Source organism: Wyeomyia smithii, chromosome 2 (assembly GCF_029784165.1).
Source record: "Wyeomyia smithii strain HCP4-BCI-WySm-NY-G18 chromosome 2, ASM2978416v1, whole genome shotgun sequence".
NCBI classification, from domain to species: Eukaryota; Metazoa; Arthropoda; class Insecta; order Diptera; family Culicidae; genus Wyeomyia; species Wyeomyia smithii.
This window is the reverse complement of record NC_073695.1, coordinates 30,242,268-30,385,916: the sequence shown is the minus strand read 5'-3', so window position 1 is coordinate 30,385,916 and position 143,649 is coordinate 30,242,268. Positions and strand designations below refer to the sequence as shown.

Below are 143,649 nucleotides of genomic sequence, written 5' to 3'. Positions count from 1 at the left end.
AAATTATTAACTTTCAATGACTTGTTTATTTGCCTTGAAAAAGGCATTTTGATTTCCAAAATTGGATTTCCTGATTGCAATCTTCATGTTGCCCCAACAGTGGGGGAATAATGGCAGTCTGGCGACACACGCTGAGAAGAACCGCGCTGCTTCTGAGACGTGATGACCAACCACAGGGCAAGTGATTTGTTTAATTTGAAGGCAACCACAGGCGCAACCCGCTTCTATGGTATGTTACTGCTGAGTGCCGATATCTGCTGTTACTGCTGTCAACGTTGTGGACGGTCCATCCAGTTCACCTTCCAACTAATGAATGTAGCTAGTTTTCCCAGAAACACACTTTTATAGCCGAAGGGTGCTACGTCTTTCAGTTCAGGTTTACCATTTCCTTATGTTCTTTAGACAAATTATTCCACAATTCGCATTTGATTTTTGTATCCAGCGAATAAACACCGATGGTGCTCTCACACACGCAACGGTTTTAACCCGTATCTTATTGCGGTTTGTAACATCAAGCGATTTCGTTTGCTCGTTGTTGCGTGTTGCATCATGTTGCAACTTGGCAACTGAGAGACGACCAAATTCTGTTACTGCTGATTGATTGAATCGACTTCATATTAGCTCTGCATAGTCGAACTAACTGTCTTTGTGAATGCGGTCTAACAGGGCAGTTTGTTATTCAAAGTTGGTTATGCTGATCGCAGCCTTTGCGCTGCCCCTACAGTGGGGGGTTTACTAAATAAAGTAAAAGTAAAAAGTTGTAAAAGTACAGTTGACAAAAATTATTAACTTTCAATGACTTGTTTATTTGCCTTGAAAAAGGCATTTTGATTTCCAAAATTGGATTTCCTGATGGCAATCTTCATGCTGCCCCAACACGGGGAGAATAATGGCTGTCTGGCGACACACGCTGAGAAAAACCGCGCTGCTCCTGAGACGTGGTGACCAACCTCAGGGCTAGTGCTGCTGCTAAGGAAGGACGACTGCTGTTGTCGCTGTCTAGAACTATTATGAGCGGCTCCGGCTGAAACAGGCCAATATAGGCCAAATAGCATGTTTTCAATTGCAAGGTATATGATCCTGACGACCGTGCTTGGGAAGCAAGCATATAACGACCAATCAGAGGTCGAATTTTTCGTTTTGACAAGGCTTGACTATTTTCAATAGTACAATAGTGTGAATAATAAAATTACAATTATCTAATTTTGGGAAGAATCTTAGAAGATTTTCCAATCTATTGCTGCAAGAACGAAGGGAATCCATCGAATATTAACCGATTTATTAGCATTTGAAATTGGACATATTTTTCACTTTTTTCGGTTTTAGATTTTCATTTCACATCCCTATGTAGCCGAACTTCCTGAGAGAAGTATTCTACTTCAAAAAAATGGTTTTAATAAAAAATACCAAAAAATGAATCTGTGTACTTTTATATGCATAATATATAAAATTATTGTAATTTTTGTCATGTTTTTAAATTGAAGTTACTCAAATTTCAAAAATAACATATTTTTAAAAATTTCTCCATTTATAGAGTCAAATATGCCCTTCAAATTGTGACCAAGAGATACTTTTATGTTTGCTCCAAAAGAATGAAAAACGCATATTTTGTAATGAAAAACATTTATAACTTTGAGTAGAATTGAGGTATTCATGATGTCGGTATTGTAAATTGATTCTCTTAAAAGGCTTTAAATGTCGTTCGAAGATAGTTTTAAGGTAAAAATTCAAATAAAAAAAGTTAAAGCGCAAAATGTATTTTTTCAATATAAATCGTTTTTTTCCAAAGATAGATAATTTTTTTTGTTCAAAGTTACTTAAAATTACCGGAGTTATAATATTGTAGAACAATTGCTTCTATCTACATAAATAAAAAAGTTAGATACTTGATTTCATCGAAAGTTTGGGTTGCCCTAATTTTTGATAATTTTTCAAAAAACAACTTTGTAGAAGAAAGTTTTTCTCTAAAATATTGCCATAGAGCTCTATACCCAAATTTCCCCCTAAATTTGTTTCGAGAAATACAAAATGAAAACAGAAGGATTGTGAACGAAGTGGTAGTTCTAAGTGTGGTGATCTGACAGAATTATTCTTCTGTATAAACCAGCACGGTTCGAGAGTGAAGTGGAAAATAAAGAACGCATGTGCATATTACAAATACAGACTATTTCTTTTCGGTTAAGCACCACATAATTGGCGACAAGAAAAAAATAAACGAAAAACCACCTGTTTATCACATTCCAGATTCGTGGTAATCACTAAGGATGACGTATAATTACGTCAACGTAGAATGTCCTCTAAGCATCATTGTGGTTCCGAAAATACCGGCCATTTTGGGCTGTTTCCAGAAACCAAAAGTTGCCACCTTGGATTAAGAAATGGCATCTGGTGTCGATTGTTAGATTCGTTGCATAATCTTGATCATTTTGAACTGTTTCCCGGAAAAATTGGTTGCAATAAGTGACTTACGTCTATGACATTTTGGTTCCATTTACTCTATTAACTCTCGGGTTTGCAGAAAATGATGTTTCGTTTTTATGGAAGCTTTTTCCTTTAGCGGATAGAGGTATGTCAAAACAAACCAAATCGGAAAACCCAACCCTTGCGACGTTTATTTACGCTTGTAGAGTCTCCAAGTGAATTAGTCGGCATCGGCTTTTATAACTCGGTAAACGAAGAACAAAGCGTAAGTATCGACGTTGAACCGATTAAATCCTTATCATCCCGTTTTGGTAATATGGTCGCCAGATAACGGAACAGTATTCGAGAGCGAGTAGAAACCCTTGCGATGCGGAAAATGAATCCCAAATTTCTGCAAGCCTTATCCACAATAGTGCCGTGAAACGCATATCAGTCCCATCTGAATTTTCATCGATTTTGAGTTATGACCATCAGAGGCTAGAATCGGCAATGCATTAGAAAATAAATGTGAAAAATAACATAGTTTGTTCTGAAAAATTTTCAAAAAATATCAGCTCAGTTTGTCCCATCCTAAAAGTAATCGCATACTAGTCTCACAATGAATATTATAAAAAATATATATTCAAAGTTTTTTACACAACATTCTATTCTTCCTTGTTAATGTTGAGTAAAACTACACGAAAAACTAAATAAAAAGTCATCAAAAAGAGCCAGATCAAAACTGAGACAATCTTCAATAAAGCTATCTTCATAAGCGTAACAAGCACGAATCAGATCTGATGAGGATGTTTTGCACGATTAAACAATATTTTCACACTTTAAGAATGATTCTCTTCAAGCAAAATTAAGAAGTTTGGTAACTATAAACAGCAACAAACTGATTTATTCTCAGTGGTCATAAAGACTGGGATTTTAAGGCGATTATTTTCCGCTTTACCTCACAAAAATGATACAAAGTTATTTAACTGACCGCACTCTCCAGGTTAACTATCTAAATGGTAAATCTAATAGATTGCCTGTTAGAGCTGGTGTGCCTCAGGGGAGTATCTTGGGCCCAATCTTATATAACATTTTTACTTCTGATCTTCCTGATTTACCACCAGGTTGTGAGAAATCTCTGTTTTGTGACGATACAAGCATTTCCGCAAAAGGAAAAAGCCTTCGTGTTATATGCAGTCGGCTTCAAAAAAGTTTAGATATATTTTCTTCATACTTACAAAAATGGAAGATTTCCCTTAATGCTTCTAAAACACAGTTAATTATTTTTCCTCATAAGCCAAGAGTTTCATTTCTCAAACCCACCCATAACCACGATATTAAGATGAACGGTGTGGTCTTAAATTGGTCTGATCAAGTTATATACTTAGGGCTAATTTATGATAAGAATCTTACTTTCAAGGAGCACATTGAAAATATCCAGTCAAAGTGCAATAAGTATATCAAATGTTTATATCCTCTTATCAACAGGAATTCTAGACTTTGTCTCAAGAATAAACTGTTAATTTACAAACAAATATTTAGACCAGCAATGTTATATGCAGTTCCCATCTGGACAAGTTGTTGTGCAACCAGGAAGAAGACACTTCAAAGGATTCAGAATAAACTTTTGAAAATGATTTTGAAGCGTCCTCCCTGGTTTAGCACGAACGAGCTACATATGCTCACTAATGTAGAAACATTAGAAAATATGTCAAGCCAAATTATCAACAAATTCCGACAAAAATCGTTGCAATCCTCGATTGCAACGATTAGCTCACTTTATAGTCAGTAAGATAGTTTTAAGTTTATTTTAAGTTTCGTTTTATTCCTTTTTTTTCTTGACAAGTAGGTTTAATAATTTTCCTACAATTACATTATCTTAACTGCGAAAGCTAATAACATTCAATAATACTAAAAAGTGTACAAATATATATGATAGTGTTGAAATGTCACCATTTGATTGACAAATCGACCAATTTGGCAGAACACACAATACTAATTCTGAATAGATATTTTAGTACATAAATAAATCATTAAAAACTCCCCCCTATTAAAAAAAAGGCGATTATTTAACACGCTGTAATGCAAAATAATCGCATATCAGTTCCACTATAATTTATTCCATTGTAATTGTTATAAATTGACTTTTTATGAAACGAAAGTAACAAAAACATTAAAATCCATCAATCTGAGTAGAAAAAAACATTAATATTCCAAGCGGTTCGTATTTTATTGAATTAAACATTCAAGATCTTTATCGGAGTTTTCTCCGTTCGATGATTTCGCAGATGGGACTGATATGCGTTTCACGGCAGTATGTAGGAAATATGTCGTTTAAACGATAGTTGGCTATTCAAGATAACGTCGAGATCTTTTATTGGTCGACACGTTGAATTTCGGTACCACCGAGCTGATAGTTGAAGATGACAGGATGACGATTACGAGCGAAGGAATTAGGATTAACAAGGATACTGTTAAGGTTGTACCAACTCACGAAGGCGTCTAACTCTTGCTGGAGGCAGATTGCATTCACCATGGAACCGATTTTCATATAATGCTTCAAAGCGTCAGCGAACGATAAACGAGGGCAATTAAAGTACGTAGTTAACATCATTGAAGTGCAATAAGAAGATTAACGGTCTCAAGTGGCTGCCTTATGGGATTTCGGATGTCAAATCGGAATGAATGACGTCCATGTGAGCGTGATCTACCAGGCTTTCCGCAACATACGATGTGAGACACAAGCGATTTGAAGTTGTTGGTCTACCCAAGATGAATTCGTGTTGATCCTCGTTCAGGTGTTGTTTGCAGTGTGATAACAAAGGAAAGGAGTCATAATAACAAGGAAGTGGCAAACAATGCTGATATTCCTCCGTAGTTGTTCATATCCTTTCGGTCTCCTTTTTTGTGGACCGGAAACATGTATGTAGTTTTCCAGCAGACGAAAATATTCCGCTTGACAGGGACAGACCAAACACAAGCTGAAGAGGGGTTAGCAGATTTTCAATATTCTATTTTAAAAACGTAGCCGGAATTCAATCCAGGCCCGATTTTCTCGAGGCTCGAGAGATCATTGTTTTCTAGAAAATCTATAACGAGCGTCTTAGCAGAGTGATTGAGATCAATCAAAGAAATAGTTATCGGTTTCCGTTATACTCTACTAATTTTTTTTTTTTTTTTTTTTTTGGAAATAAATATTGAAATTCAGTCCGCAAATATATAACCGATAACTATTTCTTTGATTGATCATTGTTTTGTCAATATTGAGTCTGCTTAGATTATTACCAACTATAAGCGGGGCGTTGTGATCAGCCTGGGTTATTGGACAGCCGGAATCACTTCGTTGCAAAAAGTTCGCGCGGATTTTTCAGCAAAGAATTGGCAGAGCTTCTTCGACTCGAAGTTCGAGAGCTCGAGCCTTGGTGCTGCATTCCGATTCGGAACTTGACCTTCTGTTTATTTCTACACGGACTTCGCAGCCGACTGTTTAGTGTACAGGACAATTTCAGGGCTCGCGCTACGATCCTATTGACACTAACAGTCTCTCCCGAGCCGAGACTCGAACCTACGACGACTGACTCGTTTAGGCCAGCATCGTACCTCGAGACCATCTGGGAGTATAGGAGTGTATACTATGCAGATGTCTTCTAAAACTACTCTGCTGGTCCTCTTGTACGCTGTGTTAAATTTTTTCTAGTACTCACGCAATTTGGAGTAAGTCTTTGGTGCAGCTTTTTTTTCGTGTTCAACAAGCGGAGCTCGCGGATCATCCAATGCTTACTGTTTAATGAACTCTATGGAACTCTCGGTCGATTGCGTGCATGATTTTGTGCAATAAAATCAGCGCAGCGGCCATCAAGAACACCGAACCAGTCGATAGCGGCAAAAAATGCAGTAATGCTTCGGTGATCGGCATTTCATAGGTGGTTGATCTGCCGCAGCGTGGCAGTCTGTTAGTATCAGACTGACAGACAGATATAAATCCATTGTTTTATATATGGATGAAATTTAATACTACCTCTTCCCCCCCCCCCCCCTTCTTCTCTCTGACTACGCCATTGCAATACAGGAACATCAACGCCACGATCAATATAGGCGAACAGTGGTCGCAGCTCTTTTTGACGTCTACTGGTGGCAGGGTAGTTATCAATCACAGTAACGAAGTGGAAAATGGTTGTCCGACTTTTCCTAGAAAACCATTCCCCAGAAAATAAAGTGTCGAAGATTTTCCCCAGAATGAACCATTCTCCAGAATACCAAATCCCAGAATAAACTAGTTACCAGAATTCTAAGCCCCTGAAAGTACTAGTTACCAGAAGACCGTTTCCCAGAATGCACCAATGCCCAGAAAACTATTTTCCAGCATCAGCATCAAAAAACATTAGTATTCAGTTATTATATTGTTAACATTCTAAATTATTTGACATTTTTAATTAACACTTGCGTACCTGACCCCTCCAGAGCCGAAAATATGAAAATTCTTTTACCTGCCATTCCGCAAGATCTAAACCGAATTTGATCGAATCTTTTTTAAAGGATCACAAATTTATCATAGTTTTTGGGACAGTAGGGGACATTTGTTCCGGATTTATCGAGGGTAACGGTGACAGACACAGGCTAAATTAGAAACGGTAGTGAAACCTTGCTTCAACATATCAAGCTTTAGGTTTTTGCAAAACAACACTATTAGGGACGACCCATAATAATGTCACGCAAACTTTGGAAAAAATAACTCCCCCCCTCCCCCGTGTCACAAGCTGTCACAACTTCCTTGACCCCCCCCCCCCTTAGTTACGTAACGTTTTTATAACCCCCCCCCCTTCCCCTTTTTTGGTAGTAATTGATTGAAAATCGAGAAATTTGTTAGGAATGCATTGTTTCTCAATAAGAACGATTTTACTGAAAGAAAAACTGAAACTAAAAGGAAAAGAATATTATAGAAGATAACTAGAAAAGGGGGATGCTGTTGATGGAGTCGCATATCGACGACATAGGAAGCCGAGACAGTAACTGCAGCATCATTGCTGATTCTTGAAAGACCATCAATATTTAGTTCCTCTTCTTCAATCAATTCGCAATCCAAATCTTCTCCACATGTTATAATAGCCAAGCATTTTTATTTACGTTTTGTCACAATTTTTGTATTGATTGGATTGAGAGACACTAAAAAGTAATGTAATTGCGCTGTCATTCATAAACGAACATGCACGGTAAAACAGAATTAACGAACATTATGCTTTTAAACGTGAAAAAAAAATTATCATTTATTTTATCTAAAGCAAATCTTAAGCAAAAAAGGGATCGTAGAACTATAAATGAATGAAGCAAATATCATGAATAGTTCTGAGTTGAACTCTGTGGTTAGGTATGTGACTTTTTTATTTATTTATTTATTTATTTTTTGAGTTAAAATGTGATGTCACACTCAAGCTAACCCCCCCCCTCCCCCATATGTCATAACATGTCACCATGATTGAAACCCCCTCCCCCCCCTAAACGCGTGACATCATTAATGGATGGTCCCTTAACGATCGGTATTTCGCCACTTTGTATAGATAATCGGATTCCCTCAGCCGTGCCAGTTCTGAATTGACTGTTTAAACTATGAACTATGAACTCGGGCGGCCCACACCACCACACGGCCGGACGCCCCGGAGTGCGTTGAGGCAGAAGCGCCGGCAGGTCCACGGCGCGACACCCGCACGAACTGGGAGCAGATCCGCGACCCGGCAGCCTCGTAGCCCGAGTCATCCCAGTCTTCAGAGCTAATCCTCATCCCGAAGTTACGGATCTAATTTGCCGACTTCCCTTACCTACATTGATCTATCGACTGAGACTCTAAACCTTGAAAACCTGCTGCGGATTCAGTACAAGCTGTTGAAAGTTTGCGTGCCCCAGTCTTCGATTTTCAAGGTTTAAGAAGAGAATATCGACACAGCAATTTAATACCATGCTCTACCAGCCTGTCCAACCATATCTCTCTATGAAAGACTTCCATGGCTAGTATGACTTTTAAACAGAAAGAAAACTCTTCCGATATCTCTTGTTGGCCTCTCGAAGGAAAGGATTCATGTTGCCATGATTACAAAGGTGCTACCGTTTCCGGTGTGCACGCCAATGCAAACGTATACTCAACAGGCTCCGGAATTGTAACCGGGTTCCCTTTCACTCGTTTAATATATACTAGTGAATGTTGCATCAACCCAGGTAAACGAACGAACCTCTACAGAGGTGATTTTTGCAGGGGGGCTGCCCCCCATGTGAACTAGATTAACCGAATTAGAATAAGGAGGGGTATTTTAGATTTTTGGTCAAGGAGCATCAGATATCAATTCACTACTGTATTTTTGTGGTCGACTTGTGATGTTCCTTCAGCCAAAAACGATTACTAAAAGTTCTCTGATTTTATTACTGTGGCCTGGTGTCAAGCGCTTACTTATTTACTCCATGAAAGAACAAATGTATTAGTTGACAATAAGTTGATTCAAATGATAGAATCGTTATACATTTCAGATACCTATACAAAAACTCAGTTATAACAGATTTTTCATGTTAAAAAAATAAAAATGCATATTTCTTCGTTTTAGGATAACAATTCTCTGGAAAACGGTATTTTATGGGAAATAATTTTCTGGGCATTGATTCATTCCGGATAATAAGTTTCTGGGGATTAGTACTTTCTGGGTAGCAGTTTTCTGGTTATTGATACATTCTGGGATTTTGTTTTCTGGAAAAAAAAGCTTCGGCGTTCTATTTTCTGGCGAATAGTTTTCGATGAATTGTTATACAATCGTGGAAAATATAACAACGAACCTATTTTATGTTATTTGAAGTGTATTTCAATGTTTTCAGCGCTTTTGTTGCAAAACGAATAGAGAACAAGGGTACTTTATTCAGTAATTTATTTCATCTAGATTTTATGTGGTCTTCCACATAAGGCTGATACAAATTTCGAATTCTTTTTATGTCCAAGGTTATTAGAGTTAGCAAAGGGGGTGGCAAAAAATAAATAACACCGAGACGAAAAAAAAAAGAAATATCTTTGATCAAAGTTTGTATGCAAGTAATGACGTATGCAACTTGCACTCAAAAAAATGTTGAAAAATAACAGTTTATTATTATTGATATTTATTTCGCTTGCCTTTTGACGACACTCTCGCTGTCACTGGACTTGTTTGTTGCTAAATAAAGCATTTATGCTGTCGGAAAACCAATAAAATGAACGAAACGGTTTGAGCTTTTTTTTCTTCCCCTTCCAATATTTAAGATTTTTGAAGGGGGGGTGACATAAAATGAAAATGAAATTTGTAACGGCCTATTTCCGAATATGGAAAGGTTTTTCTTATGTGTTACAGGTGAAAAGGAAGATTAAAATCGTGCACGCTGTTTAACATCAAAACATTAAAAAATCAAGAAAAGCCATCGTTTTAAAGCCACTGATGGGAAGTCCCAGGGCAACCAAAAAAAATTACACTTAGCTGCTAGTGCAATCGTTACGAATATGGAGTCTGAAAAACAGAAAAGGCGTGAAGAAATTTTGCACACATACTTCGAAAATCCGAAACTTTCTCAACGTGCATTTCGCAGGATGCTGGGAACGGTTCAATCTATGGTAACTCGCGTTTTAAATCGGTACAACGAGCGTTTGACCATCAACTGCAAAAAAAGTGACCAAAATGGATCTCCGTATAGTGTAAAGGACCACAACCGGGTAGTTCAAGTTTTTAAGTAAAACCCGAACAGTCCACTTAGAGATGTGGCTAAAAACTGCATTTGAGAAAAACTTTCGTTCAAGATGCGAAAAAACGTGAAGGATTAACTACACACTACAAAGTTCAGAAAGGCGCCGAATCGCAATAAACGGCAGATTACGGTGGCTAAAACACGTGCACGTAAACTCTACATCCAGCTATTGATGAAACCACATTACCTCGTTATGGATGACGAGACATAAGTAAAAGCAGACTCCTGGCAGCTTCCAGGGCTCCAGCACTTCACCGCTCATCATAAGGTGTCAAAGTTTGTCAAAAAGTACATGGTTTGGCAAGCAACTTGCTTGTGCGGAAAGCGTAGCATCCCTTTCGTGACAACCTGGACGTTTAATGGGTATACTTGAAGAAATGCCTCCAAAAGCGTTTACTTTCACTTCTGAGGTCACACAATGTTCCTACAACTTTCTGGTCGGATTTAACCTCTTGTCATTACTCGAAAGATGTTCTGGAGTGGTACGAGACTAAGGAAGTCAATTTCGTACCGAAGCATCTCAGTCCCCCGAACGCACCTGAACTGCGCCCAATTAGGAAGTACTGGGCTATCATGAAGCAGGCACTTCGGAAACATCCTAAGGAAGTAAAATCGGACGAAGATATAGAGAAAATGGATTTCCACAGAAAAAAAACAGTGGGTCTAAACTTTGTACAAGACCTTATGAGCAGTGTTAAAAGATGCATTTGGAAATGAGGATGAATAAAACGAACAGTGAAAACACTGAATGGTATGTTTTATTTTACTACCTGAAGGTTAGAAGGCGATTGGTTGGATGAGTAAAATTCACCAAATCTTTTTGCCTTTCTTCTATAAGTTTGGCTGCCCTATAGACTGCCATTTCATTTGATTATAATTGGACTTTTATTTCAACCGTTATGTATTAAATTGTAAAAACAACGAGAGTCTATTATCTCAAACATTACACGACCTATTTGAACCTAACTAGTGTCAAGTGTAGTGTGGTTTAAAAGTAATGGAAAGAAAAGAAATTCAAAAATTATGTAAAACTATACCTGCTTTGATCACAATATGTGGCTTCAACATAATTTTAATGTGGTATTGTACTATTTGAACGTTCGCGGTATTGCTTGGATTAAAGTGTTCGAAATGAGGAGTCATTTATTTTATTTTGCTATTTCTGTAGCACTAACATTACGTCAAATTTCACATTTCATATCTCAATTATTACTTTAGAAACAACATCAATATTTTAGAACCCAGAGAGTGGACTGAAGTGTTCGTGTAAGTTTGAATGAGAAAGACTGGGTCTCACCGCAAGGTGGATTTTTTTTTACACTGACACACACAGACACAGACTTTACAGAAACTGAGCAATAATCCGCTTTCATACAAAGCATTCAATCTAAATCTCTGATTACCACAAAAGATAAAAATAATGGTCGCAGTGGTCCAAATCTTACAACAACAAAAATCTCTGATCGTTTCAAATTAAACGTTTTCCAATACTTCTCGAAGTGTCCAAATAGTTAATGCGCGAAAATTTAAAGAACGCTATCAAACTCGTTCAAAAAATCCATCAATTATATCTCAATTGATATCAGTATTGCTATAATTGGGTCCACATTATTGTCATGGTCATGTCCAAATAGGCCCATCAATTTTACTTGAGTTTTGCTTCAATTCCATCATTTCATTATACACTAAGGTCGCTTTTACGCGTTTTTTTTACGCGGATTCCGGAATTTACGCGGTTTTTTTCTACGCGGATTCCGGAATTTACGCGGTTTTTTTCTACGCGGATTCCGGAATTTACGCGGTATTTTTTTTGCCCGGATTTCGGTTTCCCTTCACTCGGAATGCAAAATTAACGATGTTTTTTTTACGCGGATTCCGGAATTTACGCGGTTTTTTTTACGCGGATTCCGGAATTTACGCGGTATTTTTTTACGCGGCACGTATCCCCCGCGTAAGAAGCGACTTTAGTGTATGTCATTGAATTTGGTCCGCTTGTGTCCTTGATCGGTATTTTAATTAACACTTAGTTTATGCCAGCTGTAACGTTTTGACTTGGCAAAAGGTGAGTATTTTAGAGTTATTCTTCAAAATAAAAGCTTTTCCACCATACAACCCTGTTGATAGAGAACTTAGCAAAAGTTTTGAAACAGAAAAATAAAATATTTCGTCGTTGTCACGAACAATTTTGTTCTTAAAACGTACATGCACGCATAGTAATCAGAAAGATTTCAACGATTGGATAAGCAGAGAACCGATGACTGGTGCCGTCGCTCGTTCGCAAGTGATCATTCCAATAGATTTCTAGTTCAAGTTCACGTAGGTATCTTGTTTCTCACAGATGCCAGCTGCAACCGGAATGTGTCTTTGAAACATTCTATGGATGTTCTCTCTTTCTAGACAGTTGTTTGACCAGTTTCATTCACACACTGGCCAAGAAATTCTCACACAGCGCATTGCATTATTGATAAGGAAAATACTTGACGTTACCTGCCTGCCATCACTATAGGTGACAACTGACAGCATAATGCTCATTAGTGTGAAGAACATGTTATTTATAATCGCTATTGCAGCAACGAATGCTATCAACAATTTCTATTTGCATTTTGCATCTCACGTTATTTATTATTTATTTGCATATGAAGTAAACACAGTTGCAGACAGACCGCTGTGAAAAAGTTGTATTCATAAAAAAATGTAATACTAATCGGTACTGATCCATTGATGTTCGTAATACGGCAGTCTCGCGACCGGTGGCGCTGCGAGACCGCAACAACTTCGGACCCACTTAGGTTCACACTCTGTGTAATATCGTTACCGATCACGCCTCCAGCAGCCGCGCTGGGGCCGTGCCGTGTTTACTCGCCGCTCCACTCGACTCACTTTCGATTCGAATTAACACCTTTCTTTGCGTCATACCCCCAGCAGCAGATCGATTATCTAACACACGGCCCTAAAAATGCGCTAGATAGTCGCGCCGCATGTGGATTCGTCGTTTATCACGTTTCAGGGTCAAGTTGAGTTGAGGATTTTTCATTCATATTTTTGAGCGGCAAGTCACGCACAAACGCCGTTTTAGGTGTATTGCTCGTTTTTGATTGTTTGAGTTTACGTACTAGATGAGCTAGAAAAATTAAGAACAATTAACGGTATAAAACATCGCTCAAAATTAAAAAAAGATTCAAACTGATTGATCTCACTACTTAACAAACAAATCCAAAACAGAGATCACATCAAACTCTCAAGTCTAGTATGAAGATGGATTTTGCAGCTTCAAAAGGAACCCATCTAAGAATGAAACCCGTTTCAGGCCCACCCAAAGTTTCCGTGATTGATACCAGGTCACGAATCGAGTTGCGCAGGATAGGTTTCGCACTGCGTGCGAACTTTCCGCCAAATGTTGCAATTCCTACCTACAATAAAGCCGCGCAATATTTCAGACTTGTATGCAGATATTCAGCCCTCGCTCGCGCGCATCGCAATCATGTGACGTGACTCAGATCTGATGATGGCGATGATAATAATGACGGTGAAGCCGACTACAATGCTCTTTGGTTGGTGTTAACCCAAAAAATGTGTCGCCAGGGTTTTTTTTTGTATCAAGCCAAAACGACTTTTATTGAGGCACGTTGGCGGCGATGTCTGACATCGGCACTATAGTGATAATCAGTTTCCCCCTCAAAGAAAGCAACCGAGCCATCCTTTTATTCCGCGGGGAGGAACACGACGAGGGATTTTTGTTGTTATAAAAAGTGACCCATGTCATCCGAGACACATCAGTATAGTCCAGTTGTGGTATCGAGTGTGCTTGCAGGTTTTTTAAAAAAAGTGCTTACAATAGGCGAATTCTGACAGGATGAAATACGTTTTAGTGGTACGTTTTGGAGTTTCAATACTTGAAGTGAGGAGTTTAGAATTGTGAAGCGGATGAACATGGAAATTAACAATCAACAGTGCTAGTATTCCGTAATCTTGAAAAAAAAAAGTAAATCAAGAAAAAAATAGGTTACAATTGAATCATGGCCATGGGAAGTCTGGATTATTGTGTAAATTTCTTTGAGCCAATTTATTACTAAATTTGTGTTTCAAAAGTTTTGATTCTCCGCCAAAAATGTATGGGGATCTGATGCTTTTCAACATTGGAAAGTATTAAAAAAATTAAACTAAACTACAAAATCATTCTTGAAAATTCACAAAAAGAAAACGTTTTTATAATTTAAAAATGGATATGTTTATATTTGATTACAAATCACTCCAATGGTCCCACACCTGCGATTGATCCGTTTTTTAACGAGATCTCTTGAATTGATTCTTGGCGAATTTCATCATCTTCCTGCAGCAGAGAAAATTTCCCGTTTATTTGCTCTGGGCTATATTGTTTAATTAAGCTCTCCCAGATGGTCTTGAGGTACTATGTTGGCCTCGCAAGCCAGTCGTCGTAGCTTCGAAACTCGGCCCGGGAAAGACTGCTAGTGTCAGTAGGATCGTAGCGCTAGCTACGTAATTGTCCTGTACACTAAACAGTTGGCTGCGTCTATGTATAACAAACAGAAGGTCAAGTTCCGAAACGGAATGTTGCACCAAGGCTTTGCTATATTGTTTTATTATATCCACTACGCCTTATGCCTAAGTGGTACTGATGTATTTTATCGCTGATATCCCAATTTCCCTACAATTTTGCACAATAAAAAACTCAACAAATAGCTTGTTGCTTGATAGAGTATTTAGTAGTAAAGTACACAGTTTTTACGTTGAATAGTTAGGAAAAATGAAAATGTCATAATTATTACTGTAAAAAGAGCTAGGTACTTACAATCAGAAGTTAATATCCATCTAAAACAAAAAAAAAATGGATGTTTAAAATTCCAAAAGTCAAGGTTGGTTCATTCAATGTATACATTAATATCCTTCCAGATCGTTGCCCTGACAGTGCTTGTGCTGTCTCTTGTTTCTGCTCTACCGGCCGTCCAGGACGAGTCTCTGATTAGCGATCCGGTTGCTGCCATTGAAGGAGTGGAAGTTATCAACCCGCAAGACCCACAGGCTTTCTTCAAGCTGCGAAAATTGAAGCGGTTGTTATTCTTCGGTTAGGTCAACCAGGAGCAGCTTAACGTAATATTATCACGCCAGTATTAATGATAAATTGTTTTGTCGTCGACTGAAGAGTTTGTGGCTTTACGCCGTGCACCGATTTTAAATATAAGAAACCAGAATAATAAGAAAATTTACTATTTTCTTCAAGTAAACATACGTTACCATTTTCTCATGGAAATTTACAGTACAATAAAAACTGCATTGTAGAACACAACCAGCATTAGAAAACCTGTTTTACTTTTATAACAATAACTTTTTTCCCATTCATCATTAATATTTCTCGTTTTGTCTTATTTAAATTACTTTTCGATTTCCTATCATGCGACCAAACTGAATCAAGCGCCAAATACATTATTTCGAGTAATCGGCGTTCAAAGTTTAACCTTCCCGTATGGTTTTTGCAAGCTGCTAGAGATATTTTGTCATAATACCATTATGAACTATTAAAATGATTTCGTTTTTTCATGAAAAATAGATTGTTTATTCTCACATCCACTGGTGTTAAAAACTACATTTTTAAAAAAATGGCGGTTGGTTTGGTCTGGTCGCCAGACCGAGCCAAGCGCCAAAAACATTATTTCGAGTAATCGGTGTTCAAAGTTTAACCACCCCGTATGTTTCCTGCAAGCTGCTATACACTGGATTCTTTTTTTACGCGATTGTCTTCAACGTAATTTTATTTTACACGATTTTTTCCACACGTGACGGATAATTTTATCAAAACGACGTGATCTTTTTGACGTAGGACTACGTCTAACCGCACTATATCGAGATACATTCTGCGGAAACTAAAACCAAGGTGTAACGTTGTAATGAAAGATTACAAACGGTAATGCTGATGTAACCACATGATGGATTACAATAATCAATATGTCGTTGGATTGATAAAATTATGGATAATTTTGTGATTTCTCAGTTATCATTATCATTTCATTGTTTAACAGTAAAAATTGAATAAAAGTTTCAAGGTCGAATTTTCACGAACAATGTACCAATCACATGCGAGCACCCCTGGCACAGACTTCATGAATAGACACCAATTGTCTGCTGTGATATCCTGTATAGCAGTGGCAAAAAAATTTGACAGAATCTCCCCGTCCCAATAGGTTAACTAACGTTTGCTTCTATGAGCCTAGACTATATTGATGTCTTGAAGGTGAAGCTTTTTCGGAAAGTTCGTAACCACCTCCACTATCAGACAGTTTTACGTTCTGCTCTTAGAATGTTATTAAAACTGATGTCTTGATGGAAAACATGCTGGCACAAGCAACAGTACTGCACCGAGCAATGTATGAATACTGGTCACTCGTCGTCTATCAGTGCAGTAGAACTCGATATTCATTTGTGTGCAACCAAGCCAAGTGAAGACTACATTGCCGTTGTCGACGCATAGTGGGGCGTGTTGGGTTAACGCGTAGGTATCGTTTTGCGATCTGGAACACAATCGAATTGCCGTTTGAATTGTCTTCTTCTTCTACTTGTTTCGTATATGTAGTAGCAAATATCAGAATTAAATATGATTATTCGGGTGCCGCAAAATACACTGCGCTACCGGGGACAACAAAATTCTGTACGTGTCGGTAGAGGCAGATAGCAGGGTATATAAATTATATACCCTGCTATCTGCCTCTATTATATAAATAACAGATAAAATGTGTTGTTTATTTTTGAACTCTACACTCTGTTTTTCTCATGTCCATTTTGAATTTTCTGTGAATATACATTTTTGTTCAAAAACTGTAATTTTTTATCGTTATTTTTTCCACGAACTTGTAACTGCAGGAAAATTTTATAACATCTTTGCCGCTTGGTGATCGGAGAGTGAGCCATCTTTCACAAGACAAATAAATATTGTTTAATTTCTACTAAATCGTACTCAATTTAGGTCTGTACAGAAGCTTGCCCTTTCGCGTATTGAAAGAAAATTGACAGTATTAGAATGAAAGGTATTCATCAATGTTGAAGAGAATATTTTTTCTTCTAGAATAGAGTGCTGCAAATAAATAATCAAAATACAGACCCCGTTCGATTTTGCCAAACACGACATGGCAGAATTTGCCAAAAATGAACGGTTTTCATGACGTTTTTTCATAGATATTTTCACCAATGAACTAGTTTTAGTTCCAAGTCGTTTGAGGTGTCGCTTGATGAATTGAGGCTGATGACCTAGATACTTGATATTACTACCCGAGTAATTAGAGGCTTTGTACAGCTTAGATCATGATCATTATACATATCACCGGCACAAGTTCCGGTCATGTTCCAGGAACCGTTTTACCGACTTCGGTCATTCGCTTCGGCAACATAAAGAACCAAAATACATTTCTTTTGGAGGATGTTGAGCTTAAATTGGTTGAAATAAACAAGAAGACTAAGAAATGTGTTTAGACATAATCGCTCGTTTTGGCACATCTGTGCCAAAATCGAACCGTGCCAAAAGTAAAACGAGCTCAAATCAAACAGAGCCTCAAAGGGAAATTTAAAACTATTGTAGTCCTACGTCAACTATGCGGTCGTATCCCAGATACCACCCTCCTACTATTTTACACGAATTGTTGAAAATTACGCGACTTTTTTACGGGATTCTTTTTTCGCGAGGACGCATCAATCGCGTTAAAAAAAAAAGAATACAGTGTAATGTCATAATGAGCTGTTCAAATTTCGTTTCTTCATTAAAGATAGATTATTCATTCTCACATCAACTGGTGTTAATAACTCATTTTTTGAAAAAAATGGCGCTTGGTTCGGTTTGGTTACACGCCGACCATATGTCATTGAAATTTCTGTTTTAGTAAAAAAAGAGATTTTAACTCTTGAACTGTCAAACTTTACCTCCAACCCCTTTCACTGATTTCATTTTTTGAACTCATAGACATATTGTGCTTCTCTATCATCTTCTCGAAGAAACCGTTCTATGATTTACTTTATATTACACTTTTAATCTACCTACTTCTCTTTTTAATTGTATCACTTTCACTTTTCACGATATGCAAAAACGTATTTCGGCGCCTACTTGAAGCCTTAGGGGAACTGTTCTACTGTTCTACTGAACGCTATTCGAATAATGCAATTCGAAATAGTTTACCGGATTTTCGGACACTGCAAACTTTGCCATCCATTCGATTTGACTTCAATCGATTCTTACTTTTATTATAAACGTGGTTTGTTTCGCATTACACTAATAATACTTACTTGAATTAGGATTCTAACTCAAATTACACGGTGCGTTTATTTGTAAAATAAGAGAAAACACATTATCAAGCTCCCTAGATTGACTAGATTGTGACCCTCCGCTCAAGACTCAAACTGCGACGATCTACACAATGGATTTTTTCCGATCACTTTTGCAAAGCGCAAAATATGTAGCACTAAGTAATGTGAAAACGTTCATTCCAAACGCTCCCCCAACCGCACCCACCACATTTGGTAACGGGTACACCTGCCAGGGACGATCCCAATCGAGTGGAGCCACCACCGAGGCACCCCAAGCTCCTAGAATCACACCAACGCAATTGTTTTTGAGCAGAGTTAGATAGGAATTACTGATCGGCGTGCGTAATTCAAATGTTTCCGAGAACAAAAGCTGCATGGTTTCCGAATGACCAATGAATAGAACTATGGGGAAGATCGTCAACACAGTTAAAGTAACTGCTAGGGCAGTAGTTTCTTCGTGTTGATCTAGAGGGGCTCCCAAAATCAAGCAAATAAAACCGTAAAAGAGCACCGATAGAACCATCAGGAAAGCAAATCCGCCAACTTCCTTCAAAGGTGAAACACGCTTTGATTGGTACTTGCCACCTGCAGCTTTTGTCGATTGTTGACTATTTGTCACATTTGAAACTCCCTCCAGCTGTAGAACCTTCCGAACATACTGATGTTTGAGCAGCTCCATACCAGGCAGCAGCATAACAACGTACGATGACCAACATTTTCCAACATCGTACAATTTATCCGAATGTATCAAGTACGAAAAGAAGGTGGCATTTAAAGCAATTGATAGTATGCTTACGTTGATGTACAGCTTGGTGGTAGGTGAAAATTTGCTCCTTGATTTCGGTGGCATAGTCACTGAAAACGAAGTAAAGCGAAAGTTTAGATTAATGACCAAAAACATAAGTTGTATTTACCTTTTGCAATATTGTATACTTTAAAAGTAATTGAGTAAAGGAAGCCACAAGTTTGTTATCAGAATCGCTGAATGTTTTGACTCAAATGACATTTCATCACTCCGATAACAGCTGATTTCGTGGTGAATGTGGTGAGATTCGCTCTCGGTTGAACTAATGAGAGAACCCGCACTCATGTTGTCACTTGAAGCAAATGTCAAAATGTTCACTGAATAAGATTGTTTTGGTTGTGTGGTGCGAGAAAAGTTGGAAATTTGTCGTAATAATCACAGTAATTTCGAGTACATTTGTGTAAAAAGTAGTCTAAGTGTTTTATAATGTGTTGAGAACAAACAATTATTAGTTTGCGTACATTTTTTGCAAGGTAAGAGGTTAAAAACGATAGTTCTAGTTTTTGCTTTTGCAATGACAAATGCGTAAGCTAAGGTAGATGTTGCTATTCATGTTTCTTACACCGAAAATCAATGATTATTATTATTTTTCTTGATAGTTAAAAAATAAATATTCAAATCGTAACTCATTTATCGTTTTTAGCAGCCTATTGACACCGAATCATCATGATTTACCTAACTGGTCAAAATTTGACATCAAAGGAGATTATCCAGAACATTTTCTCGCCCATCGTTGGAGCTATAATCTCTACCCAAGGAGATGAGTTATGCCAAAAGAACAACCTTTCTTTTGTGGAGATGCTACAGCCGTTTTTACGGCTGTCATCTGACGGTAAATACCTAAAAAGCTGTAGAATGTTAAAAAAAACTCTTATTCGTTTTTCTTTCTCATTTTAGCTCATTTCCGAGATACCGCTGGTACTAGTGTATCGATAAAAGGTCTTCGCATAAACGTAATTGACGTTAACTGGAGACCACCACAAACGATCTTGGCCAAGAAAATGCTCAACGAATCGGTCACCAGCGCTGCCGGCGAAAAACTGAAGGCCGTCAAGCTTGAAGATGGAGCCTTTGTGGACATTCCTGTTTCGGAACCTTGGTTCGAGCAGTGGCGCGAAACGTTTTTAACCGTACAGTTCCCTTCGGATCACGAGTTCACTAGACATTTGCTGTGCTCGTTAATTGTGGTTTCCAGCATCGATGTGAATCCTTTGGAAGTTGCCGGACAGCTGACGAAGAAGATTCAAATGATGCAAAATATCACTCCTCCCCGTTTGCCTAAATGGTTTTCGACAGATTCCCTGAATTGCTATGTGATGCTGCATGATGGATGCTCCGGGGACATTGGAAAGTTAGTGGACTGATTTCACAACAGTTTCAAATAACAATTCTATATCGAACATTTTAGAGCTCAGCAAGCGTTTGAGGGTCTCAAATCAACTTACGGCGATCACAAGTGTTTCTTGGTGCAGATAAATTCACACCAGGGTCCTCCAATGGAATGTCCCGACCCATGGCTGCGCTATTTGAAGAAACATCAGCGAACGGAACCCACCGCTGCAGAAATCGATAGTGCACCAAAAACGCCACAAGATATGAGTTCAGTTACTTCTATGCCATCGACCCTGCTAACAGCGTCCATTACACCGGGTGGTAGCAGTACGACTTCAGACACGCTTTCAGCTTCTTTAGTTACAACCGGAGAAGTAATCGCACACCCTCTCAGTCCGGTGCAGGAGACTGGGATAGAAATTCAGGAAACTTCAAGTCTAACTTCCAGTATAGACAGTTTGTCCCAGCAAACGATAAATCCCAACGTTTGGACTGTGGAAAGCGATGTCGATATTGCGCATGGAACATTTCTTACAGCTGGAGATCTGGAAAATTTGAAGCACTTTGTGCAAGATTTCGCAGTTCGCGCTTTGATTCCATACGTGGAAAAATTGGTGGGAATATTGAATGATTCAATTTCCAACAAAAAGGGAGTTAGCCGTTCACTGCTGAGCGCCACTAAGCGATGGTTTGTGACGAATAAACCTGGCAGTAACACTAACCAAAATGCGGTTGTCTACACCAATGAGTCGACCGAGCTTCAAACTCGAAAACTAGGAGATCTGTACTTTATGTTTGGACACTATGCTCTTGCTTTTCAGTCATATCATCAAGCAAAGCGAGATTTCAACGCCGATTCAGCCTGGCAGTACTATGCGGGAGCTCTGGAAATGGCTGCTTTGGCAGCCTTTATGCAAGGTACTGCAAATCGAAAAACCTACGACTACATGGAGGAAGCTATCGTTACGTACCTTAATAGCTGCAAGATGCCTCAGTTTGCTACCCGCGCTACGCTGCTTTCACTTGAATGTCTCAAAATGGCTAAACTTTATAATGAAGCTGCTAAACAATTAATTCGTATGACTAGTGAAGATTCCGATCTTCGTTCAGCTTTGCTGCTTGAACAGGCCGCGTATTGTTACTTATTGGCCACGCCCCCACAGTATAGGAAATATGCGTTCCACTCTGTACTCGCAGGTCATCGTTTTTCTAAATCTGGCCAGCGAAAGCATTCTTTTCGAACTTACAAACAAGCTTATCAAGTGTTCGAAAACCGAGGCTGGAGCTTGGCGGAAGATCACATCCAGTACACCATCGGCAGGCAAGCAATTAATCTGAAAAAGTTAGATGAAGCTAGCAACTGTCTGTCCCATTTACTAAGACCTTCCAGCTTGCAAAGCGCAGCCCAGCAAGCGTTTTTTCTTAAAGATTTTCTGGCAACACAAAAAGCAATACTCTGCAAGGGTGAGCCGAGCGACATTCTGACTATTTTACTTCCGAAAATCGTTCAAACATCGGTTAGAGTTCTAGTAACATCGCAACCCCCGGTCGCAAATCCGTTGTTCATTCCGGCCACTAACCTAACTATTGCATCTAGTTTAACGGAGGAAAACGTTTGGAACAAGATGGAGGAAATGTTAGTTCAATGTGCTTCAAAGAAATCGGTCATGATTTTCAAACCGAGCAGAGCGTTGTTCACGCAGGAATCCCCCACAGTAGACAATCCCCGCGCTGTGCATGGTGAACCAATAGAGCTTGCATTCAATTTGGAAAATACGATCAAATCACCCATCACGTTCGGAGATATAAACGTGCTGTGGGAGTTCCGCAAGGACGGCCAGGATATTTTTTCGAACAAGCCTTTATTTTTGGGAGAAATAAGCTCTGAACAGCGTAAGGAGATAGACAATGTCGTTACGACGACATCCGTCAGTTCAGTTCAATTCGGAGAGCATGAAGTTAAAACTATTTCCCTCAAGCTGATCCCTAGGAGCACAGGACAGCTACGAATTTTGGGAGTTATTGGAAAGATTTCATCCAATGCAACCGGTGTTACAGATGCTCCAAATATTTGGGGAAAACAACTGTTTGAAACTGCCTCTATACGTTCGACTGCCAAGGATAACCGTGCCGCTCAATTTGACCGGAAGCTTGAAATAGAAGTACTTCCTCCTGCTCCAGCTCTGCATGTCAGCTTCTCGCAAACTCCAATGGAAATTTTAGCCGGAGAAGTAATTCCGATCAAAATCAATATGACCAATACGGGTGTCAGTGTGCTCAACGATATCTACATCTGTATCGAGAACCCACGGTACGTGTTAGTCAATCCAGAGGAGTGCGAAATTCCGCTTTCAGTGTTAAGGGATTTGCGTAATTTGAGCAATGAAAATCTCGGTAAAGAGAAAGAAGCACGAAAGCAGTATGTTTTCAGAGCTTTCAAAGAGTCCGAAGGTAACAGCATCCATCCGAAGGAAACGAAGGTCAGTACCATTTGGCTGCAGGCACCATACGCGAAGGGTCAGAAGAATGTCAAGCTGTTGATTTTTTACGGTCTACCCGCGGATTATCCAAAATTAAAGTAAATATTCTGTGTGTGGTTTTGCGATAAATCTTCATTAATTTCGATTTCTCTTGAAGGCACCGTCTCGTGCGGCACACTTGGAGTTTCAATGTAAACGAATCGTTACTGGTAGATGCGAATTGCAATATTAGTAATCCGGCCACCAATGAGTTGGGAATCGATTTAAATGTAAAAAATCTGAATCAGGTCCATCATCCGCTAATGACCGATATCACCGTTAATGAAATCGTACTCTACTGCTCCAGCTATCAATTGAATCCACGTAAAATTATTTGTAAGTAATAGATACGTAGTGCCTGTAGTTTAGCTGCATAATGAAAATTGTTTCAGATATCAAAAATCCCGGTTATCAGAAGCACTTCGTCGAGAACGTGGGGCTGAAAACGAACGAAACGCTCAGCTTACGTTGTAACTTGCAGAAACGTTCGGACGAAGTTAAGTTCGGAGGAAACATTCGAGAGTACATAAGTGACAAACTGTCCACTATTTCCATTCGAGCTCCCAGTGAAGATATGATCCAATGTTTGCCGAACTTCCATTCCACTGGAAGTTTTCTGATGAAAAACGAAACCAAATATATTCGCGTCTATGAGAGCACGAACAACGAAGAGTTTAATCAGATCATTTCGAACTTGGATCGCCACATGACGATAAGTGTGAACTGGAGTGCCCACATAAATGACAACGGATCATCTCGCTTAGCCTATGGGCAGCATTTTGTGCAATTGAGAAATTTATACGATCCGTAAGTATTTTACTTATTTTTCTGACAGTGAGCTGAAACATATTTTTTTTACAGAGTATTTTGTCCCCCTTCCGAGCGGCATCAGCAAGTTATATTTACCCACAACGAAGTCATATACAGTATCTTCGATGATCTGGAACAAGTTATACCTAAGCAGGATCCTGAAATGGATGACGGTTGGGGTATCAATAACAAGTATGTACTAATGTCTTGTTTATAAGTAAGTGATGTTGAGTTTTTTGCGTATAGTTTCGTTGCACAGCGATGTTTTCTGGAGGAGATCGGACACCCAATGGAACAAGTGACAAATGTGTAAAATCTACACTCATTCCCATCCGCTCGTCTTTGTGATTTTTTATTTATATCAAATTGGTGTAAGCTTACAACTTTTCATTCCCAAAGCTTTCTTACATTCCGAAAGACCCCTCGTTGTGTTTTAATCAGATTTCTGTTCTCTGATCTTCGATGAGTTTTCTGGACGTGGGCCTACATCTAATTGTATAGGTGTAAAATTAAATGTTTCTTGCATTTCATGACACAATTTATAACATATCGTGTATTTAGCTTTCTGGAATGCTAATGACAAGGCATTACCCATTATGTTGGACTGAAAATTGATAATTTTGCACACAATTAACCAATCGCATGTAAACTAAGGGATCACCCCTATATTTGGAATAGACCTAGGAAATCTAACCAGTTGTTTTAGTGCACGTGGCCGCCGCTTCCGACGGCGGGTCGGCGGCCGGCTCGGGCTGCGGGAGCAGTGTCGGGCTTAGGGGCCGCCACAGTCCCTTGCCCTTGATTATGCGGCAGAGCCGCATCAGGTATGACATCTATGGGTACGAGAATACGAATACCTATGGGTATGGGCATACGAAGTGGTAGATTGTCTAGGGATGGTGAGGTTTGGAGACTAGGCCGTCGATTACAAAACTTTCAGCCTTTTATGATTCAGCCTTTCGTATATGATACATTCTTTTCAGCCTTTCGTGTTTCAGCTTTTTGAGTTTCAGCCTTCCGTTACTAACCCCATAATAACCTATCATAATGGCTACCATTATCTATACCAAAACCGATAAGAACCTGAAAAAGTTTTAAAAACTACTTAGATTTACTCAATTTTATTTCCAGCTTCGAAACAATCCACTTTAAAATTGAATAACATTTTTCAATCCATTGGATTTTTTAATAATCCATAATAGCCATTAGAACTGTATAAAACAGGTGGACTTAATATGATGACTGTTATTAAAACATTTGATTGTTGGAATCAATTTTATTCCCTGTATTTCAACATTAATCTTGACGTGCCCCTTGGTCACACTTTGGGCTGTGAACCATTTAAAGAATCGTATCAAATTTTTTAACTGTTGGCGAGGTATTTATTATTCATCGTATGACAAAACTTTTAAATGCACCAAAAATTTCTTACTGTTTCAATTGCTTATCAACCAGTTGACCTCTTCGGGCCAAACCCCTTTTGTGGAACTCTCTTGCAGAATCCATCTCCTGCCAGGTTTGATAAATGCTTCTCTCTCCCTCAACATTTTGCATCATCGATTTGACAATCCCAGCAGCTGTAATCTTTGTACGAAACAGGACTGATTACAGAGTGAAAATCGGCAGAAAAAAATTCACCTTTTGCGATTTCGGTTGCCCGCGTAGAGTTCTTCGCCCCCGTTTGCTTCGAGTTTCGATTAGTGCTTAGTTATCGGTGCTACTCGTGTATTAATTTTGCAAAGATGCCGACAATGATGGAACGAGCTGACAGCGAAGACCCGTTCGAGGTTAGTGAATTTGTCCGTTTTGGACTACGGTTTGGAGTAACCACGGCGTTGCATCCGTTCGAATACGCCAAGGTGTTGATGCAGGTAAGACGATGGAGGAACACAAAGTTATCAATATTTCACACAACATTATATCGACCGTTCTAGATTGGATTTGAGCCAATTCCGGCAGTGCCTGGTAGAACATTGTTTGGCAAACCCACTTTAGTTCTCCCGAACGTTTTCCAGTATGGTAAGTTTGATAAAATAATTAACTAACTCCTCCCTGGCATGAGATATTTTCCAGCGGCACATATTAAACATGTTGACGGTTTCTATGGCTGTTTCCGTGGGCTGAGTGCTAAAATCATAGGCAATTGGCTGAGTGCACATTACAGTGAGAAAATTGCGGATAATCTAGGTCTGGAGGAAGTCAAGCCTCCAGTATCAAAAGGTAAAAGCAAGAACGATGAAAGCTCCGCGGAACAGAATGACCAAGATGTTGATGAGAATTTTAAGAAACAGCTTAAGCGCAACCTGGTTGTGCACACTGCCGGCGTTGTTATTTCGCAACCTTTCCATGTTATTTCGATTCGTATGATGGCTCAATTTGTGGGTCGTGAAAAAATTTATTCCGGTTTGTGGCAGTCGATCAGAGAAATCTGGTCCCAGGATGGTTTGTTTGGTTTCTTTGCCGGTTTTGTGCCCCGTTTGCTCTGTGACATTGGCTGTTTAATCATATCGAGCTCGGCCACTTACTTGGTTAGTAAGTACCTGATCCGGGAGCAAGAGGGACGGGTCTACTTTGCAACGCTGTCCCAATTCTTTGCGTCCAGCATGTTCTATCCCTATCATGTTGTTTCGACCTGCATGATTGTTAACGGAACAAGGTGAGTTGCGCTTTTTTTGGGTTGCTGTTGAATTTGTTATATTAGATGCTTTGTTCGTTGTAGACTAAAGGCTGGTAACTTACCGAACATGGAACCGTATCTCAATTGGCGCGATTGCTATGGAAAATTGAAGGCAGCCGGAAACCACAAACGAGGAAGTTCATTGTTTTTCAGGTCAGTGACAGTATTCCGATTATTTCATCTTCGAATACAATTTTGTAATTGCTTTTTATTAGATACTCCTCACGCCCATTAAAGTCAACGTTGAGTGGCGCGTATGTCCCATATCCGGAATTGAAGAAGTATTAGAGAGAAAGAGGGGGAATTTAAGCAGACTGCCCAAAAGAACAGTTCTTATAAGTCAACGAATTGCCAATGGGCAGTGAAAACTTTTCCGGGAGAGCGTTCGGATTCCACATAAACTCTTCGTTTTAACCATTGTTGTTCTTATAGCATTTTCACTCGTTACAACCATAAAACATGCATCGTTCGAAGCAAAGAACAATTAGCACATGCAGAATAATTAACTTCGATTGACCTTCTTCGTGTGCGCGTAAAAAAAATCAATGCATCTAATACGACAAGACACGATAACGGAGTGGATTGCATTTTGATTCAAGATTTTGATAATTAATACACCCTTTTTTGCTCGAAATAATTGTATACAGTTTTGTGATCAGTCTCTGCATTTGTCGGTTGTAAATAATAAAAAAAAATTAAAAATTCGATTAGTCGTTTTACTTTTAGTTGAAACTATTCAACTTTTATTTAAATTTTAGAACATCTTTCGCAATAGATAGCACCTCTATTTTATCAATTTGCCTAACACTAAAGAAGTAGCAATAGCTACCGCTACAATCATCAGCAACGAAGGTATCTGCCTAGTTGTTGCTGTACTTCCACCACAGTATAACTTGGCACAGTTTCCGTCAGTATATCGTTTGAACTGTCGAACCATTTCCGACCAGTTGCACAAGCCAACGTTGCACCAGTCAAACATTAGCGCTTTTTCGTTGAGGAAAAATATAACTTTCACCGGTTCCACTGGATCGGCGCATTGGTATTTAACGGCGGCAACATTGGAAGCGAATGGAGTTGAAGCACTCGAACGAAACTTGCGGTTCCGCATGGAGTGAAAGTTGTCCGCTCGTAGTGCGTCCAGATCTTTCAGTGTCCCCAAGGCAGTAAGGAATATCTGAATTTCAGATTCGTGAGTGAAGTAAGCAACTGCTTGAGGATTATCCGGTCGACTGAAGTGCTTCATCATGTCTGCTACTGCGTAGCAGGCAAGATCCGGACTCTTCTCGTAGCCGTAACTATTCTGGTAATAATACTTCAAATCTTCTTTGTACTCCAGCACGTTGACTTGGTCTTTGGTAAGCACACTGCACCACGGACTCAGTTGCTGTAAATGCCACGCTTGCTCATACCGACAGGCATCCCACATGGCTTCTACCTGGTCGACACTCAAATTGTAACGAAAGCCCAACCGCATTGATATATCCGAAAGGGTTTGCGTGAATAAACGTGACGAAACGAATTTAGTCACTTCCGAGTCCGGTTGATTGTTTTTGTCTTTGTTTGTGTCATACGCCGGACAAAAATCGTACGGCTTAAGCAGAGTATCGTCGTTTGGTTCCGGTTCAGCACTGATTTGGTTATACGCGTTATCCCCGAAGAGACCTTCGACAAACGCCTTAAAGCTAGCCTCCGTTCGCTGGGTCGCCGTGTGACGGAACTAAAAAAAGTAGTTGTAGCATATTTTTCTTCACTGAACACTTTCTCTAATTTACCAGATAGCGTTCCTTGACATACGGACCATAGAAAACCTCATTGAATCGGTCCTGCTCTCGTCTAGCTAGAAACTTGAGATCGTTCCATCCTTGCACCGTCAGGAAAGACTCGTAGTCAACCGTTATATTGCTATCCCAGCGCCAATTGCGTAACAGCTCCAAATCATCCGGGCACATTCTGCCAGTATCAGGAGCGGTTCTCCTGTTTTCATAGTTATCCAATATAGAATCGCGAAGCTAGAGGGTATATCAAACAAACTCAAAAATTAATTATGAATTAACAATCGGTACTTTTTCGCAACTCACGTTGTTCAATGTTCTGGAAAGAAATTCGATGTCCTTTTTCCCGGGGAGCCGTGTCCCGTGGCGACTCAGAAGCCAGAACTTGGACGCGCGACAATCTACAAGAGAGCCGAGTTAGACTGGGTCGCGTTATATTTGTGGGTGAAACACTTACCAGGTACGATGTGCTCCCGGCTGGAGATAGATCCTCGGATGACCTCATAGGCAGTTTTGGTGGCAAAGTGTTTCGATTGAGTTCGATCATTATCCTGGCTGTAGCAATACTGTTCGCAGCATCTGCTTTGAGCGTCAACAAGATATGCGAGGCACAGTAAAATGCCCGCGATTAGGCAACTGTGGGAAGACATTTTGAGGTTTAATCTGTAGAGAGAAAAAAAAAACAACATAATTAGCAATCGTTCAGTTAGACTAAAATCATCAATCCTACCAATAAACTAATTATAGTTTTTTATTCTTCTTTAGCACGTGTTTATCGAAGACAAAATATTTTCGCTGTTATTGTAAGAAAAATCTTACAATAACCCAAATAACGTTATTGCGATAGCAGTGGCAAAAAAAAAATTGACAGAATCTCCCCGTCCCAAGCAATAGGTCAACTAATGTTAGCTTCCATGAGCCTAGACCATTTTGATGTCTTGAAGGTGAAGCTTTTTCGGAAAGTTCGTGACCACCTCCACTATCAGACAGTGTTACGTTCTGCTGTTAATAAATATGTTGATGTTAATAAAACTGATGCCTTGAAGGAAAACATGATGGCACAGGCGACAGTACTGCACCGAGCAATGTATGAACAGAGCGCTGGTTACTCGTCGTCTATCAGTGCATAAAAACTCGATATTCATTTTTGTCAGTCAAGCCAAGTGAAAACTACATTGACGCACAGTGGGCCGTGGAACACAATCGAATTGCCATTTGAATTGTCTTCTTCTTCTTCTTCTTGTTTCGTATAGCAACAAATATCAGAATTCAATATGATTTTTCGGGTGCCGCAAAATACGCTGCGCCGCCGGGGACAACAAAATGCGTTGTTTATTTTTGAACTCTACACTCTGCTTTTTTCAGATTTATTAAAATAACTGAATATAGGGTATTTAAAAGACAATAGAAAACCAAAATGCTCCGTACAGATCTTTGAATAGGTAGTTAAACGAGCTGTACTGATGATATTATTATTTATTATTTATTTTATTAAAGACACTTAACACTTATTGTGTGCATTCGTGTCTGGTACTGATGATTATATTTTACTAGCTAAATGAATTAAGTCCAATATGACAATACTAGTTGCATCCCGCGGTGGCGGTATAGAGGAAAACCAAGTTCATTTCATCTTGATATTAGAGTTCCGACATTAGTATTTGTATTTTTCAATTGAAAATTTTTTTGAATTAGCATTTGCAAGAAAATGTTACTTTCCATAACCTTACTTGAAATTGAACAACGCTATGCAAACATTAATTGCTGAAGCTAATGTTGTGCATCACTCTTGCCCAGTTTATTTTCGAAAATAACAGACATAACTTTCAAATATGGTATCTTCGTTGTTCTTTGGTATCTTGAAACTGATCAAATTTTTTCTAATTGATTCTGTATACTGATCAAATGTTTAAATTGACCTGAATTGAATGTTAACATGTTCATAAAATTCTATGGCAATTTCGAATTTTCTGTGAATATACATTTTCTACTAAAACTGTAATTCGTTATATATATTTTTTTCACGAGCTGGTAACTGCAGGAAAAAAAAATGATGTGACATCTTTGCCGCTTTGTGATCGGTGAGTGAGCCAACTTCAAAAAGACAAATAGATATAGAAGGAAGTTTAATTTCTACTAAATTGTACTCAATTAAATATTTTATAGAAGGTTGCCTTTTCGCGTATTAAAGAAAATTTGCTGTATTAGAATAAAAGGTATTCATCAATGGTCCAGAAACCAAATTTAGGGGGAAATTTGGGGCTAGAGTTCTATAGCAATATTTTAGAGAAAAACTTTCTTCTACAAAGTTGTTACATATGATAAAGCGCTTATTGAAAAAGTATCAAAAATTAGGGTGACCAAAATTTTCGATACTATCAAGTATCTAACTTTTTTATTTTTGTGGATAGAAAACCTTGTTCTACAATTTTATAGCTCCAATAATTTTAAGTAACTTTGTTAAAAAAAAGTTTTTCTCTAAAACATTCCCTCCCCCCCCCCCTAAATTTGGTTTCTGAACCATTGTGAATGTTAAAGAGAATATTTTTTCTTCTAAGATAGAGTGCTGCAAAGAAATTATCAAAATACAGACCCCGTTCGATTTAGGCAACACGCCAGAATTTTTTCTGTTGCCAAAATCGAACCATGTCAAAAATGAACGGTTCTCTTTTCATGACTTTTTTAACTTTTTAAGTGGTCAAAGACGACCTTAACAGTACACTCAAAATATTTTTCACGTTATTGTTACGTGAAATTTCCTGTACTTAATCATTTCCTGTCAGTTTTCATGATTTATGTGACAAACATAACATCTACGTGAAAATCACATGCATAATATGTTTTATCACGTAGTATCTACGTGAACTTTGCAACGTCAAACAGAATGAGCTCTCCGTGCGAAAATATACAAGAATCAAAATGGTGAAGCTGTTGTGTAATTCGGACTCTGAACATAAAATTGATTTCATCGATGGCTTGCCAATGAGTAAATTTAGGAAAAACCATAATTCGACATGGAATCTTTAGCTTACAGATTTTGTACAGATTCAGTTCAAAGATCCAGGAGTTACCTGAAGATAAACAGTAGCAGCTAACAGTAATTATAGACGGTGAATGTCTCAATATTTGTCCGTTTTTATGTCGTTCAATCCATTTTCGAATTGGAAATTTTGCATGCCCGTGCGATTTATCAAGCAACATATTTCAAAAAATTCTGAAATCTAATTTCTCTCTTAAGAATTTGGAAAACCACAATCGAAATTAATACGTTTTATAAAACGTAGTAGCTATCCGTTAATCAAATGCTTTTCACTTTGCCGGTAGTTAAATTCTACGTGAAAATCACATGAAACGCATATGTCTACTGAATAATATTCACAGGATAAATCATCTCACCAGATCATGATGAACTCAAATGACAATCACGTAAAATCTACGTGAAAATGACAGTGGAAAATATTCACATAACTTTTCTGGTAATCATAACGTGAAAAATATTTTGAGTGTAGAAATGGCCACCAATGAACTAGTTTTAGTTCCAAGTCGTTTGAGGTGTCGCTTGATGAATTTGGGCTGACGACCCAGATACTTGAAATTACCACCCGAACCAAAATACTTTCCTTTTGGAAGATGTTGAGCTTAAATTGGTCAAAATAAATCAAGCAAACTACAAAAGTAAGACGAGCTCAAATCAAACATTGCTTCAAAATAAAAATATGAAATTATTGTAGTCCTACGTCAACTATGCGGTCGTGTCTTGAATAGCACCCTCCTACTATTTTGTTACAAAATATACAGAGCCTGCAGACAGAATCAAGGTGTTTGCTCAGCGACTGTACGTATTATTATTTTAATTTTTTGAAATATATTCAACAGCACTCGAAAGAATATCGTATATATTTGGCGATATTAGTATTAGCCTGTAGTATTCTTTTGTGCAAAAAACATGTATTTGACAAGGCACAAGCATATCATTCTTGTTGAAAAAGCACCAAGAATTTCTCGTAATGCGTCAAAGTCAGAATTAACTCTATATCTTCGAAAACCAAATCCAATAATACTTACGTTATTTTAACAAGTTCCAGCAAAAAACCTTAACAATCAACAATTCCATTTTTGTTTTTTGCTTGACAATTTTTTTCATTTACCTACAACTACATTCGCTGTATTACAAAGACTGCTAATACACATACGTTTATTATGGTAAAGCTTCAAATAATAATATATCATCTAACCATTTCGAAATGTAAAAGGAAATTCTAATGAATCTTAGTAAATAAACCAAAAATTCACAAGCATTCGCAGGCTCTTACTCTTCTATAAATGTGTTTATGTGGAATTTACTCTTTCGATACTATCCGGTCACGATTATTTAGTGAATATCGAAGATAAAATTGAATGAAGATCTGTTGGAAAATTTACAATTCTTGTTGAATAGTTAATGGTAATCATATTTATGAGATAAACTTTCAATCACCATCAACAGTGGCATTGCAGTTTTTCCTCGATTGCACACGAATAGAAATGTACGAAAAAAAGTTTACCAGTGCAATATGAATAGTACCGCTGCAGTACGAATAGAAGTGTACCGCTGAAATGTACGAATAGAAGAGTACCGCTGCAATCATAGACGACGAGAGACCTGCGGTTTTTTATTCCACTGGTACTGTTGCTTTAACCGGCATGTTTTCTTTCAAGACATCAGTTTTTATGAGGTTTTGAAAGCAGGTTTAGAAATTATTCAAGAATGGAGATTGGTTCAAACTTTTCGGATAACTTTTACCTTCGAGACATCATTTTAGTCTAAGCTCATGGAAGCAAAAATATATTGACCCATTGGGACGGGGAGACTCTGTCAATTTTTATATCGATATTGATACAGAGAATATCACGGGGAACGGATGGTGTCCATTCACGTCGTCTGTGTTAGGGATGCTCGCATGTAATTGGTTCATTTTTCGCGTAAGTTTCCCTGTAACTTTTTATCAATTTTGACCGTTGAGCAGTGAAGTAATAATGATAACTAGCGTTTTAAAAAATTGTTACACATTTTATCTATCCAACAACATATTGGTTATTGTTATCCGTCATGTGGTTATGCTGTTATTAACGTTTGAAATCTGACGCAACATTTGCCAGTTTCATTTCCAATTTTACAGAATGCATCCCAGTAAAGTTAACAAAGACGTAGTCCCACGTCAAAAATCAACTTAATAACCCAACATTGATTTAATTTTAAAAATTGTACAAGAGACATTGCACCGAATAATGATTATGAACGGTTTTAGAATAAATCGATCTTACACTTGAAAGACATTTTGTATCAATTGTGCATTTGGTTAACAATAGATTGTTAATGAAAATCTATTTCTCTGGAATGCACAGTGGTACGAAACCTTAAAGTCGTGAACTTTTTTTTATTTACTCTCCCAATACTGTTCATTTTCTATATATGTACGGTTTTTTTGGTGCTACAAAATCTAACGTCTTGCACTTTAGAGAAATGGCGTCTTTAGTAAAATGTAGATAATGTTGAAACAAAAAACTGTGTTGTAGACACTTTCTTTCTAACTCTTCTTAACTTGGAGATATAACATTTTATATTGGACTAGTACTTGATATTTTTTTTTTATTGCTTTATTAAGGTGGCTTCAGCCACAGGCTGGTTCGCCACCGTACTTGAAATTCGTTTTTTTGAACATTTAAAAACTGTTATGTTCAGAACATTTACCTACAACTTTTTAGAAGACACAAAAAAGCTTCGTCACAGGCCGAGTTATTGCCAAAAATGTAAAAAAAAACCTAAATTAATCCACCTAGTGGTGAAACCCAGCCTTTCTCATTCGAACTTATTATTTGTTAAAATAAATTTACACCATCACTTAAATATGAACATATGAACATACATTAACACATATACATGCAAATAACATTAAATTCTTTCAAATATATGATGCGATTCAGTTTTTGATTCGGGTATAATCGATTTGTACTCATATACTGCGCATAAATATTTAGATTGCTTATGTCAACGTCAGTCAGTAGATTTCAAATAAGGTATAATTAAATGTTGTTCCTTATATATTAATTTGAATGATCTTACCAGTGGAAATGAAATTCTTTAAAGTAGTTGATATTACTGATCGTTTCTGAGGGGCATCCAATGAATGGCCAAATATCAATCAATATGGGTTCTTGAAACCTGGATTATACCCAGTGGCCAGAATCATACCTCAAACCCAATTTTTAATCCAGATGACAGCTTCTGGTTGCTTGATAATCATAAAATCAATAATCCACCATAAAATTGCCGAACTGCCTAATCTGGGTATTTCTATGGCGAAGCTGGCGACAGTTCCCGATTAACAGCCTAAAGTGACAAATATCATCCAATACGATTTGAGGAAGCGGTATGACATCCTGAGGCCAGAAATCATCTTCATACGCAATTTTAAATTTCTAGACAGTAGCTTCCGGTTTCTGGAAACCAGTCTAAAAGGATCAAACATTACGCATGTGAGTTTTTCAGTACCCGGATGATGCTCAGGGGCCAGCAATCAACTTCATACTTCATTTTGAAATCAGAATTTGCGACTTCCGGTTTATGGAAAACATCCTTTAATTGCCAAATAAAATCTAATGAAGGTATATTAACTCTATTGAATATTGATGTTGTATTTGAAGGAATAATTGGAGCATAGTATTTGAAATTTGACGTAATATTTGTACTGAATAAATAGTTTTTCTATCATAATGACTCCTAATTTCGAACTTTGATCAAAGCAGCTAGTTGACCTTTGGAGTTTGATTTTTTTTAAGTTTGAGGAACAACCTATTCGTTTTTCTTTAAATAAGTCGTGTAATCTTTAAGAGAATAGATTTTCAATATTTTCACAATTTAACTCATAATGGTTAAAATAAAAGTTCGATTACACTGGTCAACACAAGTGTTGCCCCGAAGGTCAAACTAAGAAAAAATGAAAAATGATAGCTTTTCCAATGAATTTTTTTCTTTGCAGGGCAACTATTGTGAGCTATAGAGCAGCATTTTTTCGATTTTGTCAACCAGTGTTATAATCAAATTAAATGGGTACCAATAAAGCAACTAAACCTTCAATTTAAAACCAAGATTGTTAAAATCAGTCATGCCATCTTTGGTAAAACGAGTGAATTTAAAAAAGTTTTCTGAACACGTTTTATTTCATAACCTTCGAACTACATGTTCAACCTTCATAAAATTCGTTATTTTGGGGTTTTGAAGACAGTCCGTTCATTTGATACCTATTCTGAGATAATGGAGCTTCATAACTTTTACATTTTGATACATAACAGACAAAGTTACAGTCCGATTATAATAAAATTCAATAGAGTCTTATCAGGCAACTAGACCTTCCTATTGCAACTTATTTTGTGAAAATCCGTCTTTCCATCTCTGAGAAAGGTGGATGTGTTCAAGCAGTCTTAGAAACATGTTTCTTGTCATAGCCTGATTTCCCATTATTATACATAACGGACAAAGTTAAAGTCCAATAACAATAAAATTCAATAGGGTCTTATGAGGCAACAAGACCTTCCATATGACACTAATTTTGTGAAAACCGGTCCAGTCCTCTCTGAGAAAAGTGAGTGAGTTTAAACAGTGTTGGAAACACGTTTCTTTACATAACTTTTGAACTGCATGTCCAATCATTATAAAATTATTTCACAAACTAGTTGGACGTTCCCGGCGATGCTCGGGATCAAAGTTTTCAAAATTAGGAGTCATTATTTATAATTAATTGCAATATTAGCACAACTCACTTCAACAAAATTTCACATCTTATACGTCCATCATCACTTTTAGTACTCCAGTATTCTAAGAAAGCACAGAACGAAAATACTCATATTGGATTGCATTTTCTGATAATGGGCTGTTTTACAGAAACTGGAAGTCGCCATTTCGGATATCAAAATGACGGAGTCCCACTTTCGGAAGTATTGAAATGGTTGGCCAAATACCACTTCAGGTTATTTTCCTGAAATCATAAGTCGCCATTTTGTAAAATGTGTGGGGTCATTTCAGTTCCGAATATACCAAATTCGGGTGATGTCCGGATATTCGATAATCGTTTACAGTAAAAACTCTTTTTATGTAACTTTTGAAAGAAAGTAATCGAAGTAATAAGAATTGAGCATGATGCTTCTATACATCTAAAAAAAGACATGTGAATTTTTATAACGAAAATGATTGTTGGTGTCCAAAGAAAAACGTCTGAGAAGAAGTTAATGCTTTAATCCACAAAACTACGTAGAAATTAAAAAAAAATAATGCATGAGTCGCCTCCTAAACGATGTTTAAACCAATGAAATGCGGCCTTTCCTCCTGCCAAATGTCCCAAGATCTAGTTTAGGTAAAAGTAAAAAAGTAAATCGGATCCCGTAATGTGTTACCATTCACAAAACTACGAAAACATCAGAAATGTATTTTTTTTCTGCTCGACTTTACGCACATAATCAAAACATGGATTTTTCTGCAAAAAAATATTTGCAGATGTTGAAGCAACAATATTTGTTTAAATGAAAAATAATTGCATATCATAGGTTTGAATTTTGATTGGCAAATTGAGCCCAACTATTCATGATTTTGCATGTTTTACAAAGCGTTATTTTTACTCAAAGTCATTCTTTTCTTAAACAGTTTTTCTAAATATCTTTCTTAAACATAAACAAACATTTTATTATAGAAAAATCACAGATTACAGCTTCGGGTTTTGATTTAGTGGCAAATCCTGCTTGAAAAATCGTAATTTTGCATGTTTCACGTAGTTTTGTGAATAACATCTCGAGTTTTAGTAATCAGATACCTGATATTTTTTCTCAAACGTCTTTCTTAAACATCAACAAACATTTTAATAAAAAAGAAACACATGTCATCTCTTTGAATTTTGATTTGGAGACGAATTGAGAATAAAGTCATAATTTTGCATGTTTCACGCAGTTGTGTGAATTATATCTCAAGGTTTAGTGATCGGATACTAAATATTTTTCCTTAAATGTCTTTCCTGAGCATTAACAAATATTTTAATGTAAAAAGAATCATATGTCATCGCTTTGCATTTTGATTTAGAGGCAAATTTAGCACAAAAAGTCATAGTTTTGCATGTTTTACGTAGTTTTGTGAATAATATCTCAATTTTTAGTAATCAGATACTAATAATTTTCACTCAAATGTCCAAAAAATGATCCAACAAACATTTTAATTAATAAAGAATCATATGTCATCGCTTTTAATTTTGATTTAGAGGCAAATTCAGCACAAAAAGTCATAATTTTGCATTTTTACGTAGTTTTGTGAATTATATCTCAAGTTTTAGTTAACAGACACCCATTATTTTTACTCAAATGTCTTTCCTGAACATTAGCGAACATTTTCATGTAAAAAACCTACATGCCACCGCTTATATTTTTGATTTAGAACGATTCAAAATGATGGTTACTGTACACCTCAGAGACGGAGGGAATAATATCAATAAGATCAAGCGTTAAGGAATTCCATTTTTATATAGTAGATGGTTCAAAAAATAAGCCCCTTCTTTTGATACCAATTTTGTTCAAATCGGTTGTGTAGTTTTTGAGATAATGAAGTTTTGTGATTTTCACATTTTGATACATAACCTCGAAACTAAAAATCCGATTACATAAAATTCAATGGGGTCTTATAGGACGACTGGACCTTTCATTTGCAATTAATTCCATTGAATTCGGTCCAGCCATCTCTGAGAAAATCGAGTGAGATTGTGAGAGCGTTACATACATACACACACACATACACACACACACACACACACATACAGAAAATGTTCAGCTCGTCGAACTAAGTCGATTGATATACGAGCTCGTCGAACTAAGTCGATATGGGAAAAACGTGATGGTGTTATTTTTTTGTTCCCATGCACTTTTCGTGTTCCTTATGGGTCCTATAACAACTGTGTAACTTTTCAGATCGATTGGTGAAACGCCCGATTTGTGCCCGATTTTTAAAGCTTTCATACGATTTTATATGGGAAAAACCACTTTTTCAAAACTTTTCCTATGTCCAGTTGGCTCCAAAAAATATATCAATACTTGATAAATATAGGAAATTTTCCTGGGAAAAACTCGTCTGAAGACCGCAACGCGCTACCTAGCTTGTGAAAAAAGATATTCACCCCACACTGATTGAATATCTGACGAACGGCTCACCATTGAATTTTACTAGCAATACTGCTGCAGCATGCTGCTGTTGGAAATTCAACCATGTGATGAGAAATGATATCGCTTGAATTTATCTTGGAGGCTTCTCCGAAGATACTATGAGCAAAAATCACACTTTGAAAATTAATTCCACGCGAAATTATTTCTCATACTTAAGCAAGTTTGCAATAGCAGCATGCTGTTGCATACAGCAGTGTTGCTGGAAAATTTCAATGGTAAGCCGTCCGTCAAATTCAATCAGTTTGGGGTGAATAGCTGTTTCTACAAGCATCGTAGCGCCTTACGGTCTTCAGAAGAGTTTTTCCTAGGAAAATTTCCTACAAATATTATGCATTGATATTTTTTTAAGAGCCAACTTGACATCTCTAGAGAATAAGTATTCAAAAAGTGGATTTTCCCATATAAAATCGTATGGAAACATTAAAATCGGGTGCAAATCGGGCGTTTCACCGATCGATCTGAAAAGTTACACAGTTGTTATGGGACCCATAAGGAACACGAAAAGTGCACGGGAGCTAACATTTATTTTTTGTCCCACCCTAATGGAGGGGTGTCGAACTAATATGGACATTAGGGTGTCCCAAAATTGCACAAGTCTGGGGCTCACCCTCCAACTGATAGAAAATGGTGTTACGAACAAACTTTTGTTCGGCGGCAGCTCTAGAAAATGATGTTTTCAACTGGCCCCGATGACTTATTTGAAAAAATCGGTTTTTCTTATGTTAAATCCAAAAAACATGTCCAGTTATTCAATTTTCCATGAAACCTAATCCTTTTATATTTTTTACAGGTTCCTTAGGGTCTAAACTATAAGGGGAAAGTTCGTTTCGGATTGATTATCGTCAATTTATTTTCCTAAAAAAAATTCTATCGTTTGGAAAAGAGATTTTTCAAGTATACTTTGACATTCAATCAATAAAAGTGGGTATTAAACCAAATGCTCTCACCAACTGAATACCATTAAAAGTTGGGAAATTTTATGGGTTAGAACATTGCCAAAGACTACATGGCTCTGAAATAACTTGATTTTGAGTTATTCGTGATTGACTGTGGAATAAAAAGTTACATTTTGATGTTTTCCAATACTAAAATGTTCATTTGCCGTATCATATAGTATTATGATTTCAACTAAATCTCCTGCTACTCAAAAGGCCCGTTCTGCAGGGTCATTGATAATTGTTAAGCTTCAACATTTCGATTTGGCTTCAAGATAATTCTTTCTATCCAGGCCTTGGGATCTTCCTGAATAAAAAAAAACTTGATATCAAGCCGTAGTCTATCGAAATAACTTTAGTGACTTCTTTGTGAGTCCACTAAGCTTTTTACAGATGAAAATTTTTTCACTCTTGAATTGTCGTTTTCACTGCTCACCTTTTTCAAGTTTTGTACCACCTTCCTCTTCGTCATCATTCACATTTTTATCGAAAAATACCAGGCTAACTTCGTGAAGATACCACAAATGCAGTATGCAGACCCGGCACCGTACCGAAGTCATCGGAGATTGCGGGTCCGAGTCCCATCTGAAGAAGTTTTTTTTTTCTAATTTTAAGCCGCACTTTCTGTTCATGTTCATTTTTCGCATCCTCGTTAGATTACATACATTTCCTCCCCTTTAGTAAACTTGATAATATTTATTCAATTTCTTCACTCGACCTTGATTATTGTAGGAAAACATTAAAATTCAGCTTTTTATTTCACAGTAAATTACGAATAACTCAAAATCAAGTAATTTTAGAGCCATGTAGTCTTTGGCAATGTTCTAACCCATAAAATTTCCCAACTTTTAATGGTATTCAGTTGGTGAGAGCATTTGGTTTAATACCCACTTTTATTGATTGAATGTCAAAGTATACTTGAAAAATCTCTTTTCCAAACGATAGAATTTTTTTTAGGAAAATAAATTGATGATAATCAATCCGAAACGAATTTTTTCCTTATAGTTTAGACCCTAAGGATCCTGTAAAAAATATAAAAGGATTAGGTTTCATGAAAAATTGAATAACTGGACATGTTTTTTGGATTTAACATAGGAAAAGCCGATTTTTTCAAATAAGTCATCGGGGCCAGTTGAAAACATCATTTTCTAGAGCTGCCGCCGAACAAAAGTTTAATCGTAACACCATTTCCTATCATTTGGAGGGTGAGCCCCAGACTTGTGCAATTTTGGGACACCCTAATGGACATATGTGTTATCCCTAAAACATCCACATGTCAAATTTGGTTCCATTTATTTGGTTAGTTCTCGAGATGTGCAGAACATTGTGTTTCATTTGTATGGGACCCCTCCCTTCCAGAAGAGGGAGGAGTCCCGAACTATCTTAGTAGTCTTTTCCGGCCCCTAAAACCTCTATATACAAAATTTCACGCCGATTGGTGCAGAAGTTTCGGAGCCAATATGGATCAAACAGACAGGACTGCATTTTTATATGTTTAGATTTCCTGTTATTTTATTCTAGCGGGATTCGTGTTTTGAATCTCAACAGGGTTTGCTCGAAAAACTCGTAAACCAATAGCAATTCAATTTGTTTTTTTTTATCACACATGATCCATTGATGAGTTGCAAATATTACCACCAAATCTACCTCTTCTCGAGATGTCTGTGAAAATAGCAGCAATATATTTTTAGAAAAGAAGGCTGAGAATAAAATACGTAAGTCACTGAACAAACGAATTGATTCTGTCTGTGGACTCTGTAACCTTTGTAACTAAAAATCCCTCTAAGTCCCACACTACCTTTTCATACAGCCCCCAGGGCTGTATACCTTGTAGTATTTCAGTAGATTCACACCAATGATCCAAAAGTTGTCCTGTAGAATGACGTTTAGCTGTGAAATCTATCGAATTCATTACGTAAATTCAAACAACGAAAGCAAAATGTAACACATTGTCGAAAAACGCAGTTTCCGATCCAGTGATGAAATCACGTCACGTAATGATATCTATATCCAGCATTGTTTACGATACTCATTGTGCCCTATAGTAGGTACCGGAGCAAACAAACATTGTGTTGTCAAGGTGATCCTCAAAGTCATCGAGCTTTTTACTTGGGATTTCGGGAGTACAATCAGAGTTGTGAGCTAATTTGAGCAAAACATATCTGAGTAATTACTGTTGCTGAATTTACTAAACCTGAATTTGTCAGAGAAAGAACCACATTATAGCAAAATTACTTCCGCAGTAGTGTGCACCGATCAATTTGCTCCGCTTTATTTTCGATTGATATTCACAGATATGAGCATTTCAACAGCTTACACAACTCACCTTTTTTTAACGCCAGCGCCAACTTTTTCCATATGACTTTATTCATTCGTATTACTAATCCGGAAAAGTGGATTCCGGTAACCAGTTTAAACTGCCAAAGCGGAACGAGCCGAGTGGATACCAAATTTCGTGGTAATAATGAAATGAGATATTTAGCTCTATTATTACGAAGATGATAATCTGTCAATGTTTTATTGATGACTAGCTGACCCGGAAAACTTCGTCTCGCCCATTTTTGTGTTTAATTTAATAATTTTAGACATTCCAAACTCATTGATTCCTTGCGATTTGTTTATAGTCTAAAAATGCACGACGAATCGGCCATAGGATATGATCAAAGTCAAAAGGCAAATCGTTTGAAATGATTGGTTTTATCGGAATGACAACATCCTCGACTTTTGGCTTCTGTACACCTCCTCTATTCTGAAAATATTCATGTATTCGATCATTTTCAGCTGTTTTTCTGGCATCAATCTGATTCCGCAAATACCCATATTGGGTGGTGTTCAGTAATTTTGTTGTTTTCCAGAAACTAAAAGTGGTCATCTTTGAATTCTGAATCGTGTCCAGGGTTAACGCTTGGCTTCTATGCATCATCTAGATTACGGAAATATTTATATTAAGCAATATTCGGTCTTTTTCGGCAGTTTTTCCGAATCCGAAAGCCGCTATATTGGATATCAAAATAGCATTTGGAGACAAATTCTGGCCCTTGGGCGTCATTCTGGTTCAAGAAACACCCATATTGGGTGTTATTTGGTCTTTTTCGGCTGTTTTCCAGAAACCAAAAGTCGCCATCTTACAATTCATAATGGTGCATGTGGTAATTTTTTAGCTTCTGATTCCGGAGATACTCATAGTGGGTGATATTTGGTCATTTTCGGCTGTTTTCCAGAAACCGGAAGTCGCCATCTTGGATTTCAAAATGGCATTTGAAGAAAATTTCTGGCCTCTGAACGTCATACTGGTTAAAGAAACACTCATATTGGGTGGTATTTGGTCATTTTCGGCTGTTTTTCAGACACCGGAAGTCGCCATCTTAAAATTCAAAATGGTGTATGTGATCGATTTCTAGTTTCTGTGCATCATTCTGGTTCCGGAGGGGCTCATATTGGATGGAAATCGGCCATTTTCGGCTGTTTTCCAAAAACCGGAAGTTGCCATCTTACAATTCAAAATGTTGTCTGAGGTCGACTTGTGGCTTCAGAGCACCATTGCGATTCCGGAAATACCCATATTAGAAACCGGAAGTTTCCATCTTAAATTTATAAATGGCGTATTGAGTCAAGTTTTGACTCCTGTGCATCGACCTGATCATTGTAGGCTGTTTTCAAAAAAACCTGGTTGAAATATCTGTTTAGCTTGTATGGGACACCTGCCTCCCCTTCCAGAGTACAGAGGAGTATCAAAGCACAATAGAAATTTATGTTTGATTTGTATAAAAGCCCTTCCATCCAGAAGTGGAAGGGGTGTTGAACCACCTTTAACATATTTTTTGCCCCCAAAAGCCTCCACAGGCTAAATTTGGTTTCATTTACTCTAATCGAAAAAAAAGTTCTGGAGTTGTGAAAAAAATTGAGTTTCATTTGTAAGAAACCCTGTCGAACCATTATGGACATATTTGTTACATAAAAAAACATTCACAAATTTGGTTATATTTGCTTGATCGGTTCTCGAGCTGTGCGAAATCCGTGTTTCATTTGTATGGGACCCCACCCTTCCAGAAACGGGAGGGGTCTCGAACTACCTTAGTCACCTTTCTCGGCCCTAAAAGCTTTTTATACAAAATTTCACGTCGATCGGTTCAGTAGTTTCCAAACCTTTATGGATCAGATAGACAGACAGAGCTGCATTTTTATATGTTTAGATAGTTGAACCGATCACCGTGACGGTAGCCACCAGTCGAGCGTGCTTCTATTTGTATTTAATTTTCGGTGGTAGCTTTTAAAGGATGATTGCAAAATAACTGTCGAGAGTCACCTATTTTAAATTGCTGTCATATTATTGTTGTTCATTCCGCCTCCTGCGATCTCATTTCTTCGTTGTATAGAAATTTTATTTTCGTGAATTCCACCATTTTCCTTTACCTTTTTTTAGTTTTCTGGCCGTAACAGTTTGCCTTGGATGAAGACGAACACAGCAAAACAAAGCCAGCTCAAATCAGACGCTCCGTTGTAAAGTTATGGACGGTCGCACATATATGTAACTTTATTTTATATATAAGAAGATATTAATACATCACTATTGCATTTTTGTGAAAAAAAAACAATAGGACTGCCCTACATTTACTGTCGTTTTTCCACGCTGTATGGTATCGAAACAAAAACAAACGACATGTTGGAATGTTCAAAGTTGGAACCTTTCTTCTAATTCTGAGCAAAGCAAACTAAAGTCTGCTAGCTTCGATTAAAAGGTCGGTGTTGAGTCAGACCGGACCAAGTGACATTTTGATCATTTCGAGAAAAACGAGTTTAATGTTTGTTGCTCTGGGAATTTTGAAGTTTTCAATATTTTCGCGCAGTTTTGATGTTATAAGTTGGAGTAACTCTCTAACTGTATCATGCAATGTGACAATTGAAAAAAAGGAGTGCCGTGAGCTCAAAAAGGACAGGTTTGTAACTGATTAAATGTACTTGGTCCACTCTGATTGAATCAAAGAAGAATCATTAATGACTTAGTCCATTATGACTGAACAATTGAACAAATACAGTCGTCGTTCGATAACTGCAACATGTTTACATTGCAGTTATCGAATACCGTTCGATAACTGCAACACTTGACACATGCCAAAATTTAGAGGGGGGTCCGTCACTACCATTACTGTTTTCAATTATGTCGATATGTATTTTTTTAACAAAATAGTGGCAAAAATAGCAGAAAACTAAAATAGACAAGCTATTCGATTAATCAATTTGATATTCATATTTCCGCATCATAATTTATTGCGTTTTAGTAACTACTTTACATAACTAACATGTAGGCGAAGATAAAGTTCATCACTACAATAGACCATTTTACGAGACTTTTCTGAACTCAATTCATGAATGAAATTTTGACAGAAAGCTCGGAACCGCTGGCATAACGCAAGTAAAAAAAACATCAATGTCAGCAGGATCCGTAACACCTGTCAGTTCGTAAAATGGTCTATATAACGCTCGGTCACAAAGTTTTGTTTGTGATCTACTATGCACTGCCTCGCTGAGTAGTGAAAGCTAGCCAAACAATGCACAAAGGATTTTATTTCTCTTATAATACTTACGAAAAGTGAACCACATAACATGGTGATTTTGCTTCATTGATGAATAGTGGAGATCTATAATCCCCCATCTAGAATGAAGAGACAACAAGTAAACGAAATCGAAAGAAATTAAAGAGTCCTTTTGAAATATTTTTAGAGATTCAACAATTTTCATTTTCGAATGCATTCAGAATCCCCCCGCGAGATCTGCCACTTCAATGTCAAATGTGACTTTGACATCAGATTTGACAGATTGCGGTCCGATAACTGCAAAGTTGTTGCAGTTATCGGTCTTGCAGTTATAAAGCGTTGCAGTTAAAAGTTTTGCAGTTATCGAACGGCGACTGTAATTGTAGTCCATTGATCGTCGAACAGTCAAAAAGTTTTTAATCTACATGGTTAGCTTCTGCGACATCAACAATTATTGAAAATAGTTTGAATAAACTTTAAACTGTGTTTGTTCCAATAAATCAATGGTAGGAGCGAAATGTTTTAATGGAACAATTAATGGTTAATTCACTCAATTAAGTTATTCGTAATCATCCACTTTCTCTGCAACTTTGACCAAAATTGCCGTAATTGATAATGGACTGGATGGTTTCCTAGTGTTTCGGTTCTGGAATTTCTGTCACGTTTGGATGTAGTGCTTTAAGGACAGCTTCATGAAAAGTTGGGACAGGTTCTTCATTATTGATTAGAAAATAATATTGAATAGATATTGACAACATGCTTTACACACTTAAATGTCAATCGAGTCAGCTTCTTCTTGTATTAATATGAAAGGTCTTCTCCAAACAATCGCTTGTGTTGCCTTTAGCTTCGTAATTTCATTACGGGCATAAAGCTAATTAGCTTGCATAAAACAGTAACAAACATACACTTACAACTAATTTCAACCTCCTGAGGATATAATTCATTGGTAAAATCATCAAGTTTTAAGTCAGTATTACTACTGTAACTTGAAATTCTTTCTGATATTGTGGAATGTTGTGTCACCCACACGAATGACTAACGTTCCTCATTTACGTGTTCAATCAGAGTGGACCATGTACATTTTCCTCATTTACTGGTAAAGTATACTTTTTTGACTAACGGGCAAAGAAGCATTCCGATAAGTTGCCTGATAGTGTTGAAATTCATTTATGTTGACTTCAAACCGATGCTGTAAATTCCGATAATTTCAACTTTTTTCTGCTTAACACATGGTTCACTTTGTCTGCACACTATAAGGCATTATATCAGGTCATGTTAGTGACAGCAATAAACGGTCCAAAAACACATTCAAAACTACGGCAGTGCGTGAAACTTTACAGATTTCGATGGGGGGTGAGTGAAAGAGTTCTCTGATACAAAGAAATCCGGAAAAACGCTTGAAAATTCTTCCGTTCGTTCGCTTTTATCAATAGCTGACCGAAGGCAGTCTCCTTGAAAATAAACACTTGGTCCATTCTGACTGAACACTGTAATCGCTTTTCATTGGTCATGCAGATAAAAATCATGCTGTTATTTCTGCTGTTTTAGAGATAAATAAAATCTGATTGTTGTGTGATGTAGCTTAAGAAAATCTTTATCCAATACTATCGTTAACTTGTTTTTTTTTCAGTTTTGCGACTTGGTCCGGTCTGACTTAACACTGACCAAATAGACACGGACTCTGGTCCTACTGAAACCAACTTCCTGTCGAGGATCGAACGTACGACGACTGGCTTGTTAGCTCTTTATCGTATCTCGAAACCAGCTGGAATGCTGTTTTAAATCTAAACAAAATATTGACATATGTATATTAGAGCACTTAAAAATGCGTGACAACCAAATTCCAAATATTATAAACGCACTAAATCTGCTCAACAACTCTTATGAAAACTTGAACCGTTCATTTCTTGACACCACGAATCAGGAGAATCACGTGCTTGTGCTAGTTTAATTATTTTATAGTGGTAGGTATCGGATTCAGGATTGTTAAAAAAGATCGCCAGTTTATTGGTTTTTCACTCTGCCAGCTAACTACAGCACCTATATTTTTTCTGCATGACGTTTTCTTAAGTGTTGTTTTTATTAATTTGTCAATTTTTAAATAGCCTTCACGAAACATGAATCAATTTTGATGAAACCGGTTTCATTTTACAGAAAAATTATCCTGGTTTCCTAGTATTACTTGAGTATTTGACGTGACCAATGGGTACCGGAAATGTTCCGGATTCTAGGAGTGTGTATCAAAATGTGCATTTTTGCAACGCGTAGAACCTTTCATGACATCTTGTTTATTTTAGGTTTATATGTTTCCAATAAATTAGGATTCATTCCGAGTTCATTGGTACCCAGAGGATGAAAATCTGCCGAAGAACCAGTTATTATTTGTAATTTTGGGAAACTAGAATAGTTTTCCAGTAAAATGAAACCGGTTCATCAAAATTGATTCATTTTTCGTAAAGTTCTGACTATTTAAAAATTGACAAAACATTGCCTGTCTCAATCATTTTGTCTACCCCCTGTATACAGGATGTGGCAGTGCGTGAAAGAGATAATCGACGATAGAAATTCGAGGGTCGTCGTCATGTGCCAAATGTGCCATACGTCTGGCTTCATTCAATTAACCAAAGACAATAGCATTGTTGGAGTTCACATTTTCTCTTGTGTATAGAGTCACGAAAGAACTAGCTTTGCGGTGAAGCTTGCCTTATTTAGTTTGATTACAATTAATCAATAAACAGCCAGTATCTTTAAACTATCGTCTCAATACTGTCTCAACGCTTATTCCAATAATCACTTTCGCCTTCTTCCTATCGAAAGAAGAAACGCGGCACTTAACAAAAATCTATCGTTCATTGTCCTGCCTCAACGGTTCTTGGAGTGTGTTAGACATTTTTGTAGACATTCAAAAGAACAGAGCACACAAAAACCGGTTTATTTATGATTTTGTTTTATCTATGTGATCCTTGCTTTTATAGGTATGTTGCTAGAAAAGCTAAACTGAGATGATTGTTGTAGAGACATGCAACCTAGCCCTTGAAATATGTTGGATTCAACCGGCAAATCTGTTCTACACACTTTCTATGCGTCACTGATGTTCTGATGATCTCAGCGAATATTCAACATGCTAATAAACGCCCCAAGACAATGCAGTGCTGTGCAGTAGCAATACAGAGGCTGCTGTACACGATGCTAACCATACAGTAATCACTTACCTATCAGATAGTAGCTAGACGCAACTATTTTGTACGCATGCAGCCTCTCAGGTTGATAAGTGGACACTTGAACTTGAAGTATGACAATGCCGCTGACCGATGCGAAGAAATAACCTGTTACGACTTAAAAGCCTCCGCCCATCAATGGAGGTTGTGCAACTCTATCACCTCACGATAGGTCAGCTCCGGATGTATGATCGTATTTCAAGTGAAAAGTTCGCACAACTTCGAATAGATCACAGAGCTGATTGTCACGTACCCACAGAGCAATTCGGATCACTAAATTACCGTTTCTCCCTGCAAATGACCTGCGGTCATTTGGAAGACTGTCACGATCTTCTATTATACGCACTCGTAGGTAAACGCATAACAACTACCGCGAGAGAGGTTCCAATACCGACTGACGCGCTATTCAAGCCGCTTAACTCATACTGTGTATGGGTTTATATTGAAACATAACATGACACATGAGAGAATGTTTGAAGTGTGAAGAGGAAACTAAAAAAACGCGCTCGCCATCGAAGAGTGGAGACGAACTTTAGCTGTGTTCATGTATTGTTGTCGGGAAAATGCAATATTTTTTCCATTTTCCTATTCTGCATCGAGAACGAAGATTAAGTTACAATGGCAGTGGGTACGTTGAAGTCATCATCGGTCAACCGTCTGTAGACGGTGTTTTGAACAGATTGGCGTGTCGCATATAACCTGCGGGTTTGCTATCCGATGTGTCAGTAACCTCTTTGCGCAAAAGAACAGCGTTTACATTAAGGCTAAATACAGTCGTCGTTCGATAACCGCAACATGTTTACATTGCAGTTATCGAATGCCGTTCGATAACTGCAACACTTGACACATGCCAAAATTTAGAGGGAGGTCCGTCACTACCATTACTGTTTTCAATTATGTCGATATGTATTTTTTTAACGAAATAGTGGCAAAAATAGCAGAAAACTAAAATAGACAAGCTATTCGATTAATCAATTTGATATTCATATTTCCGCATCATAATTTATTGCGTTTTATTAACTACTTTACATAACTAACATGTAGGCGAAGATAAAGTTCATCACTACAATAGACCATTTTACGAGACTTTTCTGAACTCAATTCATGAATGAAATTTTGACAGAAAGCTCGGAACCGCTGGCATAACGCAAGTAAAAGCAACATCAATGTCAGCAGGATCCGTAACACCTGTCAGTTCGTAAAATGGTCTATATAACGCTCGGTCACAAAGTATTGTTTGTGATCTACTATGCACTGCCTCGCTGAGTAGTGAAAGCTAGCCAAACAATGCACAAAGGATTTTATTTCTCTTATAATACTTACGAAAAGTGAACCACATAACATGGTGATTTTGCTTCATTGATGAATAGTGGAGATCTATAATCCCCCATCTAGAATGAAGAGACAACAAGTAAACGAAATCGAAAGAAATTGAAGAGTCCTTTTTAAATATTTTTAGAGATTCAACAATTTTCATTTTCGAATGCATTCAGAATCCCTCCGCGAGATCTGCCACTTCAATGTCAAATGTGACTTTGACATCAGATTTGACAGATTGCGGTCCGATAACTGCAAAGTTGTTGCAGTTATCGGTCTTGCAGTTAAAAAGCGTTGCAGTTAAAAGTCTTGCAGTTATCGAACGGCGAGTGTATTTCATTGTTGAAATGATTACTGAATTTTCAGCGTGGCAAAATTCAGTAAAAGTTTAATGAATTTCAGTAAAAAAAATTTGGTGTGCGAAGAATTCCCACTGAACTGATATTTCACTAATTTAACGCACGTTCGCTGGAAATTCAGTAATAGTCCGTCAAACATGAATGACATTTCACATTGCTGGAAATTCAGCAAAGTACCGTCAAAAAGAATGACATTTCACCTTGCTGAAACATTCAGTGATATTTCATTGTTGAAATGATTACTGAAGTTTCAGCGTGGCAAAATTCAGTAAAAGTTTAATGAATTTCAGTAAAAAAAATTTGGTGTGAGTGTATCTGAAAAAGTGCTGCGATCATTGGAAGTGAAAATTGAAAATGATTGGCTGTTATTTTCGAAGAATTTTGCTGGGGAAAATGACTTTTATCAGCACTGCACTGCATACATTGCACTGCAATTGCCGTATCGATATTTTATCCAAATCAGTGCTTGGTTTGATAGTGACGCGAGCGCAAAATAGCGGGAGCATGACCACTTACAGTTAAATGACGGTTGCAAGTTTTTACACATCCTTTGAAAACAGAATGAACGTCTGTTCTCTGTGAAAAAAACGCCAACAGCGTGCACGCGTGCACGCTGTTTGAGTTATCAGCGAACCACCATGTGAGATTCAACCATCGAGAAAATGAGGACTTCGGGAAGCGGTGTCTCATAACGGTCAAAGTTTCACTTTTTTGTCCGATGAAAAAGTGCACGGGAATACTATTCATGACCCGAAAATGTTTTTTGACGCCAATTGCTTCAGAAAAGTAAAAACAAAAAATTCTTTTTGAAAATATCGACATTCTGAGCGGAGAGTCTTTCAGCTCAAAAATTGAATTTTCTCGATTTTATTTACCACTTGGACGCCTAATAGCCACTCCTGGCCTACTTCCGGGAATCGGCTGCCTCGGTGAAACTAGGGTGGTGAGATCTGGCAGAAGTGGCTCTTAGACACCCAAGACTGATAGCCAATAGTATTGTTTTGCAAGGCAGGTTTCGGTACCGTTTTCAATTTAGCCTGTATCCCAGAGAATGTACTTACTCCAGGGTTCCACTCACTAAATCCGAAAAAACGGAATATTTCGAAATGCCCTCTACTGTTCCAAAATTGTGATAAATTTTAAATTGTGACCTTTTAAAAAACGGTTAGATCAAATTCGGTTGAGATCTTGCGGAATGCTACAAGAGTTCAGGCACGCAGGTGTTAAAAGGATTCACGCATAGATTATTTTTAACAAATTCTCATCAACAGCTAAACTGATTTGAACCTTCTTTGCCACAGTTGAAACGTTCTTTTCAGTAGCGCAGAACTCATCCTTAGCAAAAAGCTTTTGTCGAAAACGTTACTGCAATGAGGTGACATCGAAAATAAATTGAGATCATCAATTTCAATCATAATATGATAACTCAGCCTTCTCAAGAACAAGTCAGCCAACTTTCATCATTTCTGGGTTGTTTAACAAAGAATGATCGACTAATTTGGACGTCATCTGTAGAAAGAATAGCTTACTTCAAGAGTTGTTTGGAAGGTGCTATGGCTTCAGTTTATGGAATTGTTTTCATTTATCAGATCAGGTTCAGGTTTTCGTATAAAACTGTGAAAAATGCGTTTGATTTAGTTGCTGCTTCACTTACAGTACAATTTTGAACATTTTCCATCAATATATCGTCTGTATCGCTGCTCCAACTCTGACAAACTGCACAATTGTCCCCGGCACCAGTCCAGCCTTAGTTCCTTTTCATTGAGGAAAAAGCCAACTCTTACCGGGTCTGCGCCCTGGCTGCAGTTGTATGCTACGGCAATCACATTAGCAGCAAATGGTGTCAATTGACTCGATTTAAACAAACGCATCCTCATTTTGTCCCAATTTTTGGCTTTCAACCGTTTTTTATCTCTGAATACGCCTAGCGCAGTTAAGAATATCTGGATTTGCGTCTCATGGGTAAAATAAGCCACAACTCTAGGATCGTTGCTATATTCAAAATTTCGTATCATGTCTACTACTGTGAAACAAGCTAGATCGGCACTTTTCTCATAACCATAACTGTTCTGATAGTAGTACTTGAGATCTTCCTTGTATTCTAGTACTTCAACCTGATTTTTATTAAACACACCACACCAAGGACTCGGCCGCTCGAGGTACCATGCTTGCTCATACCGACAGGCATCCCACATGGCTTCGACCTGGTCGGAGCTAAGACTGGTTCGAAAACCAAGCTGGTCAGAAATGTCCGACACCGTTTCCAAATAGAGATCCGACTCGAGAAATTTATTCAACTCTGAGTCCCGTTTCTTGATACGTTTCTTATTTTTCCCGTACGCTGAACAGGCCTCGTACGGCCTCAGCAGCGTATCACGATCCGTCTCAGTCTCGGCCTCGATGAAGTTGTGAGCTCCTTTCCCGAATAGACCCTCAGCAAACGCTTTGTAGCTTTCCTCCGTACGTTGAGTGTCAGTATAACGAAACTAGAGAAGACGAGACTTCGGTAGTAATATATGAAGTGTTTGATCAGTTTATTATAGATTCACCAGGTACTTCGACTTGCTGTATTCCTCGGAAAAAATTCCAGGGAAACGTTGCTTCATCCGTTCTGCCAGAGACTTCAGGTCGTTCCAGCCTTGTTCCGTGAGATATGATGCACGGTCAACAGTTATACTGTTGTTCCAACGCCAGGCTCGCAATCGTTCCAAATCGGCCGGACAAATTGTAAATATTTTCTCAGACTTACTGTTTTTCAAAATCGATTTTCGTAACTAGTGGCGATGTAAAAAATAAAGAAATTTTCTAATATTTACGAAAAAGGTGGTACATTACATTATTCAGCTCGCTAGAGAGTGCCCTGATATCCTTCTTTCCAGGGAGTCGAGTTCCATGTTGACTCAACAGCCAGAATTTTAAAGGTACACAACCTGCAAATTTCAGTAAGATTGGTTATTTCAACTGTCATTAGAATACTTCATACCTTCGGCGTTGGACTCTCGGTTCTCGTTTTGATCTCGTACTACTTCATATGCAGTTTTTGAAGCATAATGGGAACGATGGCTTATCCGGGAGCTTTGGCAGCTTGTTTCGTTTCCATCGCTGTTGTTCAGGGAATTTACTACACACAGCAGACAACCGATGAGCACCACGAGTTGGAATTCCATTTTGCGTCCAGTCTGGATGGTGAGTGTTGCTCATGTTCAACGGACAGGTGGTTTTTATGAGCAAATAGGCAAACTTGTTTAGGGATCGTTCCCAAACTACGTGGTAACTAGCAATAAACTGCAGAATAAAAGCTATACCTAGTTCTATAAAAACAATCACAGTTCGTTCTTCTTATCTAGAGAACGAATTTTTTGAAATTCATGTTAAAATTCCAACAATCAGCGGTAACCAGACCGTCACAAATTTGGACGCTTCACATACCATATAATTATATGTGTTTATGTTATCTAATCTTTACGTTCTTTATGTTTTTTAATCGAAAACTGACAAGAGCTTCTCAGTTTCCATTGTTACATGTCTCAAATAGAAAATTGAAGAAGCTCACATCTTTTTAGCGATGACTTCTGAATTAGTAGAATATTCTTAATAAACCACATTATTTAGAGACGACCCCTTTAAGCTAAGAATAAGCCCAGTTGTGTGAATATTTACGTTCGATTATTTGCGTTACCCATTAATTCACAGCGAGAAGCAAACCAACTCCTACTTATTTCAGGGTGGCGACTCAAAATCGATTTTCGATTTCCCGGTTTTCTCGATGAAATTAATTAAAATTTCCCGGTGTTTAGTTTAAAAAAAACTATCAGATAAACATCAATTTTCACATGTTTATTTATGTCCTTGCACAAATAGTGACATGAAACAATGAAAAATATTTCTCCTTCTTCGCTTTTAGCTGTTTGCGACTTTAGCAAATAGCTTCATAGAGACCTCTTGCACAGTTTTCACCGTTTCTATCTCCAAGTCGGTGACAATCTTCGCCTTCTCATGCTTTCTTGATTCCTTCTGCTTTTACCCTCTGTCAACCTGCTCTTGAGCTTACAATGCTTCTGAATAAGGGTGTCAATAAATTCCACCATCGAACTTCGTTTTGCGTTAGGGCTTAGAAGTTATTTTTTCTCGAAAAAAGTTCACATGCAAAATTTGATCTCAGACTTTGGGAAGAAGAGCCCCTTAGAGTGACAAATGTAAAAATGCACATGAAATTGTCATAATTATTTTTTTTTTCTGATGACAAATGTCTGAGAAATGCACGAAACGTCGAGGTCTGTTATTTCGAACCATTTTTTTTCGAAAACTTCGACCCTGGGGCTTTCGAGCTGGGTCCAATGGCATGTATGAGAGATTTCTCAGACCCGTAAAATAAATTCAACCGACACTTTAAATCAATCAGAGCCTTTTTCTGGTAATTTGCATGACAAACCATGGAAATTCCGAACTCCACGAAAAAAACGAGTGGAAAATCACAGCAAAAACTGTATAAAACGCAATTTGTTTGTATTTCTGAACAAAATCAGTTTTTCAGGAATTTGATAAATATGAGCTCCTTTTTCAAAACAGTATACAACACATACTAACAAAATCGTCTTGAAATTTTTTTTCAAATCAAAAAATGCTCTTGTTTTTTCATTTATTTTGCATTGAAATGCAGACTAATTGATATGTTCCATTGTTAAATATAAATGGAAATCGTTACGCTTCAAATTTTTAGGGCAAAATACCACATTTACGATTCAAAAAAAAAAAAAAATACTTTTTTCTAGATATCTGACATGACATTTTAATTTAAAGGCTCTAAAATAATTTTCCTTCTTTTTGCGTAGCTAACGTTTGGTTTTGATATAAGAAAAAAAATTGAGAAATCTTTTACAAATAGCTCTTCAAGGTGGCAATACAGTAGTCGAACACAGAATAAAAAGATAACTTATTTTAATTCTGCAAAAAAACGCAAAAAGACGAAAAGAGTTTGTGGAAATTTTTGATATATATTCTCTTTAAAATATGTCACTTGAAATGCAATACCAATGCTCTTTCATAAAAATGCAAATCAAAACACATACAACATAAATGTCCCGCTTGTGATTAAAATCATGTTAAAAATCAAGGTTTATTTTTTCTGCCGGACTTTTTCCGACCTCAGAAGTAGAACCCGGGTAGGTCCGTTCCGGTTTGGTCCGATATTAAATCGAGCTTTGAAGATTCCGGTCCTATCTGACTTTTGGTCGGACTCCAATGTTGAACACTATTCACAAGAACTTTCAATGTGCCTTCCGCGACGCTGATAGTGTCGTATACGATGCTTTGGGCAATCAAAGTTTCTTCCATCTGGTTCAAACCTGAGCAGTCCTTGTTCACATAAGAAGGGGGTTGAATATGCAAGATGAGAACGTACGACTATTTTCCTGACAACATATGCTACGGAACAGCAAAATATGTTTATTCGTCTGATCAAGCTTGATTTTATTCAACGCTACGAGAACAACGAAGCCGCTGCTGACTTTGGCCGAAGTCAACAACCAGCATTTTTATAACTTGCAGAATCATGCCAATTAGGCCATCATGCAAAAAAATACAGGTTTTCACCGCATGCATGCAGGATCTTCATTTTCCCGGCGTAAAGGCTAATTTCCCGTCTTTTTTACCCGGTAATTTGAAGTTCCCGGCTTTTCCCGGTAGAAAAAGTCGTTATTTTCTCTTGAATAATGCATTTTTGGAGAGCGGAGATGAACTCATCTGGCAATGACTTTCATGAAAGTGATATTCTTTTTCATTATACACATTTTTATGATTTTTTCTTGTTTTTTTTTTATATTTCCAGTACTGCTTGTAGAAAATTTCCATGTTCTGAACATAAGTGTAAGTGTAACCCAAGTACAATACAAACTAAACTTAAAGGTACGGTCTTTGTTAGGTGAAAATAAGCCCCCGGCTTGAGATAATTTTTTAGTTATAAAAGCGTTTTTTCTACACTGAACATCAACCGCCGTTAAAACACGGCGCGCAAAGGCCAAAACAAGTAGCAGTCTTTTGCACGGAACCTGCACTGGTTTAATCAACCTCCTCCATGTGGGAAGCATCCTCGGTGTCGTCCACCAGTGGAGGAGCGTCACCGCCGGCACCAGCAGCGGGCGTATCCTCTACGGTCGGTACTTCATCCTCATCGATTCCCAGTCCCAGCTTGATCATACGGTAAATGCGAGAAGCGTGCACTCCAGGTTCGTCCAGCGAGAAACCGGACGAAAGCAGAGCCGTCTCGAAGAGCAGGATGACCAAATCCTTAACGGCCTTATCGTTTTTATCAGCCTCAGCGCGCTGCCGAAGCGTTTCCACGATCGAGTGATCTGGATTGATTTCCATGTGCTTCTTGCCGGCCATGTAACCCATAGCGGACGAGTCACGGAGAGCCTGCGCCTTCATGATACGCTCCATGTTGGCGGACCAACCGTACTGTGAAGTTACGATACAGCAAGGCGAGTCAACCAGACGATTCGAAACAACGACCTTCTCAACTTTGCTGTCCAAAACCGACTTCATGACCTTGCACAAGTTTTCGAATTTCGCCTTGTCCTCTTCACGCTTCTTCTTTTCGGCTTCATCCTCTGGCAGTTCTAGGCCTTCCTTGGTGACCGATACCAACTGCTTACCCTGGTACTCCTTCAACTGCTGGATGACGTACTCATCAATAGCCTCTGTCATGTAGATTACTTCGAAGCCACGTTTCTTGACACGCTCTACAAAAGCAGAGTTTTTAACCTGTTCAATACTTTCGCCGGTGATATAGTAGATGTGCTTCTGGTTTTCCTTCATGCGGCCGACGTAATCTGCCAAGGAACAATACTCATCACCGGAAGCAGATGTGTTGAACCGCAGTAAATCAGCCAGCTTCTGGCGGTTCTGACTGTCCTCATGAACTCCGAGTTTGAGATTTTTGCTGAACTGATCGTAGAACTTCTTGTAGGTCTCCTTGTCTTCCGATAGCTCTTCAAACAGCTCCATGCATTTCTTGACCAGATTCTTGCGGATAACCTTCAGGATCTTGTTCTGCTGCAGCATTTCACGAGAGATGTTCAGCGGAAGATCTTCTGAGTCGACGACGCCCTTGATGAAGTTCAAGTAGTCCGGAATCAGTTCCTCGCAGTTGTCCATAATGAAGACACGACGGACGTACAGCTTAATGTTGTTCTTCTTCTTTTTGTTTTCGAACAAATCGAACGGCATACGACGGGGGACGAAAAGAAGCGCACGGAAGTCCAGTTGACCTTCAACGGAGAAGTGCTTCACAGCCAGATGATCTTCCCAGTCGTTAGTCAGCGATTTGTAGAACTCTCCATACTCTTCCTGTGAGATGTCATCAGCGTTACGAGTCCAAATCGGCTTTGTCTTATTCAGTTCTTCGTCCTCGGTGTACTTGACCTTGACCGTCTTCTTTTTCTTGTCCTTCTTGTCTTCATCATCCTCAACGTCCTCAATCTTTGGTTCGTCGTCTTTCTTGTCCTCGTCCTTCTTGTCCTCTTTCTCCTCCTCGGCTTCGTCGTCGCTGACTTCCTTCTCGCGTTCCTTTTCGACCAACAACTTGATCGGATAGCCAATGAACTGCGAGTGCTTGTTTACGATGGATTTGATCTTGCTCTCTTCCAAATATTCAAGCTGGTCTTCCTTTACGTGTAGAACAATCTTTGTACCACGTCCCAATGGCTCTCCAGTGTCAGTGCGAACTGTGAAAGAACCTCCGGCCGAAGATTCCCAAACATACTGCTCGTCATCGTTGCTCTTGGATGTCACAACGACTTTATCGGCGATTAGATAAGCGGAGTAGAAACCCACACCGAACTGGCCAATCATACTGATATCAGCACCGGCTTGCAATGCCTCCATGAAAGCCTTCGTTCCAGACTTGGCAATCGTACCGAGATTGTTAACCAAATCAGCTTTCGTCATACCAATACCGGTGTCGATGATCGTCAATGTGCCGGCTTCCTTGTTCGGGATGATCTTGATGAACAACTCCTTGCCGCTGTCCAGTTTTGAGGGATCGGTCAACGACTCATAGCGGATCTTGTCCAGGGCATCCGACGAGTTGGAGATCAGCTCTCGCAGGAAGATTTCCTTGTTCGAGTAGAACGTATTGATGATCAGCGACATCAGCTGAGCGATCTCAGCCTGGAACGCAAAGGTTTCTACCTCGGCTTCTGGCATCTGGAAATAAGGATATTGCCAGAGTTTTAAATCATGAAACATATAAAACAAATATTTTTCGAGTCATTAGATAAACGTGGTTTCCACGTTTTTTCATAAGCAGCCATTAGTCATTCATATGAATCGTTTTTAACCTTTTTAACTGTTTCGTTACTCACCTTGAATTCTGTTTTAATCTGACTTGTAAAAAATCACAATTTCACCAGGTTAAATTATTCACTTTTCCAAATTTTCCAGACTTTTCGCTAATCGATTCAGCCTTTCTAGAACAATCGCAAATTCCGCGCGCAAGCAGCTAGAGAAGCAAGAGAACAATGAGAAATTTAACCGGTCGGCGACAAGATTTTGAGTTTCGTTGAACCGATTCAATACGAACGGACAAACGCTGTGCGAGGAGGGGATAAACAAAATACAACCTTGTAACATGCTGCAGAGGTATGAGTGGCTAGTGGATTCTGCTGTCAACGTCGAATATAATTCAAGTTCGAACAATTTTACTCACTTGTTCTGAAAGTTGTAAAAATCTGCAGTTTCCGTAGAGCTTTTCTGAGATGCATTAGTGTATCGGTGTTGGTGAATGTGTTTGAAAATAAGGTGAGCAAATTGCTGTCAAAATTGGTGCAACGGTTTTCAGTCTACGAAATATTTTTCTTTTCTTTTAGTAGCTTTAAAGTTGGTCCATTTTTAAACGGATTGTACTAAGTTCGTAGGAATTGTGCTGTTTATTTTGAATATCGGCTCTTCATTGAGCTACAGTTAGGTTAGCTATGACGCTAATAAACCTCCATATATTGTGCGCGGTACTGAGCTGTCAGAAGTCGTATGCCTGCTCACAACAACTGCGAGAGGCGCAGAAACAGGTAAGCCAAAGAGAAAAACTTTTCGCATCACAGACACAAACCAGAAACTGTCAGCAATAAGTCGTCTGGATAAAGCTCTATGATACACTAGCGCCACTGATTTTCTTTATATTGCGATTCTATTGCTTTCACAAGCTAATATCGCATATTTCAGAGCATGTGTGGTAGACATCGAAACAAAAAGCTAAGTCCGGATTCCGGCTTGATCCGTTTTGGCGGAAAATTTTGCTGCTGAAACAGTATTCTCTCACATTGCAAAAGCAGAATATAAGCAATGACATGCATATATTAGTGGTAATCTTAACAATCAATATTGATGTTTTTAGTCGAAAATAAAATAAAACAAAAAAATTCAATCAGTTTTTCTATTGATTTTCGTTCACATACGTGAATACTGAAACTAAATTGATCTAGTACAAATTTTGAATATTTATTTTTACATATTTGTTATATACTTTCCAAGAATAATCTGAATATCTGCTCAATTTCTCACTTTTAACATATCGTCATTAGGTAATATAATAAGAAGAGTATGAATCATACAGTACCTAAGTGCGGAATGTCAAACATGAGCAATTCGTACCTATATGTAGGTAAATTTATTAATGTCCAAAGCTGATATATGTACAAGCTGGTAAGAATTTGTGTTCAGTTTTTAAAAACGACTCTTGAATATAGATCCGTTCTTTTTTAAAGATCAACCTCATCAAACCGAATTTTCATCATAAGATTAGTAACTAGTTGAAATGAACTATCGCAGTGTGACACCTACCTTCAAGCGTTGTTGGAATGAAAAACCACAAATTATGACGCGAACAATTGTAGCAGAACAACCAAACAATAAAGAAAACTCTGATGTTGGATGCGAGTGTGATTCTACAGACATGTCTGATATGGATATTGAAGAAGAGCGGGGCGGTGTTAATACAGAGGATTTAAATGTAACTGACCATAATGTAGCCGACATGGACAGCTATGAATCGGATATGGAGATAGAATCGTGTGAAGATCAGCCAAAAAAGTGCCATGCTGAACTACCAAGTAAAACAACCAGCTCAGTGGTAAGTATTGATACTCAATTTTAAATTACGATTGTTAAGCTTATTAAATTTATACCACTCACATTCTAAATGCTTTTTGAAAACATTGTTTAACTAAGTAAATAAAAAAATAATTTATATTTCAAGAAATCATTTTCAAACACTGTGGAGCTGAACATGACTTTTTCATCAGAGGACGAAGAAGAGGGTTACTTAAGATACGAAATAACCGAGCTGCCTGCAGAAGAAGACCATTTAACGGAAACGCCGAAATTTCTCCATGACGAGAACGACGATAGTGATAACATTAATATAAAATACCTAAGACTGGGCAATTTCGGCGGGAAACCATGCACCACGACAAGTACAGCGAGAAGGGCTACGCTTGTTGACATGAGCCAAACTGTAGAACCTGCTCATGAAATGCTGCGGAAGTACATCAACAATTTGGAACGATCGGCTAGATTTGCAAAAGAAAACGCTTCAGAGGGTAAACAGTTTGCACTGGCTAAAACAAGGCAACTTTTTCAGCGACGTGTCTTACATGAGAAGAATGGGGGATAATTGTACAGTTATTAACGTAAATTGTTTTCAAAAGGATTATAGTTTAACATAATAAATGGATAAAATAAATTCAGATTCTTTTTTATTGCGTTTTTTATTACATGTTTTCATAAATTGAGCAACACCTGAACAACCTGCAGTAATTCCATCCACGAAACACTAGCTTCAACAAAAAATCTGTGAACATACTACTACCGTACCGTGCTGTTAGATTTTCACAAAGGGAAATACTAATATGTACGAAATAGTGAAAATGTTGTTTATAAAAGCATTGTATCCAAATTATTTATTTACCTGTCTACAAAAAACAACTGGTTGTTCATTGTGTTGAAACAATAAATTTGCTGAGAGAATTTAGTACCTATAATTAGTTACACGATGCCTGTGCAATCTATAAGTTTTTTCAGCACACGATACAAGCGAGATGTATTTGGAATTTTCCTTTACCTTCGATATTCTCTCTAATCACAATTTTAACTCCTTATCTGGGTGAGATTAACCCTGGAAAGATATTCATATTTTGATGTGCGTAAAAGGATAACCATGCACCGAATTGACTCCCGATTTTTAATAACTGAAAATGCAAATTTTCCTAAATAAACTATCAACAGGATGGCGAAATCCTGGAAAATCAGGGAATTCAATTCTCGATCAGGAAAATCAAAGAAAATCAGGGAAAACTGAAAAATAATCAGGGAAAACTGAGAAATAATCAGGAAAAACTTTTTATTAAAACGCGATTTTTTAAAACGGGTTTTCAGCGCCAAAATGTTTTTTTTCAGCATTAAAACTGTAATACGGAACCTCTACTGTTTGGTTTTGTATCCGATCGAATACTTTTTTCCATTGGAAAATCAAAGTTGCTTTTATCTACGTTGCATTTTTTCTGAATGCTGAAAAATATCAGGGAAATTACCAGTATATTTTGCAGACTCGGAAAGCTCTAAAGACAAAAAATGCTGTCTCGTTGTGCTTTACCGAATCTGAGATGATGTTTTTTTGTCTGTTGATGCAAATCTAGAAACTAGATTACATATAACCGTTAAAAAAGAATTCAATGTCACTGGCATTAAATTTTGAGATTCAATTTAAATTTCTTTTCCTTTAATTACATAGATTAGGTGAAATTTTAAGCACAGCTCAATATCCATCTTTTGTCTAAATTTAAAGTTTGAATTTTCGATTCGAAAACTATTTTCTATTTTAAATGCACGTGTAACAGTAAGTTACTGTTCGTTCAATTTGGATGTTTGTTTATCTAGCATAACATTTCGACTTTACCACAAAAATATTAACAAAAATATCAATTGTAAACTAAAAAACACTGAATTTCGCAAAAAACATATTTACTTTTTTCTGTAGGGTCTTATCATGAGCATTATTATTTTATTATTCAAATAAACGGAAATTGTTGTTCAAGACGATTGAAAATGTTTCTCTGGTTATTTTATTCTTTGCCGAAAATATTGTCTCGACCAAAGGCAAATTCCATTTTCCCCTCTTTTGCTTACGAGTGCACACACATGCAAGCGTGTTTTTGCATGCGGCAAAGCGAACGAATGTAAACACACACCCGAGCTCATCGAACGGCATCAAGAGCGGGAGAGTATGCGGTTCTGTTTCAATCGAATCGGTTCATTGCTTCAGGAAACCTCTCGAATGATCTAGAAAATTCGCGCTCCTTCTATCAGTCTATTTCCGTTTTCGTTCTCTTGCCTACACACAGTTGCTGCTGCAGTCGACCGGTAGCGGTACGAATGAAAGAGCAGTAACACATCATTCGTTGGTAAGTTCGCGAAAATGCGGTCTCATGAGCATGCTTACCGGCGAAGAAAGTTCTAGTATCTAGCGGTGTTTTGATAAAAGCGAGTTGCAGTCGTTGCTGAGAGCATCAGTTGTTCAAAAGCTATCGAAGTGAGCAAGCAAAGTGACAGCAAGCGTTTTAAAGGAAAATCCCTCTAGTGAAACATCTCAATAACCGAGCTAATAGTGGATTTATTGACTTTCGAGTGCGAAGAAATAAACCGTTTTTAGTGAATTTATTGTGCACGTTTTTCCTGGTGGAAATCGCAGTGAATAGCAGTTTATATTTGCTGTAGAAACTTCAAACATCCTTCAAGGTGAGTTGTTCTCTCTGAGTATTGAATCATTGGAAGAATTTGAAAATTAGGTCATTGATGATTTGTTGAATTCCAGAATTTCCGCTGTTTTTTGGTTTGGTATAATTTTTTAAATTCTTTCCTTGCACTGAATAATTTATCATTAGTTTTTTTTTCTTAAATTCTGTAAACCAACCAAGTGTCCAATTATTTTTGATATTCTACGCCCATGGAACACATTTATAAAAAAATCCAAGGGTGCTAAAAAAACATCAAATGAAAAGTTAGTAAAAATAAATGCAAATTAAAATCAATGTTTAACCGTCAATAAATTTTAATGATGTTATTTCTGGATGTTATAGTTTTGGGCAGACTTATGAAAGCATTTCATTTGTATCGTGCAACTTTGGTTGCACTTCCTATTTTATTATTTGTCGTAATCATTTTAAAAATAAAATTCGTGTTTTGGTATTTTTCTGCTTCTAATTTTGAGAAATATATTGAATTTTGAGAAATTAAGTTCAAATTCTTGGAATAATAAGTACATGTTAGATCAAATCACTGTAGTACTTTTAAGTGTATTTTCTTGTAGCCTAACCACGTGATATGTCAACTGATTCCGCACGTTTTACTAATCATGATTGTTTTCTTTTATTCCCCGCAGATGCCAGAAGCCGCCGGTGAGGTTGAAACCTTTGCGTTCCAGGCTGAGATCGCTCAGTTGATGTCGCTGATCATCAACACGTTCTACTCGAACAAGGAAATCTTCCTGCGAGAGCTGATCTCCAACTCGTCGGATGCCCTTGACAAGATCCGCTATGAGTCGTTGACCGATCCCTCAAAACTGGACAGCGGCAAGGAGTTGTTCATCAAGATCATCCCGAACAAGGAAGCCGGCACATTGACGATCATCGACACCGGTATTGGTATGACGAAAGCTGATTTGGTTAACAATCTCGGTACGATTGCCAAGTCTGGAACGAAGGCTTTCATGGAGGCATTGCAAGCCGGTGCTGATATCAGTATGATTGGCCAGTTCGGTGTGGGTTTCTACTCCGCTTATCTAATCGCCGATAAAGTCGTTGTGACATCCAAGAGCAACGATGACGAGCAGTATGTTTGGGAATCTTCGGCCGGAGGTTCTTTCACAGTTCGCACTGACACTGGAGAGCCATTGGGACGTGGTACAAAGATTGTTCTACACGTAAAGGAAGACCAGCTTGAATATTTGGAAGAGAGCAAGATCAAATCCATCGTAAACAAGCACTCGCAGTTCATTGGCTATCCGATCAAGTTGTTGGTCGAAAAGGAACGCGAGAAGGAAGTCAGCGACGACGAAGCCGAGGAGGAGAAAGAGGACAAGAAGGACGAGGACAAGAAAGACGACGAACCAAAGATTGAGGACGTTGAGGATGATGAAGACAAGAAGGACAAGAAAAAGAAGACGGTCAAGGTCAAGTACACCGAGGACGAAGAACTGAATAAGACAAAGCCGATTTGGACTCGTAACGCTGATGACATCTCACAGGAAGAGTATGGAGAGTTCTACAAATCGCTGACTAACGACTGGGAAGATCATCTGGCTGTGAAGCACTTCTCCGTTGAAGGTCAACTGGACTTCCGTGCGCTTCTTTTCGTCCCCCGTCGTATGCCGTTCGATTTGTTCGAAAACAAAAAGAAGAAGAACAACATTAAGCTGTACGTCCGTCGTGTCTTCATTATGGACAACTGCGAGGAACTGATTCCGGACTACTTGAACTTCATCAAAGGCGTCGTCGACTCAGAAGATCTTCCGCTGAACATCTCTCGTGAAATGCTGCAGCAGAACAAGATCCTGAAGGTTATCCGCAAGAATCTGGTCAAGAAATGCTTGGAGCTGTTTGAAGAGCTATCGGAAGACAAGGAGACCTACAAGAAGTTCTACGATCAGTTCAGCAAAAATCTCAAACTCGGAGTTCATGAGGACAGTCAGAACCGCCAGAAGCTGGCTGATTTACTGCGGTTCAACACATCTGCTTCCGGTGATGAGTATTGTTCCTTGGCAGATTACGTCGGCCGCATGAAGGAAAACCAAAAGCACATCTATTTCATTACTGGTGAGAGTATTGAACAGGTCAAGAACTCTGCATTCGTTGAACGAGTCAAGAAACGTGGCTTCGAAGTACTGTACATGACCGAAGCCATCGACGAGTACGTCATCCAGCAACTGAAGGAATACCAAGGCAAGCAGCTGGTTTGTGTAACCAAGGAAGGCCTTGAGCTGCCGGAGGATGAAGACGAAAAGAAGAAGCGTGAAGAGGACAAGGCCAAATTCGAAAACCTGTGCAAGGTCATGAAGTCGGTTTTGGACAGCAAAGTTGAGAAGGTCGTCGTTTCGAATCGTCTAGTTGACTCGCCCTGCTGTATCGTCACCTCACAGTACGGTTGGTCCGCCAACATGGAGCGTATCATGAAGGCCCAGGCTCTTCGTGATTCATCTGCTATGGGTTACATGGCCGGCAAGAAACACCTGGAAATTAACCCGGATCATTCGATTATTGAAACCCTTCGGCAGCGAGCGGAAGCCGACAAGAATGACAAAGCCGTCAAGGATCTGGTTATACTTCTGTTCGAGACTGCCCTGCTCTCTTCCGGTTTCTCGCTGGACGAACCTGGAGTGCACGCCTCCCGCATTTATCGTATGATTAAGCTGGGTCTGGGAATCGACGAGGACGATGCGCCAATGAGTACTGAAGAGGCTGCACCCGCTGCTGCAGGCGATGCTCCACCACTGGTTGATGATTCGGAAGACGCTTCGCACATGGAAGAGGTCGATTAATTTAATCGTTAGGCTGAACTCATGACTTATGAATTGGTCATCGCATCAACTCATCTATTCCAAAAATTCTGTTTCAAGATTGTTATTTATAATCTACCTTAAACAAGTTTAGATTGCAAATCCCGCTTAGATTTTAACGGTCTTTTTGTTCCGCGTTGTAGCGGTTACGGAAGTTTAATGTACATTCTGGTCATTTATTTTTAATTCTACCCGATAGTTGTAACGCGAGATCGCAGCACACGTTTGGAACTGATTACTATTATAGAAACGAAGCGGTGGGTCGTACATTGGAAAACGTGTATTTAATAAAATAACACAGTTGAACAAATAATAACTGTTGAGCTTAGTGCGTAGTATTCTAATATCACTTTTCCGTAAAAAAAAAAAATCTTATTTCTCTATAATACGCTACGCTACGTTAAAGTAAGCGCTTTGATTTATACGGCTTACCGGAGTTCTTCAACTAAAGAGACCATTTTTTCAAAATAATTGGGAAAAAGATCAAAGGCCAGATATGATATTTGGTCGCGGTAGCTGAACCCAACATAAAAAACTGGTACCCGTATAGAGTAATACAACTCTATTTTTTTAATGACCAACGTTTGGGTTTGTTTAACGGATTTAGTATATAACTTACGTGTCTATAATCATTTCATCTTCTACTCACTGTTCGCTATAATTTTTAGACAGCGATGTTGGTGAAGAATTTCATTCTTCAATTGATCAATTGATTCTTCAATTGATTCTAATTTAATTGTACTAAAAAAATAAACATTAAGTGGTTTGTAGTAAACAAATTGGTACTTAAACAGGTAAAAATAGGCCGAAACTCTCGTTTGCAGCGTATCACAATCGTATAAAACAAAAAGAGTGTCCGTAAAAAACAGCACGTAGAAGATTACAGCCGCAAATTCTAAAAGTCATTTGGAAATTATATGCAAACCGAGGCATGTTTTTGAAAATTTTAGTGGTTACGCTACGTTACGTTAGTTTTTAAAGTTCTCTCAGGAATGCATCAGGTTTGATTGCGTAGATCTAAAAGTCACGATGGTGCAAAAATCAAACTTACATAATTAAGAGTAATTTTAAAAATCTCGAAACAGCGGATTTGCATGTACACAAAATTCCATACATCAATGTTTTAAATTTTGAATTGATTGCGCAAAGCACCTGTCAGAAACGCGCAAGTGTTAAGTAATATGCGAACATCCCCAACCCGTGAGACGTTACACAAAGTGGTGTGCGTTTGCGTCTAGGCTCGGTTTAAAATAAGTCTGTGTGCGTGCTCAGTCAATTCAATTTAAAGTATGCATCACACACTAGGGGCGCGGAGCATAAACAAAAGAGCGTGAGACTTTTCCGTCCATTCGGTTGTTGTTTTCTCGTTTTTCCTTTGTCGTGTAGGCAATTTTCCACAAGTTTTCCACTGCCACGGTTTTGCATCCGATGTAGGATGCAGTGACAATGTTCTGCCATAGTTCGTAAGTACGTAATTTAGAGAAACATGCAGCGGAAAACAAAGTCGTCATCAAGAGCGCTGCAGTTGCGATCTGTTCTAGCGACAGGTGTGGCAAGTTGGCTTATTTTCGGCTGGCCTGTGGTGGCTGGACAGAAGGGTTTCTTCTTTGGGTGTTATACGCGGGATAGATCTGCCCGGCTGGAGATGGTGACGGATCATTTGGACATCTGTGTGAGCCACTGTGAGGATAATTATTACAGGTAAGTTAAAGGTTATTGAACCTTTGCGAGTGTTGGGGTAACTGTCAACATAATGTTTTGTTTTCCAGATATGCTGCCTTGTCGGACACGCACTGCGCATGCCTGAACGCAATCCGTTCACAGGTGATGGAGGATAAGGAATGTAATGTTCCTTGCCGTCAGGATGCGAGTCTCTCTTGCGGTGGCCTCGCTGTGCAGAGTTTCTATGAAACGGGTGTCGAGGTTCCCGGACCGATTAAAAATCTTAGATTGGCTGATATAGAGACGGATACGACTATCAAGATTGCATGGGATGCTCCTGTAGCAGATGGTGTCGCTGTCGCAGAATATGAAATCACAGCTAGTGCCATATCGACTTACGCTGATTATGGTTTTCGACCTAGGAGCTGGACTACCCAAAATAGCTCGCTCGGTTTTGAGCTATCGAATCTCATACCCGGCACGCGTTATAATATAACCGTTACGACACTGTCGGCGAAAGGCCGTGGAGGCGAGAAATCTTTGACTGCGGAGACAGAAATAGGCATACCAGACCCTGAACCAGAGGAACCACTTATCTTGCGCCGGTTAGACTCGACTATTCAGATTGAGATTCAGAAGGCAATGAATAATCATGGCCCTATCAATTACTATCGAGTAGTCGTTCACTACGTTAACGACGATTTGGTGCAGCAATTTGACGAAAGCCTCCTAGATACATTCCAAAAATCAAAGGAAAATGGTGTACCGTACTACGTGGCAGCGGAAGTCGAAATGAAGGTAAGTGGATTTTGGAAAGCTATTTTTTCCTTTCCAATGACTAATGTTGAACCATTTTAGGGAGATTCATTGCTCTTCACTGTGGGCGACGGACGACACTATCGGAACTATTTCAACCCTCCAATTCCTCCGCGGGCACATGTACATATCTCTATCGGGATTGTCAGCATTTTGCACAGCGTGATTAAGGTACGATACGCCACCACAACCCACGAACAGCACCAGCATCCGGATCATCACTACGTTAATTCAACCAATGTGCCAGAACGAAATGAAGCGCTGGTTACCGTTCTAACCGTAGCTTGTGTTCTGTTTGGCGTTGTTTTGCTGGCGAGTATTATTTTGTACGTGTACCTTCGGTACAAGACACCCACAAATACTCGCCCGCTATCGGATCACCACGAGATGTCCTTGCAGGGACCGATTCTTGAAGTGGAAAATAATGGTTATCTGCCAGATATCTATGAGCAAAGGGGTTTCGAAGCTGAGCTGCACGATATCATTGAATCGCTACCAACGCACAAGAAACATGGACGAAAGTTCCTTACTTTGGAGATCAACAACATTCTCGGTTCCGGGAACTACGGTGATGTACTCAAGGGTAGTATACAGCGAGAAGGTGTCGATCTTCCGGCACAGGTGCATGTTATTTCTGACGACATGGATAAAATCGATCAGATTGGTTTTTTGAACGAATTCCGTCGCTTTGTCAAACTGGAAAGCAGCCCAAACGTACTGCAACTGTATGGGGTCTGTGTCACCCCGGACTGGTGCTATGTACTGTTCGAAGACATGCAGACTACCCTGAAACAGACGCTGTTGAACGCGAGAATCCCGAACAATGTCAACAGTCCCAAGTTTTCCACTATCTCAGAGGAGATAATCATTAACATTTTGTGCCTCGTCTGCGATGGGATGCAGTTTTTGGTTGAAAATAATGTAAGTACAGTAATTAGCCATGACAACTAAATATTGTGGTATGTTATGCTAGATTGATTTCATTGTTTGAATTGTTGTTCAACGCTTGCGGTTGTCTAGCAAATTTTGAGAGTTTTTCTACATGTACCCTATTAACATATGTCCGTCGACCTCAAAACCACAAGTCGCCACTGAGTTACAATAGGAGTTACTAAGGTTTTTAAATGAAACAAATATTTTTTCCTTCATAGATCGTAAGCAAAAAACTGTGCGCCCGAACGGTTTACGTGAACACAAAGTTCGAGGTCAAAGTGAGTGCCTTCGGTCCAACACTTTACGGCGAAAACGAACAACAAATCGAGATTACCCGCTGGAACGCTCCGGAAGTAATTAAGTTCCAAAACCACACCGCTAAAAGTGACGTTTGGTCGTTCGGATTGCTTATCTGGGAGTGCTGCTGCCTGGGGGCGACACCGTTCGGTGCGATCACCGCCGAGAATCTCTTCACCAGCATCCGCGGGGGTAGTCGACCGGAGCAACCGGGCTTCATTTTCGATGATCTGTACCAGATGTGCCTTAACTGCTGGGATTTGGATGCCGGCGATCGTCCCGAGTTTGACGATATCAGTCGCTACCTGCGGCAGACTCTGCCCATGCTGCGGTACATGCTCTCATTCGAACGGAACCAACCTGTGCAACTGCCACCGTACTTACCGCATCTGGAGCTGAAACGCTAGAAGTACGCGCTCTAGCCATTAGATCTTGTATAATAAGGTAAGTTTAAAGAGTATAACCATGAGACAAGAATTTTTTTCACGAACAATCCGTCCACTTTGAAATATGAGAGATATTTTTAATTTAATTTTGTATGATTTTACCAGGGATATATTAGAACAGTAAATATCGGTAGCCTGTATATTTCAACATTTGTGATTGATCACAGAAATATAAAACAATAAGAGAAATCGAAAAGAACTTAATGTTTTCCTAATGCCAAACTCGGATAGTGATATTTTGTAAATCAACAAACCACGCTTCCACCCGCTCTACGCTCCTTTCCGACGGTTACGTCTGGAAAAAATATTGTATTTGAATGTAAATAAATGATTGTAACAATATAAAATTTGCTACTACAATACTATACACTACGGAACTACTCAACATTTCATGGTAACTGGCGCCGCCGTTATACGTGGAATTGCAGCACTGTGCCGCGAAGTTGATCACACTCGGGTAGTAGTGATTCCAGAACTTGACCGCATTGAAGTTCATCGTCGTGTGGTCGCTCATGTTGAACGACCGGTCGATAATCAGTACCCCCGGTTCGTCATTGGTGAACTTATCCCACTTGATGTAGACACCGACTTGGGTGGGATTGGTGTACTTGGCGAAGTTGGCCCACAGTGTCATAACGATGTCAGCCACGCGTTTATCCGCACTATCCCACTGCATCTGATCGGCGAGCATCAGCCAGTACGGAAGACCCCAGAGGAAGATCAGCTCGAAGTTGTGCGGAACGCCCATCCACTCTGGGACACCCTTCAAGGCGGCTTCAGTTCGTGGCTTAATATCGAAACGGTACACGTAGGTGTCTGCCAGTTGACTCATCGCCATCGCTAGTTCAATTGTGGATGAAACAAACTTTCGCTCGGTCGCAAACTCTATATAGCGCCGCCTCAAAGTCATCGGATCCGTTGTGGGAGGATAAGGATTATACTGGAACTGTACCGCATCCATCACAATCTCCATGTTCCCTCCACAAATAGAATCATTGAAATCCATGTGCGACAGATCCATCATAACAGCATCTCCCAAGAGAGTCTCGAACATCTCGACCGCTATTCCGTTCTCCAAAATATCACCCATGGCCACATCCAAACCTTCTTCCATATCGGTATGTCCAATTAACAGTGGTACCTTTTTCAATTTACCCTCACGAGCCAGCATTATTGGAAGTTCCGGAATGAACGGTGTAGTCACGTTACTCAAATCTTTATCAACCACCGGACCCCAGTCGACGGTTGGAGCGTTTTCCGCCAAAACAGGTCCCGGAACTCTACGCAGGCAAGTAATCAGCTGTGATGTAGGCTTCCGATTACAGCCGAATATACTAGCCGCTTCATCCAGTGCAGACGTGTAGGACTGCGGACTCTTGACCATTGAATCTGTTAATACACTGCCGGACATGATGATGGCTTTGTGGAAAAAGTCGCTCGTCCATTCGCCCGAGCTAAGCAGCAAACCAACGCACACACCGCCTGTCCCGTGGCCGATAATAGTAACGGACGCTTCGTTTCCACTGAACAGCTTGATGTTCCGATTGATCCACAACAGGGCGGCCGCTTGATCCATCAGTCCGAAGTTGCCTGGAGCTTCCGTGTCGGCAGTGGTCAGAAACCCAAAAATCCCCAGGCGATACTGAACGGTTACGACGATCAACTTTTGCTTGAACACCAACTGGAATGGATTCAGCATAAAGGGGGTGTCACCGTCAAAGTCGCCCGGAGGGAACATCACCATCACCGAGTAGCCTTCCTGGGGCATGGGGGCTGGAAAAAAGAAGAGAAGATGGTTGATTATTTTGGTGATTCAGGTAGGGTTAATGCAATTTTATTATGTCACAAAAACTGATTCTAATTTACAACTATAAAGTAGATACTAAAATCCTAGTTGACCTAAATCCTGTCAAACCAAAGCGAGCTCGTACAATTTGTCGTTGGACTAACTGACCCGCCCTATTTTTCTTTAACTAATTTTAAACATTTTAAAGTGATTTCACATACTTATAAAGATTGACCATGCGGTTTATTTATATTCTGCAATCAAATGAACTACAAATCGGATATTGCATACGTTCAAACTCAAGAGGCAAATCGTGTGAAGTAATTCGTGTCATCGAAATGAGAACATCCTCGTCATAAGATTTAAATCAGGTACAAGTCGGACTCGATTATTCGGAATTTTAGATTCGATTATCCGGAATTTCATTTTTTCGGTGATCGTTTTAATTTTTATTCCGAAATTTTACCTTTACCACCCCTTCTGGCATATTTGTTACCATTTATGTCATTTCCGGCATGTTTGGGACATGTTCGATTTAACTGAAAATAATCAATGTCCAATTTATTCTTTTTTGCTTCTCAAGAAATTAATTTCTGGTTACGCCACTGCATCATACAAGTAAAATAAAAAAAGGAAATACCTATTTATTTATGTTCGTTAATCGCAAATTTCAATATATTTCTGTGATTCGATCATTCGGAAAATTCGATTATCCGGAATAAAAAATGTTTTGGTAATCGAGTCCGATTGGAGTATTGGAATTCTACCATCTTATATTTCAGAGGAGCTGCGTAGCCGCAAACTTACAGAGTCCGCTTTATCAAGCGGATGGTCGTGGGCTCGAATCTTAGTAGAACCAGGCCACTCGATCTCAAAAAGGACTTTAAGCATGGGTTTATTCTCAGGCTCCCCATCACTTACCCTTCCTTTACGCTGAAATCTACAATACCTTTGGGTGACTTCTTCTTAACAAAAATAAGTCCCTCTTATTAATAAAACTGGCCAGAAGGACGCACGACGAAACTTCTCCAGGGAATTATAGTTGGTGATGTTTGGTAGGAGGAACAAGGCTCGGTATAGGAGAACAGTAAGCGTGTAAAAGGAAGGGCAGCACAATTACACACAAGCACTGAAAAAAAATTAAAAAAAGCATGCCACTTCTCAATAGCGGTATTGCCAAAAATAGAAGTGCGGGATACAGCAAACACCCGGGCATATCTTACAATAGATCAACGATTCTGGTCGCAGTGAGGAAGTCCATACAGAAAAAAAAATCTTATATTTCATATCTGTTAGTGAGTAGGTATTGAGTTTTTGCTGTTTTTAACACCGAAAGTAATATACCCTCAAATGACTTGATTTAGTATAATTTAGGTTGACTTGATTTAGTACCTATGAGTTAGTTGCATGAATGAGCTAAAATTTTTTGTATATTCTAGATCCTTTTCTTTCACCAATTGTTTTTGCTCTTTCATGAGACAAAATGGGCTTACGAAAATTATATGGGCACATTTTCAAGTTAGATTCATCTTAAAGATAAGTACCATAAAACTATCGTAAAACTCTAATGAAGTTTTATGGAAGTTTCTCATAGGTATTTTGAAAGGGATATTGAGTGCGTTTCAAAACCGCCCCTCAGGCTTATTACACTTATTGATGAAGGAGTTGTATGGAGGACTCTTCAAGTGTTCTTTAATTTCTCTCGGGAACTGTTGATAAATAAAAACTTTAAGTACTTAAATAAATTTATGACAAAACTCGATAGATTTATTAATGTTTTGATAAAAGTTCTATAAAATATAAATAAAACTAAATCGTCTTTGGATTGTTACTTGGGTTGTCTTAAAGTAGCGTTGCTTGTTATACATTGGTTTCTACTTTTTAGATACTGCACGTCAAATCTTGTCTCATTACATAATTTTGGTTGGTTCAGATTTCGAGACATGATCCGTTGGATAGTTTATTTATTTTTACAATCTACTTGTTTATTTGTACAACAGATTTCCACGAATTTCATTCTGACAGATAAATTTCATATCGTCGACATCGTTGTTTTTGCCACCAGGATTGCAAGTGCACAGAATTTTGAAAGATAATCGGACATGAAACCAATCAAAAGAAAATCTTAATTGGTACTTCTCCATTACCAATCGCTCACAATTGTTTCGAGAAAATTTCTGTGGCCGGATGCTGAAACAGTGAAAGTAAATAACTCGAATCATCAAATATCCCTGACAATTGAAGAGTTTATTCAGAGGAGGAATGCCACCTTTAAAGACTATTTGAAAGAGTTTTTCTGATTGTTTCTATGTATGTATATGAAAAACAAACAATAACTAGTATAGATTCTTGTTGTTTATAAGTAAAAAAATATGATCAGAGGGTTGTATGCAAAGCCATGACCGCAAGTTTAACGTGGAACTACATAAGGCTGTTTGATACATAAAACGCATTGTCTCATTTGAGAGTGATCTCAAATCAATAGTTCAAAACAAACTTCTCTTTTTCAATAATGCTTTGAATTATAATTTGGCCTTATTAATATGTTTATGGTAATAATTTTTATCTAATACTATTAAAATAACTTTCTGAAAATAATGGTGGCCCTGGAAAGATTCAAAATGGCATCTGGGGTTAATTTTTGGCTGTGCATTCGTTATTCGGTCATTTTGGGGTGTTTTCCACCAGAAACCGGAAGTTATCATCTTGGATTTCACAATGGCATGTCGAGTTAACTTTTGGCCTCTGAGCATCATTCTGGGTCCGGAAATTATCATATTGGGTGGTGTTCGGCCATTTTGGGCTATTTACCAGAAAGATTTACCTTCCAGTTGGTCTCGAGGTACGTTTCTGGCCTAACAAGCCAGTCGTCGTAGGTTCGAGCCTCGGCTCGGGAGAGACTGTTATTGCCAGTAGGATCGTAGCGCTAGCCCCGCAATTGTCCTGTACATGAGCAATTCTCGCTGAAACCGTCCCACTGGTGACATGAGGGCTTTAAAAACCAATATTTTTGTGCCTAAATGATTGAAAATAGTGAAAATGAGCAAACAACTTTGGTTAGTTGATGGACCCCTCGACCACAAATCGGTTAAACGGTTTTTACAAAAATTGATTTTTGAGCAATTCTTGATCTCATTATTGATTTATTTCTCAGGAATTTGTCATTGAACTCCCTGCAACCAACACATCGTTTTAAAGAGGAATGATAAAGCTTTCATTTGAAGTAGAAAAAATTGGCCGCCATCTTGGATCTCGCCGCCATTTTGGATTTAATGAGAAAAACGTGTTTTTAAGCAAATTCGCAACCACCGATCTTGAATTTAACATCACCGTTGGAAAGCTGAGAAAAAATGCTTTAAGATACGTTCAAAACATTAGGTGAGCATGAGTTTACCTTGTTATTCTGGTCACTTTTCAAAATCGAGTTTCAAACAGTTCAACGGATGACGCGCGGCCAACATCAATAATAAACAGAAGGTCAAGTTCTGAATCGGAATGTAGCACAAAGGCTTTGCTTTACCAATGTACAGTAAAGTTCTTTTTTACACGATTCTACGTATCGTGCAAACAAAAAATCGCGTTAAAAAAACCGCGTTATTTGGGAAAACGTCGTTAAAAAAAACGCGTTATTTGGAAAAACGTCGTAAAAAAAATCTTGTAAAACAAAAACCATGTAAAAAGGAAACTGTGTAAAAAACAGCCTATTATAGTTTGTTACTGTTACTGCTGCTTACTGTAACAATTTTACGCAAAGACAAAAAATCGTGCAAAAAAAAAACCGTGTAAAAAAATCGCGTTTTTTAGGAAAACGACGTAAAAAAATCGTGTTATTTGGAAAATCGTCGTAAAAAAGAATCGTGTAAAATAAAACCGTGTAAAAAAAGACTTTACTGTACAATATTAGAATTGAAAATTGGCGATAATAAATCTGAATCATTCTCTGCAACTTCAGAGATTGCACAAGGCAGCCACTTGGGCCCGGTAATGTGCCTGCTCTTCTTCAACGACATAATTAAATCATTAAAATGCCCCCGACTGGCATTTGCGGATGAACTGAAGTTATTCCTCAAAATCAATAATAACAGCGACACTCTATTTCTGCAATAACAGCTAAACGAAACGAAAACACTGGTGTAAACTGAATCGCATGGTACTCCACTCCACCAAGTGCCAACTCATTACTTTCACGAGGAAAAACAACCCACTGATTTTCGAGTATAATCTGAACGGCGTTCCATTACAGCTTCTATTTGAAAGACCCCGGAGTTATTTTCGATACTAAAATCACCTTTAAGCAACATGTCTCCTTCATCGTCGCGAAAGCTTCCAGGCAGTTGGGACTGATTACCTATTCGAATGACACGCGACTTCAGAAACATTCACTGCTTGGTTTCTCTTTACATTTCACTGGTTCGGTCCTGGTTCACTGGTTCGGTCCAGTTTGGGTTGCTCATTATAACAACGCAATTCATCGCATCGCATCGGTCCCCGTGGCTCTGTGGTTAGCGATGTCGGTCGGCTAGCTCTCCCACACGGTTGCGATCTAGTTGATCGAGACCGCTATTAGCCCCATGGCTAAGCGTGCGATATTGTTGTTGTTGTTGTTCATCGCATCGAAAGCATCCAGCATCGGTTTATTCGCTCTGCCCTTCGTTTGCTTCCTTGGAGGCAGCCTATGCGGAATACTCGATACGAAGACCGTTGTCAGCTCCTTCATATTGACACACTTAACTGCGCCGAGAAACAGCACGCGCACCATGGTGGTTTCCGACGTTCTCACCGCTAGGATTGATGGCCCTAAAATCCTCCAATAATAACAATATCGCACGCTAGCCTGGGGGGCTAATGCGGTCTCGATCAACTAGATTAGTTGAGAGAATTCGTTATCGATATTGCACATTCTGCATGTTGTAGGATAAGTACAACGATACGCCGTGCCCCAGTGCTGAGTCGAGAAAATTTCCAGCTCGAAAAGTTCCTCGACCTGATCGGGAATCGAACCCGATATCACAACCGTGTGGGAGAGCTAGCCGACCGACATCGCTAACCACAGAACCACGAGGACTAAAATCCTCCGTTAGATCAATTTTAGCGCTCCCTCAAAAGTATTCGGAGATTTTCATTGTTTCACATTCTATCCCGCTGCATCAAATACAGCGCAAACAGTGCCATTGGTGGCCTTCAAAAGCGTTTGTGGTCTCTAGGCATCATTCATCATTTTAGATTTCAAAATGGCATATAGGGTTAACTTCTGACTGGGTTTCATTATGGTTCCTGAAATACCCAGTTTCCTAAAAAACAGAATTCAAAATGGTGTCCTGGTCGATTTTTGGCTTATGTGCATCATCCCGATCGTTTTTTCCGCAAAAAATGGTTGAAATACGCGTTTCAATTATATGGAACCACCCCCCTCTTGAGTTGTGAAGGGGGTCACACCATCGTAAAAACGTTTTGTATCGAAGCTCTGTCTTCCAGAGGAGGGAGAGATATCGAACCGTTATAGGAATATTTCTTGCTTACAAAAACCTCTACACTCCACATGTGGTTCCATTTGCTTGATTAGTTCTCGAGTTATGTAGAAATTTGTATGGACTCCTCTCGAGCGGTGAAACCTTTTTTTTCTTTCAAAAACCTCCTCATGTCAAATTTGGTTTCTATTGGGGCAGAAATTTTTGTTTCATTTGTATGGGAGCTCTCCCTTACAGATGAGGGAGGGGTATCAGACTACCATAAGAACCTTCCCCGGCCCCAAGAACACCTGCATACAAATTTTCACGCTGATCGGTTTAATCATTTCCTGGTCTATATGGATCAGACAGCCAGACAGACAGAACTTCATTTTCACAGGGTGATTAATAAGTTCGGATATATGGATTAGACAGGCAGAACCTCATTTTGCAGGGTGATCAATAAGTTTGAATACAACTTTTCATCTTTGTGTAGGTGCGCAACATGTGAATTCTGTGTATTGGTATAGGTGACAGCTTTAGCCTCATATGTAATTGACCGCGCACGATGAAAAAGTACCGCGACGAAGCAGTAAACCCTAATAAACAGGAACAATAAACGAACGTTAATCCATATTGTTTAACGATAACCCAGACAGTTTGGAATATACCCCGAATAGGCTGTCAAGCATGTTGTTATGGTTATTGATTATGCGAGAAGTTCTCTGTGAGAGGTGAGCAACTTTGCGATATATTCCGGTAGATGAAATCTCACGGGGTGAGGCGGAATTTAATATATATCCATCGGTACCAGGAGACGGACTAAACTAAAGACCGTGCGAGATCCGGACGGCCGCTTTCGTCGAGGACGCCAGCAGCCACCAAGGTGGAAAGGGAACTGGTTCGTCGAAGAATGAATCGTTCTGAGCTGGATGTGTCGATCAGGACTACCCACACCATCTTGACGAAGGAAATGCAAATGGAAAACGCAAGGTTCACGGGGTAACGGAGGCTACAACGAAGAAGAGGCTGGACAGAACTGACCTGAAACTCTCGTGGCACGCAGGTCGGGAGTTTGTGTTTTCTGATGAGAAACTCTTTGTCTTGTAACATCCGCCATATCCAAAACGATCGACTGTGGGATCTTACAGTGGCCAGCAACCCTCTGTCCCTTATAAACGTTCAGAGCGCCGCGTGGTTTGGGGAGCCTTATCCAGACGTAGGGAGCTCCCGCTGGTGTTTTTCGAGAAAAATGTGAAAATGGAGCGGGTTGTGGCCCCGGTACCTCTACGGGAAGCATCATTGAGTGACGGCGCACTGACCCACATGGTGAATATCGTTCAAGCGTGATGTCGAGAGAATTCAATTGATTGTTGATAAAACTTTGTGACCTCCCAACTGCCGGACCTTAATACATGGTCGTAACGTTTGCGATAAAAAAATGTACTTTTTCGAATGGTAGTAAAAAAATCACTAAGCCAGATAATTTTCGAAACTTGAGTATCGCTCAAGTAATGAGCTGACGCCAGATCCGGCTAGAACATCGCGTCTTTTCCCTAATGTTATTTCTAATGAACGACGCAACGGCAAGTCTGGAGCGAAAGAAGGCGGCTTTGATATATCGCTACTTATCAGTCACAGCAGCACCTTCTTGGGAAACTTGGTGAGTGAAGTGAACTTCACCTCGGAGCTCATTTCCTTCGTAGGAGAAGTAAAATACGAAGTGCCCTGCCAGTCGTTGCCATCCAAGGTGAGATATGTCTCGTCATCCATCACCACCGCCACATCGCGATTCACCGGGAAAATCGACTTGACCATCTTATTCAGCCGCTGCCTCTGCGTCATTGCCTTCAGCTCCGGGATCAGTGGACGGGACTGCTGCTTCCTGACTGCTTCCTCCTTCGGTCTTCTTCTTCAGTATACTTTAGAGCTTCTTGTCACTCAGGGTCATCGGCCGTCCGGAAGCGGTTTTTTATGCTCTGATTGTTGTCCAATAGTGCCAAGATGTTGTAGATGCCAGAACGACCGTATCCGGCATCCATAAAGTGTCCGATTTCGACGCGGCGGGTTACCGTTCTTCGAACGCGCACACTTCTGAACGGAGTAGTTTCACTATTTTCCCATCACGGTTAGAGTTCGACTGATAGAGCTGTCAATTTTTCTCTGCTGACTCATGGATTACTTTAATTGATGCAACACGGGTAGTTTCGTCAGTGCGTGTGAAGGTCGGCAATTTTTGTCCATTTTTCGTTTTAAGAACAAAATTATTATCTATGCCGTAATGCTGAATACACTATACGGACCAAACAAACCGTTTATATGCTAGAAATGTTTTTTATCCTGAATAGGCACTCGGCGCAGGAAACTTAGAACCACGGCTTACAAAAACAAGGCTAGCTATTCCGGGACTGTCGTTTTTTAGTGACGTCATGTGAATCGTTAAAATAAACAAATCAGCTACTGCGGCGAAAATGACTTTCTGACAAAGCCATTACCACGTAGTTCATTGATGATCATCCACAATGCAATGCCTAATTTGTATTTTTAAACTATATTCGATGCAGATGATTGGAGTGTTACAAACCGTAGCGTCAATTGTGTTATCGGAGTAATAAATTAATGTTCATTTCATCATAGTGTCGGAAACTGAATTATGTACATCTGTTCCAACATAAACTTTTCTAAGACCTCATGCGAACAGCGTAATTCAATGGAAACCGAACCAAATGTCTAGAACCACATTGGCTATCCGGATCATGCTCCGGATTCCACGATTCAACCAAAATTGATTATGCGATACCTCCAAGTATGAACAGTTGGAAAACAGTGTTGAACGGGACAATCAAGTGTCGTCAATATTCACGCTAAGTTAGATCAGACTGATTTTATTTTTATTTGTACAATTAATATAGTTAAAATATTTATGGTTGATTATGTGATTGTTTTTATACTTTTCCTTTTCAGCCCTGCACCACTCCCCGTCTTTATTTAACTGTATCGCGTTTCGCTGGTTCTTCATATGTTCCTGTTGAAAGTCTCTTCTGAGAGAGGCAATTTCTCCACGATATGAAAGCTCTCCAAAAGTTCAAGAAAAGATTATATTATGGCTAAGTGTTAAAATTCTAAATTTCAAGTTAGTTACCTGGGTATGGCATCGGTTTCAGAAGTTGTATTTTTCGTTGAAAAGTAAATGTAGAAGACTCATAAATTTGAATTTTCCTACCGATCATATCCGGAAACAGCGTGCTGTACAAGCTGCCTTCGTTTTGTTTCAGTAATTTGTTTTTTTATTTCTATATTTACGGGTAAAAACTTGCACAGTTCCGTTCGTAGCAGAATTCAGCCGATTATCTTCCTCTAGAGAATGCTAAAAGCATATTTTGGAAGTTTTCCTTTCCTTTAGGACACAATTTATCCACAATGCACACGGTTCTTCTTGTTTCGGAAAGCGGAAGAACCTCTTCTTCAATCCTATCCTATTTTCCTCATATATATTACACCCGCGGACATTACACTTCACCTTTTTTATTCTTAACAATCCTGTGCCACAATTAAAATCTTTCATACGTTGTCAGTTGCATACACAAGGGCCTACTACACTGTTTACTATTACGATTCGGATGACGTCATAGCTGTTCCTGTTTACACTCTAAAGAACTAGCCTGGTTTTTGTAAGCCGTGCTTAGAACCTTTTGTTTCTTATTTCTCTATGATCTGTAGACATCAATATTTAGCTAATATTTTCTAGTTTTTATAAAAAAAGGTTCATATGTGCAAAGTTTCAGCTAGATAAAAAATGATAGATTTGAATGGCTGCTCGTATTTATGTGGAAATGTTTTTTTTTTCACTCGAACAACATTTATTTGAAACGACACAATACATGTTAATCTGTTTTTTACGCGGCTTTTTTTACGCGGATTCCGGAATTTACGCAGTTTTTTTTATGCGGATTCCAGAATTTACGCGGTTTTTTACGCGGATTCCGGAATTTACGCGGTATTTTTTTTGCGCGGATTTCGGTTTCTCTTCACTCGGATTGCAGAATTTACGCGGTTTTTTATGCAGATTCCGAAATTTACGCAGTTATTTTTACGCGGCACGTATCCCCCGCGTAAAAAGCGACTTTAGTGTATGGTGGATTAAACGTGTATAATAAGAATGTTTTTGAAAAATCTGTTGATTTTCATATATTTTTCAAAAAAAAAAAAAATCGGTTGAAATTCTTGAGGAGTGCTATCGATTATTGCTCAGAATTTGATGACGTTTTTGCGAAACAACGAGAACGTGAATCTGGCAAAAATTTGGATCATTATCGAATACCAGAAAGATTTTTAAGTTTGTCTGATGCGTAATCAGAAGTTTAGAAAAATGTAGATATATCTGGCATAATGACCACTACTTGATTTACTTTTTTAGATAGAATTGCTTCATAGGTTCACTGTCAAATATTTAATTATTCATAAAATTTGCATTAAAATACTGTTGTTTTTCCGCTGTATAGACCTTTTTAGTTGAGGAAAATATTTACAAATAGCTGTTTTGTTTGTAATGCTATGTTTTTAGCAGCTGGACAAATATTCAGTTGAACACTCATTATATGTTTTAAACTTGTTTCTGAATAAATTTTTTTATTCGTGATCAGAAATCGGAAGAAGCTGCTGAACATCGACCAGAAATGTTAAAAAGTGATAGAAGTCGAAGCAACGAGATGCGAAGATTTACAGTTTAGAGGAAACATAATTATTGTTTTTAATATTCATAGTTATTTTCATTTTCTCAATTTGAGCAATGACTTCATTGAATATGAAAATATTTCCCATCCTTCCGTGCTTTCTCCAGCTAAACTGCGACATTCGTTTGACTCATTGAGCTCAGGTCAAATCCTTCAGCTTGAACTTGACTCTTTCCTACACGTGTTCAGATGCAAGCAATTCGACTAATTCATTCGCATCAGGGATTGAATATTCAGATTTTTTTAACGTTCATACCCGGTTGGGTAATGTATTATTTCGACCTTGAAACTGGTGGTTGACCACACTAATGCTGGAACAATAGAATCTGGTTACACAACACTCAGCTCTGGAATAGCGTTTGGCTTTTTATTAATCGAACTAAACCCCGCCACTACCGCCATTGTGGAATTAATAAAAATGCTAATGAACGACAAATCACGAAACCACTCGGAGTGAGACATAATGAATGACAGGTTTGCTGGGGGTGGGATTTTCATGGGAAAATCCAGTCATTCTTCTGTTTCAGATGACCGGGTACACTGAGATGGTCGATATAGTTCAAAGGACCTTCAAGGCCAAGAATGTTGGCTTTGTGGTATTCGGCTGCTCCGAGTATTACCCAGGGTGAAGTTCAATATCTATAAGAACGGATAATAGCGCAAAGTTGGATCCTGAAAAGGAACGCAATGCGAAACGCACAATCACCGTTTGATCGGAGAAAGTTTTCAAAAGTTTATAATTGAATTAAACTTGTTGAGCTCGCCCCGTAATGTGCATATTCAACAAGAAAACTCTTTAACATCAATTGCTCTGGTAGGTATATGAATCGGCTGCAATTGGCTCTGAAAAGTGGTGGCTATATACCTACAACAGTTTATAAATAAAATCGATAAAATTAAAACTTGATTTTCTATAGCAACCCGGTCTATTTTTTGCACTACAAACCTACATTATCGTATAAAAGAGCATGAACAGGCAGTCGGCAGCACGTTTGTCGGTTTGCTCACTGATGAAGACAGTTTTGACAAGCGAGCGGAATGCGTTTGATGTGCAGAAGCAATTGGAACTAATCTCCATTTAACTGACTGCTCCTTGTTGTTGGAACTTTCATGTGTACTTATCTTGAAAGAAGATTATGGTAAAGTTGTAAAAACGAATTCTTTATTTAAAAAAATACTAGAACTTTATAATTTAAAAAAATTAAGGTTTTTCAGAACATTTCTGAACTATGGTTGACGAATTGCTAACGGAAAATTTTAAAATTCATCAGAGCACTTACAATCAGAATGTCATAAAAATCTTTTTCGATAGTGAGGAAAATTTAAAATTTCAAGAAATATCAAGTGTCTAAAAAAAAATTCGAAAAAGTAGTATCAAGGTTAAGGAAAAATTTCAATAAATCATCCCATCAATAAGTTCTGAAATTGTCAACATTCAATTACCCATCAAAACCAATCCTACTGTAAATAATAAAATTTCAACTAGGATCAACAAAGTTGTGATAGATTGAAAATATTATAATTCGTTACCCAGGATTCTAAAAGACACGAAACATAAACATAATGTGGTTAAATAGTTGTTTCTATGAAAATAAATCTCAGAACACTAAACTTGATGGCATAGTATAGTGTGGTATAACTAGGAATCATGAATTCGTACGGTAAACGGTGACATTTGGGATTAAAAAATGTCATCGGCATTTGGCGAATTTTGGGCTGTAGTGCTGTAGTTGACCCGATAGGAAGTGTTGAAACAAACGAATTCCAAGTATAAATCGTAACAACAGAATGCAGCTACTAATCATTTCCAACCGAGAATCGTGCTTCATGCTAGCACACATCCAAGAACTTCTGTAAGAAGTTCCGTCTTTGTGCTTCGCGGTGGAAAATATGGCTGATATCAGGCCAACACTTGACTTCTTCTTGAGTGCCTTTCGTGCTCGTGACCTATACCTCCGCGCTGCAGTACAGTAATTTTGGCGTTGGAATTAAAATGCTAACCTTTGTCGGAGTAACACGTTTTTAATGGTTAGTTTTTTCTGTGTCGTGCCAACTGTTCCCCGAAGTGGGTCGAACAATTCGTTGTTGCGCTTTCGGCTGCTGGCTCGCGTGTCACTCTTTTTTTTTTCTCGGGTGATTTTAGCTGAGGCCTCAGCAAAATATGCTCACTCTTCATGATATATGAAAATAAAAAAAAAAGCTAATTTTCATGTGTAAATAAACTGATTAGTATAATTTATTATGTTTCATTAACTGCAAACTACTTCTACGTTATAAGAACCGGCACTCGAAGAATGTCGCATAACTTGGAACAAGAAACCCGCAATATTTAAATTCGTTTTATATAGCGGCCACCTCCGATGTCCGCATAAACCAGTTAGATTTTATAATATTCAGACTCTATGAAAGTGGTTAAAATGGTGCTTGCAAATATTATGCTTCTAGGTTAATTGGCGGCGCACAGAGGAGTAACTCGAGTGAAAACGAGTACAGTCAAACCTGTTTTTGTGCGAGGGATAGGGACCGCAACAAAAAAAAAATCGCATAAAAAAAATCATTTGAACTTCACGTGCAGCTACAAAACAATATTTCCACAGCATTATTGAAAAAAAAAGGTCTTTTATGAGGTGGATAGGGACCGCATAAAAAAATTCAGTTAAAAATAACTCGAAAGTTGTTGTTTCTGATTTAGAAGACCTATGAGAACAATTTTGAAACCGCTTTCCTTCGTAGGCAAGCAATTCGTGACTTTTCCTACGTAAAACTGGCTCAAATAGTAATTTTTGGACGCAACACTTCTGTAATGCGTTGGAATTCATTCCAAGAACCGCAAAAACTAAATGGCTGAAAATGTTGTCGGCACCGCACAAAAAAAATTCGCACAAAAACAGTCGCACAAAAAAACAATCGCATTAAAAAAGTCGCAAAAAATAAATTTTGCACAAAAAAGAGTCGCACAAAAAAAGGTTCAAAAAGTAACTCTAAATATCACACACACAACTTAATGTTTACATTTACATAGCCTATGTGTCTTCATTAATGTTAGTGAGCAGATGAAGTAATACGCTCGAATGATTTGTTTTCGCAAAACGGGCAGCGAAACAAATCGGAGAATTTACCAGAAAAATGATGTCGCAAAATATCTTCATTTAGACCTATCAATTTGATGCTCACAGATTATATGATGCCTCGTGGAACATACGTAGGTTGGAAAAAGCCTTTTGTACGGAGTGTCATTTACCTGGATTATTGATCCTGTGCATCAAGTTATTTTTAAGTTAACCTAAATTAGTTGAAATGCATTCACTAAACTAATCTCATTTCATCTTTGTTGAAACACTGTTTTAAGCGTGAGGCAGGCACTCATCAGGGTACCCATCAGGTATTTTTTTTAATTTCCCGTGTACGCGTGAACACTTAACGTCAAAATTCGTTATAAACAATATTTTTCAAACGGGTCGTAACTGCCAATCCGGACGTTACCGGATGAGATATTTGCGAGGATGTATTCGTGATGTTATGAACTTCCATTCCTCCGATGATTATATGATCGGATTTCGCGAGATTTGATAACTTTTTTAGTATTGAAAATGCTCGAAAATACGTAAAAATCACTTATTTCTAAAACTTCTTAAGAGTAGCTATAATTTTTAATTTCGGAATTTCTGAGCGGGGGCCTAGTGTGGTTGGTAACGTCTCCGCCAACCACGCTCGACACCTGAGTTCGAATCCCACCGCCGACATAGGTGTCGATGGTTGTGAGGTGGCGTGATCCACTCACAACCAACCCAACTGGTCTAGATTCAATCCTAGCCGACACCGGGAGATTTTCTGAGGCGAAAAATCTCTGGGATCACGCCTTCCATCGCATGAGGAAGTAAAGCCGTTGGCGCCGGTCCGTTAATAAACGGGTCGTGAGTTAGGGTCCTGGGTGTGGAGTCGCCTCCCTGGGCGTCGGTGATTGGCCACAACAGTGGCGGAACTAGACCGACGGAAAATAAGCGCCTGGCACAACTTGTTAATATAAATGGTTCGATTCCCAAAAAAATGCTTGAAAATTTGTCAATGCTCACAGCGCTTCCAACATATGATAATACCGTTAAACGTTCATCGAGTGATGGCATTTTGTGAAGCATTTATTTAAGCTGCAGGAAAAAATATAGCGGCACCAAAAAGCGACAAAAAACTTTTTTCTAATTTTGGCCAGCTTTTAGTTGAGGTGCTCCTCTGTGCGAGGGTTAAATTTGCTCCATTAGAATCCTTACCTTTAAATATGGTAGGGCAGGCCTTTTAGAGTTCCAAACGTTGGTACGGAGTTGCAGGCAAGGCACCGTCATTATTGGGAACTATTTTTTGATTATTAAACACTAATTTAAAGCTTCGTAGTCATCATTAGCAAACTATTATGTTATATTATAACGATTATATAATTATGACTTTTCTTAATTTCTTCAAGTTCAACAAAATTTACAAACGAATGCATGATGGCACCCGGAATCCACAACTGATATTAAAATAAAGCACATTTTATAAGCGAACGCTTGTGTCTAGTCAAATAAACACAATTTAGGCTTCTATCCGCAATAATCCGAACACCCAGAAAACGTACTTAAACACTCACAAAGCATTGTTTTGCTTACATGACTACATATTTGTTTCATAACTATGGGATATGAGTTACAAATTCAAGGGTTCAAAACATTCCTATTTTCTATTGATGTATTGTGTTTTGTACAGTCTCCTCGGTTATCTTACTGGCAACTCTGGTCCAGATTTAAGGAAAATGTTAGTCATCTTTTATTTCTTTCTGGAAAGCGTCGGCTACACCAGAGCCCAATATTTTTCAATTGGGCGCAGCTGTGGACAGTTGCGAGGGTTGGCGGTTAATATTGTACCCCTTCATCACGGTATTAGTATTGTGACATGATGCCACATGAGGTCAAAACAAATACTCTTTCTAGTAAATTGCCTTATTGATTGTGCCTGTGATGATAAAAGATTAGTTTTTTCTGCCACACTTATAAGCTGCTTACCAAACAAGATATTTCTTGGGGAATTCAGCTATTTTTTTGTCCTGAAATACTCTTCGGTATCCCATTGCAGTTTAATAAACCAATCCTGAAAATTGTTCGAAGTCTTCCACGACGTACATACGTTTCATCGTCCATTTCGACGCATGAAATTTTTGTCAAAAAATCGTAATACAATTTTTGATCACGTGTTTTTGCCATTAAATTCCGCTTATCGTCGCGGTTGGATACTTTCTTGACATTGTAGGAGTTCAAACCGGAACGCTTCTCTGATCGCTGACCGAATCCTGGTGAAATTTCTACTTTTCGAGCCATAGTTTGGATAGAGAGGTTTGGATTCCTCTCCAAAATTTTCACCTATCTATCCATAGAACTATCCGCATTATTATTGGCTCTTCTTGTTCTGCCGTGTGATGACAAAGTGACGTAAATGCCTTTTTCTCGAATATGGGGTTTTTATGCCACTTTGTTCGTTTTTCGAAGACCCATCTTTTGGTATCTTTCTTTTATTTGTTACTTATTCGTACGTTGCATGAAATCAAGAAAACAAAGTGAGGTAGGCACCATTTTAACTCTTAATTACAAGTAACTCATTGGTTTTTGGGCCGTATTGAAAAACTGATCAAAATGAGCTACGTCACAATGTCATATCACGGCAGTGTTGTCTTCACGACACTCAAACGTTTAGCAAACCTTTTCATGAACTATGGTTTTGAAAATACTAAGCTTTTACGCGAGTTCACTTATCGAAAGGTGAGAATTTTCGGTACAGCTGCACAAGATCCGTTCGTTTTGAGCACTGTTTATGAATATTCAAACCAAATCAAAGTAGGCGAAAGTATGGACCCCAGCCATGTTCGAGTAAAAAGAGTCACTCGTAGCTTGAGTATCGCAAGAGTTACTGATTTGAAGGTGTCCGGATTGATACCGAAGAAGATACGGACCCTTAAGAAAAGGCTTCTGCGAGAAGCTACTGTGTTCTTCTCTAGTTGTTTTTTGCTGCACTGCAACATTGCAAACTAAGTTGTAGGTAAACATGGAAAATTCTCTCGTTTCAAATAAAAAGCATAATTGTTCCTTTTTAGGGAAAGCCAGCGAGCGATCAATCAGAGGACGTAATTTTCGTATCAACAAGGCTAGACAACTTATCACTTTTTTAAACAACACTTCTTTGCAACAACACAATTTTTCAATCATTGTTTTAATGCACAAAAAACAATAGAAACTATTGATATTGATATATTCTAGTAGCTAACAGATGACATTGTTTTTATATAATTCATAAATGTTTTACAAGCAAACTTTTTTCCACGGTGGACCCATTGTGGTGTAAAACAACCAGTAAAAAACTCGTGTGGAAAGTCGAAAAACATTTTTTTCATCATTTTTTCTTGATAAGAACAATAGAAGCTTGCGTTATGAGTATCACGTTGCAGAAAAATCAGGATCTAGATCCGGCTCTTGGCTGGTAAACGACTGGGCAGAGCGTACCTGCAGTACAACCCGTACTAGTTGGAATAAAATAGACTCCATTGTGGTCCATAGCATCCTGCCCAGCAACTCCTATTCCTATGGTACCAGTCGGGATACGAGTTACCAAACGAAGATCATGGTAACCAACCCGTGGTAGGACCTCGGTCGTATGCTGACAGGGAAGGGGGAGGAGGGTTGACCTACTCGGAGAAAAGCACAGTGTTTCTGAGCGTCTGTTTCCCAGGTTAGGGGAGGTTCCTAACAGCATCTGACCTGCAGCGGGCGGCTGAATAAAGAAACTGTCTCGAACGCTATACCCAAGATGGCAGCCCCATCACGAGACTCGGTAACGTGGCCCTAGTAAGGCAACCTACCTGAACAATTGCACTACGAACATTCAAGAAAATATAACTCGGAACATTCGGTATGGACTCGGGCAATGAAAAACGGACCACGAGTGGAAACTCGGTAGTTGGAACTGCAAGTCGCTAAATTTTGTGGGCGGAGTCGAGCCGACAAAATGACTGGTTTGACGGGGACGAGAAAGAAAAGAGCTCGGAAAAACTATCTGAGCATCGCCACAAGAAAAAACGCGGCCAAATACCGTCGAGCTCGAAATGAGTTGACCACGATTCTGAGAAAGAAGGAGCGCCAGCAGGAGGACAGAGATCGTGAAGAGCTGGAGCAACTGTTTCGGGCTGACGATACGCGCAAGTTTTTTGAGAAGGTGAACCAAACCAATAGGCTACACACCAAATCCAGATAGCACAAGCGAGTGCGAGGTGGTTGACAGGTGGCAGCAGCTCTTCGATTAGCACCTCACTAGCGGAGCAATGGAAGGAGGCGGAAGGGAAGGTATCCTTAAAGTGCCTACAAACGACAGTAGTGTCTCAGTTCCCAATATTTTGAAGATCAAGCGGGAAATTGGGTCACTCAAGAACAACAGAGCCGCCGGCAAGGACAGACTATCGGCAGAGCTCTATAAACATGGAAAAGAGGCACTAGCAACGGCACTCCACTGGGTAATCTCTAGGATTTGGGAGGAAGAGAGACTATCGGAGGAATGGATGGAAGGGGTTGTATGCCCCATCTATAAAAAGGGCGCTCGGCTACAATGCAGCATCTACCGCGGCATTACGCTGATCAACGCTGCCTACAAAGTTCTCTCCCAGATTCTACTCCGCCGTCTATCTCCTTGAGCGAAAGAATTCGTAGAGCAGTACCAAGCGGGCTTCACACAAGCACGCGCTACTACGGATCAAATTTTTACTCTCCGGCAGACTGCCCATAGTCGCATAATTGTAACATTTGCAGAATTGGTTGTTCGAGAAAATGACACTTTTATATTTTGACCTTAAATGCATTGTTCCCAATACATTCTTGCAAATAGACGCTTCAAATGCTTATTAGTATCATGAAGAAAGCACTACTTTACACTTTGTATACATTAAACATTACTTTTGAAGTCAAACTAGTTGAAATTTTTGCAATGATACTTTCATGCCGTCACTTTCAAGGTACTTTTGGAATATATCACAAGGGAAATAAAGATTTTCTTGTTTTCAACAAGCATGAGCTGAACATCAGAAACGGATCACCGGTGGTTGGCTACCGGACCAGAATAACCTCCGAGTTTCAAAGGATCCAGATGTGGATTTGGATGGAAGCTTTTTTGACAAAAAAAAGTTGAAAAAGTTAAGTAGTGTGACAATTATGCGGTTATTTACGCTATGTGACAAAACAACTTAGTATTTTTTACGACTTTTTTCAAACAAACATAAGTATATTTTTTCAGATGGAAAAAATACATCCTATTTCAAGCATTTCCCAATAAAAAGCACGAAGTCCATAAAATGTCGAATGTTACAATTATGCGATTACAGGCAGCAGATCTTTCAGAAAGTACAACGTGCCCACACATCATGTTTTCGTGAACTTCAAGGCAGCGTATGATCGAGACCAGCTATGGCGAATAATGCATGACTATGGTTTTCCGGATAAACTGACATGACTTATCAAAGCTATCTTAGACCGAGTTTTACGTGTGCGTGTCAGGGACACTCTAGAATCCCTTCGAAGCACGGAGAGGGTTGAGACAAGGCGAAGGATTATCTTTCACGTTGTTCAACATTGCCCTTGAGGGTGTAATCCGACGAGCGGGCATCGAAACGAGAGGCACGATTTTCAGCAAAGGTAGTCAACTCACAGGCTTCGCAGACGACCAGGACAAAACCCTAATGAGACCCGTATTTCTCTATGCACTCGAAACCGTGACGCTGCTCACGGAGGACTTACGCGCACTGGCCGTATTTGAACGAAAAGTGTTGCGGACAATATTTGGTGGAGTACAAACCGAAAGCGGAGAGTGGCGTAGGCACTACTTGGAGAGATTTCCATTGTGCACTTGACGGAGGTCAGGAGGCTACGATGGACCGGGCATGTCGCGAGGATGCCGGACGACAGTGCGGTAAAATCGGTTCTCTTCAAGGACTCCACCGGCACCAGGAATAAAGGGGCCCAACGTGCTAGATGACTTGACCAAGTTGAAGCGGATCTGCGAGTATCGAGACGTCTGCTGCGTAGCGCAATATACATTGTAATATAATATAATTTAGGAACGGGAACATTCCGTACCTACAAATCCGTATGTAAAACCTAAATATGAGTTATACAACTCATTGGGAGTGATAAAGTTAAGAAAGCACACTCCTTTGTGGACCAATCTTTTGAGATGGAACTTAGGTGTTTCCTCCTTATGTTCGGGTTTTGAAAGCAAGGATATGGCACCTTTACCTGTTTCTTAATTTTATTCTTTTTTCATGCGGCCATTTTCTGTTTGGTTCATCTGCAACGAACCGAAAGTATTTATTTTTTCCTTAATAACAATGTCATCATGTCAACAATGTCGCTATCGGTTCAAGGCTTCTATAGCGTCGGAAGATGCCCCCTGTTTTTCGTTCGGTAACTGGTTTAACCTTTGACACATTCACCCCTATTCACCAAAAAGCCAACCAACAATCTGTAGCCGGACCTTCACAAACTACTGCAATCATCTCAATAATTTTAAATATGCAAAACTTTGCAGCACTGGAAATATTGAAGAAATTTATGAGACGATATGAATCAGTACCGCCGTTACAGGTTTCCCAGAGCTGTATCTAAGTGCTTTAGTGCTCCGGTGTTGTGGTGAAGTAGTGGTGAGTAAACTATTTCCCAAGCAAAAACAAAAAAAAAAAAAGAACCAAAACAGTCCTTGTCGGATGGTCGACCCCAGTCAAGAACCCGCATGGTTTCGATAGTTGGTGGGAAGGGCGCCAACCAGGAAATACTAATGAAATAAAGAATCCAGTAACAAATTTTTCCCCTCTCAAAAATCGATATGCAAATCGTGATAAACCGGCCCCTTCGCCCGTGCCGACCTGAAAAACCAGCACGCGATTTGGCGCAGACGGACGGGAGTGTAGAAGTCGCGTGATTTCTTTTGATGAAGGTACTGGAGGGTTTGTTTTTCAATCCGGCTGGTGCTACTTTTCCTAAGACACGTACTTCTTTTGTCATACAGGGAGGAAATCAAACCCACATACTGATATGGTACAAAAGGTTAGCTTAGCTTGTCAACTGTAACTTACCGAAAGGTGAAAAGTTCTCCATCAAATTTCGTAACCTAGTTTCGGTGGAATTTGTAAATCGAAACATTTTGAAAATGAGTACTTCATGTGGCGGTAATTAGGTGTCATTAGATTAATGATAGCAACAGACGGAATGTTTTTTTTTAGTTGAGCCGTTGACGTGGTATCCGACGACACGGTCCTGGTTAGGCGCACGGAACGAATGGCGCTGTTCCACCTAAAACTTTCTTGCATCGCTCATTACAATAAATTTCGCGCGTGGGCCACGTGGCTTGCGGTTGGTGTTCTTCAGCTTTTCCTGAAAACGCGCGCGGCACGAACCCATTAGTTGACCGTTGCGTGATTGTTCTAATTACTGGCTCGTCGCTATAATACGCTCAAGACGACGGAAAATCCAAACACTACAAGTGTTTTTTTTTAAATAATTAAAAAAGGCTCGCTATGGAATCTAAAACGTCCTTTTAACCTCGTGAATCGTTGCGATGGGTATTCCATTTCGTCGGCAAACAATTAAAAGCATAGACTTGCGTGAAGGTTTCAACATCCTTTTGTCCTATATTTAGCCGCTTCGAGCACGATTCTTTGAGTCAAATAAGGGAACGGGGTTATTCAACCGGGAGATATTAGATGTGGTTGCGAATATATCAAAAATGATTTAGTATACTGAAAAAAGTAGTCGGGTATATAATTATATATATGTCTCCCATCAAAAGTTTTGATGAGAGTTAAGCTTAGGACTGGTGTAGCCAAATTGTTTGATAGCTATGAGTTTTGTGGTTGTTCTTGATCAATCATAGAGATTATCGTAAATAAGCGTTGCTTATTAGCGGTGTAAATTTTCAGGTAACAGACTAGCGGTTTTCCTTTTTTTAAACAAGTCAACATCACTGAAAATTTGTTCTCGGAATACTGTTCGCTGATTCGATAATTTTTCTAAACATGCCAATGGGACACCCGAAACAATGTTAAATTCTAAGAGATGGTGCTGTAGTGGTAGTGGTAGTAAAATCGAAATTTCTACGGGCATTTTGCTTATTGACCGGAAAAACTGCTATTAGTTTTCTTGTTTTTATATTATTCTAACTTTATGGTAGAATATAGAAAAAGTAAGTACTAGAAAGTTAGAATAATATAAAAACAGTATAACTAATAGCAGTTTTTTCGGTCATTAAGCAAAATGCTCGTTGAAATTTCGATTTTACTATTACTACCACTGCAGCGCCATCTCTTAGAATTGAACATTGTTTCGGGTGTCCCATTGCTGATGACGTGTATAAATTGCTTCGAATCATCCAATGCATTACAATTGGCTTTCTTGGATGTAAACGTATAATGCATGATGTTGCTCACTGATAAACTTGACCTTGATGGCACCATAATGTATAAAGACATGGTGTAACGATATGTCAAAAGCAGAATCGGCCATATTGGAAAAAAAATTGCCAGTGAGTAGGTTTGTTTATGAACAACTAGAGCATAAAAATTATCGCATCTCATAACATATCACTTGGATGCATTTAAATTATAAATATGGCAATGCTACATACCTTGCTACCAATATTCATCAATTTAAGAAACAATTTCCAACTTAAAACACCCAAATTTGCGGTATTCAATTGCCTAATTAGTGAGGATATATCAACAAACACGAAAAAGTTATTCGCTGTTGCAGAGTGATACTTCGTCTCCAACCCTCTAAAGTGAAAAAACGCTTCCTCACCCCGCGCCTACTTTTTGGTCAAACCGTTACACCATGTTCTACTCATCATAGATGGCACTATCTTTTAACGGAAGATAGTTTTTGAACCTGGCTTTTCTGTAAAATATTTTTTTTTTTAATTTGACGAGCTTTAATTTCCGAATAAAAAATATTTAAAACACTTTACAAGAGGCGCGTAAATAAATGCGAAGTTGAAATATTTTCACACATTTAATCTCTAAGGATTTTTTTTTATTATTCTAAAAACAACAATAGCGCACGCAAGCCTGGGGGGCTTATGCGGTCTCGATCAACTAGATTAGTTGAGAGAATTCGTTATCGATATTGTTTTTTGGCACATTTTGCATGTGTAGGATAAGTACAACGATACACCGTGCCCCAGTGCTGAGTCGAGAAAATTTCCAGCTCGAAAAGATCCTCGATCTGATCGGGAATCGAACCCGATGTCACAACCGTGTGGGATAGCTAGCCGACCGACATCGCTAACCACAGAACCACGGGGACCACATTTTTTTTTTTTTATTCTAATTAATAGTAATAGCATAATAGTAGCATAACGGGGCCGAAATAGTTGTTGGAGTAGGGAAAAGCCTGCTTGAGTAAAATCAATAAATATTTTTCCTCAAACAGGCATAAAAACCCTCTCATCTTTTCATACAAAAAAATACAATTATAAATAAATTACAAATCACAAAACACAATCTTGATAAATATGGCTCCTGCAGCTTCAAGAGCCAAATATATTTTCGGGAACGTCTCATTCCTGGTTAAGCACGTAAATAGAATCTGAAAAGAAAACAAAAGTGTACTAAATAGGAATATCAATCGATTTAAGGAAGGAATACAGAAGACGCATATAAGGGAAATCTAAAATTGCTAAGACATCACGAACAGGGACATTTGGTTGTTTATTCCGAGCTTTAAGAGAATTTTCTAAATTGGATCTAGCTTCACGATATAACGGACATGACCAAACAACATGTTCAATATCGTGGTAACCCTCGCCACAGGTGCAAAGGTGATCCTCTGTGAGTCCTATACGACGAAGGTGAGCATTGAACCAGTAATGATTGGACATAAGCTGAGACATCATACAAATGAAATCACGATTTATGTCCAATTTGTGGAACCAGGGTCTTAAAGAAACTTTAGGGATAATTGAATGACACCACCTTCCTAGATCCCCATTGTCCCAAGAGTTTTGCCAGTTCATGAGCGACTCTCGACGTATAGAACCAAAAAATTCATTGAATTCAATAGGTCTTTCATATATGTCACCATGTACCGTACCGATCTTAGCTAATGAATCTGCCGTCTCATTGCCCTCAATCAAAGAATGAGAAGGGAACCATACTAATGTAACCTGTGATGCGATTTCGGATAAAGTACTCAAATGGTCGCGTATTTTACTTAAAAAATACGAAGAGCTCTTTATACTTTTTATCGATCGGAGAGCTTCAATAGCACTGAGGCTGTCCGTGAAGATGAAGTAATTGTCCTTAGGTAAATTTTCAACAATACTTAATGTGTACTGAATAGCAGCTAGTTCTGCGACATAAACAGAAGCAGGGCTTTCGAGTTTGTAAGCGACGGATAAATTATTGTTATAAACACCGAAACCGGTAGATCCGTTGAGAAAAGAACCATCGGTATAAAATGAATTATTACAGTTTATATTTTGATATTTTTCTCGAAATAGATTTGAAATCTGTTGTATACGTAGTTGATCAGGCATACTACGAATTTCATTTAACATGGATGTATCAAAAAATAGGGTATAATCAAAGGTACCTAATGAGTAAATATTATTAGAAGGAAATGAAGAAGGGTTGATATTTTGAGACATGTAATTGAAATAAACAGTCATAAAACGAGTTTGAGATTGAAGTTCCATAAGTCTTTCAAAGTTATTTATTATCACTGGATTAAAAATTTCACTTTTCACAAGAATGCGAGAAGTGATAATCCAAAAACGATCTTTTAAGGGGAGAACGCCCGCTAACACTTCTAAACTCATCGTATGAGTTAAATGCATACAACCTAAAGCAATGCGTAAACAGCGATACTGTATTCGTTCAAGTTTTATGATATGAGTTTTTGCGGCAGAACGGAAACGAAAACATCCGTATTCGAGCACTGATAGAATTGTAGTTTGATAAAGTTTAATAAGGTCCCAAGGATGTGCTCCCCACCATGATCCAGTTACAGTGCGCAAAAAATTAACTCTTTGTTGACATTTCTGTATTAAATATCGAATATGACTTTTCCAAGTGCATTTTGAGTCGAACCAAGATATTTATGAACTAAAACTTGAGTAATGGGTTCACCCACTAACATAAGTTGGAGCTGAGCTGGCTCATGTTTTCTAGAAAAAACTACATATTCAGTTTTTTCAACTGAAAAGTCTATACCTAGTTGTATTGCCCAATTGGATAAGTTGTTCAAGGTATCTTGTAAAGATCTTTGTAAATCGGAAGCCCTGGGACCTGTGGCAGAAATCACACTATCATCTGCAAATTGTCTGATAGTGCAATTTACCAAACAGTCATCAATATCACTCACATAAAAATGGTAAAGCAGTGGACTTAAACATGAGCCTTGTGGAAGACCCATGTAGCTAAGTCTAAACGCTGACAAACTACCATGAGAGAAATGTATATGTTTTTCTGAGAGTAGATTGTATAAAAAATTATTAAATTTAGGAGGAAGTCCTTTTTGATGAAGTTTATCAGAAAGAACATCTATAGAAACAGAATCAAAGGCTCCCTTAATGTCTAGGAATACAGAAGCCATTTGTTCTTTTTGAGCAAATGCAATCTGGATTTCAGTTGAAAGTAATGCGAGACAATCATTTGTTCCTTTAGTTCTACGGAAGCCAAACTGGGTATGTGATAAAAAATTATTACTTTCAACCCAATGGTCTAAACGATATAAAATCATTTTTTCAAACTATTTACCAATACAGGAAAGCATCGCAATTGGACGATATGAGTTATGATTAGAAGCAGGTTTTCCAGGTTTTTGAATAGCAATCACCTTTACTTGTCTCCAATCATGTGGAATGATGTTTAGTTCAAAAAAATATTGTATAAATCTAACAACATTTTTTTAGCATTGTCAGGTAGATTTTTCAGTAAATAAAATTTTATTACACGGGTAAAAATATTTTCCCGTATTCATGACCTTTCAGGTCATGAAATCATGAATGTTGTTTTCCGACAGAATCATGACCTATGACTCATGATATCATGATGTCAACCCCGAATATCATGAGCTATGAAAAGCGTTTTCAAGAATGTGACTCATGGCTATTATAAGCGTAACACATCGCTGTCGCATGGACTCATAGAATCATGAGTTATGACTCATGATACCATGGGTTGGACTCTGAATATCATGAGCTACTCAGAGCGTTTTTAAAAATACGACTCATGGCTGCTAAAAACGTAACACATATCTGTCAAACTGTGCGCCGGTATATTCAGTGATTGCAAGTTTAGAAACCGTGATGATAACCGTAGGTAGACTAGCGTATTTCATGTGCAAAACAAGGTTTTCGCGAGTGAACGTGTTGATAAAACATAAGACGAGTATCCGGTTGCATAAATTTACTCAACACAGTATTATCAAGTGCGGTTGAAACTGAAACAACTGTGGCAGAGAACATAAGATTGCTGCTAGAATTGATGGATACGAAGCTGTGCGGCGAGTGTCATCTGCCTGTTAATGATTTGAAACCAGTGCCCCGCGGTTTCTGCGATGCCTTTTGTCACATCGGCTAGCAATGTTGTGAAATTAACGGTCGTGCCCACAAGGATTTGTTCGCACAAGGGAAGGCAATGCTTATTTGTCCCGCCTGTAAAGATAAATTAGGCGGTAGAAGAATTCGTGCCTATTTTCCGAAAAACTAAATAATGTGCCGGCTGTGTCAACGAATGCTGTTCAATTTAAACAGCTGTGTGTGTACGTAATTCTGCAAGCCGCAGCAGTAACTCGACCGATTTGAATGATCTTTCGGTTGCATCTATCACCCCCGCTCCCCAATCAGTTAGGTGGTGGTTGTATTCGCTTCGCATGAATTGTAAACTACAGATTGGTGAAATACCTGTGAGTTCTCCAACCAGGTTTTCTGACAAATTTCGCTAGCGGAAATTTGGAACTGTAAATTATCTTGACACATCACTGAAGTTGAGCATAATAAAGACTTGTTTTTTTACGTAGAACTACATTTCTCAGGAAGATCGGCTACATTGGGGTGAAAATGAAACTATAAAAACGGAAAAGGGGACAAAATTTGTGTTTTTTAATGCTTATAAGCCGCTTAGTTTCCAACGCATTCCCGTCGTTTTTGTAGCAATCAATTGAAATAAAACAAAATTTATTAAAAAGTCTTGAAAAAGCAATCAGTTTACTAGTTTACTAGGATGGGTGCTAACTATGTAGCAGCTGGCAGCAGCGATAGCGAGTACCAGTAGCGGTAGTAGTAGCAGCGTCAGCGGTAAGTGTAACGGTATTACCTTTTCTAGTAAAAAGCTGTTTATGTGCGGTAGCGACAATTCCTCCAGTGAAAAACTGCCGTATTTTGGCAGTTCACAAACGGGGGTGTTGGCAATCAATATCTGTCTGTCGTAAAGTTTTTAGTCCGAAAACAGCTTTTAATGTCAGGAATGGCACAGAGATGGGATCAGCATCATATCCTAAATTGAATTAAAAAACTAATTGTCTTTTTAAGGATGAATTAAATAGTCAATTGAAGAGTTTAAATTTTGTCGTTCATACATTACACCTTAATCAAAATGTTGGTGTGCCTTGATATAGACGATTGTAAATTAGATATGATCTTCATGTCTCAGTACGAGTTCGAAATTCAAATGTGCACCAAGGAACAAATAACTGAGTGACCAACTTTTTTATAAGTAGACCCTGTTGATGTTTTCCACAATAATGCGAAGGAGCCCAGTTTAGAGCAACCATCAACGTCAAACATTCAGGGTGGCCAGCCAACCGGGAAAACCTGGAAAACCGGGAAAAAGCCGGGAATTCGAAAATGAACCGGGAAAACCGGGAAAAAGCCGGGAATTTCAATACTAAACCGGGAAGTTTGTCATGTTTTTTTAAACATTATTTTTCATTTACTGCATGCTTGGGATCTGTTGTATAAGTTCAACACGCTATACATTTTCTGCCATCTCACAAACACTGGAAGACTCAAGGAACCATTTAGTCGACCTCGGGGTAAGATGCTAGAGTAACAAGCCAGTCGTCATATGTTAGAATCTCGGCTAAGAAAGACGACCGTTAAAGTCAATAGGATCCTAGCGCTAGCCCTGCAATTGTTCTGTACACTAACAGTTCGCTGCGATTGTTTTTCTCTAATTTGTCTACCTTCTCATTCGCACTGATTAGGGATTCAACAGTAAGTGGCGATCAAACATCAAAACAATCATCACTTTACAGGATCAACGTCTAATGTCATTTATGTCTCAGTATGTTTCAAAGTTGTATACTGAATTATTCATAATTGACGTAAAAACATTCTTTAAAAAGAAACAATATTTGAATCTTAGGTTACAAATCGCCAACAAATGCTTACAAAACCCAGGGAAGGTTAAAACTTTAAATTACTAAAAAATATTTTAAAGGCTAGAGAAGTCAAGAATGATTCCAATAAGGCTTTATATTTTAACTTGAAATAGGCAAAAACTAAACTATGATAAAAAATATCTAAAACCCAAAACAAGTAACGCCTCCACCCACCACCAACGCCATAGGTGTCGATGGTTGTGTGGTGACGTTATCCACTCATACTTAACCAAAACTGATCTAGATTCAATCCTCCAGACATTTTCTGAGGCGAAAAATCTCTGGATTCGGGCCGTTAGTTAAGATTCTAGTTGAAGTCGCCTCGCCGGGTGTCGGGGATTGACACAATAGTGGCGGAAATAGATTTTTGTTGAAAATTCGGAAATTTAGAACGCGGATTCAGAAAACACAAAATAAGCTTCTTATTTAGCTCAAAAAGGCAAAAATTGTTTCGAAGTAGCAGTAAAATTGTATTGAAGCCTGAAAGAAACTAACAACATCAATGTAAAATCAATTTCGAAACTGAATCTAGAAAAGTGTGCGCAAAAGTTTATTCTCAAACAAATTTAAAATTGCCAGAAACGGCTATCATTTCAGTTTGAGGCAAAACGAAAAACTATCTCGATTCGGGGTCAAAAAATGTGCTCTAATTATTTTGAAAACTCTGAAAAATAACTAGAATGTTTTCTCTCATACACTCAAAATGACTATGAAAGAGTTATCAGAAAACAAGAAAAAAAAAATATTAAATAATTTTTAAAGTCAATTCAATAAAAAAATTTAAAGTCAATTCAATTTAAAATTAAGTTTTAAAAGAAAAAATGCTGTCAGAAATGGGGAGTTTAGTTAAAAAATTTTATATTTTATTTTTAAATAAGCACTTTGAATGAGACCAAAATCCGTAATAAAACCTAAAAACAATTGATGAAATTTCTCAAGGCTTGAAATGATAGGAAATGATTTGCAGTTGCATTCCTCAGCCATGAAAATTCGAAAAATCAACAGCAAATAGATGTTGGCCGAAGTAGTTAGCCCTTTTGAGAGTTTTAAATGAAATAATAATACATATTAAAATCCAAATTCTCTCACAAGTTTATTTTGTCAATGAATGAACGTGGTTGAACTTTTATATTTATGCGTTTTAAAACCGGGAAAAACACCAATTTCAAACCGGGAAAACCGGGAAAAAACCGGGAATTTGAAATTGGAAATCTGCTGGCCACCCTGAACATTAGTTCTACTATTCAGGATGTCCATGATGTTCAACATATTGCTTTCTGAGAGAATTTGAGGCGACATTTTGACGACAACTTATAAACATTTAAACATCTGATAGGAACAGCTTTTACTACATTTACACAGTTTACCTAACTATAATCGATCCTCTGCATCACGCCACGCCATTCCGATGCGTCTTGAAACAATTATTTTTGGCTGATCGTGCTCGCGAGTAGGGGAGTGCACGCGAGTAAGACCGTAAATAGGAGTGTGTATCCATGGTTTCGGGAGTGAAGAAAACTCGCAAGCGTCAACACTCGGTGGTGTAAAATGAAGGAAGTGTGAAAGAACGAGAGACAGTTCGAATGGTGGAGGTACTGCATTGTGTGTGTGATTTCGATAGCGGTGAGAACACTACTTGGAGTATCGCATGCTTGTTTAGAGCGAGTTTAGCAACACTGGAGCATACAACCATAAACCATTTGTAGTTAAAAAAAAACTTTAAAACAAGTTGTTTTCCTTGTTTTGTGTATTCTCGGTGAGATCGGTAAGATAAAACTGTTATCTGCAACTTTTCTGAAGAAGTCACACCGATTAAACAAACCGTTCTGTCTCTAAAAATATTTTTTAACCATCCATAAGGCAATCCACGGGTGACGTTTCACTGCTTGTACGTTTGTAATCGTTTTATCAAGTTACAAAACCAAAACACAACCAAACACAAAATCTTTAAATGCCGGAAAAAAAAATCTAAAGTGATATTTTATTATTGGGTAAAGGATTGTCACTAACCATACTGGAGCAACCGATCGTTTGTTTTTCGTGCTTTTCGATCCGGGTTGCATCCAAGTTGCGACCGTTCGAACATACCTAAGGCTGTCAAAAGTTGAAAACTAACTGAAATCAGCTGACCGCACCTGTCTCGTCGATTGCCTTAGCAACATCCATAAATTACGTAACGCTAAAACCCAATTTTTGGACCCCCACCCTCCCAGATGTAACAAAAAGTAACGTTAAAACCTACCCCCCATAAAAATTACGTAACGCTGTAGAAGAATATGCCAAATAAAAATGCTCATATTTGGAAAGTCTCCCCATGGATTTTTTGTTACGTAACGCTGATCTTACCTCCCCCTCCCCTATATAACAAATCATAATGCCAAAAAATATATCCCCCCTCCCTCCTATAGGTATAACGTAATTTATGGATGCCACCAAATTATTCGTGACCAAAAACAAAAAATAATAATAGCACAAAATGACATCTTCAGCCCATAAGAACATCTACGCAAAGTGCAAATGCAATGCTATGCAAATGACATTTAAAAAAAATAGATGAACATTTAGTGTTCTCTAGTGTCATCGATAAAGATTTACAGTACTTTTTTCAGAAAAAATAAAATCCGTTAGGAAAAACGATCAAAAATGGTTGAAATGTTATTATAAATTGATTAGGGTATCGAACGTCTTTGGCAGGTTTTTGCATAATACTGCTGCAGGAAAGCTACCAAAGAAAACTTATTAATTTATGTTTTACTTTGTTTTGCCGTGCAAATCTTAAACAGCACTGACTGTCGAACTTGTTACTACAAACGCAAATTCTCAAACCCGTAACGGTTTGACATCTAAGACCGTGAACAAAATCTGATCTTTTACGATTTTTAGTTTTAAGTTGAAAAATTATAATTTCAATAATTCATAATCATGAATCAAATTCCAACTTATCAGAGTGATGAATCCAATTCAAAGTTTATGAACTTTATCCTGAGTTTAATGAATTTTTATTGTAGTTTAATGAAATAAATTACTGACTTCATAAACAGAAACACGAATTCAAATATAATGTCTAATTTCTTCCTTGGAACGCTAGATCACATGAATTATATTTTCAGTTTCGTGATCGATAAATCATAACATTAAGATTTAATGAACCAAAGTGAAGTTTCATAAATTAAAAGTACACCCAGTCCGCACAAATGACATGTTGGTGACCTTTAGGAGAATATTAATATTCCTATTAGGAATATGTTCTGTAAATGGTCAGGAATGCTGAAAAAGCGTCGAAATGGCGGGGCTTAGAGCCTTATACAATTTTCTGCATTTACATGTTTTCAACTGTGTGATATTTATAGGAGAAACCAGAAGTTTCTAATTTTGTTTTAAGTTGTCATCGCGAGTCGTATTTTTATCAACACATTCATGAATATTTTTCGTGACAAAGTTCTGAAATAAAATATACTGTTCGTGACCAACTCCCGAACATTGCTATTTAATTTTTTTTATATCGCCGATAAAATTTAGAAATGATTGAACGTGTACATATTAGTAATAACATAGAGCAAGTTGAATTTGCGATGAATGCCAAAAGCTATTTTCAAATGCAATCCCATTTTTATGGAGAAAGTATGTCGCCTACCCCTTAAAATTTTCGCGCGCCTTCCCAAAAATTAGGTTTTAGATACTATTCGTAAAATTATAAATATTTTAGAAACACTAAAAATGAAATTTATTTTTTTTTAAGCGTCTGTCTGTTAATGGATCACTCTTGTTGTAATTTAGTTACAAAATATATGAAAATTATCAAGGAAAACTTCTAAATCATATTATGGTTTAATTTTATAATATATGTAGTACTTTCGTCAAGCAATGCCTCCAGCCTCCAGCCTTTCGTGAAAAAGATACATTCCTCTTAATAACGGTTATGGATCATTTCTTTATTCTCCAATAAACATCAATTAATACGGGGACTCTTTTGAGACTAATCGAACGTTAGTTTCAAGAAATATGTGACATTATTAATTTCAATCTTTCCAAAGCTACTTGATTAAAAAGGATAGTTACTAAAATTCCGCGAAATTTTTGAAAAGATCACATATTCATAACACTATTTGACATATTCTTTACAAAAGTCACGGTGACTAATAAGTAACATTTGTTGATTGAAGCACGATGTTCACTATTTCTGATATTTATTTAAACTAGAATAGATGATTACCAAAATCACTGCGACAATGTTAATAACATATAAGTTTTTTTTTCAAAAGGTCACAAATTCTATTGAACAAAACTTTTGACAATTATTCTCTCACAGAAGTCACAGTGACTAACAGGGGAAACTATTCCTATGAAGGTCACCATGAAGTTATCAGAAAAATTTAAATGTACCTTTTAATGAGTTAGTGACTATTCTAAGACAACATACCATTTGTACTTCAAATTATCACCGTGACTACTTAATGGAAAAAATAATTTCGTTTTACAAGTGGAATAATTTCGCCTGTGACCCTTCAGAGAAGAATAAATAACTTTTAGTTCAATTATCACAGAGACAAAATAAAAGAAAAATTTGTTTTATAATCATAGCGCTAGTGTCTTTTGTAAGAAAACTAACACAAGTTTTTCTATAAAAAGTAATGGTTACTCGCGTCCAAAAACTATTACCATATTATTTTTAGAACATTCGGGGGACAGCTGTGAGAAAAAAGTCTTATTTTATTTGTGACTCTCGTGCGGATTGGGCAATTTCGTAAATCGGATCGCACAAATCATGATTTCATGAAACTAGCCCAATCAATCATGAGTTCAATTCATGGTTTCCTAAATCAAAGCAAGGTTTTATTAATCTAACACACGATTTCATGAGTCAAATGCTATATGTCCTGACTCGCAACTCATGATTTCATAAATCAAAATCATGGTTCCAGTAGCCAAAGCAAGAATTCATAAATCGAACATCCGATTCCTGGAGTCAAATGCTAAATTGCATGACTCGTAACTCATGATTTTACGAGTTCAGCTCATAATTTCATGGGTTAGAATAAGCCAAAGCAAAAATTCATAAATCAAACACTCGATTCCCGGAGCTATATTTTATGTTTCGCATTTCATGATTTCATAAATCACAATCATGGTTCCATGAGTCAAAGGGAGATTTCATAAATTGAACGCCCGATTTCACGAGTCAAATGAGTCAAATTTCATGACCCATAAATCATGGTTTCAATCTAAATTGCTCATGATGTCAGCAAAACAATAACGCACGGGGTGCGTTGCGAACAATTGGCTCATGATTCAATGAGTCTTTATTTTTTTTTTCGCTTATTTTCCGTCGGTCTAGTTCCGCCACTGTTGTGGCCAATCACCGACGCCCGGGGAGGCGACTCCACACCCAGGACCCTAACTCACGACCCGTTTATTAACGGACCGGCGCCAACGGCTTTAATTCCTCATGCGATGGAAGGCGTGATCCCAGAGATTTTTCGCCTCAGAAAATCTCCCGGTGTCGGCTAGGATTGAATCTAGACCAGTTGGGTTGTTTGTGAGTGGATCACGCCACCTCACAACCATCGACACACCTATGTCGGCGGTGGGATTCGAACCCAGGCGTCGAGCGTGGTTGGCGGAGACGTTACCAACCACACTAGGCCCCCGCTCCATGAGTCTTTACTCATGGTGTATATTCATACCATGAAAATACATCCAAATCATGAAATCATGAGTCATTTTGCCCGTTTTCGAGATTTTATTTCTACCCGTGTATTACAAGTAAGAAGAGCGATAGAAAGTTCGGTAATAGAAAATGGTAGTTCCATCACTGATTGTTCAGAAAAAACGTTACGACTAATTTTTTGAGCAGGAACAGTGTCTGGACATACTTTTTTCGCGAAATTTAATATCCATTGATTTGAATATTCTTGATTTTCATTAGTCACTACTCGATTTCTCATTCTTCTAGCAGTGTTCCAAAGAGTACTCATAGATGTTTCTCTAGAAAGCTCATTAACGAATCGCCGCCAAAAACCACGTTTCTTAGCTTTGATCAAGCTTTTAAATATGGATTCTAGCTTTGTGTATCGTAAAAAGTCTTCGATTTTTCCTTTTTTTCGGAAAATCTTATACGCGTTCGATTTTTTAACGTAAATTTTTGAGCACTCTTTGCCCCACTTAGTTGAAACGCCGAGATATTTTTTCTTTTGGGCTAGTATTGCAGAATTTAAAATTAAACCCGCAAATAAATCATATTTTTCAAGAAGTGGATGGTGTTGCAATGTCTCTAAAGCTTCTGTAATTTTTGTTTTATAAATATCCCAATCAATATTTAATGTTAGGTCATACGGAATGTCAATTGGTCGAGTACTATTTGACCCATTAATAATTGAAATTAAAATTGGTAAATGATCACTACCGTGGGGATCAAGAATGACTTTCCACGTGCAATCTAATCGTAATGACGTTGAACATAATGATAAATCCAATGCGCTTGGACGAGCCGGCGGTTTCGGAACACGTGTCATATCTCCATTGTTCAAAACAGTCATATTAAAATTATTACAAAGATTATAAATCAAGGTGGAGCGGTTATCGTTGTAAGATGAACCCCAAGCTACGCCATGAGAGTTCAAATCTCCCAATATTAAATGGGATGAGGGTAGAAGTTCGACAATATCAGAGAGCATTCGTTGTCTAATCAGTGCTTTAGGAGGGATATATACAGAAGCAATGCAGAGATCTTTGTCTTGTATTTTAATTTGACAAGCTACAGATTCGATGCCTTGAATTGAAGGTAAGTTAATTTTATAAAAAGAATAACACTTTTTGATCCCTTAAAGTACACCCCCATAAGAAATATCTCGATCTAATCGTTATCATTGAAATTGAGATTGATATCTGAAGTGAGCCATGTTTCACAAATAGAAAACACATCACATTTCAAATTATTAATCATAGCTTTGAATGAAAGTTTTGGTATTATACTTCTACAATTCCATTGTAGAACATGGATTAAATCATTAGCTCAGACGATAAGTTAGTCATCAAAGGATATTAAAGTTGAAATGAGGGGCCATTGAGAGGTAAGCTGATTTAGAGATTAGTTTCAGATTGCTTGAGGAGATCAGAATAACTGCGTTTAGCGCGGTCTTTAAGAGACCGTTTCATTTTATTTTTATGACGAATGTATGAGGAACATTTCGAGAGTTCATGTTGAATTTCACCACAGTAATAACAATTATTGTTTTCTTGACGGCAAGACTCATCAAGATGATTCCCCCCACATTTGCCGCATCGACTTTTATTGCAACAGTAAGCAGAAGTATGGCCTAACTGTTTGCAATTGATGCAGTTCATGACTCGTGGAATATACAGGCGAACAGGTACGAGGACATTGTGAATGGATATATGAGATAGTAAAGCAGATCCAGCAAAAGTGACACGGAATGAATCTGAAGGGGAATATATTTTCTTCCCTTCTACAAAGGACACTTTGTAGACAATCGAGAATTTTAACCGTTGGAATTGAAGTGTTCTTAAAATATCCAAGTCCGTCTTTCAAAAGACATTCACTGGATAAGCTGGAATCAGTTACAACACCGTCAATTTCCACATCTCGTGCGGGAACATAAACATGATATTCCCTGGTAAAAAATTCTGATGTGGCAATTTTATTTGCTTGAGTAAGGTCCTTAACCACAACTCTTAACTTGTTGGGTCTGACTTTAGAAATTTCAGTGATGGACTTGAAATGAGAATCCAAGTCTTTAGAAATCTGAATAATGTTTGAGGGCTTCGATTTAGGCCCTATTTTAGGTCGGAAATAAACAATAAACGACCCAGTCGATCCATCTGGATAAAGTTTAACGCGTGAGGGACCTGAGGAAACAGTGGATGAAGGGTCAGGAGGTTTTGGAGTAATAGAAACAGGATCGGTCAAATTTTTTTCATCCACTTCCATTGTGTGAGAAAGAGCACAGTATGGCAGGGCAACAAAATATGCAAACAGATAACAATAAAATAAATCAAGTTCTATACATAGAGCGGCAAATCTTGAACTGCTCTAGATCTCTTGGAATCTTCAAACCCCTTGGAAACGCCGATCACGGTATAGAGCTGCAAATGGTATTTCCAATGATAAATCAATACTTTAGATCTGCAATTATGAAGAAAATTAATGACGGTAGCAGCTGTTAATAAATGCGACACTTCCCAAGCGAAGGTTGCTGAGCTTATGATCTCTAAGGATTGGTAGAAATACATATCAGTAGCGCAAGAATAAATAAATTTCATTTTACTTGAAGGATTTCTTAAGAACATTTTTGCCAGCATATATTATACATACAAGCAGATTTTTTGACGCGCGACTACGTCTTTCCAGTATAGAGGGTTGCATTCTGTCAAATTGAAAATAAAACTGATTAATGTTACGTCAGATTTCAGACGATAATAATAGCATAACCACGAAACGGATATTATTAACCAATACACTAAAGTCGCTTTTTACGCGGGGGATACGTGCCGCGTAAAAAGAAACCGCCTAAAAAAACGCGTTAATTCCGGATTCCGCGTAAATTCCGCATTCCGAGTGAAGAAATTCTGAAATCCGCGTAAGAAAAAAAAACTGCGTAAATTCCGGAATCCGCGTAAAAAAACCGCGTAAATTCCGGAATCCGCGTAGAAACGCGTAAATTCCGGAATCCGCGTAAGAAATACCGCTTTGATTCCGGAATCCGCGTAAAAAAACCGCGAATAATAAGTAATAAGCACCAATAATTAAGCGTAATAAGAACTAATATAGGAATAGGACAAGTGAAATGAGAATGTTTTCCAGCTCAAAAATCTCCAAGTCCCAGAACGTCGATTTTGTCCGTTTGTTAGATAACACCAGATCTTGACATTCTCTGCATTTCCAAGACATTTGGCATCAAAAACATTTTTTTAGCTATCGAAAATTTTATGAACTACTGTGCGTTTTTTCATCGGTCAAATAGTTGAACTTTGACCGCTTAGAGGCACGGATCGAATTCTGATTCGAAAAGTCCTTTTGATCTACAGAGCGTGGTGGATTTTGTTTTTGTCTCAAGAGTACGAGTATTTTAGCATATACTTTATACCATTGTAACTCAGAAACAATTACTTGAATAGAAAAACATGTTGGGAACGAATTGTACCTTGCAAAAAAATATACGCTGAGAAAAACACATATTTTCCGCTGAACAAAAACTATTAAAAGAAACACTATTTAGTGTTAGAATAGAAAATAAAGTTGAGTTTTTCTTTTTTTTCATGAAAACTTGAAGTTATAAAAAATTTGATGGTCAAAAAGTAAAGGGTGGTATTCAAGACACGACAGCATGGTTGATGTAGGACTACATAAATTATTATTCTTCAAACTCTTCATTATATATATGGTGGTCAAATAAGGACTGTTTTGCCTTTCTCCTAGAAAGGTATAGCAATCACTTGCAAAACCGAAAATATAAACGTGCTCCAAAGGGCCGAATGGCATATATCACTCAGGTCGACGAGCTGAGCATTTTCTGTATGTGTGTGTGTGTGTGTGTGTGTGTGTGTGTGTATGTGCAGATTTTCATTCCACTCACTTTTCTCAGAGGGCTGGACCGATTTTCATGAAATTAATTGCAAATGAAAGGTCTTGTTGTCCCACAAGGCCCTATTCAATTTCATTGTAATCGGATTTTTAGTTTCGAGGTTATTTATCAAATAGTAAAAATCATAAAACATCATTATCTCGAAAACTACACAACCGATTTGAACACAATTGGTCTCAAAACAACGGGCTACCTGAAAAACCCTTAAGTTTTGAATTTTATAAAGATTGAACATGTTGGTCAAAAGTTATGAAAAGAAACGTGTTCGGAAGACAGTTTAATCTCACTCATGTTTCTCAGAGATGGCTGGACCGATTTTCATAAAATCAGTGTCACATGGAAGGTCTAGTTGCCCCATAAGACCCTATTGATTTGTTTTGCAATCGGACTATTAGTTTGTCTGTTATGTTTAAAAATGTGAAATCCAGCTATGCAAAGGAACGTATTCCGATGACTACTTGGACTCACTCACTTTTCTCAGAGATGGCTAACCCGATTTCCACAAAATTAGTGTCAAATGAATGGTCTAGCTGCCTCAGAAAACCCTATTGAATTTTACTGTAATCGATATGTAACTTCATCTGTAATGTACCGACTTGTGAAAATCACGAAACTTCATTATCTCAGAAACTACACAACCGATTTGATCAATATTGATATCAGATGAGCGGGCTAGTTAAGGGTTAACTGATGAATTATGATTGAACACGTGGTTTCAAAGTTTGGCTGCCCTATACGTTCCCATTTCATTTGATTATAATCGAACTTAAGCAACCGTTATGTATTAAATTGTTAATAAAACAACGAAAGTCTATTATCTCAAAGATTACATGACTTATTTGAACATAACTAGTGTCATACGAACGAGTCATCTCTCAAACTTACAAATAACAAACTTCATAACAATTTGATATGTGGCTCAAAAGTTATGGAAAGAAGAGAAATTCAAAGACTATTTAAAACTATACCTGCTTTGATCGATATATGTGGCCTTAACATAATTTAAGTGTGGTATCGTACTATTTGAACGTTTCAAATTCATTGATTCCTTGCGATGTGTTTAAGGTCTGCAAATGCTTAACCAATCGGCCATAGGATATGATAAAAGTCAAATAACAACTCGTTTGAAATGATTGGTTTTAATCGAAATGACAACATCCTCGACTGTTGGCTTGTGTACATCGCTTTAACTCTAAATATATTTATATTGAGTGGTATTCGGTCATTTTCAGCAGATTTTCTGGCATCAATCTGACACCGGAAATACCCATATTGGGAGGTATTTAGTTATTTAGGTTTTTTTCCAAAAATTAAAGTGGTCGTCTTTAAATTCAAAAATGTGTCCAGGGTCAATGTTTGGTTTCTTTGCATCATCACGTTTACGGAAATATCCATATTGAGTATTATTCGGTCATTTCCCACTGTTGCCTAGAAGTTGCCATTTAGCAATTCAAAATGGTGCCTGAGGACAGTTGTTAGCTCCTTGTATCATTCTGGTTAAAGAGATACTCATATTGGATAGTATTTTAGGCTGTTTTTCACAAACCGGTAGTCACCATCTTGTATTTCAAAATGGTATTTAGGTTACTGGTTAGAGAAAACCTCATATTGGGTGATATTTGGTCACTTTGGACTGTTTTTCAGAAGCCGAAAGTCGTCATTTTGGACTTCAAAATTGCCTGTGAAATTTCTGTCATCTGGGCGTAATTCTGGTTCCGAAAACATACATATTGAATGGTATTTGGTCATTTCCGTTTGCCAGACACCGGAAGTCACCATCTTGAAATTCAAGACTGTGTCTGTGATCAATTTTCAGCTTCTGTGCATCTTTTTGGTTCCAGAAATACTCATATTTAATGGGAATCGTCCATTTCAGGCTGTTTTCCAGAAAACGGAAGTTGCCATCTTAAAATTCAAAATGTTGTCTGAAATCGATTTGTGGCTCCAGTGCATCATTACGGTTCCGGAAATACCCATATTGGGTGGTATTTGGTCGTTTGCGCTGTTTTTCCGACACCGGAAGTCGCCATTTTGGATTTCATAATGGCATTTGGAGACAATTTCTGGATTTTGAACGGCATACTGGTTAAAGAAAAACTCATATTGGGTGGTATTTGATCATTTTCAGCTGTTTTCAGAAACCGGAAGTCGCCATGTTAGAATTTAAAATGCTATCTGTGGTCGATTTTAGCTCCTGTGTATTATTCTAGATCCGGATATTATTATATTGGGTGGAAATCGGCCATTTTTGGCTGTTTTCCAGAAACCGGAAGTTGTCATCTTATAATCCAAAATGTTGTCTGAGGTCGATTATGGAACATATTTGTTACCACTAAAAACATTCACCTGCCAATATGGTTCGATTTAGTTGATTAGTTCGCGAGATGTGCAGGAATTTGTGAAGAAACATGTACTTCCAGAAGAGGCAGGGGCGTCGAACCATTATGGACAAATTTGTTACCTCTAAAAACATTCAAATACCAAATTTGGTTGTATTTTCTTGATTGGTTCTTGGACTGTGCGAAATTTGTGTTTCATTTTTATGGGACCCCTCCCTTATAGAAGAGAGATTCGGGTGTCAAACCATTATGTACATATTTGTTACCACTAAAAACATTTACCTGCCAAATTTTGTTCCATTTGGTTGATTAGTTCACGATACGTGCACAAATTTGTGTTTCATCTAACTATTATGGACGTATTAGTTACCCCTTAAAACATCCACATGCCAAATTCGGTTTCATTTGCTTGATTTGTTCTTGAGTTGTGCAGAAATTTATGTTTCATTTGTATGGGACCCCTCCCTTCCAGAAGAGGGAGGGGTCTCAAACTATCATAGGAACCTTTATCGGCACCAAAAACCCCTACATACAAATTTTCACGTCGATCGGTTCGGTAGTTTACGAGCCTATATGGATCAGACAGACAGACAGACCGGACTGCATTTTTATATGTATAGATTACAACATCAATATTTCAGAACCTAAAGAGTGAATATACATTTATTGGATTGAAGCGTTCAGGTCAATCTATTTTTACAAATAAAAAATTGAATGAGCAAGGCTGGGTCTGACCGCTAGGTGGATTGATTTAGGTTTTTATTGTTATTGTGGACGAAAGTTTGTTTTAAAGCGATGGTCACTCACCACTAAAAATGCTGGCTGTGTTTTGGAGATTTCGAATGTATTTCGAAATCGGAACCGAATTTTTGTCCTCCAGCCGCAGCCGAAAGAAAAAACACGCAGCAACGTGATATACTGTTGCGTGATTGCTGCATTCTTGTTATCAGCTTCCATCCGACACAAGAAGAATTGAATTTTCTTTCTTCTAGCCGCAACACGATACAACGTGTCACTTTATTGCGTAGCTGAGAACTTCGGTTCCATTGTTTGCTAACACGAAATGAGGTTCATCATATTCGTATATTCGTTGCGAAACTGGGATAATGACATAACTTGAAAAAAAGGGCGGGGCGACTTACAACAAAGGTCTAATATAAACATCGTGAACAAAAGGCGAGCACATGACAGGTTAGCTTTTCCAATTAACTGAAAGTATATTTTTCACTGGTTTGCAATTGAAGTTAGCATATCTATTGAAAAATTTGAGAAAAACTTAACATATTGGTTAAGATGTTAGTGTTCATAAACTGTTTAGTCTGGGCCGGATTTAGACGCTGGGAGGCCCGGGTCAAATTTGTCTGTGAGGCCCTCTTTTCTTAAAACATTTAGAGGTAACGTTCTGGAAGGTGACGAGCAAAATATAGGTCGCCCCAGGACTAGGGGGCCTCTTGAATCGGGGGGCATTTGCCTCAGTTGTCGGAAACACAAGATATCTAGTCATTTCAGGTGAAGCTAAATTTTTTTGTTTTGACGATATGGACATTTTGACTACAAGAAAATTGTATATGGCTAATTCGGTTTTTCCTCCAGTTCGGGTATAATTATTACTGGTTCGGGTTCCAGAAAACTAAACAATGTGGTCAAATGGAGTTTCATCTTAATCGTTAAGATGATTGTTTTGATCCAAACATATTCGCTTGCAAAACTTTGTGATTGTGTTAGAGACCATCCACATTGTGGACGGCTGAAAAGTTTCCGACTCATTCAAGAAATAACAACGATTTCTGAGTCCCAAATACGTTCGAGCATGGCATGAAATTACTAGATTTTTATCAATTTTAATCCCCGAAGCGATTTTGTCTCCCGAATGAGTTAATAATTTGGGGAGTCATTTAAAAAAACAACCTAGAATCGTCACAATTGTAATTTTTATTGGCAATCAAGTCATGATTAATCAGGCAATTAAAGAACACTTCCTCAACCCTAGTAAAATAGTCTGCGTCAAATTTACTCCTCGTTTTTAGTGACATTGCCCTCTTCTTTTTAAAATAGTGCGAATCCGTTCTCGTTTTTCAAAAAAAAAAAAAAAATTCTGTTATTTGTTATGTAGCGATGTGTTAACATCGTAATGATCCCTCATTATTAAATTTTAAACCAAAAATTTAAATTAGAAATACATGCATCAATTTAACCCCAGAATATGATCATTTTTCCAGTGTTAAAAGTAGTTTTCAGGCGATAACTCGCTGACAATTTTTCGAGATATTTTGCGTGATAAGTTCGAGAGTGATAAAAACGAAACGTGAAAAAAACTAACCGTGATAAAATCGACACGGCACTGTAATATTTGTGAGTTTTTTTTTGTTGATTTTTTTTATATCAATAATGGTGATTATTTTTTAGAAGGGCAAAATTTCTGTCTACAATTTTGTCGAAGACATCATACCAATCAAACATGTCGAAAATGTCACACCGATCTTACAAACTTTTCCGGCTTTTAAGATGTGTAGATATGTGTAAAATTCGATATGATTTTTACATAAATCTTTTTCAAAAAATAGTCTTAATTTAAAAAAAAATACTGATAGCACAAAATGACACCTTTGGCCCAGAAATACATCTGTGCAAAGTTACAGTCAAATCAACAATGATAATTGAAAATGATAATAATGATAATAAAATTGGAAATTGCTTCTTTCATTTGATTACTATTGAAAAGATATGTCAGCTATTACACCACAAGATTGGGGCAACCTTCGCCTTTCAATCAAGATCAAGGTATTCACTTAAAAAGTTAGTCACCAACAAACTTTACGATTTGAAACTACTGTATATTACATAGTTGGAACATGATTATTTTTAAAAATGTTGAAATTGAAGAAATATTCTGAGACATAACTCAAAAAATCGATTAAAATTTCTCTATCCTGAACATTTTATAAAAAGTTTTGGAACGACTCCAACACCTAACAAAAAACTAGGGAAAACCACTACCATAAGCTTTTGTAAAAAGCTGCTAAAATCTTTTAACACCATACATTTATTCTTAACGTTGAAATTAAATAATGCTCTGAAACTTAACCTTAAAATATTTTGTATCACATTCCTTCATCCCGGACTTTTTGCCAAAAGTTTTGTCATGGCTTTGAGTTTTGCAAAAAAAATATTCACTTCTTCAATAAGACGAACTAAATTAATAAAATAATCAAACATATCTCACTATCACCAAATTTTGCTATTTGTATTCACAACTCGAGCACCCCTACTCACCGTCCGGGACATAAATATTCAAAAACAGGCAGTCCTCGTCGTACTGCTTCTCCCCATCCTCAGCCGACTGGATCAGCTCCATAAACAGTTGATTGTGCCGCCGCTGGTTGCTCCGAGGTGCCGACCAGCACTGCTTTTCGAAGCTGGACGCGTTCTTTACCCCTTCCCAGCTGGGTAAGTTGTCGACCACGGGACGGCTAAAACGTTTATCCCCTGTCGGTGCCTGGGCGTACGGAATCCCAAGGTACGCAACTACCCATTGAGTTCTGAACATCTTCATGAACATACCCATCACCGTTCCCTGTTCGGGTATGTCCACCTTGGGTGGATCTCTGGAGTAGCACTGTATCACGAGGATCATCACGATCACCCCAAGCACCAGCAATCGATTATTCGTCATTGCTTCGTCTAGATTCGAACTTTTTGAACCTGGTTTTCATATGCACTCGCCAAGTTTTCCGAATTTCGCTAGGCACTCCCAGTTCCCCCTTTGCTTTGAATTTACCGTTTCGCTAGCCGTAAACAGGATCACCGCCAGGAATGAGACCAATAGCACCGAAAAAACATAAAACACTAACACTAGGCAACACTAGCATGAAAGCTCGAAACAGACTGGTAACCTAAAAAGCAATACTGGAACAGTAATCCTGTGATTTGCTGGAGGAATGCGTTTCGCCCCCAAAAGACCGACCACTAGTTTGCTACAGCCGAAATTCCTCCCGGTTGGGCCGAATGCTCGACATCGAATGAGAAGCTCGACCGGAGGCACGGACTCCCGAACCGTTTTCACCAGAGTGTGGCAACATGGAAATCGGTACCTAATCCCGGAGTCACGCGAAGAACAAGCAACCCCAGCTACAGACGAATGAACGCTGTTTCAGTTGCTTTGATGGGTCGGGGGTACTTGATATACACTGCCGGAGCGCGTGGGCCATGTCTCTTCGCCTTATATCCTTTGGCGGTTGGGCTTGGAATGCTCGAGGTGGCGCATGGTGCTCTGTAAGAGCTGAGGTGGAAATCTTCTGGCTGTTCGTGTCACTGAACGGATTTTTTTATTTTCGATTCATGTAGGTGTGGTGCAGAGAAAGCTTGATTTGATAAACTTGCTGGTTGCTATTTAGATAAAACTACGCTAGCAGCATGAGTTGTGTATAGATTTTTTGAACACCCAACAGAAATGAGGTTTACTCAAGAAAAACCTTTTCGGAATTATTGAACAAATTTTGTTTTGAGTTTATCTTGTAACTCAATTTATTCGATGGAAATAGCACCAGCCTAAAAGTTTCAAATATCTATTAGTGACTGTATTTACGATATTCCTTCGTTCTCCAATCAAACATAGACCACTAAGCGGACTCAGAAGAAACCCCCTCATCGCGGCCCACGAACTGTAGCGCCAGCCAGTCAGTTTTTTTCGCGTGTTTAGTATTTGCCGAGCCAGAACAAAAACTAGCACCCAAATTAGCATATTTGCGATGGGATCACTTTCGAACAAAGGGGAAAAACGAGAGTGAAAACCCACACAGGCACAGATTTTCATGTCGTCAGAAACGCTACAGAACGCAAGGAGGGCAACTGGAAAAATCAAAACAACAAACTTTGAACGCCGTACAAGGTAAATAAATACACCTCAGCAGGCACTAACTGGACCGCGTTGGTGCGGCGTTTACTTCGGCTTGAGGCGCAAGCATTTGCGACGACAGAGAAATAAAATAAAAAAACGGCCACCAGGACGTCGACATCACATCCGTCAAGATTTCTTTTTTTTTCTGTTCCTTGATCTAAAAGGTTCGGTGGGTTTTTGGGTGGCAGTTTTCGTGCTTTCACTGAGGTAAGCATGCTTCCCGGCTTTTCCTGGTTGGAAAATTGACGACGTCGTTATTATTCTAATTAGGGAATAATATGCAACGAAAACGAATGGCGATTTTTTGTTATTGATTTTTAGAAGTAGAGTGATGGACCCAACACTAATTCCGTTAAGATAAATTAAAATAAGGTTACAATAGAACAAGAGATTGGAAAGGCAGATAAATACTACAGCTGGACAGGATGAAACTCTATTCACGCTTTGTAAATTAAGTACAAATAACGCGTATTCATCGTATGACCTGCTTCGGGAACGTGGCAGCACATCGCATATGAGTCCAAGAAAGTGTGCTGACTACTGCCGTACAGGACAGGCCACGCCAGACCAGGGGTCATTGTGCCCATTTCTTCCTAGGTAAAACGGTGGAAGAGCCTACATATATGTTCGTGGCTGCTGTTGGCTCCACATGGGAAATTAATGGCTGGACTTGTCCGAAGAGGACATCGGTGGCTGAAATGCAAATTTTCCGGTTTTCCCTGTTTCTTTTGCAGTTGCATGCATATATGCATGAAATATATTTTGCGTAAATATTTTGACATGTTGACAATTGTAAATAAATGGTTTAGAGAAATCACTAGCAACAAATGATTTAAGATATGGCGAATGGTTGCATAATCATCACTAACGTTCGAACGGATGGGAATTTTCAGAAAACAATAAAAAATACTCTACTGTCTATACTATTTCTAAGTCATTGTGATTTTTAAATTATCCTCCAGGAATCTTGCATTTGAAAAAACAAATCAGCTTTATTTCCTCAAGTAACCACAATCATAATTAACTGGAATTGCACGAAGAACTGTCAAACTGACGCTTGGGAGTGACAAATCATTTTCAGTGTGCCACCCGTAGGGACCATTTATCCAATGCAAATGCTTCTGCTAATAGAGACTAAAATTTCCAGTACACCATCCATAATTGGGGTGCGATTGTTTTTAAACATATTAGCGAACGATATGAATACTTTGCGGTCTCAGCCCAACAAACAATTGAGCTGAATACAGCTAACAGCTAATAATTTTAAAATAGCTGAATAAAGTCTGCATAGAGGTGAAACGGACTGCCACAATGCTCAGGTTGATTCATCAGCTGAGCAAGCAATAAATTCAGGTTTAAAAAAACTTGTAAAATACTCCACGCCATTATTTAATTGTTGGCTGGTTAAGCGCTATTTCAATTTAAAAAATAGATATTAGACAACATCAATTAAACACTGAACAAACTGGTTGAATAAACGCTTCTTGATATTTACTGTCTTCTGTGTTTTAAAAACCTAAACGTATCCCGATCAGAAGGGCATAACAAAAATAATACAAAATTCTATCAACGGGAGATACAAATAACATATTTTGATACGATTTTGTATTTTCCCATTTGCTTCTGATAACAAAATTAAATCTGAATGAGTCATAATAACAAATCATGAAATGAAGTTGTTCTGAAACAAATCTAACAATTTTTTCGTCTCTAACCAAACCTGTTGTTTATAACAATGGATGTTATTATAATGTTCTAGGTGCTATCTAATTTTGTTAGAAAGCTGATACGTTAGTAACAAAGTTTGATATGGGTTTGATATAAGTAGAATATTTTTTGTTATGATTTCTGTTATTTTAACACCTAACGGGATCAAAATTAAAACACATCCTGAAAGATTTTTCACATAACAAACTAACAGCCTCTGTTACATTTTTGTTTTGCCCTTCTGATCGGGATATGTATATAAAAATAGAGAACTGTACCAAAAGATAAAAAATATACCAAACACAAAGAATTCAGTATGTTATTTTAATTTAAATAATTAATTTGAGTACGATGAACTATTTTAAAATGGATTTAATGCTTTCAAAAGAGCCGATGGGTATTATTTCTGATAGCAAAGCAAATTGGAAATAACTAAATTTACAATGTGTTTTCCTCGTCATTCTCATCACGAACAAGAGTTCCTGCCGTTGTCACCAGCTTGATAAATGCCAACTTTTTTCCAGATCACTTTTTAAAGCAGCTACTTGTTTTACAAGCATACTACCAACCCAAGAAATATTTTTTGGCTAAATAAGCGCTTTGATAACTAATCTTATTTAGCTGACGGCAGAACATAGGTCGAAAAATGTATTTCCAAAGGCTGTATTACATAGAGATCCTCAAAGGGGGAGATACGCGATGAAAAAAACCGCTGATTTGGCAACTAGGTTTCACATATCAGAGGTGCCAGATCTCTTCTCAGAGCGCAATGTTCATTAACTTTTTTATTCGGCTCGTATAACTAATGGTGACGGTGGATATCCTGGGGAATAATAAAGTGCATCAGAAAAACCGTGAAGGTGTTAAAATTTATGTTTATGTTTATTTTATATACTTTCATCATTATTCTGTAGACTATACAAAGGGTTTGTGAACCACCAGTTAAAAATCACTGTGATGAAGCAACTTTGGAGCCTTCTCAATTCATGTTTTAGCAATAAAACACGAAAAACGTGTGAAAATGAATATATTCTTTATCGACCCTTCCCAGATAACCTGAAATCGTATAAAAATGGCAATACAAAATCGTATAAACATTCAGTTTCAATCGAAATTGTATAAAGTTCATGTTATAACCAGTTCAAGTTATCTTTCATCATATATGGGTCGTACAGTCCGTGATATATGACTACATATTGTTCCTCGTATAAATGCACACAAAAAATCAGGTTTCATCGCAGTAGAGTTGTCTACAGTGCTAAACTTAATTGCAGTGCAAAATTGTAGGATTTCGAATTTATGTGATCCACGTTGATATTCATATTCCTTGAAAACTCCTATAACAGTTGTAAGAGGATAGCATAATAAATTTTATACAATGCACTTTTTCGTGACAGTTAAAATCGTGTATTATGAAACACGACATCGTTGAATAGTATAAAATGATATCATTTTTATGTCAAATTTAATTTAAATTAAAATGTCCCTTTCAGCAACTCTGGTTTTTAAAATCTAGTTCCTGAAAGATTCAAAGAGCTGGGTATAAATCATGAACGCAGTTTTGACTAAAAGAAAAATCACCCAAAAAAATGGCACATACAGTCGGGTTCCACATAAACATGGGGAACGCCTTGAAAGATTTTTAATGTTTGTTGATTGCAATTGCTTGAATCGCCTAACAGTTAAAAAGAAGGTCGATGCGGATCGCATGTTATTATTCCTTCGTATATGAGGCAATAATGAGTTACACATTGACATCAGAGTCTATAAATAGATTTGAGTCAAAGTTGAAGACAAAAAGTGACATTATATACAATTTGCAGGTTCATACGATTTGAGGCGTTCAACAGTACTAGATAAAACTCGTTGACATGTAGCATCGTAAAATGACTCTGAGGATAGGGAATAAGAGCAGTGATCAGAACGTTGGTGGGGGTTCGAGGCTGAACACAGCCATGTAAAATATAATAAAGAAAAATGCCGCATCCAACCTCAATAATTAATACATATCAAAGAATGTAATTATTAGTTAATGGTACGCGTAGTTTTCATTAAAAAAAAAATAATTGAAATTGTTGCTACTCAATTTTATGTTTTTTTTTTAATTTGGAAAATTTAGGTTGTATATAATGCAAAATTTGTTCGCATTTCAGGTTACACACTGCTGCGTTTAAGTTCGTAGAGTATCGTGGTAGAATCATAATACGAGTGAAACGGAATTGTATGTATGCTTGAATTATGGGAATAGAAAATTGTACTAAGTAGCAAACAGAGTTGTTCATGCCTCATATTTTATGCAAAAGGTTATTGTTATAGAATTGTAAAAAATGGAATAAAAAGTCCTATATCTTTAACTGCGCGAACTATTTTGGTACGTATATTGCCTCCACTTTGGTACTTATAAACTCATATAGAACGTTATATACAACTTTATCAGATTGTACAAGGGTGCTTATATCTCAACAACAACTGAAATATACGGACCAAATTGTTGGCTGGGTTATTGCAATACCTTTCGATGTGTTACCTTTCTTGTTCGTTTGGCCCGAATTTTGACATGTTCGTTTGGCTCACAACACTCTCTTCGCATATCTCTCCCTCTGAGTATTGCTAGTATTACACTCTTTGACCAAGCGTCAAATATTTGTCACTTTTTGACAGATAAAAATTTGGTCAAAGATAATTATTTGTTTTGTCACTCTCCAATTTTCACATGTGGCAAACACGGGCAAACAACAATCATGATGTCAAATAAATTTGACCATTATGTCAAAAAGTCAAATATTTTACCATTGGTCAAAGAGTGTAATAGGTACAGGCTTAAGTGTTTAATCAGCTTTTAATCAGTCGGTTTTGGAGAACAAAATCAGCTAAAGGGTGTCCAAATGAAATTGCTACACACAAAATTGATTCGCGAAATTCGAGTTTTGATCCGATTGCCATCAAATTTTAAGGGATTGATAAATAACTATTAAACGTCATTTTACCATTTTACTCGTATTTTTTTACAGTCCATACGCAAATGCCCGCACCATGGCCTTAACCACGGCCATAAGATTGTGCACAACCTGTGAATCAACCATTTTTTTGCATGTAAACCCATACTTTCTTCAGTTCATCGACTGTCTTCACTACCTTAGGTTGTTTAAGAAGGTGCTACTTCATAATCGCCCAGTACTTTTCGATGGGGCGGAGCTCCGGAGTGTTCGGAGAGTTGAACATTTTCGGCACGAAATTGAGCTTATTGTCCGCATACCACTTCAGCACGTCCTTGGAGTAGTGGCATGAGGCCAAATCCGGCCAGAAGATTGTTGGGACGTTGTGGGCCTTCAGGAAAGGAAGCAGCCGCTTCTGGAGGCACTCTTTCATGTACACCTGTCCGTTCATCGTGTCCTGGGTCACGAAAGGTGCACTCCGCTTCCTGCACGTGCAGATGGCTTGACAAATCAGGAATTTCTTCGCAAATTTGGACATCTTCTGAGTCCATGATCCAGCATTCAACTTTCGTCAGCATGTTGAGGTAGAACTTCCTGGCACGGGTTTTGGCGGACTTGTTCTGCTTCTCGTCGCGATTAGGGGCCTTTTGTACCTTGAACGTTCGAAGCCCAGCCTTAGTTCTGGCCTTCTGTACAAAACTTCGGCTTAGGTGCAGCTTCTTAGTCGCATCCCGAACGGAGGCGTTCGGGTTTCGGTTGAAGGCCCCAACTATGCGGTTGTGATTTTTGGTGTTGTACGGAATACTTTTTCCTTCACTTCTGGGCTTCCGATCAGTGGTCAATCGTTCCTCGAACCGGTTAATCACTCGCGACACCGTGGAATTCGCAATTCCCAACGTTTTAGCGATGGAACGATGCGAGAGATCCTTGTTCTCGTGATGAATGCGCAAGATTTTATCACGCACGAGCTGTTCTTTCGACTCCATTTCCGCGAGTTTTGGTCACAGGACTTTAAAACTTTGCAGGATGTAAATAATGCACTATGAACTAAATCCACCCAAATTTTCATTAAATTCTACCCAATGGTTAAAAAGTTAGAGCAATTTCATAGTGTGGTAATTTCATCGTGGACACCCTTTACTTGTTACATTCGGCTTTCTAAATAGCCGAACAAGGGCTTAATAAGAAATAACTCAGCCATTTGAACAACTTTTATACATGCTGATCGATTCAAGCGAATATTCATCCTTTGTACAGCTTGTAGAAAAACTCTTTTAAAGCCAACAGTAGCTGGCTTATAGTCTAGATAAGCGCCTTTATGACAAACCCATGGCTTAAATTGAACATTCCGTCTCCCCGAAAAAGTGCTTTTTTAGCTACGATAAATATAATTCAATATATGTATTCGTCTTAACTAGACCATCTTTTGACGTTGACTAACGTCTATATCGAAGTTAGGCCCCTGAATTTGAAAATCTAGTAATTCAACCAGGGAAAACCAGAGAAAAGTGGTCAGGTTTTGAGCGCTTATTTTGCAGTCATCTATAATCAGGTTTTCAAGGTTTTGGCATCAATCGATCAGAAATTCTTTTACGGTTAAATTTATGTAACAAAAACAAACTATTGTTTGAGATACACTATTGAAAAATTGGTAATTAATATCGATTGTCTAAATCATACCGCGCAGCCAATCACTACCTCTCTTCCCAAGCACAGTCGACACTAACGGATACAATCGATCTGACTTTGTTGTTATTGTTGTTGTCACTTTCTGTTTCCGATGTTTATGCTGCTGCTAGCGGAAAAAAACCTTGCAAATATGCATCTTTATGTTGGTGTTAATTTTACGACAGCGGCCGGCGCCCCATCATTCTGATTCCAAAACCGCACCAGTGACATGCGGACGCTAGGTGATAGCAGCTGAAAGGAGGAAATACAAAATAGTACCGGTCATCTCGTGCCGGTTTCACCCGTAATGCTGGTGGCTTTAGTAGTAAATGGCTACTGAAAAACACTTAAATGGCTGGAATTCTGGACGGACTAACCAGGAAACTATAATCGGCAACTGGCACCTTTTGGTGCCTCGAAATTTTGTTACAGAAGCGGCAAATTGAATTTTCTGTTTTACCAAATGCTGCTGCTAGCGGAAAAAACCTTGCAAAAATGGATGTTTGTGTTGGTGTTAATATTACGACAGCGGCCGGCGCAGCTTTCAAGAAACATTTGTCTCTACCATTCCATCATCTATGTAGCCCCTCCCTTTTTCTAATTATCTGACGAAGCCTTGGTATAAAACGTATCGTTCGAACATTTCACCCCATCAGTTTCATTATTAAACCGTACCGGGTACATACGGACGCTCGGTGTTAGCAGCTAGAAGGAGGAAAAACAAAATAGTACCGGTCATCTCGTGCCGGTTTGACCCGTGATGCTGGTGGCTACTGCAAAATACTAAAATGACTGGAATTCTGGACGGAAACCAGTAAACAAGAAATCGGCAACTGGCACCTTTTGGTGCCTAGCAGTTTTATAATAGAAGCGGTTAGTTGAATTTTATGTTTTACAATTGCTGTTGCTAGCGGAAAAAACCTTGCAAAAATGCATGTTTATGTTGATGTTAATTTCACGACAGCGCTAGGTGTTAGCAGCTGAAAGGAGGAAAGACAAAATAGTACCGGTCATCTCGTGCCGGTTTCACCCGTTATGCTGGTGGCTTTTAGTAGATTAACCAGAAAACAACAAAATAATCGGCAACTGGCACCTTTTGGTGCCTCGAAATTTTGTTACAGAAGCGGCAAATTGAATTTTCTGTTTTACCAAATGCTGCTGCTAGCGGAAAAAACCTTGCAAAAATGCATGTTTGTGTTGGTGGTAATATTACGACAGCGGCCGGCGCAGCTTTCAAGAAACATTTGTCTCTACCATTCCATCATCTATGTAGCCCCTCCCTTTTTCTAATTATCTGACGAAGCCTTGGTATAAAACGTATCGTTCGAACATTTCACCCCATCAGTTTCATTATTAAACCGTACCGGGTACATACGGACGCTCGGTGTTAGCAGCTAGAAGGAGGAAAATCAAAATAGTACCGGTCATCTCGTGCCGGTTTGACCCGTGATGCTGGTGGCTACTGCAAAATACTAAAATGGCTGGAACTCTGGACGGAAACCAGTAAACAAGAAATCGGCAACTGGCACCTTTTGGTGCCTAGCAGTTTTATAATAGAAGCGGTTAGTTAAATTTTATGTTTTACAATTGCTGTTGCTAGCGGAAAAAACCTTGCAAAAATGCATGTTTATGTTGATGTTAATTTCACGACAGCGCTAGGTGTTAGCAGCTGAAAGGAGGAAAGACAAAATAGTACCGGTCATCTCGTGCCGGTTTCACCCGTTATGCTGGTGGCTTTTAGTAGATTAACCAGAAAACAACAATATAATCGGCAACTGGCACCTTTTGGTGCCTCGAAATTTTGTTACAGAAGCGGCAAATTGAATTTTCTGTTTTACCAAATGCTGCTGCTAGCGGAAAAAACCTTGCAAAAATGCATGTTTGTGTTGGTGGTAATATTACGACAGCGGCCGGCGCAGCTTTCAAGAAACATTTGTCTCGACCATTCCATCATCTATGTAGCCCCTCCCTTTTTCTAATTATCTGACGAAGCCTTGGTATAAAACGTATCGTTCGAACATTTCACCCCATCAGTTTCATTATTAAACCGTACCGGGTACATACGGACGCTCGGTGTTAGCAGCTAAAAGGAGGAAAAACAAAATAGTACCGGTCATCTCGTGCCGGTTTGACCCGTGATGCTGGTGGCTACTGCAAAATACTAAAATGGCTGGAATTCTGGACGGAAACCAGTAAACAAGAAATCGGCAACTGGCACCTTTTGGTGCCTCGCAGTTTTATAATAGAAGCGGTTAGTTGAATTTTATGTTTTACAATTGCTGTTGCTAGCGGAAAAAACCTTGCAAAAATGCATGTTTATGTTGATGTTAATTTCACGACAGCGCTAGGTGTTAGCAGCTGAAAGGAGGAAAGACAAAATAGTACCGGTCATCTCGTGCCGGTTTCACCCGTTATGCTGGTGGCTGTTAGTAATAAATGGCTACTGCAAAATACTAAAAGGGCTGGAATTCTGGACGAGAATAATCGGAAACTGGTACCTTTTGGAGCCTCGAAATTTTGTTACAGAAGTTTTGTAAAAGAAGCGTTGCAATTCCCTCTACTATTTGCTTCAATGGAATATTTTTTTTTTTAAGAATACGGTAGTCAACGTCATGCGGTCGTGTCTTGAATACCACCCTCCTACTTTTTTTATTGTTTAGGCGATTCGAACACATCTAAATCTTTCGATTTTTTGAAATTTTGTTTTTTTTCATCGTTTATTTTTTATTATTATTAGTGAAAATTACCTCTTTAGTATCCAATTACTTTACTGGCAGTCTCGAATCTCGAACTCATGCTCATGAGGTTGCTAATAAAACGCAATGCCGATTCGTTCCTCGAGCGCGCAAAGCAAATGCATACAAAGAAGACATGCTCAGCGGACTTCTCAACATCCACGCATTCGGGACACATGGGGGACACCGCGTGCCCGAACTTATGTAGGTACTGTCTGAAGCAGCCTTGGCCTGACAGGTAATTTCTCTATGGTATCTCCCGACTAATCCGGATAGCTCCGGGATAAGTCGGTACGTCCATCTACCCTTCGCGGAATCTGACCATTTCCGCTGCCATCTGATCATCGCGAGTGACCTTCTCGTACGTGTATGCCCCTTGTGTCATGTAGATCGAAGCATTCTACATCCTCCTTAATGGCGGTACTTTCCAGTTGACTACGATAACTATTAGTTCCTACAGCTTGGACCTCACTGGCCCACAATACCTAGGTATGGACACAAGCACGCAGAAGTTTCCGCATGCTACAGTACACCGCTGAGCTTTTCGACATCATTCGAGATTGTGCTGCAATAGCCTTTGCGACCCTATTACAGATATAGTTGACGTGGCTCTTGAACGTAAGTTTCTCAACCATAACCATAACCGCTCCGATCGACTCGCCGTAGACCCCCAGTGTTGTGTCGTTCGCAAAACCGACGATCACAACCCCCGCAGGGAACCTTAGCTTCAACATTCCGTCGTACATGACATTCCACAACATCGTACCCAGTATATAACCTTGCGGTACTCCTGTCGCAATTGGGACGCACTTCTGATCCAGTAGTCGATTCTGGAAATAGACACTGTTTTCTCACTGTATGCCTCGGGTCTTTATTTTGCTGGAAAATGCAGTTATCCTCCAGCCCCATTTTAATCATGCATTCTTCCAGGTTCTAGTATAAAACGGCCATGGTAACCATCGGCAGTCATAATACCCTGAGTTGAGTTTAACCTCTCATCTGGTCTCGAGGTACGATGGTGGTCTATCAAGCCAGTCCGCTTGGGAGAGATTGTTAGTGTCAGTAGGGTCGTAGCGCTAGCCCTGCAATTGTTCTGTACACTTTATCAGTTGGCTGCGAAGTTTGTGCCAAATAAACAGAGCAACACGAGCCACCTCGGCTCTAGTTCTGATTAAGAAGAAGAGGAATACGTTAAGTTGCCGGTCCTGGAGGCTCTCGTCGTTCTTCCCCCACTCGGAGTCACCTTTTCTTGTTAAACAACTCGAGCCTGGACTCGTCGACCCCAGAACTCTACCAGCTTGTTGACATCAAAGATGACTAGAACAAGATACCTGACTTTTGCAGAATTCGTCGGACATGATTGTCGCTGCGCGTGAGCAAAAGTCAAACTAATTTATACACCGTTAATTTGATGTATACTTGACGTCAAAATCAACTGACGACAAGGCCAAGACATGACTGCTGAAAGGTGAATCAATTTTTTTTAGTATCCATGTGGACGACTGTACGGTGCTGCCATCTTAAAAACGATAATAATGTGTACGAATATTTAGTTTTCAAACATAAAACCTTCCGGAAGAATCATTTAAAATTAAGCGTACCATCAGAACTTCCTGATAACCACTATGAGCACACTCTACAGCCAAGTTTTCCACTCTTATCGAGATTAATAAAGTTAATAATTAACGATTAAGCTTCTACAAATATTTCCACCAAAAACCAAACGCGAAATTCCGAGGTTGATAAGGCAATCATAATAATAACAATAGAACCTCTCTAGAAGCACTTGGAAATCGTCTCATATTCTATTGGCGGATGCGGATGGCGTCACCTCTTTAAGAGCGACATCAAGTCATTGCGCTCTGCTACTTACAATAAGTTCAATTTAACTTTTCATTGCTTGACAGCAACCACATTAGCTAAAGTTTATTGTTCTACTTTACACAAACCATAACATTTGCTTCATATTTATATGAATATGTGCCGGGTTTGTATATTCTGTTATTTTTAACAACAACCGAAAATGTGAGAAAATGATATCTTAATACATGACAATATAGCGTTGACGAGAGTGTTGTACATAATTCATGTCGTCGCTACTTTCGGAAGTATCATCTACACTACTTTAAATTACAATTCCCCAGGGGGCATTTTCTGTGATATACAAAGACACTCGAGAATTATAAACGCGACTTTCATGTTACTTGGCTTACGACATATCAAACTTTAAGTTTTGGTAGAATGGGACCTGAAAATAAATATAACCCCTCAATATAAACCCCCACTCTGACAGTCAATTTCATACTTTTTTTTTGTACTTTAAAGAGCAAAGAATATGGCAATACCATTAAGTGCGTGTTATCTTAAGCGTCGAGCTGACCAAACTGCTACACCTTTTTCATATACAATCTTGAACAGCTCATGCAATCTTGATGACGGACTATGCACGATAAATCGGTTTTGCTCTTACTTACAATTTTATGAGAATTTAAGTCATCAGATGGCAGCACTAACCGTCGGAAAGTGGTCGTGTTCAAAATGTATGAAAAATCTAGAAGTTAAGTATCTTGTTCTAGTTATCTTTGTTGACATAGTCTCCCGCAAACTAAAATCGTTATTTTTGTTGGTGTTGTTGGTCATCGGTCTCGTTCTGACGTAGTATCTCTACAAGTCCCGTTCCACCAAGCGTCATCGAACGGACTGTACTGCCGCTATTCACATAATAGTCCTATGTAAAAGTTGCGAGTCCTGTGTAAATTTTGCGAAAATGGGTCCATTTTAGCATGTTTTTCAAGAATAGCCATTAAAAAAGTGAGGTTTGATTCCCACAACCTCGATTTTAATGGCTACTCTTGTAGAGCATGCCAAAATGGACCCATTTCCGCAACAAACAAGAAAACATAGGACTTTTACATAGGACTGTTATGCGAATAGCGGCAGTGTACAGGTTTAGATCCAATCTTTCCTTTTACACCCGAATGATTAGATACGCTAATCATTCACGCATCAAGCTCTAAACACAATTGATACGTTGCGGCTGCGTTTGCGGCAATTTGATAATAAGCCCATAGATTTTCTGTCAAATTAATGTCAACGCAACGCAAACGTATCCATTGTGCTTGGGCCTTCAGTCTTTTGTTTCGGTCCTCCCCCTGGTCAATCGTCGACGCTGTCGAGCATCTGATCCTGTGTTGAGATTTGCTTGTCAGATGTAAACAACCAGCTGTCAAATCCGAGGGGTGCGTGAATGAAAATAACATGGTAAAACAAGTAGTAGTAGAATTAAATGGGAACATAACCAATTATTAATAATCAACTCCATTCTACTAAGACGCTCAAACAAAAAAAAAATTTATTTGATGGTAAAACAAACTTACACAAGTGGATTTATTTCACAAATGGCAGAACCAGTGATGTTTCAAATGGAAGACATTTAACCAACCCGGTGGCATCGGCCTTGTTTCCTGAAGCTGCCGTGAAAGACAGTGGCGCTAGTCTTATCTATGTTTTTGAAGGTTTGTTCACACAGAAGTGTAAGCATGACGAACGAAGCATAATATATGTTGTACGCTCGAATCAATTTAATCATTTAAAAATAAAGGTCAGCTTAGCTTTGTAAATGTTCAAAAGTAGCGTAGATATTTTATCTCATTCACACATACGTTGAGATGTTAATCATTAAATCATCGCGCGATGTCAGCTGCCTGCAAGAAACATCACCGTTCGAAATCGGCAAGAATAACGTTGTGTACATTCTATAATAATGCAACGCGTTCATTTTTTGTTTCATCAAGCAAAGCACTTGACGTTATGTGCAATAAATAATACATCACCCGAAAACAACACATAAACACACTGCCGCTGAACACCGATACTGTATGCACGTATGAACACTGCTTTTTTTCGTGTTTCGATGAATCAGCTGTCAAAATTGATCCAGTGATCCAGCTAATGTTGGCTTCACTTATGTTGTACGTAAACGTCAGTGATGCCACCGGGTTGCATTTGACCTACGATCAGAGACTTCTTATTTTGTGAAGACATTGGAAAATGTGTGATAATATTTTTTAAGCCTTCGGGTGGTTTTCACCAAAGTCTATGTTTATTATATAGAGTCTCGCAAAGATGAACCCAAGGGAACCACAACAGTGTCAAACTTGATAAAGAACATGAGTTTTTCCGAAGTTTTACTAACACATATTAATCCAACATTAAACCTGTACACTGGTTCAGTTAAATTAAACAAAGCATCACTGGTGTAATCTTTCAAAACAGTGTACCTTGTGAAGAATTTCAAAAAATGATATTCGCTTATGCATGGTGAAAAACAGAACTGTATAGTTCTTGGCAACAAACGGCACAAAAACTGTGTTGCCGAAACGATAGATTTTCTCTTTGCGCGACTCTATATACACATAGACTCTGGTTTTCACCTGACGCATCGAGCGGAGAAAGATATGTGAAAACATCCCATGACCTGGCATCACTGGGCAGAACGGTGTACAACACACTTAACTGCACAATGATTTCTCGGTAAGAAAAATACCGAACTACTTGGAAACTTTTTAGTTTACCGTTGTTCCGTAAAAAAATTACTGAGAAATCGGAAACCGAACGTGTTTACCGGAATACCGTAAATTTGTTTACCGAAAAAATCTATAAAATAGAGAATTTACGAGTCCAGTAAACTAAAATACCGAAACTCGGAACCCTGACATCATTTAACCGAGATTTCGTCGAACAAAAAAGATCTTACCGAGATTCCGAAAAACAGAACTGTCAAAATAACGAGTGCTTCATTAACAGTTTTGTTCGTGTTCAGGTGTAGATGGTAAACGAGCAGGTTTTGCAGCTGATTATTATTATTATGAAAAAATCTGCAGACTGAATTAAATATTGAGTAAGTATACTTTTTTGACGTGGGACTACGTCTTTCTTCACTATACTAAGGTACATTCTGGGAAAACTGGATTGAACATTAGATGCTAATAGCGCTCAAACAACTGTTCCGATTTCAATAGTTAATATACCGTTGGAAAGCTAAAACGTACAAGATTTGCATAAGAGTGCGTCTTGAGCTGCCCGACAGATCAGACGTATTTTCGGTTGCTTGTGGACTGGTCTTTGACTGCCTATAGCTTCAAAGTTTGTGTTTTGTCAGTGTGTCTTTTAAAGATTACCTGGAAGTTAACTTACATCAGTCTTTCTCAAGACTACCTATTTCTTTCTTTCTCAATACTTGCAATTTGATATTATTCTTGAACTTTTTTCGTATCACCTGAAATGGCAGGACGAAAAAAGAAACCACGCATCGCTACGGGGAGGAAAAGAGAGGCATCTCTTTCTGAAACTAGCTTATGCAGTGAAAATTTATATGATATTCTGCCTGAGCAAGAAGCCGGAGAAATTGAAATGTTCGAAAGTAAAACGATTCAAGTGAAATTTCTGTAAAAAAGGAGAAAGTTCCACCTATTGTGGTAACTATTGCTTCTGAGTTTAATATTTTTAAAAGAGAACTTTCTACGTTTCTCTCCGACGTCAAAGTTACTTATCAAATTGGCCGAAGAGGCGAATGCCGTTTACTGGCCCAAACATTGAAAGATTGGAATCGTTATTCAGTATTTAACTGAAAAGATGTATAAATTTTACATATGATACGAAGAGCGCCAAGCCGTTCAAGGTCGTATTGAAAGATCTCACCAATGATCAGACCGTTGATGAGATTACTTTGACAGAATTACTTGGTATAGCCCCTACCCAAGTAATTCCGATGAAACGAAAATCACGAGGCGAAAACAGTCAGCGAACTGGAATTTTCCTTGTAAATTATTTTATTCATTTTAACCGCAGTGAGGTTAATAACTTAAAATTTTTTGAAAAAGCACATGCTTTATATAACGTGCGTGTAAAACGGGAATTATATCTAAAGTTTGGCGGAGGTGAAAAGCATATCACCCAATGCCGTGTTTGTCAACGTTATGGCCATGGTTCAAAGTTTTGTAACATGGACCAAAAATGCCTCATTTGTGGAGACTCTTCTCACAAAAAGGACACATGTCCTGTGAAAGAGAGTAAAAATTTTCGCTGTGCGAATTATAACGGCAACCATATGTCAAATTTTTATCAATGCCCATTCCGTTTAGCAATTGTTAAGGCAAGGCAAGGTAAACAAAATTCAATTTCTCAATTAAAACCAACTTCAAAACAAAATTCTCCAAGCGTACCAGTGACGCATAGTTTACCTACTCCTTTGCATATCCGTTTAACTTATGCATAGGTTACAGGTAGTTCGAACATTATACCGCCTAGTGTTGGTAGTTCGAAAATGACCGTTAATGTGGGTAAGCAAAACACGCTAGAAAATAATTGTACACCTATTACTCCAGCTAATATTGCTGCCGAAAATATTTTTTTAAATGTCAACTGCCTGGGGCCTATTACGGCAGGTAAACTTTCTTTTTTGCAACAGGCAATGTTCGATCTTATGAACGCCATGTTTCAGGCAAAATCAATGTTTGAAGCCATTCAAATAGGCACAAATTTCACTATTAAAATTGTTTCTAATTTAAAATTTAGCAATGATTTTAAATAAAACAATTAAAATATTAAATTGGAATGCTCGCTCATTGAAGGCCAAAGAGCTTTTTAATTTTTTAACAGTAAATAATGTGCATATTGCAATTACTACTGAAACATTTTTGAAACCTAACATAAAATTAAAATATGATCCCAATTACGTGGTTCATAGATATGATAGGATTCAGGGTTCCGGCGGTGGAGTTGCAATTGTTATTCATCGCCGAATCAAACATCGTGTTCTTCCCCATCTTGAGACGAAAGTTATTGAAACTTTGGGAATTGAAGTTCAAACTGAACTTGGAATTTTATTTATTGCCGCAGCATATTTACCATTTCAATGCACACGCGAGCACAAAAATTATATTAAAGGTGATTTACAAAAACTCACCAGAAATCGTTCGAAATTTTTTATAATCGGCGATTTTAACGCTAAACATCGTTCATGGAATAATTCTCAAAGAAATTCCAATGGCAAAATTTTATTCAATGATTGTTCTTCAGGATACTATTCTATTTTGTCTCCGAATAGTCCTACATGCTTTTCTTCTGTAAGAAACCCTTCAACAATTGATTTGGTGCTAACAGATCAAAGTCATGTATGTAGTGATTTGATCACACATGCTGACTTTGATTCTGACCATCTTCCAATAACTTTTTCTTTATCACATGAATCAGTTTTAAACCCTGTGAGCTCTGTTTTTAATTATAACAAGGCTAATTGGGAAAGATACAAAACTCATATTGAGAGAAATTTCAATAATGAGCTTGATTTGCAAAACGAAGTGAATATTGATTCCGCTTTGGAAGCATTAAAATATGCAATTGTTGATGCCAGGAATTATTCTGTTCCAAAGGCTCAAGTGAAATTTGATTCACCAATAATTGACGAAAATCTTCAACTTCTTATTCGTTTGAAAAATGTCCGCAGACGTCAATATCAACGTTCTTGTGACCCTGTTATTAAAACTATTTATAAAGATTTACAGAAAGAGATTAAACATAGATTAACTCTTCTGAGAAATCAAAAGTTTGAGACTAAAGTTGAAAAATTGAAACCATATTCAAAACCTTTTTGGAAGCTGTCGAAGATTCTTAAGAAACCTTCAAAGCCTATTCCAGGTTTAAAAGATGGTGAACGTTTTCTTGTATCCAATGAAAAAAAAAGGCTCAAAGACTTGCTCAGCAGTTTGAGAGTGTTCATAACTCAAATTTGAATTTTGTGAGTCCAATTGAAAATGAAGTCACACGTCAATTTGATTCAATTTCTTCCCAGAATTTTTTACCTGCAGAAATAATTGAAACTAACTTGAATGAGATAAAATCAATTACTGAAAATTTTAAAAATATGAAAGCACCTGGTGACGATGGAATCTTTAATATACTAATCAAACATCTCCCTGAGAGCACAATGGAATTTTTAGTGAAAATTTTCAATTGCTGCTTCAAAATTGCATATTTTCCCAAATTATGGAAAAATGCAAAAATTACTCCAATTTTAAAACCGGAAAAGAACCCAGCTGAAGTTTCAAGTTATCGACCAATCAGTTTGCTTTCTTCAATAAGTAAACTGTTTGAGAGAATTATTCTTAACAGAATGATGTCACACATCAACGAAAATTCAATTTTTGCAAATGAACAGTTTGGATTTCGCCATGGGCATTCCACAACTCATCAATTGCTCAGAGTTACTAATATGATACGAGCTAACAAATCTGAGGGTTATTCCACTGGAGCTGCTCTTTTAGACATAGAAAAAGCATTCGACACTGTTTGGCATAAAGGTTTGATTGCGAAATTGAAAACTTTTGATTTTTCAATTTTCCTAATCAAAATTTTAAAAAAATATCTTACTGATCGAACTCTGCAGGTTGTCTAGCAGAATTTAAAATCTGATAGATTTCCTGTCAGAGCAGGTGTACCTCAAGGTTCAGTCTTGGGTCCAGTCCTGTACAACATATTCACTTCAGATCTTCCTGATTTGTCCCAGGATGCACAAAGTCATTGTTCTGCGATGACACAAGCATTTCCGTAAAAGGAAAAAGTCTTCGTGTCATATGCAGTCGATTGCAGAAAAGTTTAGATATTTTTTCTTCCTACTTGCAAAAGTGGAAAATCTCTCCCAATGCTTCTGAAACTCAAATGATAATTTTTCCGCATAAGCCTAGGGCTTCTTTCCTCAAGCCAAACAATAATCACGTTGTCAAGATGAATGGGGTTATTTTAAGTTGGTCCGACAAGGTTAAGTACTTGGGACTAATTTATGATAAAAAACTTATTTTCAAAAAACTTATTACAAGCCAAGTGCATCAAATATACGAGATGTTTATATCATCTCATTAACAGGAATTCTAAACTTTGTTTAAAGAACAAACTTTTGATTTACAAACAAATTTTTAGACCAGCATTGCTTTATGCTGTACCGATCTGGTCAAGTTGTTGTTCAACAAGGAAGAAAACGCTCCAAAGGATTCAGAATAAAATTCTGAAAATGATTTTGAAGCGTCCTCCTTGGTTTGGTACACTCGAATTACATAGACTTACTGGTGTTGAACCATTAGAAGCTATGTCAAATAAAATTATTAACAATTTTCGACAAAAATCGTTGCAATCCTCAATTGCTACGATAAGCTCTCTTTATAGCCAATAAGTTAGCAATTAAGTTAGTTGTAAGCTTACTTCCCCTTTTCTGACAAGTAGGTTTAAATCCCTACGAATGATAAGTCCTACTTGCGAAAGCAAACAAATCCTAACAGTTAAAATTACAAATTTCTAACAGTGTTGAAAAGTCACCATTTGTGATTGGACACACATACTCATTATTTACTAATATTTATCATAAATACTTATGCTACTAACAAATCCCCCCTTTAAAAAAAAAAAACAAGATTTGCATAACATGATAATTTTAGCTACCATTTTCTAATTAATCCGCGAAAATTGCGCGAAAGTTTGAAGGTCGAATATCCACATACATTTTTCATACGATTGGTATATTTCCCTAACGCGAACTTCAAAAACATAGACGAAATGATTTCACGCATTCAGTCATTGGCTAGCAATGCCAGCCAATTGGCATCGCATTCATCACCCAACGTAAGCGACGAAGAAAGAAAGCAGAGATGCTTTCACGTGATTGGTTTTTCCCCAATCAATGTTCCCCACATTGAGTGACGCTATAAAAGGACATTCCGTGTTGGGAGAAGTTCGTTCACTGATCGACTGGCAAAGCGACCAGTTCGGCTTCTCTTCGATCTGAGTTGGACCCCACCAGTGGTAATCTAATTCAGATATCGTTGTTGGAATACAGCCCGAAAGTGGACGTGATCGGCACTGGGGACCATTGGAAGCCGTTGGAAGGAACCATTGGAAGACTTGGAAGCCGTTTGGATGCTGCCGATAAGAATTTGTGTAGGTATAGTGTGTCGTATACCAAGTGTGTGTGTCTGAGTAGCGTGTAGCGTGCGTGAGTAGCGTGTGTGTGAGTAGCGTGTGTACGTGTGTGTGTGAGTAGCGTATGTATGTGTGTGTGAGTAGTGTGTGTGTGTGAGTAGTGTGTGTGTGTGTGAGTAGTATGTGTGTAGGTAGTGTGTGTGTGTGTGTGTGTGTGTGTGTGTGTGAGTAGTGTGTGTGTGAGTAGTGTGTGTGTATGAGTAGTGTGTGTGTGTGTGTGTGTGTGAGTAGTGTGTGTGTGTGAGTAGTGTGTGTGTGTGTGTGAGTAGTGTGTGTCTGTGAGTAGTGTGTGTGTGTGTGTGTGAGTAGTGTGTGTGTGTGAGTAGTGTGTGTGTGAGTAGTGTGTGTGTATATATGTGTGTGTGTGTGAGTGACGTGTGTGTGAGTAACGTGTGTGTATGTGTGAGTGGCGTGTGTATGTAAGTGGTGTGTGGGTGTGTGTATATGTGTGTGTGTAAGTAGCGTGGGTGTGTCTGAGGATCGTGTGCTTGCGAGAAGTGTGTGTGTATATAGCGTGTGTGTAAAACGTGTATGTGTGTATAACATGTGTGTGCAAAAATGCATTCATCCGAGGTAAATTTATTTATGACAGAATACTTTTATAGGCAACAAGTTAATTATTTTTCCTATTAGTTTGTATGCTATGGTTTATGACAGGTGTATGTGTTTTTTTTGTTCATGGATTGTTGTGTATGGTATTTGTACGTTTGGTGTGTGTTATATACTATGGTTATGGCAGAATTAAATCTTTACACCCACAATAGTCCCACGTCAAGCCTACGTTTGTGCACTCAAGCATATACCCTTTAACTTTTTTAGATCTTGTTTTTTTTTTGCTGCGAAAAATATTTTAAGACAAAGGATTAATTCAATTCTTCCTTCACTCCTTTTGTAGGATGGAAGTTGCAAAGTGGTAGTTGTTACTTTATTTCCTGGAAGCAATACAACTGTCCCGTTTACACTAATGCTCTGTTTAATTGAATCAGTTGACCTAATAAAGAATAAATTTATTTGTATATCTAATTGATTTTTATCATATTCAGGGTTTATCTGAAAAAATCGCACAATACGTGCTTTAGTAAATTTTACTGAAGTTCTAGTAATAATTTGACAGTTAAAAATCATTTAAAATCTGTCCACGTGGTATGTGGATGGCCCAAAGCGCGTGAAGTTGTTGTTAAAACTTGTAATGAATAATGAATAATGAATAATGAATAATGAATAAGGAATAATGAAAAATGAATAATGAATAATGAATAATGAATAATGAATAATGAATAATGAAAAATGAATGATGAATGATGAATAATGAATAATGAATAGTGAATAATGAAAAGTAAATAATGAATAATGAATAATGAATAATGAATAATGAATAATGAATAATGAATAATGAATAATGAATAATGAATAATGAATAATGAATAATGAATAATGAATAATGAATAATGAATAATGAATAATGAATAATGAATAATGAATAATGAATAATGAATAATGAATAATAAATAATTAATAATGAATAATGAATAATGAAAAATGTATAATGAATGATGAATAATGAATGATGAATAATGAATAATGAATAATGAATAATGAAAAATGAATGATGAATGATGAATAATGAATAATGAATAGTGAATAATGAAAAGTAAATAATGAATAATGAATAATGAATAATGAATAATGAATAATGAATAATGAATAATGAATAATGAATAATGAATAATGAATAATGAATAATGAATAATGAATAATAAATAATAAATAATGAATAATGAATAATGGATAATGAATAATGAATGATGAGTAATGAATAACGAATAATGAATGATGAACATTGAATAATGAATGATGAAAATCAAAAAATGAATTATAAATGATGAATGACGAATGACAAATCAATTATGAATGCTGAACAATGGTTTATGAATGATGAATCTATGATTACGGGTGATGAAAGATCATGCATGATTATGGTAAGGAATAAAAAGTCTCTGAAAGATAGTCTGAAAAATTTTGCTGGATTATTCCAATCAATCATATCAATTATTGTGTTGGACACACAAACCGACTTTAAAAATGCTAGAGATTTATAAATTTTTAAGAGTCATCTGAAGTTGAAAGGCAAACCTGTCAATATGAACTAACGGTTCATTCGAACAAGTACTTTTACGGATATCCTTTCTATCACCCTTATCTGCACATGCGCTCGAATGATATGCGATACGCACTGCTGTAGACAAGTAAATGAACAAGTCCAATTTGTTTGATAATACCAATCAGATGGGAACGTGTTCATTTTGACACTTATCTATCTCTGTTGCTGCACACGACATCGCTGCAGGGCAGTTCTTTGTCCTTCCTCGTACGAAATTCTGAGAATTTTGACAGAATGTTTTCTTTCGTTTTCCAACAATTTGTTTTCGCCTGAAAACTATACAATCGATATATTTAGTTTAAACTCGATTCTAAAGCAACGGTGGAACAGAAGGGCAATTCTTACGCATGCATTTTTAGAGTGAAAATTCATTGAAAGGAAGAAAAGGAGTCCTTAGTGTGGTTGTTTCAGAGGTGAAAATTGTGTTACCACTGAGTTGCGTTACATTAGTGGCTGTATTTCTGTACGCAAAAGAGAATTGGGGAGGCGATAGCAAAAGTGCGGCTTGGCTTGAATTTCTTTTCTAGCATAATGATGAAAAAATGTCAATTATAATAGCAATTGTTTTCATGGGATGCTTAGAAACAGGTAAAGCTAACTTCACCTCCTGATAAATATGTAAACATATAAAACTACACTACGCTTGCAGGTTTGTCGCAGTATCTGACCAACACTGTGCACAAAACGCCTGCCGCAGCGGAGAAAGTAAATAGCCTTTGGTGTTTTTCGTGCAACGCGACAGAGGATGGTGAAGCCTGCATTGAGCTGGTGGGAAATCATTCGTCCTTTACGAAAAAATGCTCGGGTGACGAGTTGATCTGTATGGTGGGTAGAATAAACATTCAATTATTAATCATATTGGATCTCTTTTTGGTTATATTTTTTTTTCTAGGTCAAACAATTCTCCTACACAACGCATACCAGTAATTCGAACGTTTCGGAACCAAAACTGTGGTCCCTCGAGCGAAAATGTACCAACGCGTGTGAACCGGGATGCATAATTATAGGCGAGCGGACAAAGTTATATGCCTGCACTAGCTGCTGCGCCGGTATACTATGCAACACGGGAAAAGCCCGCTCCAATAATATTTTTTCACAGTTTCGCAGTGAATTACTTCTTGAGTTTGTGGTCGCCTTGTCCATCACTCGACTTTTAAACGATATCTCATGGTTTTCTTACAGTGTGCCAAGATAAAAAAACGAATTTTCATGTCATTCTATATTTCGAGTTTTGCAAACATTAGTGTATAGATAAAAGTTTTAGGAATCCACTATAAATGAAAGGTGAAGACGAACTATTCTTATAAATGTTTGAAAAAAGGTCAACCTGTGCAAGTTTCGTTAGCACTTTCCATAAAAATACTGATGCCAAAATAAAAAAGAAAGCTTTATGTTTTTCGAGTCACATTTTAAGAGATCTGATTTGGATCAATCTTAACGTCTTCAATCTGAGAACAAACGTTTTATGTCTGTTAATATTGAATAACCAGATCGAACCTTTGCTTACTGAGCATGACAGTTTAACCATGATATCTATTTTCTCCATATTCGATTGCTTTTAGTAGTAAACATACTTCTTACTAAACTAAAAAGTATCCCGATAAACTTTTATCCGAACTTAGGAATAAACGATGGGCCAAATAAACGTTTAGAGATAAGTTCCAGAATAAAAATAATAATTCAATGAATTCAAAAATGGCCAAAAAATACAAGAGTTGCCAAAAGATAGACATTATTATTATGCACGCCAATTGAGAAACAGTTTTTACTATTTATTTTGAATGTAGTACATTGAACGCAATAAAGTTTTATTGAAAATCGTAGAAGTTGATACTTTTGTGTGATCCGAAGTCTGACAAATCTTACCAATGGAAAGGGGAGAGGTAAAACAAAAGTTTGTTTTATATATTTTCTAAACAATTAATTTGTCTATCCCGTCCCGGTAAATCCCCAGAAAATAATTTTCAATTTTTTTCTTGATCTGATGGAAGCAATTCGCTATCCCGCATAATCAAAAACCATTGCTGAAGCGGTAAGGATTTTAACTGTACTTAATGAAGTATGGTAACTGTTCGTGATAATGTCTTTCATCAGTTATTACTGTACTAAACTTAATGACTTAAACTATTTATATTCAGTATCCCCAAATAGGATATTGAGCACTGTTTGTCCACCACACCTTCAACGGTTGAAGCTCCATCGAAAAACAAAGAGATATCTTCCAGTAAACGCTGTAGTCGCAGGTGTTTGTCAAACTATAATGAAAGGTAATCAAATTGGTCACAAATCTTTCGGCTTTAGTATTTGTACAATCCTTTTTTTCTATCCAGTATCTCCGAGCAGAACGATGTTGAAGTCCACATTGCACGACGACAAATGCAAAACAGCGCCCCTCGCAGCCTGGAAGAATACAAATCTGATCAGTCACAAAAAGAAATGTGCAAGATGGCTGGCAAGTGATGATATCTGAAGCTGAAAAACAAAAACATGATAGTGCAAAATATAAAGAAATCGCCACTAACAATCTTTATATTCAAAACAATATCACGACTATTCCACGAACGATTATCAGAATATAAATCAATATATATATATATATATATATATATATATATATATATATATATATATATATATATATATATATATATATATATATATATATATATATATATATATATATATATATTTATATATATATATATATATATATATATATATATATATATATATATATATATATATATATATATATATATATATATATATATATATATGTACCATTCATGATATGATACCTGAACAACTGGAAACTACTGCAAAATAACATATTTATACTATTTGAAGAATGGTTTTAGTACAAAATTTTGGATTATCAGTTTACCATATTGTGTATAATATCGAAAAAAATATGTTCGGGAAAATCGCTGTTTTTGAATGGTAACCATACCCAACGCCTAGTTCACCAAATGGTTATTTCTCAGTTCACTATAAACTAGATGGTCAAAACTGAAGCTGATATGGTATGTAAATGGTTATATGACTGTTTTATAAATGGTTAAGATACTATACGGGAAACAATTCGTGTATGGTATTTGTTTATGCGGAATATTTTATAATTAGACGATGTCGACGCAAAATCACGAAATTATAGTTGATGCTTTACACAAACTACATTTAGTATTAAACGGTTTAATACCACGTAAGCTTAAATAAATTCTTTCCTCAAAAAGACATTAACATCTAACTATTTATTCAATGTAAAATATATTCCCACTAGAATGTTCATGAATGCTAACTTTTCTACTGTGCTCTCATCTATTTAGTACATCTTTTAGACCACACGCCATAAACATACAAAACAAAACAAATCTGCGATTTAAAGAGGAAACGTCAAAAACGCTGCCATTATTTTTGTGGCTCGCATCGCGCAGAGTTTTCATCTTCGGTTACATTTTTCGGTAAATCCTTTTTATCAATAAGTATATTTAACAGGAGTATTTTGCAGCTTTTATCTTCTAGATGTTAAGTCACTGAGCGAATTTTAACTCAGGTGGCTCATTCTTCACCCGAAATAATGGTCGTAACGAAGGATATTTATCTTCCAACGGAGGAAGAACTCACCGTTCCGGAGGTTAACCTTTCGGGACCTGCTTTGCGTGCCGGTGCGTTTCATGTTGGCAAAAAGTGCGAAGCAGAAAATAATGTAAGTATCAGGCTATGTGTTTCAGAGTAGGAGATTGCTAGGGGAGTAATGTTCCAGCCCCCGATGCGTGTTATATAATTTTAGAACAGACTAACCTGATCGTTTAATCGAATGCAAACACATTAACAATTAGCTTTTAGTTTTCACCACTAATGTAATTTATTCAACCGATTTAGGAGTTTATGCTATGTCGCCAAGAGCTGGATGATCCGCGAGCTTGCCTGAACGAGGGAAAGGCGGTCACCAATTGTGCATTGGACTTCTTCCGGCAAGTGAAAAAATCGTGCGCCCAAGAATTCACTCAATACGCCAACTGTCTGGATAAAAGCAGCGGCGATTTGAGATTTAAATAGTAAGTGTTGTTTAATGTATCTGGCATGGAATACACTACATTTTTTCGACTCTGACAGCTGCCGCAAGACGCAAGGAGTGTACGACAAATGTGTTCTGGATAAACTCAACATAGAACGACCGGATTATGGTTATTTCACTAGAGCCAAGGTCCACGCTACCGATCGTCCAGCACCACCGAAAAAGGAGAAAACGCTCTACCCGGACGCTACGCCTGGCTTGCCAGACGATTATCCCAGACCGGAAGCTAAGTACGGATCGCGTTTCCATTGGCTAAACTGAGAAAATTTTACTGCTTAGCCCGAGGGCGAAGTATTTGTATAGAATGTTGCAATTTTCTGGTGTGATTTTCACTTGAAAGCAGATTGTCGCAGGTAATTAAAGCAAAAACCAGAAACATATTTTCTTGTTTTCCCGCACTTAGTTCATTGAAGAAGCGTGGCAACGGTGCTTGCCTTGGAAGCCTTTCCAGTTCTAAATTTTTATCTACCCTGATGGCGATTAATTTCGCAACACCGCTTTGCAGAGAGATTTCAGCGAAATGACAATATTAAACAATATTTTAAGCTGCTGTATGATTTTATTTGAAAATTTTAGTTTGGGAAAAGCTCACAATTGCAGTTCTTATGATTGAAAAACATACCTACTACTACTACCAAGTAGGTAGGTAGTAAAGTTTGCAATTTATAACATCCGGTGCTGTTTGAGATTTGCCTGCATAAATATAAATGCCAAAAAAGCTTGAGATGCGATTACAGGATTAAGCAACATTATTACTGCTGCATCGTTCAATAAGCATCGAATCACAAGGCGAACAAAAAATGCATGCCGTCGCTGCTCGCATACTCCACCGGTTTGTTTCCATTCGAGAGGGTGACTGTTGGGCTTTGCGCAATTTTCGATCATGACAACGAAAATGCGCCGGCTGTGACCCCGTTGAATTAGCGATTCGGAAGGTGTGAGAGCATACTTAATGCTAGCGCAATGTTCTTTGTTCATACTGCTGTGTGCCATGCGTCGCGTGCGGTGGTGGTGCGAAATGGGGTAAATGCGTTTAAATTATAATATGCAGCAGCTTTTGGCACAGCAGTCGCATGACATTGTTTGTGATTTTTACTCTTTTTTCAGTGGAGTAAAAAACGATGGTGCCTTTCAAATTAACGACTATTCTACTGTAAGCTTGTAACCTTGCCTTAGTCTCCTGTCTTCTCGATCATAGTGATAGTATTGTATTCAGTTCTAGCTATTGAATTTTAATTCTAGATACCAGTTTCTTAAAATGTGTTTTAAAATATTGCATAAAAAAACTTCGGTGTGCATCATTAGCATGGATGCTTAAGTCTTGAACGTTTAGATTAAAACAAATACACATTACGTATTTTGATATCATTATATTATAATATGAGTGTTGAGTAATTCCATGCAAAAGAAAAAGACGATATTATTGTATTTCCACTTCCTGCTTTCTTACCCAGAGTTTTGATAAAGATGTTTTTGATATTTGTTTTCAATAAAAATTCTTGACTACTTTTCCCATAGAAAAAATATGTATTATATTATATATTTTTCCCTTGTATGACATTCCAATTTAAATAACCCTAACTTAGCGCTTTTTGTCGGCAATGTCGATTGATGCGACAATTGTAAAAAAATACAAAGATGAAAACATTATGTATTGCATTAATTCACGAATCTCCATGCTTCTCGCGACGACGAAAGTTACGAAAGTTTTATGTCGCATTTTTACGGGAAATACCTACAAGCAGTTCCATGTGTGGCTGATTCAAAAAGCAAAGCGAAAAAGAACGTGTAGCATTGCAATAATTTCCATTGAAATAAATAAAAATAATGATTGTAAATCATGTTACCACAGACTAACAGACGTAACACTGGAACCTAGCTCCATCACCGCAAAAAACGTTCATTTCAAATTTTCAATCGAATAACAGTCATCGCGCGAAAACGTCGTCTGGGGCGCTGTCATGCAATCTCATACATATTTTGTAGGTTCCCATTTGACACATGCAGTAACGCTGGCGCTGATGTCGAAATACATGACGCAGCGCGATGCAGATGGTGCTAGTGTTATTAACGTAAAGTACTGCAATCATCCAAACGATGATTTTATTGAAAATTTGTTCGAAGTGTTATGTCTGTTAGTCTGTGATATTACCCTTCTATTATCTTTTATTAGAAAAGAATGACAATCATGTCATTCGGAAAACCGACTTCAGATTCGAGGGCATCATCATCATATGCATACACCATTAAAGCTTGACGAGATCGGAAAATATCTGTATGTATTTGTGACTGATTTTATTAGACAGTGTTTCTTAGCATGCACTGAACTGATTCGAATAAATCCAACAGGAAATGAAAAGTATTTTAGTTCTATTGC

At 38.0% G+C, this 143,649-nt stretch overlaps 12 protein-coding genes across 13 annotated transcripts; 7 read left to right on the top strand and 5 right to left on the bottom strand.

The window, feature by feature from the left end:
• Positions 1–18,352: 18,352 nt before the first annotated feature.
• Positions 18,353–19,481, bottom strand: LOC129723045 (uncharacterized). Its single transcript, XM_055676990.1, has 2 exons — positions 19,362–19,481; positions 18,353–19,302 (listed from the first exon to the last, which is right to left on the bottom strand). The coding sequence occupies exon 2, from the start codon at positions 19,295–19,297 to the stop codon at positions 18,551–18,553; it is 747 nt and encodes a 248-aa protein (XP_055532965.1). The 5' UTR covers positions 19,298–19,302; positions 19,362–19,481; the 3' UTR covers positions 18,353–18,550.
• Positions 19,482–19,563: 82 nt separating this feature from the next.
• Positions 19,564–24,296, top strand: LOC129722662 (trafficking protein particle complex subunit 8). Its single transcript, XM_055676282.1, has 8 exons — positions 19,564–19,725; positions 19,896–20,084; positions 20,150–20,603; positions 20,661–23,162; positions 23,222–23,439; positions 23,496–23,910; positions 23,965–24,105; positions 24,160–24,296. The coding sequence occupies exons 2-8, from the start codon at positions 19,919–19,921 to the stop codon at positions 24,224–24,226; spliced, it is 3,963 nt and encodes a 1,320-aa protein (XP_055532257.1). The 5' UTR covers positions 19,564–19,725; positions 19,896–19,918; the 3' UTR covers positions 24,227–24,296.
• Positions 24,297–25,436: 1,140 nt separating this feature from the next.
• On the top strand, positions 25,437–27,295 carry LOC129722664 (mitochondrial carrier homolog 2). Its single transcript, XM_055676284.1, has 5 exons — positions 25,437–25,784; positions 25,848–25,932; positions 25,987–26,569; positions 26,633–26,743; positions 26,806–27,295. Exons 1-5 carry the CDS (start codon positions 25,656–25,658, stop codon positions 26,876–26,878), a joined length of 981 nt encoding a protein of 326 aa, XP_055532259.1. The 5' UTR covers positions 25,437–25,655; the 3' UTR covers positions 26,879–27,295.
• A 2-nt stretch (positions 27,296–27,297) lies between these two features.
• Positions 27,298–48,697, bottom strand: LOC129722663 (multiple inositol polyphosphate phosphatase 1-like). Its single transcript, XM_055676283.1, has 5 exons — positions 48,280–48,697; positions 28,820–29,025; positions 28,669–28,763; positions 28,363–28,599; positions 27,298–28,307 (listed from the first exon to the last, which is right to left on the bottom strand). The coding sequence occupies exons 2-5, from the start codon at positions 29,010–29,012 to the stop codon at positions 27,375–27,377; spliced, it is 1,458 nt and encodes a 485-aa protein (XP_055532258.1). The 5' UTR covers positions 29,013–29,025; positions 48,280–48,697; the 3' UTR covers positions 27,298–27,374.
• Positions 48,698–51,498: 2,801 nt separating this feature from the next.
• Positions 51,499–53,153, bottom strand: LOC129722519 (multiple inositol polyphosphate phosphatase 1-like). Its single transcript, XM_055675986.1, has 4 exons — positions 52,945–53,153; positions 52,797–52,891; positions 52,511–52,735; positions 51,499–52,447 (listed from the first exon to the last, which is right to left on the bottom strand). The coding sequence occupies exons 1-4, from the start codon at positions 53,126–53,128 to the stop codon at positions 51,608–51,610; spliced, it is 1,344 nt and encodes a 447-aa protein (XP_055531961.1). The 5' UTR covers positions 53,129–53,153; the 3' UTR covers positions 51,499–51,607.
• A 2,610-nt stretch (positions 53,154–55,763) lies between these two features.
• On the bottom strand, positions 55,764–58,485 carry LOC129721624 (heat shock protein 83). Its single transcript, XM_055674384.1, has 2 exons — positions 58,325–58,485; positions 55,764–58,166 (listed from the first exon to the last, which is right to left on the bottom strand). Exon 2 carries the CDS (start codon positions 58,164–58,166, stop codon positions 56,019–56,021), a length of 2,148 nt encoding a protein of 715 aa, XP_055530359.1. The 5' UTR covers positions 58,325–58,485; the 3' UTR covers positions 55,764–56,018.
• LOC129721626 (uncharacterized) lies at positions 58,258–60,828 on the top strand. Its single transcript, XM_055674385.1, has 4 exons — positions 58,258–59,026; positions 59,540–59,660; positions 59,723–60,087; positions 60,214–60,828. The coding sequence occupies exons 3-4, from the start codon at positions 59,773–59,775 to the stop codon at positions 60,628–60,630; spliced, it is 732 nt and encodes a 243-aa protein (XP_055530360.1). The 5' UTR covers positions 58,258–59,026; positions 59,540–59,660; positions 59,723–59,772; the 3' UTR covers positions 60,631–60,828.
• A 1,663-nt stretch (positions 60,829–62,491) lies between these two features.
• Positions 62,492–65,881, top strand: LOC129722203 (heat shock protein 83-like). Its single transcript, XM_055675489.1, has 2 exons — positions 62,492–62,750; positions 63,394–65,881. Exon 2 carries the CDS (start codon positions 63,394–63,396, stop codon positions 65,545–65,547), a length of 2,154 nt encoding a protein of 717 aa, XP_055531464.1. The 5' UTR covers positions 62,492–62,750; the 3' UTR covers positions 65,548–65,881.
• Positions 65,882–66,862: 981 nt separating this feature from the next.
• Positions 66,863–69,980, top strand: LOC129724303 (putative inactive tyrosine-protein kinase Wsck). Its single transcript, XM_055679058.1, has 4 exons — positions 66,863–67,266; positions 67,335–68,025; positions 68,086–68,964; positions 69,195–69,980. The coding sequence occupies exons 1-4, from the start codon at positions 67,052–67,054 to the stop codon at positions 69,678–69,680; spliced, it is 2,271 nt and encodes a 756-aa protein (XP_055535033.1). The 5' UTR covers positions 66,863–67,051; the 3' UTR covers positions 69,681–69,980.
• A 9-nt stretch (positions 69,981–69,989) lies between these two features.
• On the bottom strand, positions 69,990–115,104 carry LOC129724304 (neuroligin-4, Y-linked). The gene is made up of 2 exons (XM_055679060.1): positions 114,335–115,104; positions 69,990–71,492 (listed from the first exon to the last, which is right to left on the bottom strand). The coding sequence occupies exons 1-2, from the start codon at positions 114,732–114,734 to the stop codon at positions 70,009–70,011; spliced, it is 1,884 nt and encodes a 627-aa protein (XP_055535035.1). The 5' UTR covers positions 114,735–115,104; the 3' UTR covers positions 69,990–70,008.
• A 22,213-nt stretch (positions 115,105–137,317) lies between these two features.
• LOC129722723 (uncharacterized) lies at positions 137,318–139,020 on the top strand. Its single transcript, XM_055676414.1, has 3 exons — positions 137,318–137,782; positions 137,844–138,019; positions 138,087–139,020. The coding sequence occupies exons 1-3, from the start codon at positions 137,737–137,739 to the stop codon at positions 138,387–138,389; spliced, it is 525 nt and encodes a 174-aa protein (XP_055532389.1). The 5' UTR covers positions 137,318–137,736; the 3' UTR covers positions 138,390–139,020.
• Positions 139,021–140,520: 1,500 nt separating this feature from the next.
• On the top strand, positions 140,521–141,652 carry LOC129722722 (NADH dehydrogenase [ubiquinone] 1 alpha subcomplex subunit 8). 2 transcript variants are annotated; one of them, XM_055676412.1, is made up of 4 exons: positions 140,521–140,655; positions 140,717–140,900; positions 141,077–141,252; positions 141,311–141,652. In XM_055676412.1, exons 2-4 carry the CDS (start codon positions 140,772–140,774, stop codon positions 141,531–141,533), a joined length of 528 nt encoding a protein of 175 aa, XP_055532387.1. In that variant the 5' UTR covers positions 140,521–140,655; positions 140,717–140,771; the 3' UTR covers positions 141,534–141,652. The 2 variants fall into 2 exon arrangements, with proteins under 2 accessions (XP_055532387.1, XP_055532388.1); XM_055676413.1 differs by having other exon boundaries at positions 140,616–140,655; positions 140,703–140,900.
• The last annotated feature ends 1,997 nt before the right edge of the window (positions 141,653–143,649 follow it).

Coding starts and splice junctions, on each gene's coding strand:
- LOC129724304 (XM_055679060.1), bottom strand. CDS start 114,734: ATGACGAATAATCGATTGCTGGTGCTTGGGGTGATCGTGATGATCCTC. Junction 71,493..114,334: donor GAATATTTATGTCCCGGACG/GTGAGTAGGGGT, acceptor TCTTTTTTCCAG/CCCCCATGCCCCAGGAAGGC.
- LOC129721624 (XM_055674384.1), bottom strand. CDS start 58,166: ATGCCAGAAGCCGAGGTAGAAACCTTTGCGTTCCAGGCTGAGATCGCT.
- LOC129723045 (XM_055676990.1), bottom strand. CDS start 19,297: ATGCCACCGAAATCAAGGAGCAAATTTTCACCTACCACCAAGCTGTAC.
- LOC129722519 (XM_055675986.1), bottom strand. CDS start 53,128: ATGGAATTCCAACTCGTGGTGCTCATCGGTTGTCTGCTGTGTGTAGTA. Junction 52,736..52,796: donor TCTCTAGCGAGCTGAATAAT/GTAATGTACCAC, acceptor CATCGCCACTAG/TTACGAAAATCGATTTTGAA. Junction 52,448..52,510: donor ACAGCAAGTCGAAGTACCTG/GTGAATCTATAA, acceptor CGTCTTCTCTAG/TTTCGTTATACTGACACTCA.
- LOC129722663 (XM_055676283.1), bottom strand. CDS start 29,012: ATGTCTTCCCACAGTTGCCTAATCGCGGGCATTTTACTGTGCCTCGCA. Junction 28,764..28,819: donor CCGGGAGCACATCGTACCTG/GTAAGTGTTTCA, acceptor GCTCTCTTGTAG/ATTGTCGCGCGTCCAAGTTC. Junction 28,308..28,362: donor ATGTCAAGGAACGCTATCTG/GTAAATTAGAGA, acceptor TACTTTTTTTAG/TTCCGTCACACGGCGACCCA.
- LOC129722662 (XM_055676282.1), top strand. CDS start 19,919: ATGATTTACCTAACTGGTCAAAATTTGACATCAAAGGAGATTATCCAG. Junction 20,085..20,149: donor TTTACGGCTGTCATCTGACG/GTAAATACCTAA, acceptor TTCTCATTTTAG/CTCATTTCCGAGATACCGCT. Junction 23,163..23,221: donor GCGGATTATCCAAAATTAAA/GTAAATATTCTG, acceptor TTTCTCTTGAAG/GCACCGTCTCGTGCGGCACA.
- LOC129722722 (XM_055676412.1), top strand. CDS start 140,772: ATGGTCGTAACGAAGGATATTTATCTTCCAACGGAGGAAGAACTCACC. Junction 140,901..141,076: donor AGTGCGAAGCAGAAAATAAT/GTAAGTATCAGG, acceptor CAACCGATTTAG/GAGTTTATGCTATGTCGCCA. Junction 141,253..141,310: donor GGCGATTTGAGATTTAAATA/GTAAGTGTTGTT, acceptor CGACTCTGACAG/CTGCCGCAAGACGCAAGGAG.
- LOC129722203 (XM_055675489.1), top strand. CDS start 63,394: ATGCCAGAAGCCGCCGGTGAGGTTGAAACCTTTGCGTTCCAGGCTGAG.
- LOC129722664 (XM_055676284.1), top strand. CDS start 25,656: ATGCCGACAATGATGGAACGAGCTGACAGCGAAGACCCGTTCGAGGTT. Junction 26,570..26,632: donor ATGATTGTTAACGGAACAAG/GTGAGTTGCGCT, acceptor TGTTCGTTGTAG/ACTAAAGGCTGGTAACTTAC. Junction 26,744..26,805: donor GGAAGTTCATTGTTTTTCAG/GTCAGTGACAGT, acceptor GCTTTTTATTAG/ATACTCCTCACGCCCATTAA.
- LOC129724303 (XM_055679058.1), top strand. CDS start 67,052: ATGCAGCGGAAAACAAAGTCGTCATCAAGAGCGCTGCAGTTGCGATCT. Junction 68,026..68,085: donor CAGCGGAAGTCGAAATGAAG/GTAAGTGGATTT, acceptor GAACCATTTTAG/GGAGATTCATTGCTCTTCAC. Junction 68,965..69,194: donor AGTTTTTGGTTGAAAATAAT/GTAAGTACAGTA, acceptor TTTCCTTCATAG/ATCGTAAGCAAAAAACTGTG.
- LOC129721626 (XM_055674385.1), top strand. CDS start 59,773: ATGAACTATCGCAGTGTGACACCTACCTTCAAGCGTTGTTGGAATGAA. Junction 60,088..60,213: donor GTAAAACAACCAGCTCAGTG/GTAAGTATTGAT, acceptor TTATATTTCAAG/AAATCATTTTCAAACACTGT.
- LOC129722723 (XM_055676414.1), top strand. CDS start 137,737: ATGTCAATTATAATAGCAATTGTTTTCATGGGATGCTTAGAAACAG. Junction 137,783..137,843: donor CATGGGATGCTTAGAAACAG/GTAAAGCTAACT, acceptor CTACGCTTGCAG/GTTTGTCGCAGTATCTGACC. Junction 138,020..138,086: donor GTGACGAGTTGATCTGTATG/GTGGGTAGAATA, acceptor TTTTTTTTCTAG/GTCAAACAATTCTCCTACAC.